The 102,576-nt window shown below is 47.7% G+C and overlaps 1 protein-coding gene, 1 long non-coding RNA gene and 2 pseudogenes across 8 annotated transcripts; 2 read left to right on the top strand and 2 right to left on the bottom strand.

Moving 5' to 3' along the window:
* Window positions 1–26,659: 26,659 nt before the first annotated feature.
* On the top strand, window positions 26,660–27,070 carry LOC103242941 (small ubiquitin-related modifier 2-like; annotated as a pseudogene).
* A 7,919-nt stretch (window positions 27,071–34,989) lies between these two features.
* LOC119622238 (small nucleolar RNA U13) lies at window positions 34,990–35,077 on the bottom strand (annotated as a pseudogene).
* Window positions 35,078–58,242: 23,165 nt separating this feature from the next.
* Window positions 58,243–69,740, top strand: TMEM92 (transmembrane protein 92). Of its 7 annotated transcripts, none has more exons than XM_073004955.1 (9): window positions 58,243–58,680; window positions 60,944–61,024; window positions 61,154–61,277; window positions 63,841–63,921; window positions 64,171–64,265; window positions 67,424–67,449; window positions 68,269–68,343; window positions 68,514–68,709; window positions 68,908–69,740. In XM_073004955.1, exons 5-9 carry the CDS (start codon window positions 64,197–64,199, stop codon window positions 69,019–69,021), a joined length of 480 nt encoding a protein of 159 aa, XP_072861056.1. In that variant the 5' UTR covers window positions 58,243–58,680; window positions 60,944–61,024; window positions 61,154–61,277; window positions 63,841–63,921; window positions 64,171–64,196; the 3' UTR covers window positions 69,022–69,740. The 7 variants fall into 7 exon arrangements, with proteins under 7 accessions (XP_072861056.1, XP_072861057.1, XP_072861058.1 ...); XM_073004956.1 differs by having other exon boundaries at window positions 63,704–63,921; XM_073004957.1 differs by having other exon boundaries at window positions 63,680–63,921.
* A 1,949-nt stretch (window positions 69,741–71,689) lies between these two features.
* Window positions 71,690–81,390, bottom strand: LOC140708661 (uncharacterized). Its single transcript, XR_012088825.1, has 4 exons — window positions 81,006–81,390; window positions 78,812–78,956; window positions 73,369–76,776; window positions 71,690–73,117 (listed from the first exon to the last, which is right to left on the bottom strand). It is a non-coding gene; the product is annotated as an uncharacterized lncRNA (long non-coding RNA).
* Between the last annotated feature and the right edge of the window lie 21,186 nt (window positions 81,391–102,576).

The raw sequence follows: 102,576 nt of genomic DNA, 5'->3' as shown, positions 1-102,576 counted from the left end.
CTGGCAGGGCAGTGAGATTTGAACTTCAGAGTATTAGACCTCTGACCTTGCCAAAGACCACTCTGACTATCCCCTGAGGCTCTTTCTGAGTTTTGGGTGGGAGGGAGTCTGAGTGGGGAGAGGGAATAGAGCTGAGAAAGGCTAGTTCTTTCCTACCCCACTGGGGATCTGCAAAAGGGTGCCCCTCACTTGTCTTTCCTGAACATCATGAACATTCGCTTTCCAAAAAAATCTGTCCCACTGACATCCGGAGGCCTCCTCTGAAGTGTGATCATTTTAGCAGCTTGCCCTGGCTGTTCCCCCAGGTTGCACCCTTCTAGGAACTTCCGCCTGAGGGAGACTGGTCAGAGCTCAGGAGGGACTGTTCCAGGGGATGAGATATCTGCTGGCCAGGAAAGGCGTGGGAATTGGGCAGCAGAGCACACCCTCTAGACCCGGCCCAACTTCGGAATAACAACAAACGATTGTGCCAGGCTCTGCCGTAAGCACTTTACATCTTTGTACTGCTCCAAAAGCCCTCTGAGATGGGTGCTCCAATTGTCTCCAATTTCAGAGGAGGAAAGAGAGGCACAGAGAGGTTAAGTCAGTTGCCCAAAGTCACAAAGCTAGCAAGTGGCTGAGCTGGAATTCAAACCCAGGCAGCCTGGCTCCAGAGCCCCCACGCTTATCTGCTACTCCCAGCTGGTCCAAGGACCCAGGATGGTCCAAGGGATGCCCTCCCGCTTCATCTAAAGCAGTGGCTGTTTGCACAAACAGGCTCCCATCTGTGTGCACTCATGGAAAGATCACAGGATGATGTGGCTGGAAACTGACCACAGGCACCACCAGTAGTTAGAAAGATCAGAACACAGCCGCCTCCCTCCCATTTGCTGAGGAACTATTGTGAGCTGACCACACCACACACGACATTTCATTTCATCCTCACAACAGCTCTGGGACGTCAGCCTTAATACCTCTATTTTATAACTGGAGAGTCAAACGGGCTGAGGCATTGTGCAAGATCCCCTTTCTCAAGCTCAGAAAGAACCCAGGTGTCCCGACAGCCACATCAGTCTTCTCTCGTTGATCCACACATCCCCTATTTTCAAATCTAGACACGGCTTCTAGACACACACAGTCACATACAACAGACCACATAGAACGCTGGAAAGAATTACAGCTCTTGGTAGGCCACGGTGGCTCACGCCTGTAATCCCTGCACTTTGGGAGGTCAAGGTGGGTGGATCACCTGAGGTCAGGAGTTCAAGACCAGCCTGGCCAACAGGATGAAACCCCGTCTCTACTAAAAAAACAAAAAATTAGCTGGACTTGATGGCGGATACCTGTAATCCCAGCTGCTCAGGAGGCCACGGCAGGAGAATCGCTTGAAACCAGGAGGCAGAGGTTGCAGTGAGCTGAGATGGCGCCACTGCACTCCAGCCTGGGCAACAAGAGCAAAACTCCGTCTAAAAAAAAAAGAAAAGAAAAATGACAGCTCTCGGTAGTGTTTGAAGAGGCCCTGTGCACCTCCTCACTGACAATGTCCCAGGAAGGGCTTATACCCATTCTGTTGTGAGGGGAAGCCCCTTTCTGGGGCCCCCCACCAGCTGGGAAGTGGTAAAGCTGTCAATAGATCCCATGTCTGCCTGGCCTGGCCACAAAACTAGTGTTCCTCCCACCCTACAATACCACCTGCCACCCTCACTGTCAGCAGCCCAGAAGCAGCCCCTGCACACACCATATCTCCAGCGAGCACACATGCATGTCACAGACAGGAAAATCGCACGACACAGGCTAAGGGCTTTTTGGTGTTTCCTGTGTGCCAGGCCCTGTTGTAAGGTCCATGTAGGCATGAGTTAGATGCAAGGCCATAACAAGCCTATGATGAAGGTTCCTTTAATATTCTTATCCTCATTTTACAGATGAGGAAACTGAGGCTCAGAGAGATTAAGTAATTTGCCCAAGGTCACACAGCTAGGAAGCTGCAGAGCTGAGATTTGAACGCAGGCTTTAACCACTGTGCTATGGCCCATTCTCTAATATTGATTGCATGCTACTCATTCAGTCAGTCATCAACTATTACTGACTACCGTGTTGTGCCCAACTCTGCACAGGCCCCTGGGATGACTCTTCCCTGCCCCCTTCTCCTGACCTAGCCTGGTGTGTGCCAAATGGTAGATGGGGGCTGTGCCTGCTGTCACTCTCCTCCTTTTCCAGAGGTTCTCCTCCTCCACAAGCTGGCACATGTGGATACTGGCTCTGTTTGCCTTTGACCCCTAGTGAAAGAAAATACTGAGGTAACGCCTGAATGGGGAGCATGGAGACAGGGAGATGCAAATGGGGTGCAAGTTGGGGCCAGGGCAGAGGTGGGGGATAGGGTAGGGGGTGAGGGGAGGTCTGGGAGCAGGAATCTCTCTTTGCTTCTGGCTGCATTTTAATCATATACTCATATCTATTCTTTTTCTTTTCTTTCTTTCTTTTTTCTTTTTATTTTTTAGATGGAGTCTCGTTCTGTCATCCAGGCTGGAGTGCAGTGGCTAGATCTCAGCTCACTGCAACCTCTGCCTCCCAGGTTCAAGCAATTCTCCTGTCTCAGCCTCCAGAGTAGCTGGGACTACAGGTGCGTGCCACCATGCCCGACTGATTTTTTGTATTTTTAGTAGAGATGGTCCTTCACCACGTTGGTCAGACTAGTCTCGAACCCCTGATCTCAGGTGATCCACCGGCTTCGGCCTCCGAAAGTGCTGGGATTACAGGCGTGAGCCATCGCGCCCAGTCTCATATCTATTCTTTATCACTCCATTTCAGATCTTCTTCCATATATGGCTCTGCAGGTCTCTATTTTTCTGTCTCTTGTCTTTCCCTGTCTCCTCACTGCTTTTCAGCTGGGTATAGACCCCTGTGGGGACAACAAATCAGGGCTTGGTCACCAATATGGACATCTATGTCTGAGCAGGGCCCACTCTCCGGTGGACCACGGGTCATCCTCAAGCCTTCTTCCCAGGCTCTCCTTGTCCCTGAATACTAATATGTAAAGGTCAGCCCAGCTACCACCAGTGTGCATGTGATATGTCCCGTCTCCCCTGCAGATTGGAGGAAGAAGCCGTGTCCCTCCCATCAGACAGAGGGGCTCCTTAAAGGTAGGCATTGCATCCACTTGTTCAGACAGAGAGCTCTCTGAAATCAGGGAGTGTGTCTCCCATACCGGATTGGGGTTCCTTGAGGGTAAAACATAGGTTTCCCCATCAGACTAGGAGCAGGCCTGTGTCACCTCCTTCCTCTAGATTCTCCTGGTCTCCAGCTGGGGCTCTGCTGGAAAGTAGAGGAAGTATTTAGCAAGGATGAAGGTATGATGCCCTCCCCACCATCCATCTCTCCCTCCAAACCTGTTCAAACTGGAACTTTAACATTCACCCCCAATCCAGTAAACTCAACTTCCTTGAGTCCCTCTTCAGTCCTGTCCCCTCTTTCCCAAATGCATTCTTACTTCCCTGAGGCAGCCAGAGATAAGGAAAGACAGGAATATGAATATCCAGCATTCCACAAAGAATCCCACAGGCAGGGATATTGCCCAATCACCAATGTCTTGCATCCCAGTTCTACCCAAGATCCAAGCTTGATCTCCTCCCGAAAGACTTCCTGAATCAGATCACCAACATGGACATCTGAACTTCCTGAATCAGGTCACCGTCTTTCTTCTCATCTCTGAACGTATTTGGAGCTCATTTGTCTGACGGTTTTTGAATGCTATTTTTTTTTAAATAAACTTTTATAATTTGGATTTAATAATGTTAGATTTACAGAAAAGTTGCAAAGGAAGTAAAGAAAGCTCCCATATATCCCTTATCCAGTTTCCTTAATGTTGACATCCTACATCATCATGGAACCTTTGCCAAAATGAAGACGTCAACACTGGTGCATTACTGTGAGCTAAACTCCAGACTTTATTGGGATTTCACGAATTTTTCTCCTGAAGTCCCTTTTCCGTTCCAGCATTCCATCCAGGATATCACATTGCATTTGGTGTTTGTGTCTCCGTGGTCTCCTCTGGTTCTTGAGAGTTTCTCAGTCTCTCCTTGTTTTTCATGACTGAAGTTTCAAGGAGTACTGGTCAGGTATTCCACAGAATGTCCTGCTGTTAGTTTTCAGCAGTAAAAGCCTTTCCTCAAAACCTTCTGCAGAGTCCTAGTCTGTGAACAGAAAACAGTGGAGTTGCCCTGGTCACAGCAGGGATGAGAAATGATCCCCTGAATATGAATCTCCATGGAACCCCCGGAGAATTATGAGAAACTCCCAGGACACCATGGAACCCAGTTTGAAAACCATTAATTTAGGCCAAGCTCTGTTCAGTACTTGGTTTTGTGCTATAAAACTCTAGACAGGGAATTATAAACTAGGTCTTACATACTTCTGGTGACAGGGCCACCAAAATTTTTTTTTTTTTTTGAGACAGAGCCTCACTCTGTTGCCCAGGCTGGAGTGCAGTGGCACAGTCTCAGCTCACTGCAACCTCTGCCTCCCAGGCTCAAGTGATTCTCCTGTCTCAGCCTCCTGAGCAGCTGGGATTACAGGCATGCGCTACCATACCCAGCTAATTTTTGTATTTTTAGTAGAGATGGGGTTTCACCCTGTTGGCCAAGCTGATCTCGAACTCCTGACTTTAGGTAATCCACTCAACTTGGTCTCCCAAAGTGCTGGGATTACAGCGTGAGCCACCACGCCTGGCCCACACATTTTCAAGAAGGCTACAGTGGCTGGAGAGATCTATGAAATCTGCCTTTCCTCAGCCTGTATTGTGGGTGACCCTGCAGGATGGCAACACCCATTTCCCCAGCTGAATGCTGGAGTTCGCTGCCTTGATATTCCTCCCCAAGTTTCACCCTCAGGCAAAGGGAGTCTGCAGGTCTCGCTCCCGCCCTGGGGGGCAGTCGTCCTAGGGCTGGTTGTTGTAAGGGTATAAAACCCTCAAGGCAGGGACAACTCCCAGGGGTTACCTCAGCTCCAGAATTTCTTGTGGGGTCGACTGAGGCCTTTGTTGTGAATCCACTGCGGTGAATTATCTGTCTCTGCCCAGTCCTACAGCAGTCACTACCCCCAAAATTTCTACACATAAAACTCCACCTGAGAGTCTGTTTCCCGGGACCTCACCTAAGACAGCTGGTGCCAGGAGTGGCCTAAAGAAGCCAACTGTGGGCTGGGCGCGGTGGCTCACACCTGTAATCCCACTGTGAGATTTTGGGAGGCCAAGGCGGAAGGATAGCTTGAGCTCAAGAGTTTGAGACCGGCCCAAACAACATAGCGAGACCTCATCTCTATTAAAAAACAAAAACAAAAACAAAAAACTGGGCATGGTGGCTCATGCTTGTGATCACAGAACTTTGGGAGGCCAAGGCAGGCAGATCACTTGAGCTCAGGAGTTCAAGATCAGCCTGGCCAACATGGTGAAACCCCGTCTCTACTAAAAACAAAAATTAGCTGAGCATAGTGGCACACACCTATAATCCCAACTACCTGGGAGGCTGAGGTATGAGAACCTCTTGACCCAAGAGGCAGAGGTTGCAGTGAGCCAAGGTGGTGCCACTGCACACCAGCCTGGGCAACAGAGTGAGACGCAGTCTTAAAAAAAAAAAAAAAAAAAAAAAAAAAAAAAAAAAAGCCAGATGTGGTGGCACACGCCTGTAGTCTCAGCTACTCAGGAGGCTGACAGAGGAGGAGCTTGGGAGAGTGAGGCTGCAGTGAGCTGTGATCATGCCACTGCACTCTAGCCTGGGTGACAGAGTAAGGTGCTGTCTCAAAAAAAAAAAAAAAGAGAGAGAGAGAACAGGCTCTGAATCACCCACCAGCCAGCTTTACACTAAGTACAGTAGAAATTCTAGAACTGTCATAGCAGACAGTAGAAGATAGGATCAAAAAGCTCAGAGAAGTGGGCATGCTAGAGTGGATGTATTATGTAAAAACCAAACAATTCACCAAATAGTTTCTAGAGGATAATGGCGGACCAGTGCAAACACAACTGAGTATTAGCCCCAATGGCGGCTACTGGACCAGGAGTCATACCTTTGCTAAAGCAGATGAACATGCCTCAGGTGCATAGTATGTAGGCATTGATCTGAAGAATGCATTCTTTTTCATCCTTATCAGAAAGAAATAGAAACAATTTGCATTCACTTGGAAAGGACAGCAATATACATTTAAGGTCTTGTCTTAGGGTATATTAACCCTCCCACTCTGTCATAAAAGTCTGAAGGCACCTGGATCATCTGGACATTCTGCAGAATAGTGCATTGATCTACTCTTCTTTTTCTTTTCTTCTTCTTTTTTTTTTTTTTTTTTAGGTGGATTTTTCCTCTTCTTGCCCATGCTGGAGTGCAATCGTGTGGTCTTGGCTCAGTGCACCTCTGCCTTCCGGGTTCAAGTGATTCTCCTGCCTCAGGCTCCCAAGTAGCTGAGATTACAGGCATGCACCACCATGCTTGGCTAATTTTTTTGTATTTTTAGTAGAGACGGGCTTTCACCATGTCAGTCAGGCTGTTCTCGAACTGCTGATGTCAGGTCATCCACCTGCCTCGGCCTCCCAAAGTGCTGGGATTACAGGCGTGAGCCATGGCGCCCAGCTGCATTGGTCTACTCTTCAGATGACATCATGTTAATTGGACCAGAAAAGTGCCAAGGAGCCTTGGTAAGTGCATGCATTCCAGGGGATGGGAAGAAAAAACCCCTACAAAGATTTAGGGTCTTATTAACATCAGTGAGATCTTTAGTGGTTTGGTAGTCGGAAGCAAGACTAGACATCCACTCCAAAGAAAAGGAGAAATTCTTGCCCAACAGATAAGAAAGCACATCTGGTAGGCCTCCTTGGACTCTGGAGAAAACATGTTCTACATTTGGGAATATGTTTACAGGTGACATTAAAGGCTGTCAAATGTGAATGAGACGCAGAGCAAGAAAGAGTTGTTCAACAGTTCTGGGTATAGTGCAAATGGTCCTGCCACTTGGACCCTAAGACCCACAGATCCTATGGCACTGGAGGTATTTGTGGCATCAAAAAAGGCTGACAACACAATAGGAGAATCACAATGCAGACCTCTAGAGTTCTGGAGGGTAATTCACTAGTCAAAAACAGCTTATGGCATGCTACAAGACCCCGGTAGAAACAGAACACTTAACCAGGGGGCATCAGGGGACCAGAGCCACTCATCATAAGCTGAGTCCTGACAGACCCTGCATCTTCCCATGAGTATCCTCCAAACTGAGCTGTCCAGGTTTCTGCTCATTACATGTCCTGGGTCTCTCTTGATGCCCCTTATGTGTCTATCAAGGTCCCTCCCACTTAACATGTCACTTGGCCAAGGATGCACTCTTCCAGCTCTAGGTGGCCAGAGACCAGGGTAACAGGACGATTCCCCCCACCCCACTACATTTCATGATTCAGACAACAGACTTAATGGCTATAGAATTTTCCTAAAGTGTGGTTCATGGACCATTGGAGGGTCCCTAAAGGTATACAAGTGGTCCATAGGAAACCTCTAAGGCAAAAAAGGATGGAATTGCTCTACTCAAAAATCTGAAATGCAAAATTGATTAACTGATTAAGATTCTTGCAACAATTCCCTCTTGTACATCTATCTATCTATCTATCTATCTATCTATCTATCTATCTATCTATCTCAGATACAAGTTCTCACTCTGTCACTCAGAGAGTGCATGGTGTGATCACAGCTCACTACAGTCTTGAACTGGGTTCAAATTACCCTCCTGCCTCAACCTCCTGAGTAGCTGGGACTACAGGCGCAGGCCACCATGCTCAGCTAATCCTTACTTTTTTTTTTTTTTTTTTTTTGAGATGAGCTCTCACAATGTTACCCAGGCTGGTCTTGAACTCTTGGGCTCAAGTAATCCTCCCGCCTCAGCTTCCCAAAACACTGAGATTCCAGGCGTGAGCCCCTGCGCCCAGCCCCATTTTGTTCTTAATAACTGTCACATTCTCCAACATTGTGCATCCTCCAATTTGAATTTGGCTGATCTTGCTTGGGCAGATCATCTCCAGAGATATATTTTCATGTCACTTAAGGGTTTTTGGTTATTATTTTTGTGATGTGTAATATCCTCAACCCAAATAATAAGCCAATGATTCAAAAGTGGTTAATTAAAGCCTAAGAGTGATGAAAATAGTAACCCAAATACTACAACTGAGAATAGTGTTATAAAAGTAAATGCGTAGTGTCCAGGCATATGGCTGGGCTAAAAAAGAAAAGGAAGAAAGAAGAAAAGTAAACACACAATGAACAAGCATCTAGTTCAAAAATCTGTAAAATCTCTAAGAACTGGGACACGTCTGACAATTTCACACAAGCAGCTGAAAAAGTGTAAATAGTGAGTACGATGTTGAAGATCTGAAACTAAACTTTACTGGACTGGTGATCTATTCCATTTTAATCCCCAGTGAGTTGTGTGTTATGAAATTTTGTCAAATAGTGGCATAAAGCCATCAAGATTTTCACATCATTTTCAAACACAGCACAGTGACCTTTCTGGTAAACCATCAGAGACTTTTCTTTTTTTTTTCCAGAACAAGAGCAAAATAAGCTTTCCAGGACAAAATTAATGGATTTTCCCCCAGTAAAGGCAGGAAGAAAAACAAAATGACAGAGGCAGCATTTAAAAGTACACTCCTCTTAGTAAAACACGGCTACAAAGTAATACTGTCTGAGAAGATTGTAACACAGCTGTGTTATTAATGATACACATTTCTCTCACAGAGAATGAAAAACCAACTTTTGGCAAATTTCCTTTATCAAATGACAGTGTTGGATATCACATAGTATCAATTGCAAATATGAGAAAATTGTATGATTTTAATAAATCCGGCTATCATATCCTCCTCATTTAAAAATGTAAGTTTTTGCCCAGTGATAATTTGTCTAATACCAAAATTTTAAAAAAACATAATGACATTTTATTCCTCTAAGATGAGGTTTGAACTGTCAGTTATTACATACGTTGTCATCTGAGCAAGCTGTTTAAGATCTTAGAACTGATCTTCAGTGGCCTAGTCAATGACTTAAGGAAATGGTTTCATTTCATCTCTTTTTTCAAACATTCTTGAGGCCCCATGTGAAGTTGGCTAAAAATCAGTGATGTGCTGCTGGGTCTGGTGGCTCATGCCTGAAATTCCAGAATTTGGGAGGCCAAAGTGGGTAAATTGTTTGAGTCCAGGAGTTCAAGACCAATCAAGGCAACATGGCAAAACCTTGTCTCTACAAAAAGTACAAACAAAATTATCCAGACACGGTGGTGCATGCCTGTGGTTCCAGCTACTGGGGTGGGGTGGTGGGGAGCTGAGGTGGGAGGATCACTTGAGCCTGGGAGGCGGAGGCTGCAGTGAGCTGAGATCATGCCACTTCTCTCCAGCCTGGGCAACAGAGTGAGACTCTCAAAAAACAAAACAAAACCAAAAAACCCCCCATTTCTTCTAAGGCCACTCAAGGCCACTTCTGAGATCCTGAGTGACTTGCTCAAATGGCAATATATTCAATATCTGTATTGTCCAGACATCATCAATTACAATGTTTACTGTTGAGGAGCAAGTTAGCAGAATTTTTTTTTTTTTTTTGAGACCGAGTCTCAATCTGTCTCCCAAGCTGGAGTGCAGTGGCACGAACGATCTCAGCTCACTGCAAGCTCCGCCTCCCGGGTTCCAGCGATTCTCCTGTCTCGCCCTCTTGAGTAGCTGGGACTACAGGCGCATGCCACCATGCCCAGGTGATTTTTTTTATTTTTAGTAGAGACGGAGTTTCACCATGTTAACCAGGATGGTCTCGATCTACTGACCTCATGATCTGCCCACCTCGGCCTCCCAAAGTGCTGGGATAACAGGCATGAGCCACCGTGCCGGCATTAGCAGAATTTCTTAAAACCAAACAGCAGTATGACTGCTCCATTTTGATTTTGATTCTTTTTCAGCACTTGGTGATTTTTGTTTCTGAGCAGGAGAAAGGAATCGGTGACATATTATTAAGACTATTTAAAAACCACATCCAAACATTACATCAGAACTTAAAGAATTCTTTCCGGAGTCAAATTCAACCAAAGAAAGGATTATGGCTCTGCTTGCTCCCCCCAACCCCCGCCCCCCGCTCCCTCAGTGAAATACTCAGTCTTTTGGCTTTTGGAAGCTTTGTACCTGTTGACCTAATGTCCGAGAGAGGTGAGAGCAGTCTTCAGGAAGAAACAGGTCTGTGATTTCTGAATTCTTGTTTGGTCTGAATCCAGAACCATCTGTCAGAGCCACCAAACATTTGCTGCCATTTCTAATGACCTGTAATTATGGTTTAGGATTTTTCTAATTTGGTAAGAATAAGGAATAAGAAAAGAAACTGACAGGATATGAAAACTCCTTATGGCTCCTACTGTCACACAGGGCGCAGACGTACTGGCAGAAATTTTCAGAAGGTATCATCACCCTCCCTGATATGTAACAATTATCCTTCATGTTACTTTTTACACAGTTGCATTTCAAAAATGATTTTAGAAATGCACTGTTGTTTTTAAACTTATTTAAAGTGGGTGGTTGACGTGTGAGCTCAATGCCCAGTAAGGGCTGCTGATGTTGAGTGTGGGAAACACTCCTGTTACTGCCGAGGCTGCATTCCATGGCAGATAAAGAAATCCCACAGGGAATCCAGGGAGGCCCCTAGGATCCTGTGAGCCCTGCTTGTCCAGCGCAGCCCTGCTGTGTCAGCTGAGCTGACCCTTGTCACAGCCTTCTGGTGGGTCACTAGCTCTTGCTCACACAAAAGCAATGCTCTGCTCCATGTCCAACAGCTCTGTCCCAGCTGTTCTGCTCAAAGTCCAGTGAAGGAAATGCTAGTAGCCCCATTTTACATATGAGAACCCAGAAGCTCAGAGAGCTTCTCCCCAAAGCCACCCGGCTTGGAGGGGAGAGGCTAGGAGAGGACCCAGAAACTTTTTATGCCCCTTGCCCCAAAGACCCTTTCCCCCAGACTTAGACGTCTGCAAAACGACCTAAAGGACAGTGTCCAGAAAGCTCTGGTTTACTTAGGACTTAGGTCCAGACGCCTGCTTACATTGTCTCCATCTTTACAGCAATCTTCACAATGAGATACATGGGTCATTAGCTCTGCTTTACAGATGAGGAAGCTGAGGTTCAGAGAGGTTAAGTCACTTGCCGTTGGTCATATTGCAAATGAGTGGCAACTTCTGCCTCAAACTGAGGTCTAGCAGCCAAGTGTGGGCTTTTAACTCCCCGCTGCAAAATGACCATCAAATGGGGTTCTCCCTGTAAAATCTCTCCACCCATGGATTCTCCCCAAGCGCCCTTTCCTTCCTCCTGCCTTGCAGTCTCTGCGAACTCCTGCCACAGCCTCCCAGCTCCTCTCCCTGCCCGCTCCCTCCTAGGGCCCAAATCTTTCTCCGAAAGGCAGCAGCCAGAGTGGTCTTGCCACCGGTGCCTCATCCTTCCTCCCGACTCTGCCTCCTGCGCCATGGTCCCCTCCCACTGGGGAGGACCCGAGCTCCCCAGTCACCCCCAGGCCCTGCCGATCAGGACGCTCAGGACTAGCTAACGTGCGGGCCGGGCATCGCGACTGATGCTTTCACTGCCCTCCGGCCTTTTAGCCACCTCCGTCTGCCTACGCTCGCCTCCTGGGGCCCGAGGCCCCGGGCATCCTGCCCAGAGCGGACCCTACCCTGCTCTGCCTGCAACAGGCCATTCTCCGCCTACCATCCCATCCCCGGCTCTCCCCAGGCGTTTCTGGCTACCCTTCTCTTCAAGGACTCGCCTTGGGTCCCTGGCCGCCCCGCTGCGGGGTCTCTCCCAGGCTCTGCTCTGCCCCTCCCAGTGCCCCGCTCTGCCTGGCTGCCCAATCCCATCCCACCCTCCTGAGGATCCTCTCTGGGAGGACTGGGGTACAACTGTCAGGTTCATCCCGGCTCCTAGCACAGTGCCTGGCGCACAGAAGGAGCAGTGCAGTCGCGCTATGAGAGCTTGGCCTGTGGGCTCAGACTTCCAGTTCAAATCCCAGCCGCTCCTTTTCCCAGCGGTGTGACTGTGGACAAGTTACTTCCCTTCTCTGTGCCTCAGTTTCCTCATCTCTAAAATGGGGATCATAGATCTTGTTCATAAGCTTGTGAGAACCTAAAGTAGGTAGAACAGTGCCTGGTAGAAGTAAGCATGTAGCATGAATTAGATCAATTATCGTTCCTCAAGTAAACTTGTTAGTTTACTTTTCTTCTCAGCCCACTTCCCTCTCCTAAGGACCTCATGTGCCTCTGAAAGTCTGCCCCTACCCCTCCCCGCTCACTCAAGAGAGGTTTCAAAACCCAAGGGGTGGATTCTGTCTTCCACCACATCCCCCATACCAGGGAAGCTGTGCCATCTCCCAGCTCTAGCTCAGAAATTCTGAAACAGAGAGTTCTGGAAAGAGCTGTGGACTTGGAAAGAAAAGCCCTGTCTTCTGGTCCTGGCTCTGCCCGCCAAATAGCTATGTGACTTTGGACAGGTTGCTTTACCTCTCTGAGCCTTACTTTTTACTCTTGTGAAGTGGGAATAATCCCAGCCCCACCTCCCCCATAGGGTTGTCCTGATGCTCAATTGCACAATCTGGAGACAGGGTATTTTGTCAACCAAGGCAGGGTGAAGAAATGCAGGGTCTGGTAACCACAGGGTTGGAAGGGAAGACCAGGGACAGGCCTGCAGGCGTCTCTGGTCAGGGATGTGCCAAGGGTGTGGCCACTGGGCTCCGGGCTGGGTAGCAAACTGTTATGAGGTGGTGCTGATTGGGAATAAGCCTGGGTCCAAGCTTTGTCCAAAGTCACTCAAAGACTTCTGCTTGGTCACTGTCTCCCTGCCACCTGCTCTTGCCACTTCTCCAAAGCACCTTCAAGTGCTTCTCAGGTCCCCAGAACGCCCACTGGATCCTGATACCCAGAGGCCCTGCCAAGTCTGACTGTCAGCCACAGCTCTCCCCACCCCTTTCCCACTCTCAACTCCAGCTCAGCTGAATTAGGAATTTCCTAATATTAGTCATGATTTTTTCAGTTGCAAGTGCCAACAGCTTAACTCAAAGTTGCTTAAACAGAAAATTAAAGATATTTGGCTTATTTAACCAAAAAGGTCAGTATAGTTGGATGTATGGACTGAAATAAGATCAAGAAGATTCAGTTTCTCTACCTCTTCTTTTGCTTTTCTCTGAAAGAGCTTTTTTCTTGGGCAGCTTGGCTCTGTGTGGTGGTCTCAGGCAGCTGCCTCAGGCTTATTTTCTAAAAGCTAAGCAACCCCAGAAGAAAAACAGAACCTCTTTCACAATAGTTTCAAGGAGGGAAAAAAAATCCCAAGATTTGCCAGGCACGGTGGCTCATGTTTGTAATCCCAGCACTTTGGGAGGCCGAGGTGGGCAGATCACCTTAGGTCAGGAGTTCAAAATCAGCCTGGCCAATATGGCGAAACCCCATCTCTACTTAATATACAAAAGTTAGCTGGGGGTGGTGGCAGGTGCCTGTAATCCCAGCTACTCGTGAGGCTGAGGCAGGAGAATTGCTTGAACCAGGGACGTGGAGGTTGCAGTGAGCTGAGATTGTGCCACTGCATTTCAGCCTGGGTGACAGAGCATCTGTTTCAAAAAAAAAAAAAAAAAAAAAAAAAAAAATCCCAAGATTGGCCTGTATTGGATGGACTTAAGTCATGTGCCCTTCTCTAAACCAGTGACCATGGCCGGTGGATAAAATATGCTGGTTGACTTGGGCATGTGCCTACACCAGCAACGCATCGACCAAGAGTGGGGGAAGGGCAGTTCCCTAAAATAAAGTCTGGATGCTGTTTCTGGAAGAAGGAGAAACAAATGCTAAGGCAGGTAGAAACACTCAATGTCCAAAACATTCCACCCCTTGGCTGCTAGCATATATACACACACGTACTTTTCCCATACACATAATTTTTGTAAACTTTTTTGTTGCCATTTTTTTCCTTTTTATTTGGAAATAATTTCAAGTTTATAGAAAGGTTCCAAGAATAGTGCAAAGCAGTTTTGTTTCCTGAAACATTTGATGGTAAATTGCCAACACGATGTTCCATCACCCACGAATACTCTGGTGTGTAAATCCTACAATAATGTTCTCCTAAACAGCCACAATGCAACCATAAAAATGTAAATACTTTGCTACAATTTATTTATGTTGTGCCATTTGTCCCAAATATCCTTTGTCACAAAAAGACCCAATCCAGTATCATACAGTGCATTTGTTTTCAGTCTTTCCTTGCTGTTCATGGCCTTGTAAATTTTGAAGATCGCAGGTCATGATTTTGTAGAGTGTCTCTTGGTTTGGGTTTGTCTGATGTTTCCTCATGATTAGATTTAAGTTATGAACTTTGGGTAGGAATATCACAGAAGTGATGCCATGTTCTTCTCACTGCATCGTATTGGGTGGTGCATGATTTCGATTTGCCCTGTTACTGATGATGTTAACTTTGAACACTTGATTAAGGTGGCATCTACAAGGTCTAGCCACTGTAAAGTTACTCCTTTTCCCATTGTTTTCTGTGGGGAGGATCTCAGACTATATAAAGTCCCATTCCTTATCCAACCTGTACCCATTAGTTTAATTTAATTTTTTTTTTTTTTTTTTTTTTTTTTTGAGATGCAGTCTCACTCTGTTGCCCAGGCTGGAGTGCAGTGGCATGATCTTGGCTCGCTACAACCTCCACATCCCAGGTTCAAGCAATTCTCCTGCCTCAGCCTCCTAAGTAAAGTAGCTGAGATTACAGGCACATGCCACAATACCCAGCTAATTTTTGTATTTTTAGTAAAGATGAGGTTTCACCATGTTGGCAAGGCTGGTCTCGAACTCCTGACCTCAAGTGATCTGCCCACCTTGGCTTCCCAAAGTGCTGGGATTACAGACATGAGCCACCACATCCAGCCTGCACCCATTAATTTTAGAATCCATTGAGGGCTCTTGCCTGAAATATTTTTTTAATTATATTTGTTGCTGTCTTAGTTTGGACTGCTACAACAAAGTGCCATAGACTGGGTGGCTTATAAATAATAGACATTTACGTCTCATGGTTCTGGAGGTCATGGTGCCAGCACAGTCAGGTTCTGGTGAAGGCCCTTTTCTGGGTTGCAGATGGCTTCTTATTGCATCTTCACATAACAGAAAGAGAGCTTGAGAGCTATCTGGGGTCTCTTTTATAAGGCACTAATCCCATTAATGAGAGCTCTACCCTCATGACTTAATGTATTAGTCCATTCTCTCACTGTTAATAAAGACACATGCAAGACTGTGTAATTTATAAAGAAGAAGAGCTTTAATGGACTCACAGTTTCACATGGCTGGGGAGGCCTCACAGTCTTACATGGCAGCAGGCAAGACAGCATATGCAGGGGAACTTCCCTTTATAAAACCATCAGATCTCATGAGATTTATTCACTATCATGAGAATAGCATTGGGGAAAAACCTGCCCCCATGATTCAGTTACTTCCTACCAGGTCCCTCCCACAACATGTGGGGATTATGGGAACTACACTTCAAGATGAGATTTGGGTGGGGATACAGCCAAACCATACCATTCTGCCCCTGCCCCCTCCCAAATATCATGTCCTCACATTTCAAAACACAATCATGCCTTTCCAACAGTCCCCCAAAGTCTTAACTCATTTCAGCATTAACCCAAAAGTCCAAGTCCAAAGTCTTATCTGAGACAAGGTAAGTCCCTTCCGCCTATGAGCCTGTAAAATTGAAAGCGAGTTAGTTGCTTCCTAGATACAATGGAGATACAGGCATTGGGTAAATATACCCATTCCAAATGGGAGAAATTGGCCAAAACAAAGGGAATACAGGCCCCATCCAAGTCTGAAATCCAATAGGGCAATCATTAAACCTTAAAGTTGCAAAATTATCACCTTTGACTCGATGTCTCACATGAGGGCGTGCTGATGCAAGGGGTGGGCTCCCATGGCCTTGGGCCACTCCATCCCTGTAGCTTTGCAGGGTACAGCTGCCCTCGCAGCTGCTTTCATGGGCTGGCATCGAGTGCCTGCAGCTTTTCTAGGTGCACGGTGCAAGCTGTCAGTGGATCTATCATTCTGGGGTCTGGAGTTTGGTGGCCCTCTTCTCACAGCTCCATTAGGCACTGCCCAAGTGGTGACTCTGTGTGTTGTCTCCAACCCCACATTTTCCTTCTGCACTGCCCTAGCAGAGATTCTCCATGAGGGCTCTGCCCCTGCAGCAAACTTTTGCCTGGACATCCAGGCATTTCCATACATCCTCTGAAATCTAGGCAGAGGTTCCAAAACATCAGTTCTTGACTTCTGTGCACCCGCAGGCACAACACCATGTGGAAGCTGCCAAGGCTTGGGGCTTGCACCCTCTGAAGCCACAGCCTGAGCTATACCTTGGCCCCTTTTATCCACAGCTGGAGCAGCTGAGATGCAGGACACCAAGTCCCTAGGCTGCACACAGCAGGACATCCTGGGCCCAAGAAAAACATTTTTTCCTCCTCAGCCTCCAGACCTGTGATGGGAGGGGCTGCTGCAAAAGTCTCTGACATGCCCTGGAAACATTTTCCCCATTGTCTTGGTGATTAACATTCAGCTCCTTGTTACTTATGCAAATTTCTGCAGCAGGCTCGAATTTCTTCCCAGAAAATTGGTTTTTATTTTCTACTGCTTAGTCAGGTTGCAAACTTTCCAAACTTGTAAGCTCTGCTTCCTCTTCAATGCTTTGCCATTTAGTAATTTCTTCCCACAGATTCCCTAAATCATCTCTCTCACGTTCAAAGTTCCACAGATCTCTAGGGCAGGGGCAAAATGCTGCCAGTCTCTTTGCTAAAACATAACAAGAGTCACCTTTGCTCCAGTTCCCAACAAGTTCTTTATCTCCATCTGAGACCACCTCAGCCTGGACTTTATTGTCCATATCACTATCAGCATTTTGGTCAAAGCTATTTCACAATTCCCTAGTTCTGCCCGCCAAAAAGGCTTCAAAGTAGTAACATCCCAATGAGCACCTAACACTTACATTTTGGTTTCTAGGTATCATTTTCCACTAAAAGGAGGCAGAACTCTTCTGAGAAATGGTTGGTTTCAAAATGACATCTTATATATTGCCTGGGACATTTTGTGACAGAAAGTAAGGAACTGCTCAAAGAATGATGGTGACTATTTAAGTCATCTTAAGCTGCCATAATAAAACACCACAGATGGGAGGCTAACATAACAGTCATTTATTTTCTCACAATTTCGAAGGCTAGAAGTCCAAGGTCAAGGCATTGAGAGGGTTGGGTTCTCTGAGGTCTCTCTCCTTGGCTTGCAGATGGTGGTCTTCTTGCTGTGTCTGCACATGACCTGTCTCTGTGCTTATATCCTCCTGGTGTCTCTTTCTCTTCTTATAAGGACACTAGTTCTATTGGACTGAGGTCATACACTTATGGCCTCTTTTAACCTTAATTACCTCTTTAAAGGGTATATCTTCAAATATAGTCATATTGGGGATTAATCCTTCAACATAGGAATGCTGGGGGGAGGGGACATAATTCACTTAATAGTAGGGATGAATAAAAAAACACACAGAAGCCAGCTTAAAGAGGTCTCACTGGCTGCATCTGAACAACTTGAGCATTAAAATAATAACCTTAATACTGACAGAAAGAAAGAGAGAGAAGGAATATAAAAGAAAAGAAAAGAAAGAAGGAAGGAAGGAGAAGAAAAGGAAAGAAAGAAAGAAGAAAGAGAGAGAGAAGAAGGAAGGAAGGAAGGGAGGGAGGAAGGAAGGAAGGGAGGGAGAAAGGAAGGAAGGAAAAACAAAGCTTTTTCAGTAAGTAGAATGACAGAAGGAACGATGGAATTAGATAATTACCATTTGGGACCAGGCACAGTGGCTCATGCCTGTAATCCCAGCACTTTGGGAGGCTGAGGTGGGTGTATCACCTGAGGTCAAAAGCTAACAGCCTGGCCAACGTGACAAAAACCCGTCTCTACTAAAAACACAAAAATTGACCAGGCGTGGTGGTGGGGGCCTGTAATCCCAGCTACTTGGAAGGCTGAAGCAGGAGAATCGCTTAAACCTGGGAGGCAGAGGTTGCAGTGAGCCAAGACTGCACCATTGCACTCCAGCCTGGGCAACAGAGCAAGATTCTGTCTCAAAAAAAAAAAAAAAAGATAATAATCATTTGGCATCTGTCATGGACTGAATATTAGTGCCCCCCTAATATCCATCTGTTGAAACACCAACTCCCAAAGTGATAGTATTAGGAGGTGGGGCATTTGGGAGGTTATTAGGTGATATGGTTTGGCTGTGTCCTCACCCAAATCTCATCTTGAATTGTAGCTCCCATAATCCCCACATGTCGTGGAAGGGACCCAATGGGAGGTAATTGAATCATGGGGCAGGTTTTTCCTGTGCTGTTCTCATGATAGTGAATATATCTCACAAGATCTGATGGTTTTATAAAGGGCAGCTCCCCTGCGTACACCCTATTGCCTGCCGCCATGTGAGATGTGCCTTCATTCCTCCTTCTCCTTCCACCATGATTATGACACCTTCCCAGCCATGTGGACTCTTGGACTTACACCAGTGGTTGGCAGGGGCTCTTGGGCCTTCAGCCACAGACTGAAGGCTACATTGTTGGCTTCCCTACTTTTGAGATTTTGGGACTTAGACTGGCTTCCTTGATCCTCACCTTGCAGACAACCTATTGTGGAACTTCACCTTATGATCACGTGAGTCAGTTTGCCTTAATAAACTCCCTTTCATATATACATCTATCCTATTATTCCTGTCCTTCTAGAGAGCCCCGACTAATACAGGAATACACAATCATACACATATTCACGCTACATTTCTTTATTTACCTGTATATATTGAAAACTATGGATTCCTACAGATGACTCCAAATCCAGTCCAATACCACAGGGTTCATTCTAGTTTTCTCCCTTTCCCTATTTGTAACGTCTTTCTCCAACAATGAGAAACCTGGCTTCTATTATCCTTAATATATACACTTATTTGATGAATCCCCCTCTTTGTAACCACTCTTTACCACTCTCCATCTCTGCTGCCACTTACTTTTCAGGTGGATGCCCTCCTTACTCTTCTTAGGCTCTGGTACCCCCAATGTGCCCACCCCAACCCCTACATGTAGAATCCTTTTTTTTTTTTTTTTTTAATGAGACTGAGTCTCACTCTGTCACCCAGGCTGGAGTGCAGTGGTGCAATTTTGGCTCACTGCAACCTCTGCTCCCAGGTTCAAGCGATTCTTGTGCCTCAGCCTCCTGAGTAGCTGGAATTACAGGCGCATGCCACCATGCCCAGCTAATTTTTGTATTTTTTATAGAGACAAGGTTTTACCATGAGAGCTAGGCTGGTTTTGAACTCCTGGCATCAAGAAATTCACCTGCCTTGGCTTCCCAAAGTGCTGAGATTACTGGTGTAAGCCACCGTGCCTGGCCTAGAATCCTTCTTAACTCTACTTTGGCTCTGATCTCCCATGCCAGGCCATCCCCATGTAGGGACGCTCTCCTCAATTACAAGGGTCTGATAGACTGCATGGGACCGTTCCAATGCATGGATGCCTTCACCGCAGTCAAGTTAATTGATCATACCAGCTATCCCCTCCCCCTCCATCATTGCCCTACTCTGGCTCTGATATCTTGTTCTGGGACACTGTGGCTCCCACTCTCTTCACCATGGGTGCTGACCTCGCTCTGGCCTACCTAATGACTTCAGGGCTGAGCTGTTCCAGTAAGGAAAGATAGGAAAGAGTATGCAAAGGAAGGAAAAGGAAGGGAGGGGAAGAAGGAAGGAGAAAAAGAGAGGAAGAAAAATTTTTATGTGGATATATATTAAACTTACTACAAAGTATATAAATCTTAACTGTATATTAAGTTCATACCTCAACAAACCTTTACAAAGTGAACAATCCATGTGACAGCCAACCGGATGAAGATATGGAACATTACCCACACCTCAGATGTCTCCCTCATACCCCATCCAGTTCCTGCCCTCTCCCAGATAACCAGCTTCTATCACTATGGAATACGTTGGCTTATTTTTAACTTGACATAAATGGAAACATATAGTATATTCTTGTGGCTTTGCGGTATTTGTGAGATCCGTCCATGCCATTGCATGTGGCAGTGCCTTGCCCTTTGCCTTTGCCACATCCTATTCCACGGAATGAATATACCACAACTTCTATATGCCCACTCTATTGCTGATGGTCCATTTGTTTGTTCGAGTTTTTGTTTTGTTTGTTTGTTTTTTGAGAGACAGGGTCTTGCTTTGTGGCCAAGACTGGAGTGCAGTGGTGCAATCATATCTCACTGCAGCCTCAACCTTCCAGCCTCAAATGATCCTCCCACCTCAGCCTCCTGAGTAGAAGAGACCACAGGTGCATGCCACCACATCTGGCTAATTTTTTTTTTTTTTTTTTGGTAGAAACAGGAGTCTCACTGTGTTGCCCAGGCTGGTCTCAAACTCCTGGCTCAAGTGACCTTCCCACCTCAACCTCTCAAGGTGTTGGGATTATAGGCATAAGCCACCGTGACTGGCCCTCTTCAAGTTTTTTTTTTTACCATTAGAAGTAACATGGTTACAAACAAACTTGCACATGCTCCTTTAATGCATATATAGGTGCACTTCTATTTGGCATATACTTGAAAGTGAAATTGCTGGGTTGCAGAGAATGCATATTCAGCTTTAGTAGTTATTGCCACAGTTTTTTCTAAAGTGGTCGCACAAATTTACACTCCTCCCATCCATATGAGAGTCCCAGTGGCCCCATCCTTATTAATAACATTGTCTGTCTTTTAATTTTTAGCCATTCTAGTGAATAGGTAGCAGTATTTCATTGTGGTATTATATTTGCATTTTCTGATAAATATGTTGAATACCTTTTCATATGTTTATTAGCCAATTAGTTATCTTATTTTGTGAAAAGCATATTGAGTCTTTTGCCCATTTTCTTAAAAAATTGGATTGTCAAAGTTTTTCATTTTATAATATATTTTAAATATATTCTGGACACAAGTCCTTTGCTAAATACATACATTGAAAATATCTACAGGGCGCGGTGGCTCATGCCTGTAATCCCAGTGCTTTGGGAGGCCAAGGCGGGCAAATTGTTTGAGTCCAGGAGTTCAAGACCAGTCTGGGCAACACGGCGAAATCCTGTCTCTACTAAAAATAAAAAAAATTATTTAGGTATGGTGGTGTGTGCCTGTGGTTCCAGCTACTCAGGAGGAGACTGAGGTGGGAGAATCACCTGAGCCCAGAAAGTTGAGGCTGCAGTGAGCTGTGTACTCCAGCCTGGGCAACAGAGTGAGACCTTGTCTCAAAAAGAAAGAAGGGAGGGAGGGAGGGAGGAAGGAAGGAAGGAAGGAAGGAAGGAAGGAAGGAAGGAAGGAAGGAAGGAAGGGAGAGGAGGGAGGGAGGGGAGAGAGAGAGAGAAAGAAGAAAGAAAAAGAGATATAGAAGAAAGAAAGAAAAAGAAAGAAAGAAAAGGAAGGAAGGAAAGAAAGAAAGAAGGAAGGAAAAAAGGAAGGAAGGGAGGGAGGAAGGAAGGAGAGAAAGAAAGAAACTGAAGGAAAGAAAGAAAAAAGGAACAGAAGGAAGGATAAAAGGAAGGGAGGGAGGAAGGAAGGGAGGGAGGAAAGAAGGAAGGACAGAAAGATAAAAAGAAAGAAAAAGAAAGAAAGAAAGAAAAGAAGAAAGGAGGAGAAAGAAAGAAAAAGAAAGAAAGAAAAGAAGGAAGCAAGAAAAGAAGGAAGAAGAAAGGAAGGAAGGAAGGAAAGAAGGAAGGAAGGAAGGAAGGAAGGAAGGAAGGAAGGAAGGAAGGAAGGAAGGAAGGAAGGAAGGAAGGAAACGTCTTTCACTCCCTGGCTTGCCTTTTCACTCAGTGATGTCTTTTGATGAATAGATGTCCTAATTTTACAGTCATCCAATTTATTAGTGTTTTCCTTGTGGTTAGTTGTGTGTGTATGTGGGTCTTGTTTAAGAATTATGTGTCTAATACCAACATCATGAACATATTCCCCTTTGTTAGTCTCTGTATTCTTTTGCAATTCACAATTACTTTTTAAAAATGTACTTCTAATTTTTACCAAAGGTATATGTGTGCATAATTTAATTTAGATGCCAGGAATCTATGGGGCAGGTTAAAAAAGGGCAACTGTCCCGTTCTTCATACTGTCTCCTCCCCAGTGCCAGTGATCTTCAATGCAATCAGCTATTTTTTATATAGATATTCTCTAAATAACTTGCTTTCATTATGACTTCTTGATATTTCAGTTTAGGAAATCATCTTTTGACTTCCCAGTATGGAAGATGAGGATTTAGTTCTCTCTCAATCTCTCTCCCTCTCTCTCTCTCTCTCTCTCTCTCTTTTTTAAAACAGAGTCTTGCTCTGTCACCCAGGCTGGAGTGCAGTGGCGCAATCCAGGCTCACTGCAACCTCTGCCTCCCGGGTTCAAGTGATTCTCATGTCTCAGCCTCCCAAGTAGCTGGGATTACAGGCAAATGCCACCATGCCCAGCTAATTTTTGTATTTTTAGTAGAGACGGGGTTTTGCCATGTTGGCCAGGCTGGGCTCGAACTCCCAGCCTCAGGTGATCTGCCTGCCTCAGCCTCCCAAAGTGCTGAGATTACAGGTGTGAGCCACTGTGCCTGGCCAATTTAGTTCTCTTTGACTCCTCACCTTTACCACATTCAGTCACACTTCCAGTCATACCAGCCTCCCAATGTGGTTGCATGATAATTTTGTTTAGCCAATATTCAATGTGGACCTTACCGTAAGTACATAATCGTCATTCTTATCTGAGCTGTGTCTTGTGCTATGATCACTTTTGCTCTTTGTTCTTCTGGAGATCATGCTTATCTTGTGTTGTTGCTGATGTTCATTTAGTCTTCCATGTAATTACCACCATGTCAATCCCAGTGGTCCAAATCCCCCGTTAGGATATTCAGACACATCAAGAATTCTGTTCGTTTCCTTTTCTTGAAGCAATCTCTTCTGAAGGCTTTCCATCCATCCTAATCCCAATTGGTTGCTCTCCAGCCCAGATAAACAGCCCTCAAGCTGTAATCTCCTGCACCATCCTTCCAAGATTGGATTCCCCCATTTCCTGAAGCCCACGTCTTCCTCTTTTGTGTTTTATTCTCTTGTTTTTTTAGGAGCTCATCTTCCAATAGATTTGTGAGAAAGTGTATATCTGAAAATGTCTTTAATCTACCCTTACATTTGAGTGATAAATTTACTGGGTATAAAAGTTTAGGTGACAAATGCTTTTTTTTTCAGAATTTGGAAAGTCTGTTTCCATTGTTCTTCACATTTTGATTAATAATCTACCTAGAACGAACTTTTCTATATGGTCTAAGGTAGTAGTCAAAGTTTGTTTTTTTCCCACATGAATATTAAATGTATCCAGTATCATTTGTTGAAAAGGTCATTCTTTCCTTATTCATTTCACTGGACTGTATAGATGTGAGTCTGTTTTGACCTCTTTGTTGTGTCGCATTGGTCTATTTGTCCGTAAGTTTGCTGATACCAACTGTTTTCACTACTAGAGTTTTGTAATAAGTCTCACTAACAGGTAGTTTAAGTCCTTCATTTTTGTACTTATTTATGATGATTAGTTTTGGCCTTTTGCATTTCCCTATACATTTTAGAATCAGCTTGTCGATTTCCACCAAAATGTAATCCCAGCACTTTGGGAGGCCAAGGCAGGTGGATCACTTCAGGTCAGGAGTTGGAGACCAGGCTGGCCAACATGGTGAAACCCTGTCTCTACTAAAAATACAAAAACTACCTGGGCGTGGTGGTGGATGCCGGTAATCCCAGCTACACGGGAGGCTGAGGTGGGAGAATCACTTGAACCTGGCAGGTGGAGGTTGCAGTGAGCCAAGATTCTGCACTGCACTCCAGCCTGGGTGACAGAGGGAGACTCCATCTCAATAAATAAATAAATAAATAAACACAAAAAAGAAAAGAAAAGAAAAAGAAAAGAACCTTCAAGGATTAAAAACTTTTTTACAGAATAGATTTATTGAGATGTAATTCACATACCATATAATTCACCCATGTAAATAAGTGTATAATTCAATAGATTTTTAATATATTTACAGAGTTATACAGCTGTCACCACAATCAATTTTACAATATTTTCATCACCCTCTAAGAAAACCTCCATACCCATCAACAGTCACTCCGTTTTCTCTCCCACTCTACCCCCAAGCCTAGACAATCACTAATTCTATTTTTCTGTCTTTATAGATAAGCCTGTTCTGGATATTTCATATAAATGGAATCATAAACATGTGGTCTTTTTAAAATTTTTTTTTGGAGATGGAGTCTCGCCTTGTTGCCCAGGCTGGAGTGCAGTGGTGTGATCTTGGCTCACTGCAAGCTCCGCCTACCAGGTTCACGTCATTCTCCTGCCTCAGCCTCCTGAGTAGCTGGGACTACAGGCGCCCGCCACCATGCCCGGCTAATGTTTTGTATTTTTAGTAGAGACAGAGTTTCACCATGTTAGCCAGGATGGTTTCGATCTCCTGACCTCATAATCTGCCCGCCTAGGCCTCCCAAAGTGCTGGGATTATAGGCGTGAGCCACTGTGCCAAACATATGGTCTTTTGTGAGTAGTTTCTTTCATGTGGCATAATGTTTGCAAAGTTGATCTATGTTGTAGCTCCTGTCAGTACTTCAATTTTGTTCACGATTGAGTAATATTTCATTCCACGAATATACCACATTTCTTTATCTATTCATCTGTTTTTTCCACATTTGGGCTATTATGCATAATGCTACTTTGAACATTCATGCACAAATTTTTGTATGAACATATGTTTTCCTCAAATATATACCTAGTATTAGAATTGTTGGGCCACAAGTAACCTTATGTTTATCCTTTGGAGAAAATGTAAAACTATTTTCCAAAGAAGTTATACCATTTTACATTCCTGCTGGCAGGAAATGAGGTTATATTAGGTTGTATTGAATCTGTAGGTCAATTGAGGTGAGAACTGGCCACGTTATAATATGACACTAGCAATCTATGAACACAGTGTATCTCTCTGTATTTTTTAAAAGGTCTTTATCCCCTTTCATTAATATTCTATAGTTTTCTGTATAAAATCATGAGCATAGGCCAGGTGTGGTGGGTTGTGCTTGTAATCCCGGCACTTTGGAAGGCCGAGGCTGGGAAGATTGCTTGAACCCAGGAGTCTGAGATCAACTTGGGCAACATGGTGAGACCTCGTCTCTAGTTAAAAAAAAAAAAAGAAAAAGTTATGAGAATATTTTGTCAGATTTATTCCTAGGTGTTTGGGATTTGATTTTTTTCATTGACTTTTTTTTCATTCTCTAATTGTTATTGCCCACTTATGGAAATTTTTCAATGTCAACCTTGTTTCCAGGAACCTTGCTAAATTTATTAACTTATAGCATATCTGTAGTTTTAGGGTTTTGTTTGTTTGTTTGTTTTTTGAGACAAAGTCTTGCTTTGTTGTCCAGGCTGGAGTTCAGTGGTGCAATCACGGCTCACTGCAGCCTCAACCTCCTGGGCCCAAGTGAGCCTCCCACCTCAGTCTCCCAAGTAGCTAGGATCACAGGCACGCAACCACCACTCCTGGCTAATTTTTTAATTTTTTGTAGTCTCCCTATATTGCCCAGGCTGGTCTAAAATTCCTGGCTACAAGTGATTATCCTGTCTTGGCCTCTCAAAGCACCGAGATTTCAGGCATGAGTCACTGGGCCTGGCACTTAGTTTTAAAAAATGTTCTACCTACACAATCATGTTATCAATGAAGAGCCACAGTTTTATTTTTTTCTTTTCAAACTTTACGCTTTTTATTTCTTTTTCTTGCCTTATTACACTGGCTAGGACTCCCATACAATATGGAACAGAAATGGTGGTGGTGGACATCCTCAATTTGTTCCAGTCTCAAAGGGATCATTTTTAATACTTTATGCCATAAAATGTAAAGTTTGCTGTGTTTTTAAAATTTACTATCAGATTAAGAAAATTTCCTTTTATTCTTACCTTGCTAAGAATTCTTATCATGAATAAATGTTGAATTGTTATGAATTGCTTTTTAAACATCTACTGAAATATGATTTTGCTCCTTTATACTTTTAATGCAGTGACTTATATAACTGGTTTTCAAATGTGAAGTCAACCTTACATTTCTGGAATGAATTAAAATTTGTCATGATGCATTATCATTTTTTATTTAGTACTGAATTTGATTTGCTATTATTTTTGTTTAGGATTTTGTATCTATGTTTTGACAGAAATTGTTCCGTAATTATCATTTTGTGTAATGTCCTAGTTCAGTTTTAATATCAAGGTTATGCTGCCCTCATCCAAAAAGTTAGGAAGTGTTCTTTCTATTCTCTGAAGGAGTTTGTGTTAAACTGGTGTTATTTCTTTATTTAATGTTTGGAAGAATTAAGCAGCTAAACCATCTGGAAGTGTTTTTTGTAGGAAAATGTTTAATTGCTGATACAATTTTTCTAATAGATAGAGGATTATACATAGTGTTGCATAAGGATTTGTTGTGTTTTTCAAAAATGTTGACCATTTTATCCAAAATTTCTAATTTATTAGCACAGAGTCATTATAGTGTCATAATATCTCAATTGCCTGTAGGATGTACACTGGAAAGATTCACAGCAAAACTGAGCAGAAGGGTTCTTCTGCCCCTCCTGGTGCTGCTTGTGTGCTCGTTTGGTGAGGATCTGGTACCTCTTTTGTGAAGCAGCAGCTGAGGACACTCCGGCGCTTGCCATGGCCGATGAAAAGCCCGAGGAAGGAGTCAAGACTGAGAACAAATGATTATATTAATTTGAAGGTGGTGGGGCAGGATGGTTCTGTGGCGAAGTTTAAGATTAAGAGGCATATACCACTCAGTAAACTAATAAAAGCCTATTGTGAACGACAGGGTTTGTCAATGAGGCAGATCAGATTCTGATCTGATGGGCAACCAATCAATAAAACAGACACACCTGCACAGTTGGAACTGGAGGCTGAAGATACAGTTGATGTGTTCCAACAGCAGACGGGAGGTATCTACTGAGAAGGGAAACTGCTTTTTTTTTTTTTTTTTTGACGGAGTTTTGCTCTTATTGCTCAGGCTAGAGTGCAATGGCGCAATCTTGGCTCACTGCAACCTCCACCTTCCAGTTTCTAGCAATTCTCCTGCCTCAGCCTCCCAAGTCGCTGGGATTACAGGCGTGTGTCACCACGCCCAGCTAATTTTTTTGTATTTTTAGTAGAGACGGGGTTTCACCATGTTGTCCAGGCTGATCTCGAACTACTGACCTCGTGATCCACCCACCTCGGCCTCCCAAAGTGCTGGGATTACAGGCATGAGCCACCGCACCCGGCCCGAATCTGCTTCTTTACTCCAGCACTCAGTTCTTTAAAGACCAAGATTACAAGATTACATTCTCAATTAGAAAATTGCAATTTGGTTCCACTGCATCCTGACTATTACAATACAGTTTTCTCTATTCTTTGATTTCCCCCTTCCCCATTCCTTTATGCACATAAAGTAACTGATGTATGTGCACAAGCGTGCTGCATTTTAAAAAACTGAACAGCCAATGGTATGTTTTGATTGGCATCAAGTGGAGACAGGATGGGGAAAAATACGGATTCTGTGAAAATATCCCCTTTCTCTATTAGTGGCATGTTCATTCAACTTCTACCTTTATATTCCAGTAAGTTATTTTGCTCTCACTATTTTAACAACAACAACAACAAAAACACATAAAAATCCTTGCATACCTTGTTCAGTTGGAGAATTTTAATGTTTTTCATTTGTCATTATAAAACCAAGGACAATTTTATAACGTTTTTGTACATAACTGTTACATGTAGGGCATCTATCTTTAAGTAGGGAAAAATTACTCTAAAAAAAAAAAAAGAATCCTCGATAGTTTTCTCTTCAAGTCAAGTGTCTTGTTGTTTAAATAAACATTGTTTTTTTAAAAAAACTAAGCAGAAGGCACAGAGATTTCCATAAACCCCTTGTCCCCACATAATCTCTGCTACTATCAAAATAGTACATTTGGGCCGGGAGCAGTGGCTCACACCTGTAATCCCAGAACTTTGGGAGGCTGAGGTGTGTGGATCACCTGAGGTCAGGAGTTCAAGACCAGCCTGGCCAATGTGGTGAAACCCCATCTCTACTAATAATACAAAAATTAGCTGGGCGTAGTGGTGCGTGCCCATAATCCCAGCTACTTGGGAGGCTGAGGCAGGAGAATCACTTGAACCCAGGAGACGGAGGTTGCAGCAAGCCGAGATCGTGCCGTTGCACTCCAGCCTGGGCAACAAGAGCGAAACTCTATCTTTGAAAAAAAAAAAAAAAAAGTACATTTGTTGCAATAGATGAACTTACATTGATACATTATTATCACCCAAAGACCATAGTTTACATTAGGGTTCACTCTTGGTGTTGAGTATTCTGAGTTTGGACAAATGTATATGATATATATCCACCATTGTAGCATCATACAGAATAGTGTCACTGCCCTAAAAATCCTCTGTGCTCTGCCTGTTCATCCTTCTCTCTCTCCACCCCTGGCAACCACTGATCTTTTACTATCCTCAAAGTTTTGCCTTTTCCAGAATGCCGTGTAGTTGGAATCCTACAGTAGGTAGCTTTTCCAGATTGGCTTCTTTCATCTAGAAATATGCATTTAAGTTTCCTTCATGTCTTTTCACGGCCTGATAGCTCATCTCTCTTTAGCACTGAATAACATTCCATTGTATGAATGCACTGCAGCTTATTTATCCATTTACCTACAGAAAAACATCCTAATTGCTTCCACATTTTGGCAATCACAAATAAAGCTGCTATAAACATTCATGTGCAGGTTTTTTCTGTGTAGACATAAGTTTTAAACTCATTTGGATAAATACCAAGGGACAAAATTGCTAGATTGTATGATAAGAATGCGTTTAGTTTTGTAAGAAACCGCCAAACTGTCTTTCAAAGTCGCTGTACCATTTTGCATTCCCATCAGCAACAAATGAAAGTTTCTGTTCCATATCCTTGCCAGCATTTGGTCTTGTGAGTGTTTTGGATTTGGGCCACCCTAATATGTATGTAGTGGTATCTCATTGTTGTTTTAATTTGTAATTCCCTAATGACATACGATGTTAAGCATCTTTTCTTATATATAATTGCCATCTGTATGTCTTCTTGGTGAAGTGTGTGTTTAGATCTTTTGCCCATTTTTTAATTGGATTGTTTGTTTTCTTATGGTTGTGTGTTAAGAGTTCTTTGTGTATTTTGGATAAGTCTTTTATCAAATGTGTCTTTTGCAAATATTTTCTCCCCGTCTGTCGATTGTCTTCTCATTCTCTTAACAGTGTCTTTTGCAGAGCAGAAGTTTTTCATTTTAATTAAGTCCATCTTATCAATCTTTTCTTCCATGAATCAAGACTTCGGTGTTTTATCTAAAAAGTAATCCCAAAGTCATCTAGGCTTTCTCCTGTGTTATCTTCTGTGAATTGAAGATATATAGTTTTGCATTTTATTTTTTCTTCACTTTTGAAGGATAATTTCACAGGTCCCAGAATTCCAGGTAGGTGGCTTTTCTCTCACAACACTTTTTAAATACAATCATGCATCACTTAGCAACAGGGATAATTTGAAGAAATGCATCATTGGGTGATTTCATCGTTGTGCAAACATCGTAGAGGGAACTTACACAGAGCTAAATAACAGAGCCTACTATACATCCAGGCTGTGTGAGATAGCCTGTTGCTCCTGGGCTACGAACCCGTACAGCATGTTATCGTACTGAATGCTGTAGGTGACTGTAACACAATGCAAGTGTTTGTGTATCTAAACATATCTCAATGTAGAATTCCTACAGTGAAGGTATGGTGTGATAATCTTATGGGACCACCGTACGATTGTATGTGGTCCATCGTTGACCGAAATATCTTTATGCAGTGCATGATTCTATTTTACTCCACTTTGTTCTTGCTTACGTTGTTTTTGAGGAGATGCCAGATGTAATTGTTATCTTTGCTCCTCTGTGAGAAAGTTGGTTTTTTTCCTCTGGTTTCTCTCAAGATTTTGCATTTATCTTTGATTTTCTGCAGCTTGCATAGGATATGCCTAGATGTAATTTTTTTTTTTTCTTTTATCCTGCCTCATGTTCTCAAATTCTTCCCGGATCTGTAGATTGGTGTCTGACTTTAAGTTGGGAAATTCTCAGTCATTGTGGCTTCAAATATTTCTTCTGTTCCTTTATTGCTTCTCCTTCTGGTATTCCCATTATGTGTATGTTACACCCTTTGCAATTGTCCTACAGTTCTTGGATATTCTGTTTGGGCTTTTTGTGTGCGTGTGGTGTGTGTGTGTGTGCGCACGTGCATGTGTGTGTGTGTTTTCAGTCTTCAGAAAGAAGTGTTTTCTCTTCTGTTTTGGGGGAGTTTCTGTTGACATATTCTCAAGCTCAGAGATTCTCTCCTCAGCTGTGTCCAGCCTACTGACGAGCCCATCAAAGGCATTCACCGTTTCTGTTATGGTGTTTTTGATCTCTAACATTTCCTTCTGGTTCTTTCTTAGAATTCCCATCTGTCTGTCTACATTATCCATCTGGCCTTGCATGCTGTACGCTTTATCCATTAGCACCCTTAGCATATATATATATTTTTGAGACCACAGTCTAGCTCTGTCGCCCAGGCTAGAGTGCAGTGGCACAATCTCAGCTCACTGCAACCTCTGCCTCCCAGGCTCAAGCAATTCTCCTGGCTTAGCCTCCCAAGTAGCTGGGATTACAGGTACCCACCACCACGCCCAGCTAATTTTTGCATTTTTAGTAGAGATGGGGGTTTCACTGTGTTGGGCAGGCTGGTCTCAAACTCCTGACCTCAGGTGATCCGCCTGCCTCTGCCTTCCAAAGTGCTGGGATTACAAGCGTGAGCTACCGTGCCCGCCCCCACTTAGCATTAATCATAGTTATTTTTAAATTCCTGGCCTGATGATTCTAACATCCCAGCCATATTTGAGTCTGGCTTTCATGCTTGCTCTGTCCTTTCAAACTACGTTCTATTGTCCTTTAGTATGTATGTCTCATAATTTTTTTTTTTTTTTGATAGTGAGACATGATTGATGTGCTGAACAAAAGAAACTGCAATTTCTTTAGTAATGTGTTGGTAAAGTGTGGGAGAGGTGAAGTGCTCTCTAAACCTATGATTGTCTCAGTCTTTCAAAGAGCCTGTGAAATTGTAGGCTCTGAAAACAAAACAAAGCAAAACAATACTTTAGGCTCTGGTAAAATAGTTCCTCTTGAGGACAGGCCTTGTGAAGCTGAACAGAATGCTCTGGCATATTTCATATGAGAACCTGGTTAACCTCCTGGAGGTAAGTAAAACTCACAAAAGTGTGTGTGTGTGTTGGGTGGGGGGGTCCCTCCTGTAACTAGGTCCCCCTGGAAATTTTTTTTTCTTTGAGATGGAGTCTCACTCTGTCGCCCAGGCTGGAGTGCAGTGGTGAAATCTTGGCTCACTGCAACCTCTGCCTCCTGGGTTCAAGTGATTCTCATGCCTCAGCCTCCTGAGTAGCTGGGATTACAGACATGTGCCACCACACCCAGCTAATTTTTGTGGTTTTTTAGTAGACATGGGGTTTCACCATGTTGGCCAGGCTGGTCTCGAACTTCTGGCCTCAGGTGATCCACCCAGCTCAGCCTCCCAATCTGCTGGGATTACAGGCATGAGCCACCACACCTGACCTCCACCTGGAATTTTTAACTCTCAGACTTGTTCACATTAAGCTTCCAACGATTCATCAGTTACAGTTCAGGTCTGGTTCCCAGGAATATTTTTGCTCATGGGTTTCTTCTGCTCTGGTAAATTGTGATTCTCCATATCCACCTGTCTTCTTCTCCAGTGTTGAATACAGCAGCTTGCCCTGTGATGAATCCAAGAGGAAGCTGTTGATTTTTCAGTTGGTTCAGCTTTTTACTTGTTGGCAAAGTAATAACTTACTTCCAAGCTTCTTACATGTCAGAATGGAATCTTCTTCTCTTTCTCCTTCTTAACAGAGTCTCACTATGTTGTCCAAGCTGGCCTCAAACTCCTGGGCTCAAGCAGTCCTCCTGCCTCAGCCTCCGAAGTAGCTAGAACTACAGGTGCATGGCACCATGACTAGCCTCTTCATCTTTTTGAGAATACAATTTTCACTTGTCTAGTTTGCCAGTTATTTTATAGCATTTCAAATATATAATATTTTTTGAAACCAAATCTTACTCTGTCACTGGGGTTGAAGTGCGGTGGTGTGATCTTGGCTCACTGCAACCTCCACCTCCTGGGTTCAAGCAATTCTTGTGCCTCAGTCTCCCAAGTAACTGGGATTACAGGTGCCCGCCACCATGCCTGGCTAATTTTTGTATTTTTAGCAGAGTTGAAGTTTCACCATGTTGGCCAGGCTGGTCTCAAACTCCTGGCCTCATGTGATCCTCCCACCTTGGCCTCCCAAAGTCTGGGATTACAGGCATGAGCCACCGTGCCTGGCCTTCAAATACATCATTTAATTGTCTCCTGGTTTCCATCATTTCTCTGAAATTATTAGGTGCCAATCTTACATATTAAAGATAGCATGAAGTTGAGTCTTGTTCTTTGTTTTATTTTATCCAGTTTGATAATTAGGTTTTAGAATATTTAGATTATTTTCTTCTGATGTAATTGTGTCAACATCATTGGGCTCAAATCTACCATCTTGCTATTTGTTTTCTATTCGCCCCATATATACTTTATTTCTTTTTCCTATTTTCCTGCCTTCTTTTGAATTAATTGAATATTTTAAAATATTTCTTTTATCTCTACTAATGTCTAATTACCTATATTGCTTTAAAATTTATTAGTACTTGTTCTAAGGTGGTAGTAAGCATATGCCCCGTGACCTGTTTTTTATGGCCCATGAGCTATGAATGTTGGTGTTTTTTAGTTATAAACTTTATTTTTAGAACAGTTTTAGATATACAGAAAATCATGAACATAGTACAGCATTTTCATACATCTTGTATCCAGTTTTCCTTATTATTAGCACAGTACATTAGTTACAATTAATGGATCAGTGATACCTTATTATTAACTAAAGTTCATACTCTATTCAAATTTTCTTAGTATTTTGTTTGTTTGCTTTTTGAGATGGGATCTCACTCTGTCACCCAGGCTGAAGTGCAGTGCCGTGATCTCAGCTTATTTGCAACCTCTGCCTCCTGGGTTCAAACGATTTTCCTTCCTTAGCCTCCTGAGTAGCTGAGATTACAGGTGCCCGCCACAGTGCCTGGCTAATTTTTGTATTTTTAGTAGAGATGGTGTTTCATCATGTTGGCCAGGCTAGTCTCAAACTCCTGGCCTCAAGTGATCCGCCCACCTCTTCCTTCCAAAGTGCTGGGATTACAGTCCTGAACCCCCATGCCCAGGCGCCTTTTTAACACTGAATAACGTTCCATTGTATGGATATCACACATTTTGTTTACCCCCTCATCTGTCAATGAGTGGACACTTGGGAGATTGCCTTAGTTTTAACCTAATGTCCATTTTCTGACCCAGGATCCCATCCAAGATATCACATTTATTTAGTCATCATATCTCCTCCGGCTCCTCAAGCCTGTGACGGTTTCTCAGACTATCCTTTTTTTAATGACCTTGATGGTTTTGAGGAGTATTGGTCAGGCATTTTATAGAATGTCCTTCTATTGGGATTTACCTAATGTTTTTCTCATGGTTAACTGGGGTTATCGGTTTTACAAAGGAAGACTACAAAGGTTAAAGTGCTGTTTTCATCACATCAGGTCAAGAATACATACCATCAGGCCGGGCACAGTGGCTCACACCTATACTCCCAGCACTTTGGGAAGCCAAGGCGGGTGGATTACTTGAAGTTAGGAGTTCAGGACCAGCCTGGCCAACATGATGAAACTCTGTGTTCACTAAAAATACAAAATCAGCTGGGCGTGGTGGAGTTGGACTGTAGTCCCAGCTACTCGGGAGGCTGAGGCAGAAGAATCACTTGAACCTGGGAGGCAGAGGTTGCCCAGTGGTGCGATCTCGGCTCACTGCAACTTCCATGCCCGGCCTGACTTATCATTATTGATATTGACTTTGATCAGCCAGCTGAGGTTAGCATTTGCCAGGTTTCTCTAAATTTACTCATTTTTCTCCCTTTCCACACTGTAATCTTTGGAAGGAAGTCTTTATGCCAGCTCACATTTAAGGAGTGGGGAGTTATGCTCCACTGGTTGAGGGCAGACTATCTATGTAAATTATTTGAAATTCTTCTGGCTGAGAGATTTGTTAAAAATAGGTTTTATGGCCAGGCAGGGTGGCTCACGCCTGTAATCCCAGCACTTTGGGAGACTGAGGCAGGCGGATCACGAGGTCAAAAGATCCAGACCAGCCTGGCCAACATGGTGAAGCCCTGTCTCTACTAAAAATACAAAATTTAGCCGAGCATGGTGGCTCGTGCCTGTAGTCCCAGCTACTCGGGAGGCTGAGGCAGGAGAATTGGTTGAACCCAGGAGGCAGACGTTGCAGTAAGCCAAGATCACACCACTGCACTCCAGCCTGGCAACACAGCAACACTCCATCTCTAAAAAAAAGAAAAAAAGGAAAAAAAAAAAAGAATAAATTTTACTTTTTTTTTGAGACAGAGTTTCACTCTTGTTGGCCAGGCTGGAGTGAAGTGGCACGATCTCGGCTTACTGCAACCTCCATCCCCCGGGGTTCAAGCAATTCTCTTGCCTCAGCCTCCTGAGTAGCTAGGATGACAGGCACCCGCCACCATGTCTGGCTAATTTTTTTGTATTTTTAGGAGAAACAGGGTTTCACCATTTTGACCAAGCTGGTCTCGAACTCCTGACCTCAGGTGATCCACCTGCCTCAACCTCCCAAAGTGCTGGGATTACAGACATGAGCCACCGCTCCTGGCCTACTTTTTACTTTTTTTCCCTCATGTCAGATCATCAAATGGGTAAAGTGCTGACATCCACATGGTAACAAGGTTGGAGGGAGGCACATCTTACACATGACCATGAATACGCAAAAGAATCTCTGTCTGTTTTTGAGACAAAGTCTTACTCTCTCACTCTGAATGAAGTGCTGAAGAGCCATCATAACTCGTTGCAGCCTCAAACTCTTGTCCTCAAGCAATCCTTTCACCTTGGCTTCCCAAAATGCTTTACAGTTTTTAAAAGTTGAAATGGGCGGGGACACAGTGGCTCACGCCTGTAATCCCAGCACTCTGGGAGGCCAAGGCAGGCGGATCCCTTGAGGCCAGGAGTTTGAGACCATCCTGGCCAACATGGTGAAACCCTGTCTCTACTAAAAGTACAAAAATTAGCCAGGTGTGGGGGTGCACACCTTTGTCCCAGCTACTCAGGAGGCTAAAGCATGAAAATCACTTGAAGCTGGGAGGTGGAGGTTGCAGTGAGCTGAGACTGTGGCACTGTACTCCAGCCTGGGCAACAGAGCAAGGCTCTGTCTCAAAAAAAAATTTTTTTAAGTTGAAATGACTCAAAAGAGTAATATTTTGGGGATATATGAAAATGGCATAAAATTCAAATTTCAGAGTCCACAAATAAAGTTTTATTGGAACACAACCATGCTCACTCATTTGAATATTGTCTACAGCTGCTTTCTTGATAAAACAGCAGAGTTAATTAGTTGCAAAAGAGATTATATGGCCTTCAACACCTGACATTTACTATCTGGCCCTTTACAGGAAAAGTTTGCCAATCCCTGCTCTAAGGTTTACAATGTGCATCTTTAGTTTATCAGTTTTCCTCCAAATAACCTTATATCACATCATGTAAAAGTTAGACACTTAAACTAGCATATTTTCTTTTCGCCCCCTATGCTTCGTGGTATTGTTATCATACATTTTATTTCTACATATGTTATAAACCCCATAATACATGGTTATTCTTTTTTCTTTAGGTAGTCGATGATCTTTTAAACAAAATTTTAAATGAGAAAAATATACATTTTTCTCATTTAAAATTACATTTACTCACATATTTTTCATTTCTTGTTCTATTTATCCCTTTGTGTAGCTCCAAGTTTCCATCTGGTATCAGATTCCTTCTGCCTGAAAAAAACTTTCTTTAACTTTTTTTGTTTTTGTTTTTGTTTTTGGGACAGAGTCTCACTCTGCCCCCCAGGCTGGAATGCGGTAACGTGATATTGGCCCACTGCAACCTCTGCCTCCCAGGTTCAAGCAATTCTCCTGCCTCAGCCTCCCTAGTAGTTGGTATTACAGGCGCCTGCCACCATGCCTGGCTAATTTTTGTATTTTAGTAGAGATGGGTTTTCACCATGTTGGGCAGGCTGGTCTAGAACTCTTGACCTCAAGTGATCCACCCGCCTTGGCCTCCCAAAGTGCTGGGATTACAGGAGTGAGCCACCAGGTCTAGCCTCTTTAACATTCCTATAGTGTAGGTCGACTGATGGCAAAGTCTCTCATTCTTTGTGCGTGTGAAAAAGTCTTTATTTCACCATCATTTTAAAGATATTTTCACTTGGTTTAGAGATCTACGTTGAGAGTACTTTTTTTCTCCACAACTTAAAAAAATTGTGTTCTATTATCTTCTGGCTTATGTTGTCTCTGACAATAAGTCCATGATCATTGTTATCTTTGTCCCTCTATATGCAATGTCTCTTTTTCCCTCTGGCTTCTTTTAAGATTTTCTCATCATCTCTGATTTTCAGCAATTTGATTATAATGAATCTTGCTGTCATTTACTATCTTTACAGTTGGTATTGAGATTCTTGGATCCTTGAGTTTCTAGTTTTCATCAAAGTTGGAAAACTTTTGGTCATTATTTCTTCAAAAAAATTTCCGTTCTGTTTCTCCTCTCTTTCTGGACTTCAACTACAAGTATGTCAGAGCACTTGATATTATCCTGGGGATGACCATGGCTCTGTTATGTTTTTGGTTATTTCTTTCCATGTTCTTCCTTTCAGAAACTTTCTGCTGATAATGTCTTCATATATCTTCGCGTTTACTGGCCTTTTCTTCTGTGATATTTCATCTGCTGTTAATCCCATCCATTCAAAATACATTCAAATTATATTTAGGGTCAGTCACCGTGGCTCATGCCTGTAATCCCAGCATTTTGGGAGGCCAAGGCAGGTAGATCACCTGAGGTCAGGAGTTTGAGACCAACTGGGCCAACATGGTGAAGCCCTGTCTCTACTAAAAATACAAAAATTACAAATACAAAAATTAGCCAGACTTGGTGGCAGGCACCAGTAATCCTAGCTACTCAGGAGGCTGAGGCACGAGAATCACTTGAACCCGGGAGTGGAAGTTTCAGTGAGCCAAGATCACACCACTGCACTTCAACCTGGGCTAAGTTTTTTAAAAAAAAATCTATATTTAGGCCGGGTGCGGGTGGCTCAAGCCTGTAATCCCAGCACTTTGGGAGGCCAAAACGGGTAGATCACGAGGTCAGGAGATTGAGACCATCCTGGCTAACACGGTGAAACTCCATCTCTACTAAAAAAATACAAAAACTAGCCAGGCATGGTGGCAGGTGCCTGTAGTCCCAGCTACTCAGGAGGCTGAGGCAGGAGAATGGCATAAACCCGGGAGGCAGAGCCTGCAGTGAGCTGAGATCCGGCCACTGCACTCCAGCCTGGGTGACAGAGCGAGACTCCATCTCAAAAAAAAAAAAAAATCTATATTTAGATTTTGCGATTTTCATCTCAAATATAATTTCAATTTGTCAGTCTATGGTTGTTTCTTTGGAGGAATGTGCTTTTGTTTTCTTGGTGCTTTTCAGATTTTTCCCTTTGAATTTAACATTTTACAGTTTAAGTACAACGTGTCCAAGTATGATTTCTTTGTATTAAACCTGTTTAGCTTGATGTCTTGTGTTAGTTATAGAAAAATTTTGGCCAGTAATATTTCCTCTACCCCATTCTCTTTCCTTCTTCTTTTTGGACTCCAGAAACACATACGACATAACTTTTTATTGTGTTGCATATAATATTAATGGCATTTTTGTGTTCTCTATCCTTTTTCTGTCTATGCTACGATCAAAGTATTTTCTACTGACCTGTCTTCCAATTCACTCATTCCCTCTTCTGCTCTATCTAATCTGCCTTTAGTCCTGTGAAATAAATTCTCAATTTCAGTTAGTATATTTTTTTCCACTCTAGGACTCCACTTGATTCTTCATTTTTTATTAATTCCAATTATCTAGTGAAACTATCCAGCTATTCATCTATTTTCTTATACAAAGTAATGATCATTAGTTCAAAACTCCAACTGATAACTCCAGTATCTGGATCTCCTGTGAGGCTGTATTTTCTATGGTTTGCTTTTCTCTTGGTTTTCAGGTATTAGTCCAGTTTCTTCCTCACATGCATGGATTTTTTTTTCAATCCCTTCTAAGCCATAGTAGAATTTTTTTAACTTTGAAGCAGTCTCAAATGTACAGAAAGATCACAACTATAGTACAAAGAACATTTTTCCTGAAATCATTTGAGATTAAGGTGCCATCACCACTCAAACACTTCAATGTATAATTCTTATGAACAAGGACATCCTCCTAGATAACCATAAAACCACCATCAAAATCAGGAAATTAACACTGGTAGATTACTGCAAGCTAATCCACAGCAAAGACTCTATTCAAATTTCACCAGTGTGCCCAATAATGTTTTTATGACAAAAGGATTCAGCACAGAGTCACATATTCCATTTAGTTCTCAGTTATCTCTGGTCTTTTAAAATCTGGAACAGTTCTTCAATCTGTTCTTAATTTCAATGACATTTTTACAGATTATGAGCCAGTTATTATCTAGAACACCCCTTAATTTGGGCTCATTCAGTGTTTCTTCATTATTAGATTCAGGTTATGCATTGTGTGCAGGAATATCACAGAAGTGATTCTGTCTTTCTCACTGCATCCTATAGGTGGTACACGATTCTCATTTATCCCATTGCTGTTGATGTCCACTTTGGTCATTTGATTAAGGTGGTGTCTGCTAGTTTTCTCCACTGCAAAGTTACTGATTTTCTCTTTGTAATTAATAAGCATTTTGTGGAAAGGTGCTTTGAGAATATGTAAATAGCCCATTCTTCAACAAACATCCCACGTATTCATTTATATACAATAGTATAGAGTCATGGATTCCTATTTTATTCTGTAAGTTATAATCCATTGATATTATTACTTATTTTGATGGTCAAACTTTCCAGCTCCAGCCAGTGGAAGCCCCTTCTAGCTGGCTTCCATGTTGTTTTGACATGTCTCCATCACTCATTTGAGCACTTCTCTTTTCTTTTCTTTTTTTTTTAAACAGCTTTATTGAGGTATAATTCACATATGTTACAACTCACCAATTTAAAGTATACAATTCAACGATTTTGAGCGTATTCACAGATATGTGCCACCGTCACCACAGTCAATTTTAGAACACTTTTATTATCTCTAAAACAAGCCTTGTAACCTTCAGCTATCATCCCCCTATCCTCCCACTCGCTCCAGCCCCTGGCAGCTACTAATCTGCTTTCTATCTCTGTAGATTTCCTTATTCTACATAGTTAATATAAATGGCATCATACAATATGTAGTCTTTGGTAACTGGCTTCTTTCACTGAGCATAATGTTTTTGAGGTTTATCCAGGTTGTAGCATGTACAATTACTTCATTCTTTTTTATGGCTGAACAATATTCCATTGTAAGGCTGTACTACATTTTGTTTATCCATCCATTGCTGGGCATTTGGGTTGATTCTAACTTGTGGCTATTATGAATAATGTTATAAAAATTCACATATAGGCATATCTTAGAGATATTGCCAGTTCAGTTCCAGACTGCCACAATAAAGCAAACATTGCAATAATGTGAGTCACACGAATACTTTAGTTTCCCAGTGCATATAATACTTTGGTTTGCCAGGCACAGTGGCTCACTCTTGTAATCCCAGCACTTTGGAAAGCCAAGGCTGGCAGATCACTTGAGGCCAGGAGTTCGAGACCAGCCTGGCCAACATGGTGAAAACCCGTCTCTACTAAAAATAGAAAAATTAGACAGGTGTGGTGATGTGCATCGATCATCCCAGCTACTCAGGAGGCTGAGGCAGGACAATCGCTTGAACCCAGGAGGCAAAGGTCGCAGTGAGCCGAGATTGTGACACTGCACTCCAGCCTGGGTGACAGAGTGAGACTCTGTCTCAAAAAAAAAAAAAAAAGTAATGTGGGAGGATCACTTGAGCTCATGAAAGCAAGGCCACCCTGGGCAACATAGTGAGAACTCACCTCTATTAAGAAAAAAAAAAAAGAAAGAAAGAAAAAAGAAAGAAAAAGAAAGAAAGAAAGAAAGAAAGAAAGAAAGAAAGAAAGAAAGAAAGAAAGATAGATTATTGCTAAAAATAAAAATAAAAAAGGTTAACAATGTTAACAATCACCTGAGCCTTCAGCAAGTCATAGTCTTTTTGCTGATGAAGAGTCTTACTTCCATGGTGATAGCTGCTGGCTGGTCAGGGTGGTGGCTGCTGAAGGTTGGGTTGGCTGTGGCAATTTCTTAAAATAAAACAACAGCGAAGTTTGCTACATCGATTGACTCTTTCAAGAAAGATTTTTCTGTAGCATGTGATACTATTTGAAAGCATTTTACACCAGTAGAACTTCTTTCAAAATTGTAGTCAATTCTCTCAAACCCTGCTGCTGCTTTATCAGCTAAGTTTATGAAATATTCTAAATCCTTTGTTGTTGTTTCCACAATGTTCACAGCATCTTCACCAGGAATAGATTCCATCTCAAAAACCCACTTTCTTGGCTCATGCATAAGAAGCATTTCCTCATCTGTTCAAGTTTTACCATGAGATTGCAGCAATTCAGTCACATCATCAGGTTCCACTACCAATTCTAGTTCCTTGCTGTTTCTACATCTTCAGTTACTTCCTCTACTTGTGTTGAATTCCCTCAAAGTCATTCATTAGGATTGGAATCAACTTCTTCCAAACTCCTATTAATGTTAATGTTTTGACCTTGTCCCATGAATCATAAATGTTCTCAATGGTATCTAAAATGGTGAATCATTTCCAGAAGCTTTTCAATTTACCTTGCCCAGATCCAGTAGAGGAATCAATATCTCTGGCATTTCCTATAGCTTTAGGAAATAAATTCCTTCAATAATAAGACTGAAGAGTCAAAATTACTCCTTGTTTTGTGGGCTGCAACATGGATGCTGTGTTTGCAGGCAGGAAAACAACATTAATCTCCATGTACGTCTCCATCGGAGCTCTTGGGTGATCAGGTACATTGTCAATGAGCAATAATATCTTGAAAGAAATCTTATTCTAAACAGTAGGTCTCAACAGTGGGCTTAAAATATTCAGTAAACCATTCTGTAAACAGATATGCTGTCATCCAGGCTTTGTTGTTCAATTCCTAGACCACAGGCAAAGTAGATATAGCATCATTCTTAACAAGCCAGGGCTTGTTAAGAGTTTTTTTGTTTTTTGTTTTGAGACAAGGTCTTACTCTATTGCCCAGGCTGGTGTGATGTTGGTTTACTGCAACTTCTGCCTCTCAGGTTCAAGAGATCCTACCACCTCAACCTCCCCAGTAGCTGGGACTATAGGTGCAGGCCACCATGCCCAGCTAATTTTTGTATTTTTTGGTAGAGATGGGGTTTTACCATGTTGGCCAGGCTGGTCTCAAACTCCTGACCTCAGGCAATCGCCTGCCTTGGCCTTTTGAAGTGCTGGGTTTACAGGCACTGCACCCAGCCAACAATCCTAGGGTTTTTGCAAAGGTTAATGAGCACTGGCTTCAACTTAAAGTCATCGGCTGCATTAGTTCCTAACAAGAGAGTCAGCCTGTCCTTTGAAGCTTTGAAACCAAGTATTGCCTTCTCCGCTCTAGCTCTGAAAGTCCTAGATGGCATCTTCTTCCAAGAGAAGGCTGTTTTATCTACATTGAAAGTCTGGGGACCGGTCGCAGTGGCTCATGCCTGTAATCACAGCACTTTGGGAGGCTGAGGTAGGCCAATCGTGAGGTCGAAAGATCGAGACTATCCTGGCCAACATGGTGAAACAAACCCCACCTCTACTAAAAATACAAAAATTAGCTGGGCGTGGTGGCGTGCACCTGTAGTCCCAGCTACTCGGGAGGCTGAGGCAGGAGAATCGCTTGAACCCAGAAGGTGGAGGTTGCAGTGAGCTGAGATCGTGCCACTGCACTCCAGCCTGACGACAGAGTGAGACTTTGTCTCAAAAAAAAAAAAGTCTGTTGTTTAGTGTAGCCACCTTCATCAATTACCTTAGCAAGATCTGAATAACTTGCTACAGCTTCTCCATTAGCAGTTGCTGCTTCACCTTGTACTTTTATGTTTTGGAGACAGCTTATTTCCTTAAACCTCATGAACTAACTTCTGGTAACTTCTAACTTTTCTTCTGCAGCTTCCTCACTTCTCTCAGCCTTCATAGAATTGAAGAGGCCTTGCCCTGGATTAGGCTTTGGCTTAAGGGAACGTCGTGGTTGTTTGATCTTCTATCCAGACCACTAAACCTTTCTCTATATCAGCAGCATAAGGCTATTTCAGTTTCTTATCATTCGTGTATTCACTGCAGTAGTACTTTTAATTTTCTTCAAGAACTCTTTCTTTGCATTCACAACTTAGCTAACCATTTGGCACAAGAGGCCTAGCTGTTGGCTTGTCTCGGCTTTCAACATGCCTTTCTTAATGAGTTTAATAATTTTTAACTTTGATTTAAAGTGAGAGATGTGTGATTCTTCCTTTCACTTGAACATTTACAGGTTATTGTAAGGTTATTAACTGGCCTGATTTCAAGAGTGTTATGTCTCAGGGAACAGGGAGAGAGATGGAAAAATGGCTGGCTGATGGAGCAATCAGAACACATACAACACTGATTAAGCTCACCATCTTCTATGGGCATGGTTCATGGAATTCCAAAACAATTGCAATAGTAGCATCAAAGATCACTGGCCACAGATCATCATAACAGATAGATACAGTACTAATGAAAAAGTTTGAAATATTCAGAAAATTACCAGAAGTGACAGAGACACAAAGTAAGCACACGCTGTTGGAAAAACGAAGCCAGTAGGCTTGCTCAAAGCAACGTTGGCGCTAACCTTCGATTTGTGAAAACTGCATTATCTGTGAAGCACACTGAAATGAAGTGTAATAAAACAAGGTAAACCTGCACAAGTTTTGTACAAACATATGTTTTCATTTCTCTTGGGTATCCTTAGGAATGGAATTGCTGGTTCCTGGGATCACTCTGTTTAATCATTTCTGAGCACTTTATTTTCTGGCACAAGAGGATTCAGGCTTATCTTGTACTTTCCCTTCCCTATCCCTATAATTAGCCGTTTCGCCAAGGAGCCCTGGTTTCTTCCAGTGGACAGTGGTATTTAGACATTAAGACTTGGGTGCTATTGGCTGGGTAAGGTGGCTCACGCCTATAATCCTAGCACTTTGGGAGGCTAAGGTAGGCAGATCACCTGAGGTCGGGAGTTTGAGACCAGCCCGACCAACATGGTAAAACCCTGTCTCTACTAAACATACAAAATTAACCGGACGTGGTGGCGCATGCCTGTAATCCAAGTTACTCGGGATGCTGACGCAGGAGAATCGCTTGAGCCCGGGAGGCAGAGGTTGAAGTGAGCCAAGGGTCATGCCATTGCACTCCAGCCTGGGCAACAACAGTGAAACTCCTTCTCAAAAAAAAAAAAAAAAGACTTAGGTGCTATCAAAGCATGATGTAGGCTGATTAAAAAAAAAAAAAAAAAAGACTTGGGTGCTAGCTACACTCATTATTATTAACGTGTCATGGCTCCCAGACTCTCTCAATGGATAAAGCTGGGAAATATCTGTATGTGTACACATAAGTATACATACATTGACGCATGCACACACAACATAAACACATACATACATGCATTTGCATCAATATTTATTTCTACAACTGGCTATTTTGTTTATTCTTGTTGTGTAGAGATGGGATCTCACCATGTTACCCAAGAGGGTCTCAAATGCCTGGCCTCAAGTGATCCTCCCACCTTGGCCTCCCAAAGTGTTGGGATTATAGGCACGAGCCACTGCACCCAACCTCTACATTTCTCCATGTATTACCTCCAATTCCAATCCAGGTGTATAGGATTACATGTGAAACCATCAGAGGGTTCATTTCCCTTCCCCTTCCCCTTCCCCTTCCCCTTCCCCTTCCCCTTCCCCTTCCCCTTCCCTTCCTTTCCTTTCCTTTCCTTTCGAGATAGGGTCTCGCTCTCTCACCCAGGATGGAATGCAGTGGCCTGATCATGCCTCACCTCAGCTTTGACCTCTTGGGCTCAAGCGATCCTCCCACCTCAGCCTTCTGAGTAGCTGAGACTACAGGCACGTACCCCTGCATCCAGCAAATTTTTTGTATTGTTTGTAGAGACGAGGTCTCACCACATTGCCCAGGCTGGTCTTGAACCATTAGGCTCAAATGATCCGCCCATCCTGGCCTCCCACAGTGATGGGATTACAGGCACAAGCCGCTGCACCCAGGCTACTTTTGCATATTATAATCCTCTTTGCCGACAGTGAGAAACCTAGCTCACTTTTTCTCACTGGGTCAGTCCCACTGTATATAACTGTTCTGCCCTGGGCAGGTCCAGGCAAACCTATCCCCAAAGGCTGAGGAAGCCGAGAGGCTAAAGAAAGAGGCTGACAAACCCAGTTCCTCAGAAAGAAACATTTAATAAGGAATTAAAAAGAGAAATCATGTCTGACATCGGTGAGCAAAATGGCGGATCCCCACACTATTGCTCCCAACTCCAGGGCTTGTATACCACAGGGTGGCAATGTTAAGACAGTTGAAATTAGCCCCTCGGGGGAAGGCAAAAATGCTATGTAATATGCCTAAGGGCAAGATTTAGTTAACAGTAGTTAAAGTAGAAATCTTAGAGGCATCCCTGGAACTGGGGTTATTCAGAAGTCAACATGGCGGATTAGTATCCAAGATGGATTTGCTTTAGCTTCCACGGCAACTGATATCCCATGCCCTCCACCTCACCCAGACCCTCCTCAGCAATCTTGGGCTCTGACACCCTCCCTGGGCCAGCCCACCACATGGATGCCTCTTTGTCTCTCAGACTCCAGCATGCCACGTCTCTCCCCACACGGAAGCCACCCTCAGCCTTCATGGGCTCCAACACTCTGCCTGGGGCCACCCTACCCCCGCCTCCCCTCATGGACGTGCTCCTCCACTCAACAGGCTCTGAGGTCCCATATCAAGCTCCCCCTGGATGCCCTGCCCACTCCTGCAGGAATGCCCTTCTCATCCCCCCTGAATTCCCCTTCTTTGGGTTTGGTCACTACCCTGGTCAGATGCCCTCTTCACCTTTCTCATGACTTACTCTCCCTTGCTGAGCTGGGACCCAAGTGGACATCCTCCTTACCTTGCTTGACTTTTGACATCCCACACTGGACTGCCCTCCCACTTGGATGTCCTCCTTTGCCCCTCTTTCTCCTGCTCTGGCCACCCCCCACATCGGAAACACCCTCCTCACTTCACTTGAGCTCCAGAACCATTTGCTGAGCCACTGCATCTCCCATCCACCCTACCCCTGGGGACCCCGCTTGCTTCGGAAGGTCAGTTCAGTCTTCTGGACTGAATAGGAGGAAGAGGAGGAGGGGAAGAAGAGGAGGAGAAAGAAGAGGGAAAAGGAAGAAGAAATAGAGAAGAAAGCGAAGGAGGAGAGGAGGAAGAAGGTGGGGAAGAAAGAGAAGAGGAGGAGGAGGAGGAAGAGGAAGAGAGCTGCCTGGCCAAATTTTGTGGAATGGCGGATGCTGCGGTGACAGATTGTAGAGGCTGTGGCTGATATCATCTTCTTTCAGGGAGAATTTGATTGCCTTCTGGTAGCCAGACAGCGTACAGGGAAGCCATCTTGACGCAGTGAAGCTGGTCTAGGTCCAGTTTGCCCTTATTCCTGGTTGTGGCTCTTTCCAGGGTCTCACCTGTAAGCCACATTGATGGAAGTAGAGACCGTGCTTGTAAAAAACTTGAGGCTGGGGTGGGGAGGAGAGAGCCCAGAGGTGATTTGGAGGCTCAGGAGCGCAGGATGCTGGGGGACACTAGTGTGTGTTTGTGGGTGGATGGGAAGGAAGTTCAAGTCAGAGGTGAGGACAGCCCAAGGAGAACAGGGGACTGTGGGTGGTGGAGCAGGAGGGTAGGGCCCTCTGAGCCTAGGGGAGAGCAGGCGTTGCGGGTGGGGGGTGCGGGGAAGCCAGCAAGCTTGCTTGTTGGGGGTATGGGATTGTGGTAGGAGCCTGCCTGCCTCCCTGTGGAGTCTCTGGAGAGGGGCAGGGCAGCAGGGGTGGTGTGGGCAGATGGAGAAGGGATGTAGTGAGGGACTGGGGCTGAGGAGGAGGAGGGGGCCAAATGTGGGGAAGAGGCTTAGTGAAGGGAGGGACCCTTGGTAGGGAAAGAGTTCAGTGAGAAGAGCGGGAGGCGTCATGGAGGCCCCATCTCTTTATCTAGCTGGGGCCATCTGAGAGCAGTGACCGCACTCCCATCCAACTCTGTCCCTCCCCCACAACATGGAGGCCCCAGCCCAGGACTTGCAGTGGGGAGTGAGGGGGCAGCCTCCAGTGCTTGTTCTTGTCCAAGGCTGGGGTGGGAAGCAATAAGCCCAGGCCCCAGACTTTCCGCCTCATGGTGGGTGTGGGTCAGTGAGGTCCCGCACCCGCTGCCCACCCCCCAACCCTGGGGCTGACACCTTCCCCCCTGGGTGCTGGTGCCTAGGAATGGAGGCAGGGAAGGGGCTGGGGGCTCACTCTCCCTTCCCTCCATGCACTGCAGGGGCAGGCAGCAGGACAAGCAGTCAGACTGGATTTGTTTCTCATTTGCTCTTGGCTCCTCTGGTGGAAAAATCGAAGCTCTCCCCCTGGTACTGCTGAGGCGGAGAGGGTGAGCGTGGCTGGGAGGCCATCCTGGCAGGGAAGTCCAGGGGCAGGCGGGGCCTGGCTGGGGAGAGGCTGCCCCCTGCTCACACCCCCCTCCCAGCCCCCTTGCTTCAACGTGGCTCTCCAGGCCCAGTGGGAAGTCCTGCCTCAGCTGAGGTGGAGGGGCCAGTCCAGGGAGGAGGTCAGACTGGGCTTGGGTTCAGCTTCAGGCTTGTAGCACCCTCCCTCCCTGGGCCTGTCTCTAGAGCAGCCTCCCAAGGGTGATTTAAAATCCCCCGAGGGTCCTCCAAGAAAGTGCTGTCAAGCTGCAGCAGAGGGGGCTGAGTCAGACCTGTGACAGGCTTTCTCAGCATTCAGACTTGGCCTAAGTGGGAGGTGAGCTGTGTGCTAGGAGGGGAGGTTTCCACAGGCAGCTGCTGGATATTTCCTGAACATCCAGGAACATGAGAAGCCTTTTTTGTACATCATCTCATGTGGCCCTCACAGACACCCCAAGGTCAGTATTAGCCATTCCATTAAAAAAAAAAAATTTTAATACACAGGGTTTTGCTCTGTTGCCCAGGCTCCAATGCAGTGGCGCAGTCATAATTCAAGGCACCCTCTAACTCCTAGGCTCAAGCAATCCTCCTGCCTCAGCCTCCCAAGTAGCTAAGACCACAGGCACAAGCCACCACACCTAGCTCATTTATTTTTGTGAAGAAGGGTCTTATTATGTTGTCCAGGCTAGTTTCAAATTCCTGGTCTCAAGTGATCCACCCACCTCAGCCTCCCAAAGTGCTGGGATTACAGGGGTGAGCCACCACACCTGGCTCCATCCCATTTTACAGGTGAGGGACTTGAGGTTCCATGAAGTCAGGTGCTCCACTCAAGGGGCTACACAACCTCTACGTGGCAGGGCTGGGATTTGAACCCAGTTGTGTCTCGCTCTTTTCCAAACACTGGAAAAAGCAGGCCTTTTTCCCCTCCACCCCAGGGCCCAAGAGCCCCTGAACAGCTCCTGGGTGGGGCTGCCCCACAGGGAACCCAGGCGGTCTTTGGGCTGTGTGGCACAGTGGAGTGCTTCAGGAGATCTCCCCTCCACCAACCCTCCTCTTGTGGAGTTGGACCCACCCCCACCCCGTTTTTTCAGAGGGCCCTCACCCCAGCCCTCTCCATCCTGGTGGAAAGAGGAGCCCAACCTCTTTCCCTCTGGAATCCGCTGCCTCGGCTCTCCGATGGAGAGACCATCTGGAGTGCATTATGGGCAGAGGAGAAAGCCGAGAGCAGGAAAATGTGAGTTGGCCCCAGCAGCTCCCGTCTGCAGGGGGGCGGCGGGGGCTCAGCACTCTTCAGGGGATGGGCCAACTGCTGCCTCCACCTCCCCAGTCCCTAGAAGGGGCAGATAAGAGATGTGCTCAGGAGAGGGTGGCCAGGAGAGGGCAGGGCCCAGAGCCGCCAACACCTCTGCAGAGCCCAGTTTGAACCTGCTAATCTTGCCAACCTGCCCATTTCACAGAGGAGAAGACGGAGGTCCAGAGAGGGGGAGTAACTTCCCCAGGGCCACACAGCAAACCCTTTCACAAACATGCACATGTCAGTGGGCACCAAAAGTCTCCAGTGTTGGGGGCAGGCGGAGTTAGCCCTGGGAGTGGGAAAGAGGCCGGGGTCAGCCTCCAGTGTAAAGTGAAGGCGCAAAGGCCGATGCAAACATCGAGGAATGCCTTCGTTGTTTCGAGGTCTCTTCCTGGCCTCCCAAGCCCACTCCCTGCCCCAAGCGCCACCCTTCCCTGGTGCCTGATCCCTGAGGATGTTGAGTCCGGGGGTGGGGGCCTCTGGGCTCTTCCTCTGGGTCCCAAGAGCCCCCTCCCGACTCCATGGCCCCAGCTCCAGACGTGGCAAGGCAAGCCGGAGTGAGGTTTCTCTACTCCCTCCCAAGTGCTGCGCTGGCGGCTCCCGAAATAAAAATCAAATGTGGGCTTGGCAAAGGGAGCCGGTGGGAGAAGCAGCGGCGGCAGGGCTGGGGCTTCATTCTTTCCATTGTAACTTCACCTCCTAACCTCTGGCATTTTAATGATGTCTCCTACCCCCCTCGCTCCGCCTGGGCCAGGGGGTGACCTCACCCTTTCCTCTAGCCTGGGAGGGGGCAGCCGCTGCCTGGACCCCCAGTTCCCGGCCTGCTCAGGGGGGGAATCTGGGTGGGGGCCATGCTGGGGCTGTCGGCCTCAGGCTCCCTCCAGCTTCTCCAGTCTCAGAGGGGCCTGGAGAGGGCCCAGCCCCCAGGCAGCTGGGTCGACACCTCAAGTTCCATATACGAATCATTAGTCTTCACACCCACTGCTCCATTTAATGGTGGCCACCGTCCTAAGGCGAGGCAACGAGGCAACGGCAGGCTCACCAGCCCATTCTATGGATGACTTAGCTGGGGCAAGAATAGCTCAGGCCTGATAATTTGCCTCATCTCTTTGAGTGTCCGTTTTTTTCCAATGGTAAGTGATGGAAAGCATTATTTTGATACTAAAACATACAAGGACATAGCATGGGGTAGGAAGTAAAATGCCTGTGAATGTTCAAGGTAGAAAACAAATCCTTAAGGAAGATCAGTGGGGCTGTCTGCAGGCAGGCCCCAGGGAGTAGCATCCTTCTCCTTGGCATGGCTGTGGACTGGAGTGAGATGCAGTCCTATGTGTTTGTAACCAGTTTGTGCAGACCCAAGGCTGCTGTGGAAGATGCTAGTGGGTGCTGGGTGCTGGCAGACAGCCTTGGCCCACCCCAGGATGCAGAGGCCTTCTTCCCCTCCGAGGCCTACAGTGGGAGTCCTGCCGACTCTCTCCGTCTCCTGGGGAGGAAAACCTCCACAGGACAAGCAGCCTGCGTGGGGGTGGGGGCTGCCTCCATGGAAAGTGCAGGCACAGGGCAACCTTGACTGTGAGCCCAGCGCCAGCACCCCAACCACTCCAACTGAGGCTTCCTTTCCGTCCCCTGGGAGCTTCCCGACTGCATTGCCTTAGAGGCCCAGCCCCTCAAGGAAGCCCTCAGTTTTCTTCTCTCTTGCCCTCCCAGTCTCCCTGAATGCATGTTCCATCAGCAAACTCTGCCTCAGGCCTTGCTATGGCCTCTGCTGCAGTGGAACTTCCAGATGAAGAGGGTGAAGTCCTATTTACCATGCTGGGTGCTGTGATGGGGGAGATTAAGGTGACAGCAGCTCCTGGAAGGGGACTCCTGACCCAACCTCGGGTGTGAAGAGCATAGAGAAGGCTTCCCAGAGTGAGGGGTGACCAGCAGAAGCCCAGGAGGAAGAGCATGGAGGGCGGAGGGAGCAGCATCTGCAAGGCCCAGAGGTGACAGAGTGCCTAGGGCAGGGCCACAGGAGCATCAGGTCTGGAGGGAGCAGCCAGGACCCCGGGAGCTGCGCAAGCTGTTAGGGTGCATCTTAGGAAGATTTCTGGGCAGGCTGTGGAGGATGAGTTGGAAGATGCTCAGAACGGAGGTGGGGTGGCCTCTTAGAAGGCTGCCACGGAGGCCCAGGTGAGAGGTGATGGTGGCCAGGCCCAGGGCAGTGGCAGCCAGGTGGAAAGAGGTGGCCAGACTGATAAGAGATTTAAAAGGCAGAAGCCAGAGGACTTGGTGACTGATGGGCAGAAGGATGGGGGCCAGTGATCTGCTCAGGCTGGCTCCTGGGCTTCTGATGAATGAATGAATGGATGGATGGATGGATGGATGGATGGATGGATGGATGAATGAATGAATGAATGAATAAACGAACTGAGAAACAGCACCAGATCTGAAAGCCTCAGGTTTCAGTTTGACCATCTGGCTAGGAGTTTTCTGCTGCACTTGCATTTGGTACACCTGCAGAGCATCCAAGTGGAGGTGCCCATGAGATGGCTGGATGCATGGCGGTGCCCTGGAGAAGGTGGAGAGAGAGGAAGCTGGCACAGCCTGCAAAAAGGCCAGAGAATGAGTAGCCAGAGCCCCTGAAGCCTCACAGTAGGAGGTCTTAGACAAGGCACAGCCAACAGTGCCAATGGCTAGAGACGAAGCAGGTGAGGCCCAAGAAGGAACATGTGTTCAAGGGACCCAGAGGCTTCTGCCTGTCCCCCAGCCTTTCCTTCTGTCTGTCCCCCAGCCTTTGCCCACCCCTCTACGCCCCCTCCCCTGGGCTTTCTCCTATAGTACTCTTCCTCTTGATCTCCTCCTTGTCTCTCAGACCAGAAGGCTCAACATCTTTCTAAGGGAAACTTCGTGCTACCCCTACCCAACTGGGGTCCTGGTTGCCCTCCCTGGCTTCTTTTTTTTTTTTTTTTTTTTTGAGACGGAGTCTCGCTCTGTCGCCCAGGCTAGAATGCCGGAGCGCTATCTCGGCTCACTGCAAGCTCCACCTCCTGGGCTCACGCCATTCTCCTAACTCAGCCTCCCGAGTAGCTGAGACTGTAGGCGCCCGCCACCACACCTGGCTAATTTTTTGTATTTTTAGTAGAGACAAGGTTTCACCATGTTAGCCAGGATGGTCTCGATCTCCTGACCTCATGATCCACCTGCCTCAGCCTCCCAAAGTGCTGGGATTACAAGCATGAGCCACCGTGCCCGGCCCCTCCCTGGCTTCTGAAATCACCCCCCACACCCCCAAAAACCACCACGTACACCTTTCACCATAGAGCACTGGCTGCCCTGGTGTCAGCCCCAGTTCCCACCTCCAGCACTTCCAGAAGCTGGGGCAGAGAGGAGCACACATGACCACCTGCCTACTGGGCAGCTCACACTTCCTCTAATGGAGCCCCCCCCCCCGCCCCCGAAAGTACTGGCCTCCAGGGCAACTGTAGGCAATCCTGGCTCCCAGGGCCTTATGGCCTAAAATGGAGAGAAGCCATGACCCCAGCAGGCCTATGCAGACAGAGTGAGAGAAGAGGCCCGGAGAAAAAGCTATGGACATTTAGATCCAGTGGAGGGACCTGAGCAGGCTTCCTGGAGGTGACTCTGCGTAGGGCCTTGAAGGACTGGTAGGATTAAGTCATGTGGCAATGGGAGCAAAGGCAGTTGCAGGAGGAGGGAGTGTAGTGAGGAAAGGGGTGGAGGTGGGAACTGGGGCTGACACTGGGGCAGCCAGTACTCATAGCAGCTGGTGGCTGAAGAGTGTGGCCAGAGGGGTGGGAGGCGGCAAGGTGGAGGGCCACATCACACAGGCTGGAATGCGGAAGAACTTTAGAGTTTGTCCACTGCTGCCTCTTGACGTGTGGCTTTCAGATCTGATGCTGTTTCCCAGTTCATTCATTCATTCATTCATTCATTCATTCATTCATGAAATATTGCCCGCTTGGTGCTAGGCAAGTGCCGAAGATGCTGTGAGAAGCAGCTAGAAGTCCCTGCTGTCACGGATCTTAAGTTCCAGAAAGAGACGCAGATAAAGAGTCAGGAACAAGTAAAAACTAAAAATTAATATCTTGGTGGGGGCTGCCATCATGACTGGCCACTCTGAAGGCTGGGCTTGTGTCCTGTCTCCCCTCAGACTGAGGGCACCCTGAGGGCAGAGCCTGTGCCCCCTCCATCAGACAAAGGTAGAACCAGCTTCTCCATCGGGCTGGAAGCACCCTGAGGCTCAGGGAGAGGCATGGAGCATCTGGGAACAACAGCTGAGGTGTCCTAGAAACCTCCCAGGAATGGACCCAGGCATAGAAGTTGGCAGGCAATGGGGAAAGGACTCCCTTCCCAGCCAGGCCAAATGTGGGAGGGCTTCCCTCTCCTCCTCCCCATCCAGTCCTCGACCCTATTAAACCTTTAAATTAACTTCAGCTCCACCCTGAGCTAGAGAGAGTGCCCCAAAATAAATCCTAAATTACATGCTGCTTGGGGGCAACCACAGTTCTCCTTCCTCCCTCTCCAGCAAGCAGACCCGCCCGACACTATGCAGGGGGGGCTCCCCCAAATAGCAAAATGGGCTATTTATACAGCTCCTGCTCCCCTGTTCGCTCTCTGGCCCTGTTGTCCTTGAGTGAGGCGAAAGCAGGCTATACAGCTCTCCTAGGAGGATAAAGGGAGTAAGAGAGGCTGTCAGCTTTGCCAGGGTCTGACTGGCCATAGGGGATGTAATTTCTAGTCCAAACTAGGATACTGTGGGGTGCTTGTAGCAGTTACATCCAGGCAATGGCATAGATCTGAACTGTCCTGGGCACACGGGGTAGCTGGTCACCCAGCGATGGGGCTCAGACTCCAGCCTCTCAGTCACCCAGAGCATTGCCTTCTTGGGGATGAGAGAGAGAGAGAGAAAGAAAGAGAGAGAGAGAGAGAGAAGAGAGAGAGAGAGATCTGCCTTCATCCCCGTTGCTGAGACAAGCAGTTCTGAATATGGGGGCGCTGGGGCTCCCATACCACCTGGCAAGGCAGAATAGGCTCTGGCTTCAAGGACTCCCAGACACAGAGAGGTCCTGTAGGAGGGTCTGGGCAAAGAAGTGGGGAGCCGGATGTGGCTGTTTTGAGACCACGGGCTTGGGTCAGAGGCCTCCCTCTCCCTGGACAAAGCCACCTTCCATTCTGGGAAGCTGGCCCCAGATACTGGATCAGACTTCCGGGCCCAGCCACCCACTGCTGGTCCTGAAGAGGGAGGCAGTGGAGGAGCAGGAAGGTGTCCTCCTGGGCCTTACTTCAGGGGGTTGGAGCTAGGGCTCCTCCTCCCTGTGAGGTTGCCCTGGGGGGTAGGAGCCTGGAGGGGTGTCAGAGGCAGGGCTGAGGAATCAGAGGCTCCTCTCACTCTGAGTCAGATACAGGGAGGGGAGGGTGGAGGGGGCGGCAAGGAGGTGGACTGAGAACGAGCCAGCCACAGAGATGTCCAGGGAATGGGGCAGGGCTGGGTGGCAGCATCGCAGTGTCTGGAGGGCCAGGTACACATCCAAGTGCACACCGTCATGCGGTGATTTAGAGATGTGGCTCAATCTTTGCGGGCTTCAGCCTTGGATTGTGAACAGAGGGGACACACAGCACAGGACCGGCTGACCAGATCCCAGCCACTGCTTGTTTGCACTCACAAGTAAATTGATGCTGAGAACTTGGTGTGGAGGGCTGGTGGTGTGTGAGTGTGAGTGTGTGTGTGTGTGTGTGTTGGGCGAATAACAGAGGATTCAACCAGTGTCACCCAAGAGGGGCAAGGATCCCGCAGCACTGGGAGAGGGTCACAAAAGCCTTCCCCACCTTAGAGGAGGCAACATGCTGTCTTCCCAGTCCAACTTGATTATCTGTCTGCTCAGCAGCCCTACGACCCCCACATCCCAAGAAAACACTGTTTATGGGGCCTGGGGCATCAGGCCTGTCATTTAGCTGGAGGAGGCAACCCAAGCCGCAACTGGGAGCTGAGCCCTGTGTGGAGAAGCAGTGCCCAGCCTGAGGCAGGCACCAGCCCAGACACTTAGTGCCCTGTTTACCCTGGCAAGGGTGGCTGGCACAGGTGGGCCTCTCCAGGGAGCAGCTGGTGGCCCTGCCAGCAGACTCCCCTGCAGGCCAGAGAGGAGGCCAGGACAGCAGCTCTCCTGGGTGGGGAGGGAAGCACCTTGCTCGCTGCACACCCTGCGCTGCCGTTTGCAGGGTGCCAGCCTCTGAAGCTCAGGAGTCTCCCAGCTGCCCTGCAAGGGAAACCATATGGCCCAGGGCCCAGCAGGAGAAACCACAGCTCCAGGATGCTGGACCCTGGTCCCCAGGGCTCCCCAGAGGAGGCTGAAGGAAGCCCCAGGTCTTTGGGGTCCTGGTCTGGTAGGCCCAGATGCCACTCAACTCCCCAGGTTTGTGGGACCCACCTTCTGCCTCCAAGGGCACATGTAACTTGGCATAAACATACACTCTTTCCCCGACACAGCCCATCACTACACAGTCGCTGTCCCCACAGTCCTTCTCTATCACACAGATGGTATAGAACATGCTCCTGCACCCTGCCACACCCGACATACACATCATCATTCAGCACCCAGTTCACCAACACAGCTGACGCCAGACACACAGTGCTCACCCAGCACAGCGCCTTCCCCACCCGTGTAACCTCCACTCCAGCAGCGAGGTCACATTTGCTTGCACATGCGTGCACCCACACATACACACACACACACACATACACACACACACACACACACACACACATACACACACACATACACACACATACACACACATACACACACACATGCACACATACACACACATACACATACACACACATGCACACATATGCACACATACACACACATACACACACATACACACACATACACACATACACACATGCACACATACACACACATGCACACACGCACACACACATACACACACGCACACACACGCACACACACGCACACACACGCACACATACACACACACATACGCACACATACACACACGTACACACACACACACGCACACATACACACATGCACACACACACATACACACACATACACACATACACACACATGCACACACACACGCACACACATGCACACACATACACACATGCACACATACACACACATACACACACACACACACACACAGTCCTCTGAACCAATACACTCTTCTCCCAGTGACACACTTGAAAGTGGGCCCAAGTAGGGGGCACCATTTTAGTCCTGGGCTTCTCCCTGCCCCTCCCACTCTCCGTCCTCCCTCCCACTTTCGGTCCTCCTCCAGCCTCCTCTGCCTGCCTTCCACTTTCTCCCTTTCTCTCTCTCCTAGCTGAGCCCCTGGCCCTGAGGTCTCTTTCCCAGCACATATGGTGGGACACTTGAGGCCACACATCTGGGCAGCTCCCAGCCGCTATTAAATACCATTTTGCCTGCCTTTGGGGTTTTGAGGGGCTGCAGGTTCCGGAGGACAGGAGGCAGCAGCTGGCAGCTGCTCAGGGCCTCACATCCCCCTGCTCACCATCTCCCCATGCACCGCCCACCCCTCCCCATTCTGGGTTGAATCATCCCCACATCTGGAACCTCTGCACATCTGGAAGAGCTGAAGCCTGTGCAAGCAGCTCCACGTAGACACCCCCTCCCCCCTGCTCCATCTCATCCCCATCCCTGCTAGCAGTTGGGGTCCAGCATCCCCCACCTGGAGCAGGACCTCGGTCACCTAGCAGCAGGCACCCCCGGGCCAGCCTTGGGAACCAGGATTGCCCACAGGCCTCTCCCCAGTAGCAGTAACAGTGGCATCTTGGTGCCCACCGCAGTAAGCAGGCAGGGCAGTGCTGGCCTTGGAGGAGGCCAGGCCCAAGGCTGGGGGAGGCAGGAGAGCCAGGAGGGGAGGAGGCAGTGGTTTGGCCCAGCAGGCAGAGGGAGTTTATCCTGGCACCGGGCCCTGAAGCCAAACATCCTCCACGAACCTCGCAGACACATCAAAGCCCGCATGGAAGGGGCCCTTCCGTAGAGGAAACCTACAATCCTGGAGGCCTGACAACCTGACTCCAGGCACAGGACCACCCAGTCCCACTCGGCAACCCAGGCTCAGGCTGGGCACAGCTGCCTGGAGGCGACGGGCAGAAGAGGATATTTCTACCCAGAGGCCCTGCCCCCTCACCCCACCCGTTCAGTGCTGCCACAGAGTGGGGTTTTGCCCCCAGGAGGGGGCAGAGTTGGCACCAGATTTAGCTTTAGCTCCTAGTACAGGGGTCCCTCCCAAACTGCCCCCTCCCCACCCTCCAGGCAGAGAAGGCTGATGGGGAGGGGCTCACTTTGTGCGCCAGCCTTTCAACCGCAGCCTGGAAGAGAAGTCGTGCTCAGTTGTGGGGGGAGCCAGCTTCCTCCCCCAGGCTCTGATGTCCTGCAAAAGACCCCTCCACATGGACAAGAGGGAAATGGAGAGGGCAGGGGGTTCGGGTTTGGGAGAAAAACCAAGCTTCGAAAAGTAGAAGCTGAAGTGGAATCAGAATGCAAGAACTGGGCTGCAAGCCACAGGGCCTGTCTCTGGGGGAACAGCTGGGGCTGGAGGAGGAAGAGGGGTTGTGAGGCGCTAACAAGGGAGAGAGGAGGTGCTAACAGGGCCACTGGGGTGAGGGGATCCTGAAGCCAGCCCCCTAAAGGCTGGCCCGGCGATAAGGAAGCCAGGCACTGGCAGTGGGGTAAGGGGTGTAAGTGGGAGCTGCCAATCAACACAGGAGGCTGGGATGCTCTGCATGCACACACGTGCACATAATATACATACATGCACACATGCAGCTCCCACACAACCAAAGCCAAGTCTGTCTTCAGCTGGGAGCCAGATGATGTGGCTGCTTAGAGGAGCTATGATTTGAGGAAGGATGTGATCTCTGCCTGCCTGAATCCCTCCCCACTGCTCACACTCATTCTCTGCCTTTACAGCTTCAGGGGTCTTCTCAGGCTGTGCCTGCGCCCCACTCTAGTCTGAGCCCCCAGACCATGAAAGGGCTCCCCTTCTCATGGCTGTCCTGAATCCGCAGCTCCTTTGGATCTGAAAAGTTCTTCTAGGTCTAACTACAGTCCCAGTAACATTTGGGTCAGAAGCAAAGGAACCCACAAACAGGGTACAGTAGAACCCTCTTTTTAGGAGCCAACAAGAACTGAGCTAGAAAGCAAGGATCCCAAATTCCTTTCTTCCCTCTGGTTACAGGATCTGGTCTCAGAGAGTAGACAGTGAGGGTAGGTGTCAGATTGGGGCTGCAGACTGAAGGATGGGGCCCCAGAGGAAGGAAGCCAGGCATGGGGGCTCTCAAGACCCTCGCCCTAGTCTTAGCTCAGCCTCTCCTGCCCAAGCCTTCATGGCTCTGCTCCATCTGCCACCCCGGAAGCCAAAGCTCATCAGCTCAACCTTCCCCTGACCTTCCCCACCCGACACCCATCCCGGCTCTTTGAGGTGCTTTCCTTTCCACCCCGGCCTGCACCCCAGAAACCTACACTTTGGAAAGATAATGGCTCCCGAATGGCGTTTTTGTCTCTGCTAAACCTCCAGGTAAGTGAGCATCAGTGAGTCCCTCCAACCTGCTCATTGGGATAATAAGCGCCCTGTACTGTTAATTCTCAGGTGGTTTGCCCTCCCTCCACCCTCCGGGCCCACAGGTTCACGGCTCAAACTTGGAGCTGACTCCAGAAGTGGTTTCCTCCACTCCCATGGCCATCACTCCAAGACTGGGAAAGGGGCTGGTGGGCTTCAATTTCAAAAATATATATATATATATTGGAAAGGGAACTGAGGTCCCCGTCCCATGGCCAAGAAGTCCTATTATTGGACTCTGCCTCCTCCAGGAAGGCGGACCGTAAGCCAAGCATTCCTTGCTACACCCCCTTAGGAGTTGTTCAATCCCTAGGGAGCCATCGTCCTCACTTGCTGAGCGGAGAGTCACAAATTTGAGCACACCCTTTGGAGGGGGTGCAGGAAGCAGAAGAGGTGGATTCCCCAAACCACACAGCCAGTGTGGTGGGGAGCCCAGTCAGTCTGGACTCCTGCCACCCCATCCACGAGTCCTTCACCAAGGACTTTGGAAATGAATTCCCTATCCACTTGGAGAAATCTGGCCCCTGACCCAGGAAGGCCCCTAACCAGCTTGGATTCAATGACAACAGAGCCAGTGTTTACTTGGAACAAAGCACCAGGGGGAAATGCATGCTGAATCAGAGCTGGCCAGCCCCCGCAGCAGCCGGGTGGGAGCGTTAGGACATGTCCACACATCTTCGATGGAAAACGGCCAGAGAGGCCCAGGGAAGAGGCCTGGGTAGGGGCAAGCAGGGAGCAGACAATCACTTGTTGAAGGAAGATCCAAGTCCAGGTAGGCTTTCTGGAGGAGGTGGCATTTGGGCTGAGCTTTAAAGGATGGGGAAGAATGTGTTCGGTTTCTGGGAGGGATTTGGGGAAGAAACTAGGTGGAAAAAACTGCCTGGGCAGAGGCAAGGAGAGAAGCAGAAAGAGTAAGAGGAGGGGTTGGAGAACACAGCGGGGGTGGGGGTCAGGTAGGGACTGGTTATGGGGGACCCTGAAGGTCTCTCTGGGATGGGACTTTATTCAGGTGGCAGTAGTGAGCCTCTGAAGATTAGGGAGCAAGAGAGCGACATGCCCAACATGGTCTGCCCTCCTTGGCAATGAGGAGACCAAGTTAGAGGCCTTGTTGAATATGGCTATGAAAGTCCTGACGAGCCAGGCTGCACGGGGGGCCAATGGCAGTGGGGATAAAGTAAGAGGACGCCTGTGACAGGCACAGCTCCGCTCTCCATGGGCTCTCAGCCCATGTGGAGAGGCGGGCCTCCTCTGTAAAGTAGACCCAGGCAGTGCTCAGTGGGCCGTGTGGGAGTAGAAAGGGGGAACAAACTGGGAGTGGAGGGAATCACATCTCCAGTCCCAGCGCCATGGTCAGGAGTGGTCGGCACCTGGGCATCCTCTGGGATCTGTCACCAGCCCCACCTTCTCAGGCCTGACTGGCCCTTAGTGGGGCCCAGTGGACAGCAGGGGGGTTTAGTGAGCAAGGTGTCCTGGGGAAACTGGGCCTGGATGCTGCAGCCCGTCCAGGGGAGTGAGCAGTCTGAGAGCAGCGAGACCCTGCACTCCTTGGCACCCCACTCTGCCTCCATGTGAAATGTAGAGAAGGAAGTGTGGGCCCCTTGTCTCTGCCAGGAATGACAGCTAGCATTTATTTGCCATTACTGAGTGCCAGACACTGAGCGGCCTATTTCATCCTTATCATGGCCTGTATGATGAAGGAGGTGCTGTTATCCAGCTCCTCCCTCTCCTCCTTGTTGAGAGAGACCCAGAGAAGTTCCATTTCTCGTCTAAGGTCACACAGCACAATATATTCAGTGGCACACTGACTAACACGACACAATACTGCCCCTACAGGCAGAGCCGGGCTAGAGCACAGCATTCTGCTGGCTTTGAAAAGAGATCCCAGCCCAGTGCCATCAGCCATTACAGATATTAGTGTCCACCAAAGTATGGGGGTGGGGGGGACTCCCAAGTGAAACAGAATTCAGCCTGTCTCTTCCCCTTCACCCAGGCCTGGCCCCTGGGCTGGGCTAAGCCAGGCTGGGCAAGGCCACCCACCCTGAGTGATCCTCCATCCGGAGCAGTGGAGCAGGGCTCCCCAGGCCCCAGGTGAGTCCCACCTGTGCTGGGCGTGGTGTCTCGAGCACTGCTTCATTCTTTTTTTTTTTTTTTTTTTTTTTTTTTTGAAACAGAGTCTCGCTCTGTCGCCCAGGCTGGAGTGCAGTGGCCGGATCTCAGCTCACTGCAAGCTCCACCTCCCGGGTTTACGCCATTCTCCTGCCTCAGCCTCCCGAGTAGCTGGGACTACAGGCGCCCGCCACCTTGCCCGGCTAGTTTTTTGTATTTTTTTTTTTTTTAGTAGAGATGGGGTTTCACCGTGTTAGCCAGGATGGTCTCGATCTCCTGACCTCGTGATCCGCTCGTCTTGGCCTCCCAAAGTGCTGGGATTACAGGCTTGAGCCACCGCGCTCGGCCCACTGCTTCATTCTGATCCTGACTCAGCCCCTCCTGTCCTGTGCGACCTGGCCTTCCCGCCCTCCGGGGCCCCAGTTGCCTCCTCTGAGAAGGACATAAGTGGGCCGGCTGGCCTCGGAGGCCCCTCCTTCCAGCTGGGCCCCGGCAGGATGCACAATCAGCTCATTCTTTAGTGAATGCACTGGGGGGCCCAGCGAGCGCTTATGAAGACATTTCAAAGTGGCTGCTCTTGGGAAACCCCAGATGGAATTTGGCATTGAATTTAGGGGGCCGCTGACTGCATGAGGCCTCTGGGTTTCCATGCTCATGTATGCCTGAGCACCTGCATACACTGCCCTCCTGGTGCCAGATGACGTGCCAAACAGAAGATGCTGGCCTTGTCCAGGACCCTCCTTCCTCTAGAACAGCCCCTCCCTCTCTGCTCAGTCTAGGGGGGTCCATGGTGCTCCCACCCCCTTCTGATCTCACCCACCAAGAATCCTAGGCCCCTGTGGCCATGATGAATGCTAACAGGCCCTGGTGTTCTTGGCCTGGCCTGGGGCCACCCACTTTCAGGCTCCTCGTCTTGTCCCCATGTGCAGGAAGGAACACAGGGCCTTTGGTGTCATGGAAGGACCTGGGGGCCCAGCCAAGGGGCTCGAGAGCCCTTCAGACTCTGCCTGGTGAGTCAAGTGCTAGGGACCTCACTTCTCCATTGGAAGATGTGGGGTGGGGGTGGAATTTGTTCCTATGACATTGTAGGGATGTGGATAGCATTACCAGATTTTGTTTTGTTTTGTTTTTCTTTTTAGAGCCAGGGTGGTGCTCTGTCACCCAGGCTGGAATGTAGTGGTGTGATCTCAGCTCTCTGCAGCCTTGAATTCCTAGGCTCAAGTGATCCTCCCAACTCAACCTCCAGAGTAACTGGGACTGCAGGTACATGCCACCACACTGGCTTAATTGCTTTTCTTTTCTTTGTTTGCAGAGACAGGGTCTCGCTATGTTACCCAGATTGGTCTCAAACTCCTGGGCTCAAGTGATCTTCCCACCTCGGCCTCTCAAAGTGTTGGGGTTATAGACGTGAGCCACTGTGCCTGGCCTGGTTGCCAGTTTTAACAAAGAAAAATACAGAACATCCAGTTAAATGTGAATTTCAGATAGAAAAGTAAATTTTAGCGTAAGTATGTCTCAAATATCGCTTGGGCCCAGGCTGGGCATAGTGGCACATGCCTGTAATCCCAGCTACTTGAGAGGCTGAAGCGTGAGAATAGCTTGAATCTGGGAGGTGGAGGTTGCAGTGAGCTCACACCACTCCACTCCAGTCCAGTCTTGGTTCTCAAAAAAAAAAAAAAAAAAAAAAAAAATATATATATATATATATAGCATGGAGCTTAATTATACTAAAAGAAAATTATTCATTGTTTATCTGAAATTTGGATTTACCTAGGCCTCCTGTTTCTTGTCCAGCAACCCTAGATCTGGGTCAGGTGATGCCAGAGACCCAGAGAGCAGCCATGCCAGCCTCCTCCCCCTCCTCCTGCCCCTCTTCAGGGCACTGGTGCCTGCCTAGTTCCCTCATCCCCACCCTGCTGGCCCCCCCATATCTGTCCCATGAGTTCCCTCATGCCCTTTTCAGCACCCTCATCACCCCCCAGGGTATCTTCCTCCTCTGAGCTCAACCATTTTCTCATTTTCTTCTCCCATAAGGGCCACACCTCTGTAGGGCTCCCGGCCTGGGCAGGATAGTGGGGAGTGTGGGGTAGAGACCCCAGCCCTTACTGGTGCAGTGGGGCCTGGGTGGGAACAAGAAGAACCCTAGAAGCCCAAGTTGGCAACGACTCAAGAGGCGGAGGCTCCAGCACTCTCAGGACTAGGTCCCCCTGCCAAGGTCTACCTGCAGGGGCGGAGGGGAGAGGGCGGCCCCTTCCCTTCTCCAAGCTCATAGTCACTTCAAATACAGAGGGGCCAGATCACAATACCCCTCGAATCAGGAGACTGGAAGATTATCTTCTTAAGGGCCGTCAAGGGCGAGGAGGTAATGGGAAATAGAGACAGGGAAAGGGAGACAGAGAGCAGGGAGAGAGCATAAGAAACAGACCGAGAGATTAGGGGTGCAGGACCAAACCACGGACAAGGAGAAGGGACCAGAGAAACCGAGGAAAAACAGACGCCTCCGCCGAGGCAGACAGAGGTGAACACAGAGAGGAGAAACAGACAGGAGAACAGAGGGAAAGGCTGGGAACTCGAGAGAAACTGGGTGCAGACAGATGGGGAGAAACCGAAGCAGAAAAACAGACTGGGAGAAACGGTGAGAGACACAGAGGGGTTAAATGTAAGACAGAGAACATGACTGAGAGAGATGAGGGAGAAGGGTGAGATGCAGACACAAGGAAAGAGAAGAAATGTCCCCGACGTCGGGGGTGTTTTTCAGGGGTCAGGACAGATGGGCGACACAGCAGGAGGCGCTCAAGGACATGACGTTGAGCCTCTCAGAGTCCCCCTTCCCTGGGCCAGGGAGCAGCGCCCCACGTTCCATCGCCCTCTCGCCCCCTCCCGCGGTCCTGGCTGCACCGCTCCTGTCCCGCCCCCGCCCGGCGTCCCCAGCCCACTAGCCCCGGCCGCGCCCCTCCCGGCTCCCGGGGGCACCCGCGCTGGGCGACGCTGCCACCTGCCGGCCCCTCCCGGAAGTTCTGCGCCTGGAGTGCTGGAGGCGGCGGTCGCAGGGGGCTCGGAATCCCGCTCCTCCGCACTGGGGCGGCCTCCGCGGGGTCTTTCCAGGAATCTGGATGGGCCTGCTCGCCCGCGCCCCGGCGGGCCTGGCAAAGGACCAGCCCCAGCAGCGGATCCCGGGGCAGTCTAAACCCTGGGACCTTGAGTTCCCGTTTTGTCAATGGGAGGAAATGCACCAACACCCCCCGTAGGATTTCAAGAGGGAGGGCACACGAAGGTACCCATGTTGTGCTCCTGGTCTTGCTTCCTCGACCTGGAAATCTCAGATCACTCTGAAATCAGCCAGGCTGCCTCCTCCCTCTTTTTTTGGCCAAAACGCAATGGGGTGATATCCCCCAACCATAACACCTCGAAATCTACCCTAGAACTTTCGCCTTCCCCTCCCTCAACCTCTGCCCCCATGACTTCTCACCGGACCCAGCCGTCCAGATGAGAAGGGGCTTCCACGTCCCCCTCCCACTCCTGCCGGTCCCGGCACCCCTCCCTGGAGTCTGGGGCACTTAGGAGTGGAGGAGTTGGGGGTTAGGAAGGCCCAGCTCAGCGGTGTGGAGTTGACCCCACCTCTTTTTAAATTTAGGTTATTTATCTATTTATTTATCTATTTTGAGATGTAGTCTCACTCCGTTGCCCAGGCTGGAGTGCACTGGCGCGATCTCGGCTCACTGCAACCTCTGCTTCCCGGGTTCAAGCGATTCTCCTGCCTGAGGCTCCTGAGTAGCTGGGATTACAGGCACCCGCCACCACGCCCGGCTAAATTTTTTATTTTTAGTGGAAACGGGGTTTCACCGCGTAGGCCAAGCTGGCCGCGAACTCCTGACCTGAAGTGATCTGCCCGCCTCGGCCTCCCAAGGCGAGTATTACCTGGCATTACCAGCGTGAGCCGCGCCCGGAGGTAGAAGAGATTAACAGAAAAATCTGTTAATCTCTTCTACCTCCCAATTCCCAAAACCCAACCGAGACCTCTGCGCCTCCCTTCCTCCTCCCAGCCCCTCCCTGCCCCGAGTCCGCCTCTCCCGGTGCAGCTCCGCCCCCATCCCGAGGCGGGGCCCCATAGATGGAGAGAAGTGGGAGAGGTCGGAGCCCCGCCTTCTCTACACAGGAAAGCTCAGTGGCCCCCAAGCCAGGATGTCCCAAGCTTGGGTGACCGGCCTCGCGCCCACCTTGCTGCTCAGCCTGCTGGCTAGCCCCCAAAAGGTGAGACTTGGGAGGTAAGGCTGTGGAACTTTCGGGCCCTACCCTTGTAGGTCAGGAGCCTGCTTCTGGAGCCTGGTGCCACCTTCTGTAATCAGGATTTCCTCCTGACCACACACAATTAGCAACTTCCTTTCTCTCTTTGCTGTGGAGGTGGACGTGGAGGTGGAGGTGGGGGCAGCAGAGGAGGCTCTGGGAGAGCCTGGGTTCTCCCACCTCAGAGGGGGATCCTGTGGTGGGAACTGGCCACCACCCGCCACCTATCTGACACCTGGCACCTCTCTGTGAATAGGGACTTTGGACCTCGTTATTAGCCTCAGCTTATCCTTCCAGCTCCTTCCTGCCTGAGGTCTGGACACCTGGGCCAGCACTTAGCCCCAGCTCTGTTCCTCCAGTGCTGGGGGACCCTGGAATGTCCCCACCCTCTTTGGGACTGTGTCTCTGCTTGTTCTCTAGGAGAGAGAAGGTTCCCTCGTCCCCTTCTAGGGGTGAGTAATCCCAGCCTGTGGTGGGATTTGACCTGGCTGCCTAACCAAGGCTGGGGAGGCCTCTGAAATCTGTGATTTTGAGAGGGAGGTGTAGGGTTCTAGTGCTCCCTCGGCTCTTCTGTTCCTCCCAGGTAAACTCTACAGGTGATGGGGGAAGACTGTCTGGTCCTGGGGCGGGTGATTATCCTGGGAACAGAGACGGGTCTAGAACATGCATTTGTGACTTATTTCCATTTAAGAACCAGAGGGAAGTCAGGGCCTGCTCCCAGAACGGGGTACCTTCACACATCTGGGCTGAGCTTTCAGAGTGGCTCTGCCAAAACCCTTCCATGGACCCGGGTTAGTGAGCAAGGTGTTCCTTCTAAATCACTGGGCAGTCGGTTTGTGTCAATGCTGGGCTGGGCATCCTCTGGTTTACCCCTCCCACCAACCCCAGGGGTGAGGTGCTGTTAATGCCTTGAATTCTGGAGTTAAGTAAGCTGAGATTTACTTACTCCCAGCCCAAGACCACCCTGATGCTCTATAAAACTCAGCCTCTGAACCACCCCAGACAAGACTACCCGCTGGTTAAAATGTGGGGAGACAACCTGGGAGAAGAGCTCCTCCCCCTCCCAAACCGGAACTTGAGACTAATTTACTAAACCTGTTAATTACTCATCTCTTCTTAGTTGGGGTCCAGGAAAAGGACAAGGGCCAGAGTGGGGTCTGAGGGGGAAGGGGTGCTGCTGAGTGCCTGGATGGACCCCTCTATTTCTCTCTCTATATATATATACATAAAAAAATATATATATAAATATATGTAAATATATATAAAAATATATATATTTTTTTAAATTTAAAAAATAGAGGCTGGGCGCAGTGGCTCACGCCTGTAATCCCAGCACTTTGGGAGGCCGAGGCAGGCCGATCATGAGGTTAGGAGTTTGAGACCAGCCTGACCAACAACCCCATCTCTACTAAAAATACAAAAATTAGCCGGGTATGGTGGCACGTGCCTGTAATCCCAGCCACTCGGGAGGTTGAGGCAGAAGAATCACTTGAACCTGGGAGGCGGAGGTTGCAGTGAGCCGAGATCGCACCACTGCCCTCCAGTCTGGGCAACAGTCTGAGACTCCGTCTCAGGGAAAAAAAAAAAAAATAGAGATAGAGTCTCGCTATGTTGGCCAGGTTGCTCTTAAACTCCTGGCCTCAAGCAATCCTCCCACCTCAGCCTCCCCAAGTACTTAGGATTGCAGAGATGAGGCACCGCGCCCAGCCTGTCTCCAATTCTATAGTCATTCCTGTGTGCTGTGTGATTTGGATTCACAGACTCACCCTCCCTGGGCCACCCTGCAGGGGTTCCTTCCTGTTCCTGTCCCCACAAAGGGACAAAGCCTGTGAGATGGTACTCAGCCTGGGACTGAGCATGGAAAAGGGGAATTACCCCAACTATTATCGGCTATCACTGGTATTCTTATCTTTACTGTTGTGATTTGCAATTGAAATATTTCAAGTAAAGGTATAAAGATAAAGATAATGGTGGTTTTGCCAAAGCTGGCGTCCTATTTTTAGCCTTGGTTGTTTGTCCCAGGAGGCTAGGGTGAGGTGACAGATGCCCTCCCCCACCACCCATTTCCTATGTTCTGGCACCTACATCCCTCCCCCACAGTCTGGGAGCAGCAAGGATGAAATGAAACCAGGTAATTGATGAATGCACGTTCATTCATTCTGCAATTATTTTGACTATTGAGTTTTCAACAATGATGTAGCAAAAATCCTGCCCTCGCGGAGTTTGCCTTTGACACAACTGAAGGACAATTAACAAGATAAAGTAAATATATAGTATGTTAGATGTTGATAAGAGATGTGGAGAAAAATTAAGCACACTAAGGGGAAGGAGAGTGGTTGTAATTTTAAATAAGGTAACCAGAGAGGGAGGGGCTGGAGCCAGCCTTGCAGCCACCTAGAAGAGTATTCCAAATCAGTGCAGCTTTGACGCACAATTGCTATCAATGGAGTGAAATTCTGTAAGATGCCCTGGCTGCTCTGCAGACCTAGTATAGAAGAGGGAGAAGCTGATTTGGGAGGCGGGGTCCTGGCAGCTTTGCAGAGCATGGAATCCCCTAGGCAGGGATCTGAAGGATGAATGGAGGCTCAGACAGGTGTAAAACAGCCAGGTATGTTCAGGGAACTCCCAGTGGGTGTGTGTGAGAGGAAGAGAAAGAACTAGGGGAAGCGAAAGGGGAGGGAGTGCAGCTGCCCACTGGGGGGTCTCTACCCCAGGGAGCCACTGAAGGCGGCTTCCAGCAAGGTTTTTCGGTGATGAGATTTGCATTATAGGAAGAGTGCTCCTCAGTGTCTGCAGTGACAGGGTGGGAGAAAGAAAGTGCCCTGAGCCATGGGTGTCACGGCAGAAGCCGGGTTGGAAGGGTGGTCAGAAGGGATGAGCTTACAAACCCGGGGGTGATGGAATGTGCTGAGAGAGTAAGGGCAGCTGGGGCCAGCCAGGGGTCAGCTGGGCTCCAAGCACTGACCTGGGAACATAGTAGAGAGTGAGGTGGGGAGTGACTTGTAGGAAGAGGCTGAGTCTACTGGGGACCTGCTGCCTGTGAGGTACCTGGGTAGCATCTGAATGGAGACCCCACTCCCACTATCCCCAGTTTATGACCCCGACCTCTCTCTTTTCTTCCACAGGTTGCAGCCAAATGTGGTTTCATCTTGTAAGTCTGGAAGCCATAATTTCCAATCTGGGGAGTGGGGAGGAGCAACCCAAATCACGCCCTGCATGCCTTGTAGGGTGTGGGGGGCCAGAAACCCCATCCATCCTCACCCACTCCCAATCCAGCCAGAAACTGTCCCCCCACTTTCCCAGCCAAAGAGGGAGACCCCACCCTCTCCCTCCACCAACGAACCCAGGGACTTCCACACTTGGGGGCAGGTCTGTAGCTGGATCCCAGTCCTTCCTGCTGCAGTGCCAGGCCATCTCCCCTCTGAGGGTTCCCTGGGTAGAAGGCAGGGGGCTAACCCTCATAGAGAAATCCCAGAAGCCTGAGCACAGGGGCGGGGCTTGGTAAGGGTCACTGGGCAGAAAAGTGTTTCCATTAGGTCAGCACTGGGTGTTCTGAAAGCACCCATTCTCTGACCCCTCATACTCCATGGGCGCCAGTGAGGACTTTCTCTTCCTGGACATGCCATGTGGCCCTTTCCCCTCACCTCCTGAGAGTTGGATGAGCGGTGTCATGGCCGCTGCAATGTCCCATCCCCACACCTGCCTGCTGAGGTCAACAGGATACTTCTCCCACCCATGTTACAGATGAGGGGCGTGGGGCCCAATAGGGAGCCGGACTGGGCGCGAGTGCACACGCCCTTCCCCAGAGTCCTCCTACTGAGCTCAGACGGGGGCCGTACCCCCCACCCCGCTAAGGGGTAGCTTAGTGCCATGAGCATATTGGGTGTGTTTGGAGGAGGCTGGGATCCTTCTGCCTCTCCATTCTGGTGCCAACAGCTTCTCCTTGCCCTTTTCTGTGCCCTCCGTCCAGCAACTGCCCCAAAGGATTCAAATGCTGTGGTGACAGCTGCTGCCAGGAGAACGAAATCTTCCCTGGCCCCGTGAGGTGAGCCCAGGGCCAGCTCCTCTGGGTGCAGTCCTTGGAGGGACCTTGTCCACACAGGGCAAGGCCAGGCACCTGCCGAGGGGGCAGTGTGGGCGGCGGGAGCGGGGAGGTGTGGGGAGTCCCCAGGGTGGCCTGGGGACTCAGGGTGCTCTTGGTGGTCCCCACCCCAGGATCTTCGTCATCATCTTCCTGGTCATCCTGTCCCTCTTTTGCATCTGTGGCCTGGCTAAGTGCTTCTGTCGCAACTGCAAAGAGCCGGAGCCAGACGCCCCAATGGATTGCCGGGGGCCCCTGGAACTGCCCTCCATCATCCCTCCAGAGAGGGTCAGAGTATCCCCCTCTGCACCCCCACCCCCCTACAGTGAGGTGGGTGTCTCATCCCTATCCCTACCTTGCTTCTGGCCGGCTGTGCAGCAGGGACAGTGGAGGGCCCTTCGACCCTGGAGGGTACTCTGCACCCAGCATTGGGGCACCCCTCTCCCTGGTAACCATGCCTCAGCTGGCAGCGGGGAGTGGTGGCCAGGGCCAGGACCCAGAAGACTGAATTCCCTCTTTTCCCTGCAGGTGATTCTGAAGCCCAGCCTGGGCCCAATTCCCACAGAGCCACCCCCTCCCTACAGCTTCAGGCCTGAAGAATATACCGGGGATCGGAGGGGCATTGACAACCCGGCCTTCTGAGTCACCTCCTGCCTGGAAGCTTGCGATCAGCAGCCTCCTCCCCAGTGCCTCCTGGATCAAGCTAGAGACTGCTGGCACCCCAGGAATGTCCCTGCCCATCCTGCCATGTCTCTGTTCATTCTTGGATTTAATTTATTACTTTTTCTGCCTCTGTTTCCACCCCAGCTACCTCTCTTGTCCTGAGGGTTAGGCTGGAGTGACAGTATCTGCCCCCCAACCAACCCAAGAAAGAGGATGCCAGGAGGAAAATGCCAACCATTGGAGGTGCCCAACAGCAGAATGGGCTACTCTGAGGGGTAGTAAGAGCCCCATTTCTGGAGGTATGCAAATCTTGACTGGACAGCCAGCTCTGAGATTTTATCAGGGCACTTCTACACCTGTGGGACATTGGACTGGATGAGCTCTAAGCCAGCTTCCACTCCTACCTGAATAGAGAACTCACTGTACCCACCCACAACACAGGATAAACACATGTCCTCACTGAATGTTACTGAATGTTACAGGCTGAGGGCCTGCCTCTGGCTGTGTGGGGAGGTGGGTGGAGAGGTGAGTCCAGACACTGCTGGGGGGTGTGGTGATGGGGTCGCTGTGCCGCAGTCCCACCACTGATGAGCCATCTGGGAGGATAGTCCATCCGTGGGCCGCTCTTGGTGCTTGTTCTAGATGCTTTGGCTGTCTGTTTTTTGATGTCTCTGTGTGCCAAAGAGCCTGGAAATGGAGTGCGCGTGTCCCTTGTGTGGATTTCCCAATCCCTTCTGCCCACAGCTTTCCTGGGACACATGGAGCCCAGCTCTCTGGCTGTCTTACCATGAGTTGTGAGAAGTTGGCTGCGAGGAGTTGGATCCAGGAAGCAGCCCTGGGACAGCCCATTCTGCTGTTGATAGCAGGAAACCACCTGCTGGGAGACGATGGGGGTGGGGAGAAGCCCAGGAGAGCAGTGGGTGGGGCTGGGCATCTGTGGAGTGGGGCTTTAGGAGACCTTGAACGGCCCCACCCTGGAATCTCCTACAGGGAGGGGAGGAGGTGGCAGGTTCCACCTTTCTCTACCAGCCCCACCCGTGGGAGTTAAGCCCTAAGGGAAGAGAGTCTTCACATGGGGGCCTGGCATAGTCATGCAGAATGGGGCAGGACAGTGCCAGTGCCTTGGGACTCAGATGGGACTGGGTGCCTCTACCCTGATTTTTGCCTTTGCACTGCGCCCTCACAATCCACTTAATGCCAGCCTCCTTCTCCAGGCAGAGGACCCCGTGTCAATGCTGGCCAAAGCTCCCAGGAGGATTGGAGGTAGAACTGGCCCTCGTGTGCCAGCAGGGGTGCCTCCTTTAGTGCCCTCCCAATAATGCCCATCCTGGGGGCATCAGTACGCAGGCAGGTGGCAGAGTTGGGGGCAGTTTCATGGCACAGGCAGCCCCAAAGATGTCAGGAACAGGGACTGTCCGGGTGTGGGTTCCCAGTGGAGATAGGGCCCTAGAAGGAGTGCAGCAGTTACTGACAAGATAGTGCCAGGGTTGGCTGTAGGAGAATGAGCCCAAGCGTAAGTGGAAGTTTCCCGTTACTTTCAGGGATTGGTCGGGGTGGCAGAAAACATGTGGGTTCTTGGTGTAGATGTGGCTGGTTCCAATGAGAGAAGTCCTGGAGCTGATGTTACCCTCACCGTGATAGCAGGAGGATGTTGAGAAATGGGCTTGGCAGACCTGGAGGAGAAGTTACTCGGCCCAGACGTTGTCTTCCTTTCATCACAGGGCCTTTAACTCCTCCTAAGGAGTAGCAGAGTGGCCCGAGGGAAAGTGGCCCTCCTGAAACCTAGTGTTGCTGTGACCTGGTGACAGAAATGGAAACCTCTGTGGCTCTGGTCATCCTTGGTGGGAGTGGAAATGGTGTCACCTTTCTAGAGGGCCATCTGGCACCATGCAATCATGCCACAGATGTTTATAAAGATCCTGCTATCTAGGAAGCACTATACCTGGCACTGCACGTGACCTGGCAATTCCACTTCTAGAAATGAGCCTCCAGAAGTGCTCATACAAAAGAGCTCAATATAAGTACCAGGCACTAACCCATTGTGCCACCAGAGCTCCCTATGCAGCCTTTTAAAAGAATAAATAGGCTCTGTAGCACCAACCCTGCAAAGCATCCATCACTTATTGTTACAGAGAAAAGGCAAGTTGCGGAACTGCCTATGATCTCAGTTTGTAAGGATATAACCCATACATATTTTATTTTATATATGTATATTTTTTCTTTGCAAATATGTAGATAAGATCTAGAAGGATATAAAGCAATCACTCACCACACTTCCAATAGTTGTTGGCCCCAGGAGTGGGATGTAGGTAGCGAATTGCAAGCGGGGCTTCTTCCTTTCTATGCTTTGGCACCGTGTGTTTTTTACAATCAGCAAGCATTGCTTTCGTAAATTTAAAGAGATTTGTTTACTGGAAACTGTAGGCAGCTTTAGAAGTTTATGAAAATTCACCTTGTGAACTTTGATCAATGGCAGCTGATAAATTATCAGCCCTGGTATGTGGAAGAGAATACAAGGACTTTAGACTGTGGTACCCACCTGACATGGATGTGACCCGGGGGATAGATACATGATGGGAAAGCCTGGACGCCTGCCAGACATGCGTGAAGCCCAGGTCTCAGACCTACACAGGATTTATGAGGTGAAGGGGTGGTCTGCCCCTCCACACCTGTGGGCGTTTCTCGTTAGGTGGAACAAGAGACTTGAGAAAAGAAATGAGACACAGAGACAAAGTATAGAGAAAGAAAAAGTGGGCCCAGGGGACCGGCGCTCGGCATACAGAGGACCCGCGCCGGCACCGGTCTCTGAGTTTCCTCAGTATTTATTGATCATTATCTTCACCATCTTAGAAAAAGGGAAGTGGCAGGATAATAGGATCCTCATAGGGAGAAGGTCAGCAGTAAGACACATGAATAAAGATCTCTGACATGAATAAGTTTAAGGAAAAGTGCTGTGCCTTGATATGCATATGCAAACATCTCCATAAACCTTTTTAGCGCACAAAGAGCAGCATTGCCGCTAGCACGTCCTGCCTTCAGCCCTAAGGCGGTTTTGTCCTTTCTCAGTAAACAGAACACACAATCGGGTTTTACATGAGATGTTCCATTGCCCAGGGACGGGCAGGAGACAGATGCTTTTCTCTATCTCAACTGCCAAGAGGCCTTTCCTCTTAATACTAGTCCTCCTCAGCACCGACCCTTCACGGGTGTCAGGCTGGGGGATGATTAGGTCTTTCCCTTCCCATGAGGCCATATTTCAGTCTATCACATGGGGAGAAACCTTGGACAATACCTAGCTTTCCTAGGCAGAGGTCCCTGCGACCTTCCGCAGTGTATGTGTCCCTGGGTACTTGAGATTAAGAGAATGGTGATGACTTTTAACCAGCAGGCTGTTTTCAGGCACTTGTTTAACAAAGCACATTCTGCACAGCCCAAAATCCGTTAAACCTTGAGTCACCACAGCACATGTCTCTTGTAAGGACAAAGTTGGGGGTAGGGTCACAGATTAACAGCATCTCAAATACAGAACAAAATGGAGCCTCTTATGTCTACTTCTTTCTATATAGACACAGTAACAGTCTGATCTCTCTTTTCCCCACAATGAGGTGAATAATGAATGAGAGAAACAGTGAGCTGGTTGGTTGGGTGAATGAGCAGTGTCAAGTGGCGGAGAACTCATCCCTCATGGCTGGTTTAGTCACTCAAAGCCAGTTAGTGAATAATGAAAGATGGAATGAATGAATGAAGATTAAATGAGTGCATCAATGAATGAATGAATAAGATCTGCCACCAGATATTTGTAAAGAAACACAGTCTAGGCCGGGCGCGGTGGCTCACGCCTGTAATCCCAGCACTTTGGGAGGCTGAGGTGGGCAAATCACAAGGTCAGGAGATTGAGACCACAGTGAAACCGTCTCTACCAAAAATACAAAAAATTAGGCGGGCGCGGTGTCAGGTGCCCGTAGTCGCAGTTACTCAGGAGGCTGAGGCAGGAGGATGGCATGAACCCGGGAGGTGGAGCTTGCAGTGAGCCGAGATTGTGCCACTGCACTCCAGCCTGGGCGACACAGCGAGACTGTCTCAAAAAAAAAAAGAAACACAGTCTAGTTAACAGCAAGGAGATGTTCCTCGTGGCTGTGCACTTGAATTTCTATCTGCAGGGACTCCCCAGAGGAATGGAATGGGAAATGCAGGAAAGGCTGTAGGGTGGGGGGCATGTTGAAGGGGGAGAGCCTTAAGGCAGTTGCTCCAGGGATGCAGAAGGGGAGGAGAAGGGCTGCTGCTGAGGGAAGTGAGGAGGGGGATAAACACCAGCAGGAATCTTACCTCACCCTCCAGCTGAGATGCAGACTCCAGCTTCTGACATTTCGCCTTCTGCATCCAACATCTCCAGGCGTTGGTGTGACCATTTGTACAGTGAAGAGGGTGGCCCCTTCTGGCTCTGGTAGGATGTAGCTCTGAATCCAAAGTTGGGAAGGGGCCTGGCACAGTCGCTCATGCTTTAATCCCAGCACTTTGGGAGGCTGAGGCGGGTGAATCACTTGAGGTCAGGAATTCGAGACCAGCCTGGCCAACATAGTGAAACCCTCTCTACTAAAAACACAAAAATTCGCTGGGTTTGCAGGTGGGCACCTGTAATCCCAGCTACTTGGGAAGCTAAGGCACGAAAATCCCTTGAACCTGGGTGGCGGAGGTTGCAGTGACCTGAGATCATGCCACTGTACTCCAGCCTGGGCGACAGAGTGAGACTCCGTCTCAAAAACAAAAACAAAAACAAAAAACAAAAAACAAAAAAAAACAAAAAAAACAAAACCAAAGTTGGGAAGGACCAAGTAAGAATAGGCAGAGAAGCTCCTTAACACCAGCAGGCTTTCCTCCACTCTACCTTGGCCACACTCTCAGGTGGACATACCTTATCTCATCAGTCCTGATCACCTCCAGCCTCCCACTCTGAACATCACCTCCTGCGCTGGCAGTTCAGGTAGGTCCTGTATTACCACCACACCACGCCAGCAATTCTCTGAACCCACCCAGCCCTCCGAGCCAGCGATCTTTGCCTGTTGGCAGCGCCATCACCATGTCCTTAAGCCATCCTTACAGTCAGTGCCCTGCATCCTTTACCCCTTTTCCCCCATTCACTGCCCACCCAGGGCAACTCCAGACTCCAGTTGGATCCAACTATGGCTCAAGAACCAGCACCCGTGTGTGACCAAACTCATTTTCCAAATCACAACCAAGCGTCTCACGCGGGCCCTTGGCTCCTCCAATGAGCTTTCACAGCTTCACTTCCTCGCTCTTGAAATGACTAATTTCAAATCTCCCACACCCCCAACCTCAATTTCTCCTGGCAGTGCCACCACAGACTTCAGAGAAAAGAAGGGATGCAACCACACCAGCATACCTCACATCTGTGCCCCACACCTGCTGCCCAGTATCCACGCGTGCTCCCTTCCCCTGCCGTATCGCGCTCCTCCAGCCTGCACAGGACCCCAGCCCTCCTGCTCCTTAGGGCGTGGCCCCACAGTTGTCTCTGCAGAGCCTTTCTCCCCTTCCCCAGATCATTATCATCCGCTTGTAACATGCCCTGCCCTCCATCCTTTAGAAACTCTCCCTGGAGGCCCCTAGCTCTTCTGGCATCTGCTGTTCCACCTCCCCCCTCCCCACTTTCATTCTGTGCTGCTCCAATCAGCCTTTTGTCCCCACCGTTACAGGAGATGACTCTCGTCCAGATCATCAGTGACCTACATGTCACTGAGGCCAAAGGTCCCTTCTCCGGCCTGTCTCTCAGTGGCTTTTGACATGCTTGGCCACGGCCTCCTTACATGCTTTTCCAATGTCTCTGACTCCAACTTCCCCTGGTTTCCCTCCTCCACACGGCCTTCTCCTTCTCAGGAGCCTCACTTCCCTGCTCCTCCTCTGCCCTCTCTCGGTGATGGCTGCCCCGGAGGTCTGTCTTGGGGTCTCCCGTCTTCATCTTTGTTCATTCCCGTAGTGGCTGTCATCCCTATCTGTGGCTTCACAGACCATCTCCGGTCTGATGAATCTCAAGGCTTTATCTCCCGCCAAGACTTCTCCTTAGGACTCAGACTCACATATTTAACTACCTCACACCTCCTCTTGGATGCCTAATGAGCATCTCCCAGCCAAAAGCAGGCTCGAATTTCCCTCCACCACCCCCTCAAACCCAGTCCTTCCCAAGGTCTCCCACCATAAATAGATGGTGCTCCCCATTCGCCCAGTTGTGTAGGCTAAAACACTAAGAAGTTACTGTGATTTCTCTTTCCCTCACCCCATCATCCTGACAGTGCTGCCTCCAAAATAGACCTAGGCCCACTTATTACCATTTCACGGTTACAGACCTCGACCAAGTCACCTTCATCCCTAGCCCAGCCAATCCTAATGACCTTCTTCTACCTGATTTCTGCCTCCAGGCTTGTCTCCATCTCGCCCCCTGCAGTTTATCCCACACACTGCACTTAGGGAGATCTTCCTAAAGCGCAAACAAGACATGTTATTCCTGTGCTTAAAATCCTCCAATGAAGTGGAGGTTACAGTGAACCGAGATCATGCCACTGCACTGCAGCCTGGGTGACAGAGCGAGACTGTCTAAAAAAAAAAAATCCTCCAATGGGCCAGGCGCAGTGGCTCACTCCTATAACACCAGCACTTCAGGAGGCCATGGTGGGAGGAAGGATCGCTTGAGCCCAGGAGTTCAAGACCAGCCTGGGCAACACAGAGAGAACCCCCGTCTCTACACAAAATATTTTTGTATTTTTTGGCTTCACTCCTGGTGGTGCGAGCCTGTGGTCCCAGCTATTCGATGGCAGGGCAGGGTCGGGGGGAGTTGGGGCAGGGGGAGACTGAGGTGGGAGGATTGCTTAAGAGATCAAGAGGTTGAGGCTGCAGTGAGCTGTGATCCCACCACCGCACTCCAGCCTGGGTGACAGAGCGAGACCTTATTTCAAAAAAAAAGAAAAAGAAAAAATTTGCCCATTGCACTTAGAATAAACTTCAAACCCCTGACTGTCGCTGGCAGGACTTAGGCGGTGTGGCCCCTCCCTTGCCCTCCAGCATCTTCTCCTACTTCTCTCTCCCTTCTCACTGTATCACAGCCACAGTTGCCTTCTCTCTGGGACTTGACTATCCCAAATCTTGGCCTGGCCCAGGGCCTTTGATGGCTTTTCTGCTTAGAACTTCCCTCCCTCCCAACCTCCTCCTCCCAGTCTTCACAGGGCTGCTGTATTTTCACCGTTCAGGTTCCCAGAGGGGCCAGCATGTGCAAAGGCCTGAGGAGGGAAGGAGATTGGGGGCTGGAGAAACTTAAAAGAGACCCCTTCCTCCCTTCAAAACCCCCTAAAATTTTGCAGAGTTCGGTGGCATGTACCCGTAGTCCCAGCTACTCTGCAGGCTGAAGCGGGAGGATCAAGGGAGCCCAGGAGTTCAAGGTTGCAGGACACCATGACTGCACTTGTGAGCAGCCACTGCACTCCAGCCTCGGCAACCTAAAAAATAAAAACCCCTTGTGGGGGCGCGGTGGCTCAGGCCTGTAATCCCAGCCCTTTGGGAGGTCTAGGCGGGAGGGTAGCTTGAGCCCAGAAGTTCGAGACTAGCCTGGGCAACAAAGCGAAACCCCATCTCTACAAAAAATAAATAAAAATAAAATACCCCAAGAGTATGAAAAGAGGGTTTTGTGTTTCCTCAGGCTGCTGTAGCAAAGAACCACAGAGTAGGTGACTGAAAAGAGAAGAAAGTTATTATCTCAGTTCTGGAGGCCAGAAGTCTGAAATCCAAACATGGTTAGGGTTGCCCTTGCCTATCTTTTGGCAGCTGCTGGCAACCCTGGGTGGCCCTTGGCTTGTGGCTGCCCTCCAGACTCTGCCTCTGCAGCACAGAGCATTCCCTCCCTTCCTCCCTCCCTTCCTTCCTTCTTCCTTCCTTCCTTGCTTCCTTCCTTCCCCTGCCTGCCTTCCCTGTCTTCCTCTCTCCCTCTCTTCCTCTCTCCCTTCCTTCCTTCCTTTCCTTTCCTTTCCTTCCTTCCTTCCTTCCTTCCTTCTTTCCTCCCTCCCTCCCTCCCTCTCTCTCTCTCTTTCTCTTTCTTTCTTTCTCTTTCTCTCTTTCTTTTTTTCCTCCCTCCCTCCTCCTTTCCCTTCCCTTCCCTCCCCTTCCCTTCCCTTCCCTCCCCTTCCCTTCCCTTCCCCTCCCCTCCCCTTCCCTCCTTCCTTCCTTCTTTCTTTTTTTAGAGACAGGGTCTTGCTCTGTCACCCAGCCTGGAGTGCAGTGGGGTGATTATAGCTCACTGCAGCCTGGAACTCCTGGGCTTGAGCAATCTTCCTGCCTCAGCCTCCCGAAGCACTGGGATTACAGGTGCAAGCCATCACACCCAGCCTATCATTTTTTTCTGTGTCTATGCATAAGGACACTCTTCCTTGGATTTAGACTTCACCCTAATCTAGAATGATCTCATCTCAAGATCCTTATCTTAATTACACCTGAAAAGACCCTGATTTCAAATAAGGTCACACTCTTAGGTTTTGGCTGAAGAGACATAATTTAACCCACGAGAGAGGATGTATTTCTAGGCATTTTAATCTGGGTGGGATTGCTGAGGCAGGAGGACCTCAGAGGTTACCTGAAAAAGCATATCTGTAAGCACATTCCCTGAAAAACTAGCTATAGGTGATTTTTTTTTTTTTTTTTCTAGAGGATATGTTTTTTTAAAGGGTTAGGGGAGCATCTGTGTTCAGATAAATTTGGAAAATGCTGCATACAACTCCCACACTAGAAGAGTCACAGTTCACCTTAGTATATTAAAGGGCTGAGAATTCACGGTAAAGAAGCACTATGTATTTATGTAAAGCATCATTTCCCTAGTTTATTTCACCATAAAACCCCATTTTCTTTCTCATAATCTCTGTAGCATTTTCAGATCCTATCAGCCTGTGGAAATTCAAGAGGAATGTTGATGTGACCCAACCTTGTCTTACTATAACTGAGAAGATCAACATCCAGAAAAGGACAAGTGACTCATCCAAGGGCACACTGCTGAGAAGGTCGGAAGTTGATTTAAAACTCAGCCTCCTCAAAATGATAGCGATGGAGACCCATTAGTTGTTGACAGGGAGAGAGTGGGTGTGGCTACACAGAGGTCTCACCAGAGAGATCTGTTTGATGAGAGAACAGTTCTGCCTTTTACTTGAAGTGGTAGTAGTTACACAAATTTGCATGTGATAAAAACAACACAGAACTAGGCACACACGTTATACCCATGTCAGTTTTCCTGGCTTTGATACTTTACATAAGATGCAACCTTTGGAGGTCCAGACACAGTGGCTTACCCCTGTAATCCCAGCACTTTGGGAGGCTGAAGTAGGCAGACCACCAGAGGTCAGGAGTTCCAGACCAGCCTGGCCCACATAGTGAGACTCCATCTCTACTAAAAATACAAAAAGTAGCCAGGAGTGGTGGCACACACCTGTAGTGCCAGCTACTCTAGAGGGTGAAGCAAGAGAATTGCTCAAACCCAGGAGGCAGCGGTTGTAGTGAGCTGAGATCACACCACTGCATTCTAGCCTGGGGGACAAGAGCGAAACTCCGTCTCAAAAAAAAAAAAGAGATGTAACCTTTGGAGGATAGTGCCTCACACCTGTAATCCCAGTGCTTTGGGAGACTGAAGCAGGAGGATTGCTTGAGCCTAGGAGTTCAAGACCAGTCTACGCAATATAGTGAGACCCCATCTCTAAAAAAATTAGCAAGGCATGGTGGCACATACCTGGTAGTCCCAGCTCACGGGCTGGGACTATGGGACTACTTGGGAGGCTGAGGTGGGAGGATCGCTGAAGCTCAGGAGTTCGAGGTTGCAGTGAACTATGATCATGCCACTGCACAGCAGCTTGGGCAACAGAGCAAGGACCTGTCTGGAAAAAAAAAATTTGAGATAAATTTGGCAAAGAAAATTGGGACCTCTTTGTACTATCTTTGCAACTTCCTGTGAATCTATAATGATTTCAAAATAAAAAGTATGAAAAATTGGTTTCCTGCCTCCAGGTTCCAGAGCTTTTAACACTGTCGAAGGTCATTAGATCAAGATTAGGTGTACGCTATGCTATTCATATGCTTCTAGTACCCAATAAAAAGCACAGTTTATGGGCTGGGTGCAGTGGCTCACGCCTGTAATCCCAGCACTTTGGGAGGTTGAGGCAGGCAGATTACCTGAGGCCAGGATTTCGAGACCAGCCTGGCTAACATGGTGAAACCCCATCTGTACTAAAAATACAAAAATTGGCTAGGCATTGTGGCGCACACCTGTAGTCCCAGCTACTCGGGAGGCTGAGGCAGAAGGATCACTTGAGCCCAGGAGGTCGAGAGTGCAGTGAGCTGTGATCACTTTGGAGACTCAAGAAGACAATTTTGTGTTTTGACACAGCAATAGCAGAACTTTCATCAACAATTAGATTCAGAACAGGTTATGATGCACACATTTTTGCCACATGCCCAGTCATCTGGCTTCTCTTGGAATTGTCTCCATTTGCCCCCACTCCCACCCTCATTCACATAATGACTGTGGAACTGGGGGCAGCCATTTCCTTTCCACACAATGTGATTCTGCTTCTCTGGCTACAGTTGACTGGTTCAGGGGTGGGCACTGATCCAATCTGGGCCAATCAGAGCTCTTCCCTGAGAATTTTCGATTTGGAGCTCAGGGAACCTGTCCAATCCTAGATTGCTCAGGTAGTAAAGTGTGAGATGGAGATGGGGTCACTGGTGGCCATGTTAGCCCCTTATGTGAAAAAATCTAGTTGAGTGAGAAGAAATGAAGCCAACATTCAAAGGAAAGTAAAGACAGGAGACAGAGAGAAAGTCCTGTTAACCTTGCGATGCCTGTTTCTGTTTGTTTCTGAAATCCAGTTGCCTTACTATGGCCTGGCTACTCCTCCCTTCCTTGGCAACCACAAGCTAACACATCCCTCATTTGGGGGTGTGTGTGTGTGTTGTTTTGTTTTGTTTTGTCTTCATTTTCATTGTTTCAGACAGGGTCTTTCTCTGTCACCTAGGCTGGAGTGCAGTGGTGTGAACACAGCTCACTGCAGCCTCGACCTTCCAGGCTCAAGTGAACCTCCTGCCTCAGCCTCCCCAGTAGCTGGGATGACAGACACATACCACCAAGCCTGGCTAATTTTTAAATTTTTTTGTAGAGATGAGGTCTCACTATGTTGCTGACTGGCCTAGAACTCCTGGGCTCAAGCAATCCTCCTTCCTCACCCTCCCAAAGTGCTGGGATTACAGGTGTGAGCCACAGCACCCAGCAACATATCTTATTTTGCTCAAGCTAGTTTGAGTTGTTTTATTGTCACTTGCAATCCAAAGAGCCTAAAGTAGCCTATAGACCAACTCCTTCACTTTACAGATGAAGAAATGAATTCCAAGAAAGTCCATGACCTCCCTACGGCTGAGGTCAGTGGGTAGCTAGGCTAGAATTAAATCGCAAACATCCTGATGGGAACGCTCATTTGTTTTTGCACAGCAGCTGCTCCTGCCACGCCATGTGACATTTCCAAAGTCTGTCAAGATTTCCAAAGTCCTCAGTTGGAGAGAAATGCACCTGAACCTCCTCTTATCTACAAAACAAAGGGGAAAGGATAAAAATAGAAGACCCCCTGAAATATAACTGGAGATCTGGGACCTGGGGGATTGGTGCAGGAAGCTGCGAATGGAGAGAACAAAGTCAGATTTGTTAGAGGTGAAAACCGAAAGGACCCTACACTCTATTTGTGGCTGAGCTCTCACACAAGGAAGACAGGATCAAAGGAAGTCTTCATCTCTTTGCAAAACTCTCATGCAGGATTCAGATTAAACTAAGCCAACAAATATCCTCCTAACCAAGGCTAAAAAGAGATCAGAGACCTACTCCAGTGTTGGCTGCCTGTGAATCCCCAAAACTCCCAGCCTTCCGAGGTCACCCTTACCTTTAATATAAAGTCGGGTGGCTCAAGGGAGGATCCAGATGCTTTTCCTGTGTGGTTGCACAGTTTCTTGCCAGTCCCCTTGGCTCCTACAGCTGACATTCTCCTCCTATCCCCCAACCCCAGCCTAGACACAGCGTTCTTCCTGCTCCGCCCACCCCCGACAAGCACTGCTAATCAAGCTGCGGTGTGGACCTGACTTTTCCTGAAGTTTCAGGGTAACAGAGGGGCGTGATGGGCCCTGGCAGGTTTTCAGGAGTTTTAGTTCCTCCTGGGTCACGTAATATATGAGGCTGACAGAGTAAGCCTGAATCAGACTGGTCCCTGCTAAACAAATGACTCAGCATCCTGGAAATGTGTAGCAAGATGGTGTCTGGAGCCAGCCAAGAACTTGTCCCCAGAACCACAGTGTTTGTTAGTTCCCAGTGGCTTGCTACAGGCAGATTTTACAACTCCACGAGGCACTTATGCTGGGGTTTCAGGAAGAAGTGGGTGAGGGGCAAGTGGGTTGGATAGCCTCACTTTGAGCTATCTAAGACTTGCCAGATCTTCATCCAGGACAGGCAGAAGCTTTTGCTGCCTGTCCCAGGAACCCTCCTGGGGGGCACTGAGAGAGCCACAATCGCTGACATCATCTAGCCCATTGGCCCCTAGTGTCCCCTGAGCCTCCCACAGTCAAATGGTATTTCGTTAGGGATCCTGGGGCAGAGGGCAGCTTCTAGGCGGCTTCAAACCCCATCCTCTGCAGAACCTGCCAAGAGGGTAACATCTCAAAACACATATGTGTTGTGTGCTGCTCATTCCTGACCCCGCTCGGGTATCCTCACCTGATGTTCCCTGGCCCTGCCTGTGGCTGGGGCTCCCTTCCTCTCCTTGTGTCCCCAAAACAACCCCAAGCAGCCTGCAGCCCACTCTGAAGAGCAGTTTCATGTTTTTTATCTAAGACTTTCCATTTTTAGGAGGTCTGGCCTTCCATGAACAAAGACGTTTATCAAGGTGCTTTTTCTAACCCAAAGAGTAACTGGCTCTCTAAAAGCAATTCTGTTTGATTCCGGACCAACAAATGCAATTCTCAAACCCTAGCAAAAGTTATTAAATAGTGAGAAATATTCCCCCATCTCCAAAACATGAACCTGATTCATACATATAATTACTGTAGTTCTCATACCCCACATTGGGACAATATGATCTGACAGTGACACAGAATCTTTGAGGTCAGGACTATCCTAGAAAATCCAAGATGTACTGTCGCCAAATCTATTTTCCATATATGTGCCACTCACATTGAAATGGATCCCTTCCTTGACTCTTTTACCTGGAAAGCATCAGAGTTCTTCAGAGTAGCTTCTCAGAGTCTTAGTTACAGGACAAGCCCTGGGGAGTCTTTAAAATCCTAGGAATAGGTCGGGCACCATGTCTCATGCCTGTAATCCCAGCACTTTGGGAGGCCGAGGCGGGCGGATCCCCTGAGGTCAGGAGTTCGAGAGCAGCCTGACCAACATGGAGAAACCCCGTCTCTACTAAAAATACAAAATTAGCCGGGTGTGGTGGCACATGCCTGTAATCCCAGCTACTAGGGAGGCTGAGGCAGGAGAATCGTTTGAACCTGGGAGGCAGAGGTTGTGGTGAGCCGAGATCGCACCATTGCACTCCAGCCTGGGCAACAAGAGCTAAACTCTGTCACAAATAAAGAAATAAAATAAAACAAAATAAAATCCTAGGAATAAGCCATGAGAACTAGAGGGGTTTAATTTCAATAATTTTTTTTTTTTTTTTTGGCAAAGTCTTGCTTTGTTGCTCAGGCTGGAGTGCAGTGGTGCAATCACGGCTTACTGCAGCCTTGACCTCCTGGGCTCAAGAAATCCTCCTGCCTCAGCCTCCCAATTAGCTAGAACTATAGGCACATGCCACCATTCCTGGCTAGTTTTCTGTTTGTTTTTTGTTTTTTGTAGAGACAGTGTCTTGCTCTGTTGCCCAGGGTGGTCCTGAACTCCTGGGCTCCATTTATCCTTCCTCCTCGGCCCCCTGAAGTGCTGGAATTACAGGCACGAGCCACCACACCCAGCTAATTGCAAGAATTCCTAGCAGCCCCTCTGACAGTTAGCTGCTCCAAACAGTTTCCTCAGGGACAGCCTGAGCCAGTGCCTCCTCCCAGGAGGTTGAACTCCCGGACACAAACCCAATGACCCACCACCATTTCTTTTCACAGTGTCCCTCCTTTTTAGCTCCCATTTGGTTCCTGTTCCACCAGGCCCTCTACAAAGGATGCACAGGGCTCATGGAGGACTCCAGCTGAACTTCACTGGGAGCTTTACTAAGATTTCAACATTTTACACCTTTGGCCGGGAGCGGTGGTTCACACCTGTAATCCCAGCACTTTGGGAGGCTGAGGTGGGAGTATCATTTGCACCTGGGAGGTAGAGGTTGCAGTGAGCCGAGATTTTGGCAGTGCACTCCAGCCTGGGGGACAGAGCAAGACCCTGTCTCAAAAAAACAAAAATTTACGCCTTTGATGGAAAAGAGTCTTAAAGCTTAATTGCTGGGCTGGGCATGGTGGTTCATATCTATAATCCCAACACTTTGGGAGACTGAGGCGAGAGAATCACTTGAGGCCAGGAGTTTGAGACCGGCATGGGAACATAGCGAGACCCCCTATTCCTAGCTATTTGGGAGACTGAGTCAGGAGGAGCGTTTGAGCGTTCCACGGCATTCCAGCCTGGTTGAGAGAGTGAGACCTAATTTCTTGAGAAAAAAAAAAAAAAAGTTGAATTCCTGTAGCCAAAACACACCATTTTCATAAACCTGCCTGCAGTTCTAGAGTGTGGCTCAAGGGCACAGTCTAAATGTCAGGTCCATGGGCCCCAATAGCTTCCTGGATAGAATTCAGGGAGCTATGAACTGAAGTGGAAAAAACATTACATCTTGATTTTCACAAACCTCTAACTGAAATTTATCATTTCCTTCAGTATGAGGGTAAGCAACAAGCCACAGCAATGTTAGGAGTGCCTGTGGATTTATCACATAGAAACCACAACTACTTTAAACAATTGTTTATATTATTATTTATTAGAGATGAGGTTTTGCTCTGTCACTCAGGCTGGAGTATGGCGGTGTGATCATAGCTCATTGCCACCTCAAACTCCTGGGCTCAAGTGATCCTCCCACTTCAGCCTCTTGAGTAGCTGGGATTATAGGTGCAAATCACTACACCCAGCAAAACCACAGATTTTTTTTTGTCACCTTATAGTTGTTGCAAGTATCTTAAAATATTATTCACATTCCAAACTCGGCTGGGTGCAGTGTCTCACACCTGTAATTGCAGCACTTTGAGAGGCCAAGACAGGCAGATTGGTTGAGGTCGGGAGTTAGATACCAGCCTGGCCCATATGGCGAAACCCAGTCTCTACTAAAAATACAAAAATTAGCTGGGTATGGTGGCGGGCACCTGTAACCCCAGCTACTCTCGAGGCTGAGGCATGGGAATCGCTCGAGCCCGGGAGGTGGAGTTTGCAGTGAGCCAAGATTGTGCCACTGTACTCCAGCCTGGGAATAGAGTGAGACTGTCTCCAACATATAAATAAATAAATAAATAAATAAACAAATAAATAAATAAATAAAAATGTATTTAGGTATTATTCTGAGAAGGGGTTCATGGGTTTCACCAGCTTGCCAAAGGAGTCCAGGGCAAAATAAATAAATAAAAATTTTAAAAATCAAGTATTCTTGTAATCTGAGGAGAGGCTCCAGGCATAAGAATATTATGAGGAGGAAATCCACTTTTTTTTTTTTCAAGAAAAGCAAAGCTGAATAAGTAAAAAAGAAGACACAATTACATACTGCCTACAACAGACCTGCTCCACCTTTAAGGAGACACGTAGACCGAAAGTTAAGGGATAGAAAAGATATTCCACGCAAATGAAAGCCAAAAGAGGGCAGGAATAGCTATATTTATAACAGACGAAATAGATTTTAAGTCAAAAATGGTAAAAAGTGACAAGAAGGTCATTGTATAATGATAAAAGAGTCAATTCATCGAGAGGCTATAAAATTGTAAATTATATGCACCCAACATCAGATCACCTAGGTATATAGACCAAATATTAATAGATCTTAAGGGAGGGATAGACTAATACAATAATAGCAAGGGATTTAACACCTCACTTTCAGCAACAGACAGATGGTCCAGGCAGATAATCAATAAGAAAACATTAGACTGAAACTACACTTTAGACCAAACAGACCTAACAGACAAATACAGAACATTCCATCTGACAGCAGCAGAATGCACATTCTTCTCAAGAGCACATAGAACATTCTCCAAGATAGATCACACGTTAGGCACAAGACATGTCTTAACAAATTTAAGATTAATATCATATCAAGTATCTTCTCAACCACAACGGTATGAAACTAGAAATCAATAACGAGAGAAATTTCAGGAAATTCACAAATATATGGAAATTATACAACATGATCCTGAACCACCAATGGGTTAAAGAAGAAATGTAAAAATATCTTGAGACAAATGAAATTGACCCACAAGATACTAAAACTTATGGGATGCGGCAAAAGCAGTTCTAAGAGAGAAGTTTATAGCTATAAATGCCTGTATCACAAAAGAAGAAGGATCTCAAATAATCATCGTAACATCACACTTCAAGAAGCTAGAAAACTAGAAAATGAAAAACAGGCCAGGCACAGTGGCTCACGCCTGTAATCATGCCACTATAGTCCAGCCCGGGTGACAGAGCACGAGACTCCCTCTCAAAAAAAAGAAAAGAAAAAAGAGAAACAAACGGAAGCAGAAGGAAGTAAATGATAAAGATCAGAGCAGAAATAAAGACTAGAAAAGATCAGTGAAGGCCGGGCATGGTGGCTCACACCTGTAATCCCAGCACTTTGGGAGGCTGAGGCAGGTGGATAACGAGGTCACGAGTTCAAGACCAGCCTGGCCAACATGGTGAAACCCCATCTCTACTGAAAATACAAAAATTAGCCGGATGTGGTGTGGTGGGTGCCTGTAGTCCCAGCTACTCAGGAGGCTGAGGCAGGAGAATCGCTTGAACCCAGGAAGCAGAAGTTGCGGTGAGCCAAGATCGTGCCATTGCACTCCAACCTGGGCGACAAGAGCAAGACTCCGTCTCAAAAAGAAAAAAAAAGAAAAAAAAGAAAAGAAAAGAAAAGAAAAAAAATCAATGAAACTGAGTTGGTTTTGTTTTTTGTGACAGAGTCTCAAATAAAAGAGTGCAGTGGTACAATTTCAGCTCACTGCAACCTCCACCTTCTGGGTTCAAGGGATTCTCCTGCCTTAGCCTCCCAAGTAGCTGGGATTACAGGCACTTCCCAAGTAGCTGGAATTACAGATTTTGGTAGAGACAAGGTGTTGCCGTGTTGGCCAGGCTGGTCTCAAACTCCTGACCTCAAGTGATCTGCCCACCTTTGCCTCCCAAAGTGCTGGGATTACAGGGGTGAATCACCCCTCCTGGCCAAGTTGCGTGTTTGAAATAGTAAACAAAATTGACACTTTCTAAGCTACACTAACTAAGGAAAGCAAAAGTGATTTGTCTGGGAGAGGCATTGGTGTATGCGACCAGATCTCTGCACTGTAATGCAGACGGCCCTGGGAGTCTAAGCACTCCTAAGGAGTTGTGAGGAGCCTGTCTTTCCATTTGCCTGCCACCTGTCCTGCCTGGGTCCATCACGTGTCTGTCAGTGGACTCACCTTATGCCTTCACATTCCCACGGCATGTCTGTCACTTAGTCTATGTGTGTCTACATGTGCCATCACCTGTTCCCCTCAAAGTTCTGCTATGTTTCTGTGTAGTGCCTGCCACATGTCCCCCACATGTCAGCTGTATGTTCACATATGAATTCCACGTGTATCTCATTTATCCATGGGGTAATATTGCTGTCATAGGTCCTGCACGGTTTTGACATGTAACCGTCAAGTTAACTCATGTATCCTTTCATTCATTCATTCATTATTGAGTTCCTACTATGTGGTGGTCACTGTTTTAGGCTCTGTGGATACAATAGTGAATAAAACAGACAAAAATACTGTCTTTACAGAGCCTGCATTCAAGACAATAAATGTAATAACGATAACAACATAGTAGAGGCCAGTAATCCCACACTTTGGGAGGCTGAGGTAGGCAGATTGCTTGAGTTCAGGAGTTTGAGACCAGCCTGGGCAACGTGGCAAAACCCTGTCTCTACCAAAAATACAAAAAAAGTAACCGGGCGTGGTGGGGTGCGTCTGTGGTCCCAGCTACTTGGGGGGCTGAGGTGGGACGATCACTTGAACCTGGGAGATGGAGGTTGCAGTGAGCCGAGATCATGCCACTGCACTCCAGCCTGGGCAACAGAGAGACTTCTGTCTCAAAACAAAACAATATAGTAAACGTAGAAATAAATCAACAAGCATAATAAACAAATTATATAGTATGTTAGAAGGTGATGAGTGCTACGGAAAAAAATGGAGGAAAACAAGGGAGATCAGAGGTGCGGGACATATATTACAGTGCCCTTGTGAAAATGTAAAAGAAACAAAAAGAGCAGCAGGCAGAGTGCATACAGTTGTAAACAGGAGTCCAGGGTAGTCCCCTTGAAAAGTTGTCTGAGAGTAGACTTGAAGGCAGTAGATGAAGGGATCCTTGAAGATATGGAGGAAACGCATCTAGGCAGAGCAATAGCAGGAGTAGAAGCCTGAAGCAGCAGCTTGTTTGGTATTTTGGAAGAATGTGGAAGCCAGTGTGGCTGGAGTGGAGTACATTGTAAGAAGTCAAACAGGGCCTGGTGCGGTGGCTCACACCTGTAATATCAGCACTTTGGGAGGCTGAGGTGGGTGGATTGCTTGAGCACAGGAGTTCAAGAGCAGCTTGGGCAACACAGTGAAACCTCAACTCTACAAACAATAGAAAACTTAGCCAGTGTGTTGGCGTGCACCTGTAGTCCCAGCTACCCAGGAGGCTGAGGTGGGAAGATTGCTTGAACCTAGAAGGCAGAGGTTGCAGTGAGCCAAGATCACGCCACTGCACTCCAGCCTGGGCAACAGAGTGAGACCCTGTCCAAAAATAAGTAAATAAAAGACGACAAACAGGATTTGAATCAGTTTAATCTTGGCCTCAATGAATTTCAAGCTTCCAGTTTTCCTCCACCTTTAATATGGTTTAGCATAAACCCATCTGTGGACAACTGTCCTGGAAACCATTGACCACTGTGGTCTCAGGCCATTTTCAAATACTCTGAGTTTAATCTCAAGAAAAACAAAAACAAACCCATCTCAATGTAAACAGGAGTAGGGCAGCCGGGTCAGAAAATGAAAATTTTCTCCCAGGGGAGGGAGAAGGGTAGGGGAAAGAATTCAGGCTTTGAGTCCCAGCTCTGCCACTCAACAAGCTGAGTGAGAGTGGTCACTGTGCCAGCCTCGCTGAATCTGTTCCCATGTATGGAAAATGGGGTGAGATCCCCACAGGGATGCGATCATAGAATGTAAAATAAATTTTCAGCCCCCAGCCCAAGCCTGACTCTCAGGCCAGCTCAGTCCACAGCCACTGCCTCCCTTCTTGGGCCCGAATGCCCAATGTGTTTCTCCTTTGACCATCATTGTCTTAAAACTATACATTTAGCACCTGAGGGTCAGCTCAGGTGGCATGTAAAATCTTTGCATACTTTCTGATTTTTTTTTTTTTTTTTTTTACTTTTTTTTTTTTTTTTTTGAGACAGAGTCTCGCTCTGTCACCAGGCTAGAGTGCAGTGGCGCGATCTCAGCTCACTGCAACTTTCACACTTCCACCTCCTGGGTTCGAGTGATTCTCCTGCCTCAGCCTCCCGAGTAGCTGGGACTACAGGCATGCGCCACCAAGCCCAGCTAATTTTTGTATTTTTAGTAGAGACAGGATTTCACCATGTTGGCCAGGATGACCTCGATCTCTTGACCTCGTGATCCACCTCCCTCAGCCTCCCAAAGTGTTGAGATTACAGGCATGAGCCACCGTGCCCGGCCTCTGATGTACTTTTTATCCAGAATTCTCCCATATAGCATAGGGCTTCAATTCTTGGGGGAAAAAAGCTGGAGTTTAAATTCTAAAGAAATAAGAATGTGAATCTGAATTGGCATAGTTCGTCTTGTAACTGATTAAATGGACACTGGAACCGTTTACAAGGGCCCACCTGTCATCCCGAGTTGGTGGGTGGCCGCCCTCTGGGACTCCTTGTCTTCTGCTGCCATCGCCTGGAGGCAAGAGGGACTGCAGGGACACAGAGGGACAGAGGCCCACAAGGGTGGGCGCAGCACGGGCTCACACCCCTGGGACAGCTAAGGCCACCCTGGGGAGGCCAGTGGCTCACCTCTCATGAAGAGGCAGGTGGAGTGACTTGAAAAGCTGGTTTCCTGGCTGAGCATGGTGGATCACGCCTGTAATCCCAGCACTTTGGGGGACTGAGGTGGGAGGATCGCTTAAGCCCTGTAGTTCAAGACCAGCCTGGGCAGCAAAGCAAGATCCCCATCTCCACTAAAAATTAGCCAGGCATAGTGGTGTGCACCTTTGGTCTTAGCTACGTGAAAGGCTAAGGCAGGAGGATCACTTGTGTCCAGGAGGTTGAGGGTGCAGAGCTGTGTTTAAGTCACTGCACTCTAGCCTGGGTGACATTGAGACCCTGCCTCAAAAAAAAAAAAAAGAAAAGAAAAGCTGGTTTCCTGGCATATTAGTGGCCAAGAAGCCTCAATGACAAAGAGGGGAATTTTAATGACTACAGCTCTAGTCTCACCTCCTTCTACAAAAGAGAAAACTAAGACCCCTGCACTGCGGTGGAGTGCTTTTCCCAAGGCAGAGCTACACTGCTTCCTGAGGCAGGATGTGACTTAGGGACAAAGTCACATTCGAAGGCAGGCCCTGAGGCCTGATTCCAGGGTTGCTTTACAGTCCCACTAACAGTGTTGTCCTTGGACCAGCAGCCTCAGGTCAGCTGGGAGCTTGTTAGAAATGCAGGATCGCAGACCCCACCAGCAACGGACCCAGACTCTGCACTTTACTAGATCCCCCAGGAAATCTGGACGCCAGTCAGAGCCAGTGCCAGGGACTGGTTTAGAACACACTGCCTCTCAACGTTTTTAGGAGGGCACATGAAGATGGTCTTATTCCCCCAAATGGAAATTATAGTATTGTTTGTTCCTTTTTTTTCTTTTTTTGAGATGGAGCTCTGTTGCCCAGGCTGGAGTGCAGCGGTGAAATCTCTGCTCACTGCAACCTCCACCTCCCAGGTTCAAGGGATTCTCCTGCTTCAGCCTCCCAAGTAGCTGGGAATACAGGCACCTGTCACCACACCTGGCTAAATTTTTTTTTTTTTTTTTTTTTTTTTTTTTTTTTTTCAGTAGAGACGAGGTTTCACTATATTGGCCAGGCTGGTCTCAAACTCCTGACCTCAGGTGATCTGCCCACCTCAGCCTCCCAAAGTGCTAGGATTATAGGTGTGAGCCACTGCCCGCAGCCAGCATTGTTTTTTCTTGGTTATAATAGTTCTACACGCTCACTATAAAAAAATTCAGACAACATAGGATAATTTCAAGAAGAAAGCAATAAATATTGTGTTGTGTAAATATCCTTCTGGACATTTTCTATACACACACACTTTTTTTTGTTTTGTTTTTAAGACAGAATCTCGCTCTATTGCCCAGGCTGGAATGCCGTGGCGTGATCTTGGCTCACTGCAACTTCTGCCTCCTGGATTGAAGCAAGTCTCCTGCCTCATCCTCCCAAGTAGCTGGGATTACTTTTTTTTTGTTTTTTGTTTGAGATGGGAGTCTTGCTCTGTCTCCCAGGCTGGAGTGCAGTGGCGCAATCTCGGTTCACTGCAAGCTCTGCCTCCCAGGTTCACGCCATTCTCCTGCCTCAGCCTCCCATGTAGCTGGGACTACAGGCGCCCGCCACCGCACCCAGCTAATTTTTTGTATTTTTAGTAGAGACGGGGTGTCACCGTGTTAGCCAGGATGGTCTCGATCTCCTGACCTCGTGATCCGCCTGTCTCGGCCTCCCAAAGTGCTGGGATTACAGGCTTGAGCCACCACGCCCGGCCCAAGTAGCTGGGATTACAGGCATGCACCACCACACCCAGCTAATTTTTGTATTTTTAGTAGAGATGGGGTTTCTCCATGTTGGCCAGGCCGGTCTCAAACTCCTGACTTCAGATGATCTGCCCACCTTGGCCTCCCAAAGTACTAGGATTATAGGAGCCAGCCACCATGCCTGGCCCACAACATTTTTACAAAAATCAGATTATGTGTGTATCCTCTATATTGTTTTGTCGCCTTTTTCTTTTCTTTTTCTCTTTCTTTCTCTCTTTTTTTTTTTTTTTTTTCCGAGACAGTGTCTTGCTCTGTTGCCCAGGCTGGAGTGCAGTGGCATGATCACAGCTCACTGCAGATTCAGCCTCCTGGGCTCAAGCAATCCTCCCATCTCAGGCTCCCAAGTAGTGGGGACTACCAGGTGATGTGTGTGTGTGTACATATATATTATACATATATATTATATGTATATATCTGTGTATATATACACACACATATAAATATATATACATATATACATTGTATATATATGTATATATATTTTTTATTTTGTAGAGATGAGGGTCTCACTATGTTGCTTAGGTTAGTCTTGAAACCCTGGGCTCAAGTGATCCTCCCACCTTGACCTCCCAAAGTGATGGGATTTCTGGCATGAGCCACCACACCTGGCCAGCCTTGGATGTTATTTCTTTTTTTTTTTTTTTTGAGACGGAGTCTTTGCTCTGTCGCTCAGGCTGGAGTGCAGTGGTGCAATCTTGTCTCATTGCAACCTATGCTTCCTGGGTCAAGTGATTCTCCTGCCTCAGCCTCCTGAGTAGCTGGGATCACAGGTGCATGACAACACCCCTGGCTAATTTGTTTTTTTTGTTTGTTTGTTTTGTTTTGTTTTTGTATTTTGTATTTTTAGTAGAGACTCATGCAACTACAGCTGCTTGGGTCACTCAGGAGCCCTTGGGACCATCACCCACCCCTTTTCCCTGCCTGGAATGCTCCTCTGCTCACCCACTCCACCCGTCCCTCCACCCTCACCCAGTAATTCCCATCCGCTTTTAGGCTTGGCCTGAAATGTCAGCTCCTGGGGGGGACTGGGAACACCAAGGCTGGATCCCCTTGGTATTCACTCCTCTAGTGCCCTTTCTTTTCTCCTTTGGCGACATTTATCACAAATTCATGAAGTTTCCACTTGAATAAGAATTTGTTTATGTCATTCTTGTCCATGAAAGCAGGGCGTGTGTGTCTCTGGGCTTAGGGACCCTTCTGTGCCTTGCACTTTGTACAGGGCCTGGCACATAGCAGATGCTCAGAACATGCTTGTGACAGGATGAAATGAAGGGGTGGATGTTGCGGGTCATCAGTGTGCACATGGCTAGGGTTTCTATTTGATCGTGTCAATCAAGCTCAGATTCAGAGTTGCTGGGGAACTGAAGGTCTCTTTGCGGGCACTGCCTCTCTGCAACACTGTTGCACAGAGGGATATTCTGATTAGAGCACCAGAAAAAGCTCACCCCAGGGTCTGGTACACAGAAAGCACTCTGCAGGCTGGGCGTGGTGGCTTACGCTTGTAATTCCAGCACTTTGGGGGACTGAGGTGGGCAGATCACCTGAGGTCAGGAGCTTGAGACCAGCCTGGCCAACATGGTGAAATCTCCTCTCTACTTAAATACAAAAAAATTAGCCAGGTGTGGTGGCATGCGCCTGTAGTCCTACCTGCTTTGGAGGCTGAGGCAGGAGAATTGCTTCAACCTGGGAGGCAGAAGTTGCAGTGAACCGAGATCACACCACTGCACTCCAACCCGGGCAACAGAGCAAGACTGTCTCAAAAAACAAAAAAGAAGAAAGAAAGAGAAAAGAAAACAAATAAGAAGAAAAAGAAAGAAAGAAAAGAAAGAGAGAGAGAAAGCAAGAACGCACTCTCTGGAATGGCAGCTCCTTGGTGGTGGTGAGGAGGTGGCATGGGTGTGCCCCTGCTTGCTCCAGCTTGTAACATCCTCAAGTTTCCATGTTTCTTTACCTCTTTCCAGACAGGCCACACTGAACAGCACATAACAGCACATATTCCAAACACAAGCAGGGAGATGGTGCTGTAGGGTGACTTCATGGTTTACTAAACATGGACTGAGAACTACTAATGTGCCAGGTACTGTTCTGACCCTAGGTCCACAGAGATGGTGAAGACAGAAACTCTGTCACAGTCGCTCACAGTCTAGAAGCAAGGAGACCAATCATGACAATGCAGTGGAATGCATGCCATGGTAGAGGTGAGTTCAATGCCGGGAGCAGGGGGACCACAGAGGCAGTGAGTGTCTCTATAGTGAGCAGAGGCCACACCCTTCCAATGTTTTTTTATTGTTGTTTTGTTTTTTTGAGACAGAGTCTCACTCTCTTACCCAGACTGCTGGAATGCAGTGGTGCGATCTCCGCTCACTGCAGCCTCCGCCTCCTGAGTTCAAGCAATTCTCCTGCCTCAGCCTCTCGAGTAGCTGGGATTACAGGTGTGTGCCACCATGCTCAGCTAATTTTTATATTTTTAGCAGAAACAGGGTTTCACCATGTTGGCCAGGCTGGTCTCGAACTTCTGACCTTGGGTGATCTGCCCGCCTTGGCCTCCCAAAGTGTTGGGATTACAGGCGTGAGCCACTGCACCCAGCCAGCCCTCTCTTAAAATCCATCCGTATATTCCCATATCTCTTCAAATAAAATAATTTTTATTATTTTATTTTATTTTATTTTTTATTTTTAGTAGAGAGGGGGTTTCTCCGTGTTGATCGATCTCCCGACCTCAGGTGATTTGCCTGCCTCAACTTCACAAAGTGCTGGGATTACAGGCGTGAGCCACCGCACACGGCATAAAATAATAATTTTTAAAAAGGTGTCCAAGGTCGAGGATGGTCTGGCCTCTCCTGACACCCGCACCCTCACCTCCCAGCCTTGTCCTCTCTCGCTCTCTGTGTCCAGCCGCATCATCATTCTCTCAGCCCCTCCCATGTGCCAAGCTCTGTCCCACCTGGAGGTCCTCACAGATACTGGTTCCTCTGGTTGGAACCCTTCCCGTGAACACATTTTTGTGACTGGGCATGTGCATACACGAGGCTACTGAACAAACTGCTTTACTCGAGGCTTCAGTTCCGTTCCCAGTGCCCCGTGAAGGGTAGGCCTTGAATAAATATTTGCTGAGCAGACTATCTTTTATTCCTCACATTCATGGCAAACAGTTTCCCTAGATTGTGGCTTGCCCTTACATTTGTTTTTTCTTTAACCTTCAGAAGTTTTACATTTTGATGTCGTCAAATCATCCAATCTCTCTTTTGGAGTTTCTCTGTTGCTTTGCACACAGAAAGTTTCAGAGGTTTCATAAGGGCTCGTGCCTGAGCAAAGGCCCAAGTCTGAGGGGTTTGAATCAGCAGGAACAGGAAGCTGATAACCTTGGTGGAAGCTGACGGAGGGAGTTGTGTGGCAATACCAGATGCAATGGCGATAGGGGGTTAGCATGTCTTGAGTGTGGCGTTCTTGGTCTAGCATTTTCCTCACGGTGCTCACTACCTCCTTAATGGGTCAGGAAAGTGTTAACACCCTGGTACATGTTAAGGAAAAGCAGATCAGAGCCCACTGTTTGCTAGGCATTGTGTTAAGCACTGTGGAACTGACTTTTTTTTTTTTTTTTTTTTTGAGACAGGGTCTTGCCCTGTCGCCCAGGCTGGAGTGCAGTGGCCCAATCACAGCTCACTGTAGCCTCCGAGTCCTGGGCTCAAGCAATCCTCCCACCTCAGCCTTCCGGGTAGCTGGGACTACAGGCGTGTGCCACCACACCTGGCTAATTTTTTTATTTTTTGCAGAGATGGAATCTCGCTATGTTGCCCATGCTGGGAACTGACTTTAAAAGTAAGAATTGAAGAATAGAGCAGTAGTTTATTATGTGCAGGCTGTGTGTGTGTGTGTGTGTGTGTGTGTGTGTGTGTGTATGAATGTGTCTGGCAGGGATTCCAGACAGACGGAAAAATATCTGTGAGGAGTCCAAGGTGGGATATAGTCAGATGGTCCTCATTAAATCCCAAAGGAGGCTGCACTTGCCAGCTGTCTCATTCAAAACTCGAAGAGGTTTCGAGGCAAGACAAGGAGAGGACGTTATTGACCATGATGTGTAGCCATGTTCTTGAGGATCTCAGCCCAGCCCCAGTTGCCATAGAGGACAGGACCAGACTGCTTTTACACTACAGCCACCGTGACTCTCCACACACTGCTGCAAGAGTTAAGGCAAAGCCATGATGAGTATAACACAGCAGTTGTCCCAGGTGAAGCCCTTGTCAACAGGTGTCCTGCGGCTTTGTGGCTGATTGTTCTAGCCTTGGCTCTGAGAAGGGGCAGTCATTTGATGTTCAGAAATACCTGTAAGTAGCTGAGCTTAGTGGCTCCCGCCTGTAATCCCGGCACTTTGGGAGGCTGAAGCTGGCGGATCACTTGAGGCCAGGAGTTTGAGACCAGCCCGGCCAACATGGTGAAATCCTGTCCCTATCAAAAATGTAAAACTTAGCCCGGTATGGTAGTGCACTACTATAATCCCAGCTACTCGGGAAGCAGAGGCAGGAAAATTGCTTGAACTTGGGAGGCAAAGGTTTCAGTGAGCTGAGATCGCGCCACTGCACTCCAGCCTGGATGACAGAGTGAGACCCTGTCTCAAAACAACAACAAGAAAAAAGCCCTGTAACCCACAGCCGTTTAGGGGTAGGGTGAGCATTTAACCTCATGGGGTAGATAAATCAACAGAAGTGCCGTTCAGGCCTCCCCAGTCCTTAGTCCAGCAAGGTACATTGGGAGAGGGTCTCTGACTGCCCGCTGGAGACGAGTGAGAATAAATGACATTATGACTCCCAATTGTGGGCATTTAAGCAGGAGCCAAGCCTTGTGCTAAACAAGCATTTCCCTTGTATATAACCTTAGATGGTGGGTGTGGCTGTTTATTTTCATTTTTTGCAACTTTTTTAAATCTTTTTTTTTTTTTTTTTTGTGATAGTCTTGCTTTGTAGCCCAGGCTGGAGTGCAGTGGAGCTATCTCGGCTCACTGCAACCTCCACCTCCTGGGTTCAGCAATTCTCCTGCCTCAGCCTCCTGAGTAGTTGGGACTACAGGTGCCTGCTACCACACCTGGCTAATTTTTGTATTTTTATTAGAGATGGGGTTTCACCATATTGGTCAGGCTGGTCTCAAACTCCTGACCTTGTGATCTGCCCGCCTCAGCCTCCCAAAGTGCTGGGATTACAGGCATGAGCCACTGCGCCCAACCAATTTTTGTATTTTTAGTAGAGACAGGGTTTCACCATGTTGGCCAGGCTGGTCTTGAACTCCTGACCTCAGGTGATCCGCCTGCCTCGGTCTCCCAAAGTGTTGGGATTACAGGCATGAGCTACCGCACCCAGTCTCCAAAAAATCATGTTTTTTGAATCATAAGGCGTGACTCTTATCCCCACTTTACAGATAAGAATGGGATGCTTAGAGAGGTTCGCCCCAAGTCGCTTAGCTTTAACTGCAAAAGTCCAGGATTCAGACCCAGATTGCCTGCCTCTATGGCCGTGCGAGGAACTGCGATGCCCTGTGGTCTCCCAGATCGTGGTGGAGGAAGGAACATGTGTGAGGACCAGAAGTGGACACACACAAGGCAAGACTGGGAATCAATGTCGGGTATCTCTCCGGGAGGAATATGACTTCTGAGACTTTGGCTCAGAAAAGGAAGGGCTTCATGGGGATGCTGGGATGCTGCTATGCAAGCATTTCTTATGAACATCTCCTCTGTTCTGTTGCAGGGCTGGAAGAGAATGATTTCAGTAGCATTAGGACTGTGTAGGCTGCAAATGAATGGCAGGAACTGGCTAGTCACGTACAGACAGAACTGGGGAAACACTGGAATGGTGGCTGTTAAGAAATATGGGGAGAAGGCTGATGTTACATGCTGTTATATATAATGTCACATGCTGTTATATGTGATGTTACATGCAGTTATATGCAACATTACATACAATGTTCTATGCTGATGTTACATAATGTTACATCATCTTACATGCACTGTTACAGGCTGATGTTACATAGTATTATGTGCACGGCTACATGCTGATGTTACATGATATTACATGTTGTTACATGAGAGGAAGCCTGTTGGGCTGTCTGCTGTGTGACAACTGGCAGAGGGAGGCTGTCCCCAAGGAGTATACAGGGCAGGGTGCCCATCCAGGCTGCGAGAGGCACAGGCATCCAGCCCTCACAAAGAACGGAGAGGGGCCACCTCCCCTTGCAGCAGGCCCTGGGCTGCCTGCCTGGAGGAGGGGAACTCCGAAATGTGGGCTGGAGACAAGTGAGCGGGAAAGGAATGTGTTGAAGTAACTCAGGTAGCAATCTGGGAACAGTGGCGAGCAACACAGACTTATTCACTGAACTGTGAGACTCCAGGAAGCCTTTGTGTGTCTCTGTGCCTGTGTGTTTATAAACTTCCTCCCTTCCAAGTTAAAATCAAGACTTGTTTGGCAAAGAATGTTGTCCTTGGGGAGGGAGACTGCCCATAGGTGGAAAACGTGTAGTTAAATTCGTTTCTCCGAGTTCTAGATATGGCTTATCTGTCCAAGGCTCTGGTATTTTTTCGAGTTGAATTGTTGAAACTGTGAAAATGAACATAGTGAAAACGTTGGAAGACTCTTAGTGTATGAATCTGAGGGGTCTGTGTCCGTTAAAATTTGTGTACATGTAACTGATTTGAAGTGTGATAAAATTGGGGCTTCCGTCATTTTTTCTGTGTGTTGAACGGTTTTCTTGTTTGTTTGTTTGTTTTGTTTTTGAGATGGAGTCTTGCTCCTGTCTCCCAAGCTAGAGTGCAGTGGCCCGATCTTGGCTCACTGTAACCTCTGCCTCCGGGGTTCAAGCAATTCTCCTGCCTCAGCCTCCTGAATAGCTGGGATTATAGGTGCCCGCCACCACACCTGGCTAATTTTAGTACTTTTAGTAGAGAAAGGGTTTCACCATGTTGGCCAGCCTGGTAGAGACAGGGTTTCACCACATTGGCCAGGCTGGTCTCAAACTCCTGACCCCAAGTGATCCGCCCTCCTCAGCCTCCCAGAGTGCTGGGATTACAGGTGTGAGCCACTGTGCCTGGCCTGAACGGTTTTCTTTGCAGAAAATACAGTTGTAATCCCACACTATAATTTTTTATTGGATGAGACTAGAAATACGACCTTATATTATTAGCTTTGTTTTAATTCATTGGTAGACTCTTGAGAATAGTTTTAGGCTGATGGAAACACTGAGTGGGAAGTACAGATAGTCCCTCGTACTTCTCTACCCCCTATGCCCACGGTTTCTCCTATATTAATATCTTGCATTAGGATGGTGTATTTATTACAACTGAGCCAATATTGATGCATTATTATTAAAGCCTAACATTTACATGAGGGTTCACTCTTTACATTGTACATTCTATAGCTTTTGACAAATATATAATGACACGTATCCACCATTATAGTATCATATAGAATAGTTTCAGTGCCCTAAACATTCCCTGTGCCCCATCTGTTATTAATAGCTTTTTCAAGGGAAGATTTAGATTTCAGTGTTTTTCCCTTTCACTTTCTTTTAGAAAGTCGAAGTTCTGTTGCAACCTTCCCAGCCACATTTCTACCTTGGTCAGCACTGCTCTCCCACACACACATTCTAAGAAGCTGGTCAAAATGATTCCTCACTGACAACCTCCAAAGGGATGGCCAGGAGATGCTCAGCACCTCAATTTGACATGACAGGCCCTTTAGGAATTGAGATGTTTACATGACTGTCCCCTGACATTGTAATGGGAGGTCGCTTCCTATGGTCCCAGCTCAGGAGTCCTGGGTGGTTTTCATTCAGCTCATCCACATATGGGTAGCACTCTCGGTCAGAAGCAATGGAAATCCAACTCAGGCTGGGCATGGTGGCTCACGCCTGTAATCCCAGCACTTTGGGAGGCTGAAGCGGGTGGATCACGAGGTCAGGAGTTCGAGACCAACATGGTGAACATGGTGAACCCTGGCCAACATGGTGAAACCCTGTCTCTACTAAAAATACAAAAAATTAGCTGAGTGTGGTGGTGCATGCCTGTAATCCCAGCTACTCGGGAGGCTGAGGTGGGAAAACTGCTTGAACCCAGGAGGTGGAGGTTGCAGTGAGCCAGGATTGAGTCATTGCACTCCAGCCTGGGCAAGAGAGTGAGACTCCAAAAAAAAAAAAAAAAGAAAGAAAGAAAGAAACCCAACTCAAACTAACTTAGTCAGCAGGAGAAATTTAAATAACATAACAAAGACACTACTCAGAACTGGCCCTGCAAAAGGTAAACTCTCCACGGTATCTAATGGGGCTGAGTTAGCATCAATCCCCAAAGGACCCCTTGATTTTTTTTTTTTTTTTTTTTTTTTTTTTGAGACAGAGTTTCTCTCTGGTTGCCCAGGCTGGAGTGCAATGGCACAATCTAGGCTCACTGCAACCTCCGCCTCCCGGGTTCAAGCCATTCTCTTGCCTCAGTCTCCTGAGTAGCTGGAATTACAGGCGCCCACCACCACGCCCCGCTTTTTTTGTATTTCTAGTAGAAACGGGGTTTCACCATGTTGGCCAGGCTGATCTCAAGCTCCTGACCTCAGGTGATCCACCCGCCTCAGCCTCCCAAAGTGCTGGGATTACAGGCGTGAGCCACTGCGCCCAGCTTTTTTTTTTTTTTTTTTTTAATAAATAAAGTCTGGGTCTCACTCTCATTTTGTTGCCCAGGCTGGTCTTGAACTCCTGGGCTTCTGGCCTCAGGCCATCATGCTGCTTCTGTTCCCCAAAGTGCTGGGATTGGGTCTTTTTTTATCTTGATGAGATGACAGAGATGACAATGCCTTTTATCTTTCTTGTTTGTCTTGAGACAGGTTCTTGCTCTGTCACCCAGGACGGAGTGCAGTGGTGCCATCACAGCTCACTGCAGCTTTAACTTCCTAGGCTCAGGCCATCTTCCCACCTCAGCCTCTGGAATAGCTGGGACCACAGGCATGTGCCACCATGCCCAGTCAATTTTTATATTTTTGGTAGAGATGGGGGGGGGGGTCTCACAATGTTGCCCAGGTTGGTCTTGAACTTGTGAGCTCAAGCAGTCCACCTGCCTCAGCCTCCGAGAGTGCTAGGATTTCAGGTGTGAGCCACCGCATCCGGTCCTTTTATTTGTTTTGTTGTGCCAGGGCCTTTAATCTCTTTCATTGTTTGAGGGGTTTGGTCTTAATCTAGGAGGGCTGCATATCTTCCCAGGTGCACAAACACAAAGTCAGGTTATTTCCTTCTCCTCTGGCCTTTTGTGCCTTTCCTTGTTAAAGATCCAGTTCATTTACCTCACCTTTGTGAAGTTGCCCAACTCGGGCAGTTGAGTTGACTTGTAGAGAGGGTGAGTTTGACCCCCCACACTTGCCACAGGGAGACGGTAACTGCCTCTCAATCCTGCCAGGCTAGTTCTTCCCCTCCATGGCTGGCAACCCGGGCAGGCCCCCTCACAACTCTGGCCATCTTTTCTCCAGTCCCTTCAGGTCACAGAACAGTATAAAGTTCGTCATTAAAAGGTCTCTTTCTGCAAAAGAGTGAAAACATCAGTTCCCCTTGCAGAGAGAGGTAGGAGACCAGAATATGCCACCCCAAAGTATGCCCCTTTGGCACAAGGATTGTTTTGAGTTTAAGACAATTGAGATGAAGCAGATATAAGGAGGCCTCTGCTCTCCCGCTATTTGCCTAAAAGTAGGACATAAACTTGCAAAGGCACGCTCCCCGCCTCTACCAGGAAGGACAAAGCTTGGCCACCAGAGACAGCTTTAGACCCTTATCAGCAACAGAAGGGTCTCCATAACAAACCTTACGAGCTAGCCTCTATGTACCATGTATTTGCCTTCGCACAATCTGCCACCCCTAGAGATTCCAAGTCCTTTCCCCCCGGTCTTGTTATTTGTCTAAAAATGTATTGTGGCCGGGCGTGGTGGCTCACGCCTGTAATCCCAGTACTTTGGGAGGCTGAGGTGGGTGGATCACTTGAGGTCAGGAGTTCAAGACCAGCCTGGTCAACATGGAAAACCTCGTCTCTACTAAAAATACAAAAATTAGCCGGGTGAGATGATGGGCGCCTGTAGTCCCAGCTACTCTGAAGGCTGAGGTGCAAGAATTGCTTGAACCTGGGAGGCAGAGGCTGCAGTGAGCTGAGATCGCACCACAGCACTCCAGCCTGAGCAACAGAGTCAGACACCATCGCAAAATAATAATAATATTAAATAAAAATAAAATAAAATTTAAAATATACTGTTCTTTGTTGAAGATGCTGTAAGTCCCTTCTGTGGGATTTACTCATTCCCTGGGCGTTTCCCATGTTTATCTAAGATATGCACGTTAATAACCTCCTGTTTTTTTTTTTTTTCTCTTATTGTTCTGTCTTTTGGTATAGGAGCCCCAGCTAATAAACCTAAGGTGAGTAGAAGGAAAAATTATTTTTTTCTTCCCCTACAAACTCTTCTGTCCAAGTTAGGACCCGTGTCAGGGAGAAGCTGGTGTCTGGACAGAAGCAGGGCCATCAGTTTTGCTTACTTTCTGCTCAGTGGTGGGACAGAAAAGTGCCACCCCATACTCCTCCAAGCAAGGATTTATCCCAGCTCCAGGAAGGCTGACATCTCCTTCAGGGTTCGCCTCAGCTGCAAAGTGCTGCCTCACCCAAGAGCATGCCTTTTGTTTTGTGGGGGGCCCATGTACAATGACTGACGGAGGTGGGGGTTGAAGGGCTGGCCATTTAAGTTATTAAAATAATTATCTGGGAGGCTATTAGGCTGGAACAGTTCCGGTGCCTTGGTTTTCTACGTAAGCAAACTGAAACGCAACTCAACATAAACTCAAGCTTAAGCAATCAGTAACAGCCAACTAACCTCAAATCAGAGTCTTTACCAATTAAAAAGCACTAACTAACTTCTAACTAGGGACTTCCTACTTTAACCAATAGAAAATGTTATTTGTCTTTGCTTTCATTAACATTTCTCTACTCTTCTGGAACTGTCCTGCTCAAGCAAACGGTTTGCTGTTCATTGCAGAACTTCCAGAAAGACCTTATCAGCTCTTCAATGGAAAGCATCAAATGTTATTTATTATTTGTTATTTGTCTTATTTGTTAATTGTTATTAACAAATAACATTGTTATTTGTTATTTGTCTTATTTATCTTTCTGCAACCACATTATAAAAGTCTCCATTCTTGCCTGCTCTGGGGAGCACTGAACCACTTGTGGTCTGGTGCTGCCTAATTCATAAATTGTTGAATGGTCAAATAAACTCACTTAAAAAATTATTTTTTTTTTAGATGGAGTCTCACTCTGTTGCCCAGGCTGGAGTGGCTGGAGTGTAGAGGTCTCAGCTCACTGAAACCTCTGCCTCCCAGGTTCAAGGGATTCTCCTGTCTAAGCTTCTCGAGTAGCTGGGATTACAGGTATGTGCCACCACGCCCAGCTAATTTTTTTGT

This window comes from Chlorocebus sabaeus, chromosome 16, assembly GCF_047675955.1.
Source record: "Chlorocebus sabaeus isolate Y175 chromosome 16, mChlSab1.0.hap1, whole genome shotgun sequence".
NCBI classification, from domain to species: domain Eukaryota; kingdom Metazoa; phylum Chordata; class Mammalia; order Primates; family Cercopithecidae; genus Chlorocebus; species Chlorocebus sabaeus.
This window is presented reverse-complemented; position numbering and strand designations above follow the sequence as displayed.

Bases quoted from the DNA above. Each gene is read 5' to 3' on its own strand.
- TMEM92 (XM_008011519.3), top strand. From the start codon at position 64,197: ATGTCCCAAGCTTGGGTGACCGGCCTCGCGCCCACCTTGCTGCTCAGC. The intron at 64,266-67,423 runs GTGAGACTTGGG...TTTCTTCCACAG, and splicing joins TGCTGGCTAGCCCCCAAAAG to GTTGCAGCCAAATGTGGTTT. The intron at 68,344-68,513 runs GTGAGCCCAGGG...TCCCCACCCCAG, and splicing joins ATCTTCCCTGGCCCCGTGAG to GATCTTCGTCATCATCTTCC.